General features: G+C 38.8%; 6 protein-coding genes across 22 annotated transcripts; 3 read left to right on the forward strand and 3 right to left on the reverse strand.

The window, feature by feature from the left end:
* The first annotated feature begins 4,051 nt into the window (after positions 1-4,051).
* gabrp (gamma-aminobutyric acid type A receptor subunit pi) lies at positions 4,052-8,335 on the forward strand. Of its 3 annotated transcripts, none has more exons than XM_057350227.1 (10): positions 4,052-4,265; positions 5,162-5,235; positions 5,324-5,427; positions 5,529-5,596; positions 6,229-6,446; positions 6,560-6,642; positions 6,758-6,895; positions 7,136-7,288; positions 7,380-7,573; positions 7,662-8,334. In XM_057350227.1, exons 2-10 carry the CDS (start codon positions 5,180-5,182, stop codon positions 7,986-7,988), a joined length of 1,341 nt encoding a protein of 446 aa, XP_057206210.1. In that variant the 5' UTR covers positions 4,052-4,265; positions 5,162-5,179; the 3' UTR covers positions 7,989-8,334. The 3 variants fall into 3 exon arrangements, with proteins under 3 accessions (XP_057206210.1, XP_057206211.1, XP_057206212.1); XM_057350228.1 differs by lacking the exon at positions 4,052-4,265 and adding an exon at positions 4,296-4,414 and having other exon boundaries at positions 7,662-8,335; XM_057350229.1 differs by lacking the exon at positions 4,052-4,265 and adding an exon at positions 4,329-4,392 and having other exon boundaries at positions 7,662-8,335.
* Positions 8,336-8,476: 141 nt separating this feature from the next.
* On the forward strand, positions 8,477-11,131 carry pttg1 (PTTG1 regulator of sister chromatid separation, securin). Its single transcript, XM_057350230.1, has 6 exons — positions 8,477-8,596; positions 9,000-9,098; positions 9,231-9,382; positions 10,628-10,700; positions 10,789-10,941; positions 11,027-11,131. The coding sequence occupies exons 2-6, from the start codon at positions 9,008-9,010 to the stop codon at positions 11,110-11,112; spliced, it is 555 nt and encodes a 184-aa protein (XP_057206213.1). The 5' UTR covers positions 8,477-8,596; positions 9,000-9,007; the 3' UTR covers positions 11,113-11,131.
* Positions 11,132-11,821: 690 nt separating this feature from the next.
* afap1l1a (actin filament associated protein 1-like 1a) lies at positions 11,822-38,594 on the reverse strand. Of its 2 annotated transcripts, none has more exons than XM_057350219.1 (19): positions 38,484-38,594; positions 20,835-20,960; positions 20,666-20,749; positions 20,488-20,567; positions 19,830-19,941; positions 19,105-19,203; positions 18,791-18,999; positions 18,494-18,673; positions 18,231-18,314; positions 17,598-17,676; positions 16,374-16,523; positions 15,984-16,195; positions 15,269-15,414; positions 15,121-15,178; positions 14,363-14,468; positions 13,169-13,336; positions 12,277-12,452; positions 12,034-12,150; positions 11,822-11,934 (listed from the first exon to the last, which is right to left on the reverse strand). In XM_057350219.1, the coding sequence occupies exons 1-19, from the start codon at positions 38,500-38,502 to the stop codon at positions 11,908-11,910; spliced, it is 2,232 nt and encodes a 743-aa protein (XP_057206202.1). In that variant the 5' UTR covers positions 38,503-38,594; the 3' UTR covers positions 11,822-11,907. The 2 variants fall into 2 exon arrangements, with proteins under 2 accessions (XP_057206202.1, XP_057206201.1); XM_057350218.1 differs by lacking the exon at positions 38,484-38,594 and adding an exon at positions 25,931-26,167.
* Positions 38,595-38,724: 130 nt separating this feature from the next.
* Positions 38,725-91,225, reverse strand: ablim3 (actin binding LIM protein family, member 3). 6 transcript variants are annotated; one of them, XM_057350222.1, is made up of 24 exons: positions 90,813-91,225; positions 90,580-90,712; positions 80,638-80,775; positions 66,278-66,461; positions 62,870-62,985; positions 60,874-61,000; positions 60,491-60,584; positions 56,107-56,194; positions 54,771-54,829; positions 54,616-54,687; positions 52,968-53,123; positions 52,489-52,518; positions 51,712-51,841; positions 50,902-51,000; positions 50,520-50,570; positions 47,109-47,240; positions 45,945-46,015; positions 44,772-44,925; positions 42,123-42,149; positions 41,583-41,638; positions 41,384-41,444; positions 41,290-41,300; positions 40,366-40,446; positions 38,725-40,246 (listed from the first exon to the last, which is right to left on the reverse strand). In XM_057350222.1, the coding sequence occupies exons 2-24, from the start codon at positions 90,590-90,592 to the stop codon at positions 40,133-40,135; spliced, it is 2,064 nt and encodes a 687-aa protein (XP_057206205.1). In that variant the 5' UTR covers positions 90,593-90,712; positions 90,813-91,225; the 3' UTR covers positions 38,725-40,132. The 6 variants fall into 6 exon arrangements, with proteins under 6 accessions (XP_057206205.1, XP_057206206.1, XP_057206204.1 ...); XM_057350223.1 differs by having other exon boundaries at positions 47,109-47,222; positions 90,580-91,225; XM_057350221.1 differs by having other exon boundaries at positions 90,580-91,225.
* A 3,106-nt stretch (positions 91,226-94,331) lies between these two features.
* Positions 94,332-111,802, forward strand: sh3tc2 (SH3 domain and tetratricopeptide repeats 2). Of its 9 annotated transcripts, XM_057350213.1 has the most exons (20): positions 94,332-94,349; positions 94,514-94,610; positions 97,009-97,120; positions 97,639-97,737; positions 98,439-98,549; positions 98,865-98,992; positions 100,375-100,480; positions 100,562-100,705; positions 101,820-102,015; positions 102,707-102,780; positions 102,884-103,079; positions 103,375-103,508; positions 103,618-103,668; positions 104,294-106,015; positions 106,243-106,420; positions 106,558-106,708; positions 106,899-107,021; positions 107,196-107,346; positions 109,931-110,127; positions 110,478-111,801. In XM_057350213.1, exons 3-20 carry the CDS (start codon positions 97,096-97,098, stop codon positions 110,985-110,987), a joined length of 4,296 nt encoding a protein of 1,431 aa, XP_057206196.1. In that variant the 5' UTR covers positions 94,332-94,349; positions 94,514-94,610; positions 97,009-97,095; the 3' UTR covers positions 110,988-111,801. The 9 variants fall into 9 exon arrangements, with proteins under 9 accessions (XP_057206196.1, XP_057206195.1, XP_057206198.1 ...); XM_057350212.1 differs by lacking the exon at positions 94,332-94,349 and having other exon boundaries at positions 94,368-94,610; XM_057350216.1 differs by lacking the exons at positions 94,332-94,349; positions 94,514-94,610 and adding an exon at positions 97,467-97,517 and having other exon boundaries at positions 94,622-97,120.
* An 11,532-nt stretch (positions 111,803-123,334) lies between these two features.
* Positions 123,335-127,964, reverse strand: adrb2a (adrenoceptor beta 2, surface a). The gene is made up of 2 exons (XM_057350205.1): positions 127,775-127,964; positions 123,335-127,606 (listed from the first exon to the last, which is right to left on the reverse strand). Exon 2 carries the CDS (start codon positions 127,601-127,603, stop codon positions 126,389-126,391), a length of 1,215 nt encoding a protein of 404 aa, XP_057206188.1. The 5' UTR covers positions 127,604-127,606; positions 127,775-127,964; the 3' UTR covers positions 123,335-126,388.
* Positions 127,965-144,179: the final 16,215 nt, after the last annotated feature.

Genomic DNA, 144,179 nt, shown 5'->3' on the forward strand with positions numbered 1-144,179 from the left:
AGACAACGTGAATTATGGACTGTCTGGTTCAAGGAGAGACTAGAGGTGTTGGAGGTGATGAGGGGAACAGAAGAGACAGGAAATAACTCACATGCTGCTATGATTGGTGGTAGACTGACTTCTCACCGTAAACCTCTCGGGCTCTCGGGTTCGATTCAAACATAAATCACTGGCTCAGACAGCATTTTAACATACTGTAGAGCAAATTATATGGATCTAAGCTCTTCTGCTGCCAGGTCACCCAGCCGTTTACCAGCTTTAAAGGAACAGTTCACCCAAAAATGAAAATTCTGTCTTCATTTACTCTCCCAAATCTGTTGTTCCAAATCTGTATATTTCTTTGTTCTGATGAACACAGAGAAAGATATTTGGAAGAATGCTTGTTACCAAACAGTTCTTGGCCACCATTGACTACAATAAATTGCTTTATAAATTAAAGATATTTTAAAGAATGAAAGCAAACTGTTCTGGGGCACTTTTGACTATCATTGTAATTTTTCCTACTAGTCAGTGGTGGCCAAGAACTGTTTGGTTACAAGCAATGTAATTCTTCCTACTAAGGTAGTCAATTTGAGTGTGAGTAAATGATGACATAATATTTATTTTCAGCAGAGCCGTCTGTCCCTTTAACTTATGAAAGATGTTGGTCTAAAGACTTAATAATAATGCATTTCTATGGACTTGTTTCTAGTTTTTTTATGCCAGTGAAGTGCATTGAATGATCAATGCAAAGTTGCTGCACAATCCAGCACACTGTGGTCTAATTGTCTATTTTGTCTAACATCAACAGAAGAAGAAATGTGGGATAAAATTTTTTGCTGTCCTGGCATATTTTGGAAATCTAATAATACATGTGCATAAAAAATGAATGTGAATAAATATAAAGACATTGGACAGAGGTACACAGTACGTACTGAATTTGAATAAGTACCTACCTATCGGCCATTAAAACAGTACGTTCTATATAGTATGAGTGGGTGTAGTATGAATACATTTCTGACATACTGCGTCCGCCATGTTTTATGGTCATGTGACCCTTATGCTCTTTGACCTATGACTCTTTAACAACAACCTACACGTGAGCGTTTATGAAAACATAATTTAGTCACGAGAAATTAATGTATTGGCACGCCACTTACATTAAAAATGGACGTCATCCTTAAAGTTTTCCGCTATATTTATTTGATTTATTTTTTAAATTTGACCGTTGCTCAGCTCCCGTGGCATCATGGGATAGAGAAGTGTCCATCCGATCCACACTCACGAATCTCAGAGGAAGTAGTAGACCATCCGGGTATTTCTCGCCTACTGTTTTTAGCATACTGAGATTTCAGACATACTACTCATGACTCATGACTCTTTTTCGCTTACTATAGAAGTAGGCGATTTTGGACGCAGCATGTGTCTTAACAACGAGTCTCACTGACTAGCAGTTAGTTAGGACTAATCAGTCTTACTTTTCAGATTTCAATTAAAACCAATCTACCTTTTTATGTGACTTAAAGAAGTTATGTCCAGTCTTGAACAAAAAAAGAGAGATTTAGTTTTTTTATTTATCCTTTATTTTCCCAGGAAAGTCCCATTGAGATCCAAAGAAATCTCATCTTCCAGGGAGTCCTGGCCAAGATGACCATAAAAAATCAGATTAATTAAAAAAACAGCAAGGTTCACTCATAGTACACTGCAGCATATTTTCAAAAATATTCAAAGAAGGAATGGTATCTAATTTAACAGTTGTTTGAAATTCGCTCCACAGCCAAGGAGCATAATAAGAGAAAGCTGATTTTCCGTGCTCTGAATGTATCGCTGCCTCGCTGGTATTTCTAGTTGTATTCCAACAGATGATCTGGTTGAATAGTTACTTCTACCCAAACATAAAAGATTAGTAATATAATTTGGGAGTATGCCAGTTAATGCTTTTACCGTATACAACAACATGTGATTTTTCCTTCTTAGATATAAAGACGACCGTCCTACACTGTTATACAGCAAGCAATGGTGAGTATGTGAGCTGGTATTTGAAATAAATTGCAACATAGCAAGATAAATACCATCCAACTTTTTAAATAATTATAAGGATGCATGCATATAGATAATATCACCATAATCTAGAATGGGTAATAACATGCTCTGTATAATTTGCTTTCTAACTCCAAAGGAGAGACTTTCTTTGTCGAAAGAGAAAACCCACTCTTGGTTTGATTTTCTTGTAATCTATATGAGCATCAAAAGTCAGCTTCTCATCAAGCCATAATCCTAGATATTTACAGGCTGGTACTCTTTCGATATGCAAACCATCAGGTAGAAAATAGAATGCGCACATGACGTTGAAGGACTTTGAGTAAACATGATCAACTTAGTTTTGTTTACATTTAAAACTAATTTCAATTTTGATTAATTATGCTGTAAAATATTAAAAGAATCCTGAAGGATTTCAATAGTTTGAGCTAAGGAAGAAGCTGCTGAATAGATAATTGTGTCATCAGCGTTGCAATGCAACTTTGCCGAAGGTATTGCCTTGCTAAAATCATTTATAAAAATAGAGAAAAGAAGTGGAGCCAATAAAGACTAACTTGTAAGACTAAACTGTTTATGCAACTGGCCTCTGTTATCAGTCAGTGCCAAATATTATTCAGGAATGAATTTGGTTTTTATTCAGCCAAGTATTTGAAGTTGAGTGCACTATTCATTTGTGATTTCACATGTGGTGTGAATAGGCCACAGTGCTGACCATGACATAAGCTATGTCTTTGTCAACCGCAGGGCTGTTATCCTTACAAACAAGGCTTTTAAACTGTTTGATGAGCCATATGTAAGAAGCTCTTGCAAAGTCATTACTGGTGCTGGTTCCTCTGTGAAGGCTTAATGTGAAAATGTTTTTCTCATGTAAAACCAGATCTGATTTGCACCAGTAGATAATCAAAACTCCAAGGAAACAGCAAGGCTTCCCCCGAGCCGGAGAGCAGCATAAATCAGCTCGTTGAGACATCACCTGTGAGCATCTATGTTGTCAAACATTCCTTTAGCCACCGGTGTGAATACAGCATCATTGTGGGTTTGCAGTGTTGTGGGTTTAAAGCCTGAGGATGCTGAGAGGAGTCGGCTTTGATTATGGAGAACTGGTCAAGCTGCGGGGGAATGATTAAAACAGGACCTCTCACAACCACATCTACCACTGCCGCCTTCCACATAAAAGGGAAAAAGAAGAAATTGATGTTGCTCAGAATATAAGGCTTGGTCAGGGGTGGACTAAATAATGAGGCCAGTTCTGTGTATGTGCAAACCTGAGAACTGATTCAAAATAGCAAAAATAGTCATGTGGTGAAATGATAAATGCTCTCTCTTAGGTACAGTTTCAAGGGAAAATTTGTTAAAAAATTCATTGTCCGTATCATGACTTTCTGTATTACATTTCTCACAGTTAAACTGAATAATGACAGCGGGTGATCACTAAAAGCAGACATCTGGCTTTGTGAAAGAAAATAATAAAGACAGCAAGATGACAGAAGTTAGAACAGTAATGTCAAAAAACGTGTGGATAAGCAAGATGCACAGAGAGAGATAAAGAGATAGTTTCTGACTAGACATGGAGAATAAAATGGAAATTAAATGACACACATCTCACAGCAACTTCAAAAGAAGCACATGCTGTAGAAATGACAAGCAAAAGGCAATAACAATGATGAAAGACGATGAGATAGAAGAAGAATCGGAGCAAGCAGCAGGTGCAATGTCAATTTGGACCAAGGAACACCAAGAAAATTAGCATTGTGATTGAAATTGTGGGGGTTGGGGTAGTTCGTACAAAGCGAGTGAGTGAGAGAGGTTGGAAGAATGTGGCATGTCATAAACCTCAATAATGACATTGATTTAGCGAGCCGAGCAATAAAGTAGATTAATCTATAAAACTAGAGACTATCAGAGATGTTTTACACGTTTGTGTGTCTGTGTGTGTGAGAGAGGGGAAGAGAGAGAGAGTGTGCGTAAAATAGAGCAAGAGACTCTGGGGTAAGGGAGGGGGAATAGGGGAGGAAGAGAGGAAGATGAGAGAAGAGAGATGAGGGTGAGGAAGCCATGCTTGGATGGTGAAGAGATGCTGTTTGCTAGACAATAAGAGCTTCAGATGAAAGAAAATAGAAAAAAAAGACAACATTAAAACATTTATTGAGGATTGAGAACAACCCTAACTTGGATTCATTTACTGGGACAGCTGGAGTCAAAGAGAGCGAGAGGAAGAGTGAAGGACACATCTCAGATCTCCACAGGTAACTTCTGTCATTGTGATGGTCATGCAGCGTGACAGGGACTAGTTCAGGAGAACTGCTGGCGGGATGGATGGAGCGCTGAGGAGGAAAGGAAGAACAAAAGAATTGAATAGTGGGAGAAGGAAAGGTAGTGAGAATAATAATAAGAGGTAAAGCTTAAAGAAGTCTAGGTTCTGGAAAATATGTATTTTTAAATTAAATGCATGTCATTTTAAATTCATGTTTATGGAGCTATTCACTATAGATATTGGTCAACGTGTAAAGCTGTTGTTTACGTTCATGATGTCAGCGCAATGCATTTGGAGTGTTTTGGCAGTTTGTTGTGTGGCACTTAAAATCAATGCAGGATAGAACAGAGGCATTGGTGTTAAAATGTGATCATCTCAGATTTGCACAACTGTATGTATGTGTCACTGAAGGGCACAAGAGGTCTATTTTATGTGACTCACTAAAGAATAGAAGGGCAGTGACATTCTGAAAGATCACTCTAATCTAAAATTAGCCATTGAGAAAAAAGAGAGCGCGGGAGAAAAGGAGAGAAAGGATTGTGTAAGGTGGGGGCTGATGTGTGGCAAAATGGTCCAGCGCCATTCATTATGGACTGCTCCATGCGCAGGTCCTGAGATGATAACTGCAGTGCTTATTGCTGATGTGTTGCGGCAAGGCAAAAACCTTCTTAAGCTTAAGCTTAGTTAAAAAGTGATTGGGAAGTTGTGCATTAAATGAACGCACATGAGGCTATTGATGGTGCAGTTTTGTGAGAGGGAGGCCTGCTGCCATCTTGTGGTAAAGAACTGAAAAAAACATTTGAATGGTTGATGGGGATCAAATACGGATTAGAGCCCAGACCAACCAACAGATTTTAATAAAATATGCTTCTCAAAAATTCTCCACAGCTACCAGTGACCTATCACATGATGCTGTTCTATCTTCTGTTCTGGACAAGTTTCCTTCTGTTGTTTACAAATGGGTAAGAGTGAAAATCTGAAGCTTTATCGTTAAGAATCTATCACAGACCATTCACAATCATAACACAATGATTTCTCTGTGTCTCGTAGTGAAAGAGGGTTTCATTATGGAGAATGGAATGATTCTCAACTTCAGCCCACCATACAGAAGCTGATGAAAGGCTATAACCGCTACCTGAGGCCAAACTTTCATGGTAAAGCCTAACTTGACACTCAGACACTATGAATGCCTGGTTAAATACAGATTAGATAGAGTAAAAAACATTTTTAAGAATGAATTTCTCTGTTTCAACAGTGGGTCCTGTTGAAATTGGAATGAGTTTGGATATTGCCAGTATTGATGCCATTTCTGAGATCAATATGGTAATGTTCTCTTCTACAGTGTCTTTTTCTTTTATACAGATTGCTTAAAAACGTTCTTTCTTAAGATTAGTCATTGAATGCTATTTAATTCAAACACTCTTTAAAAAGGTGCTTCATGATACCATAGAATAACCTTTTTTGGCTGTCCATAAAGAACCATTGAAGGGATAGTTCACCCAAAAATGAAACTTCTCATCACAGTCTCATCATTTATTCACCCTCTTGTCATTTCAAACCTGTATGACTTTTTTCTTCTGCAGAACACAAAAGATATTTTGAAGAATGTTGGTAACTGAACAACAGCGGTAACTATTGACATGCACTGGTTTTGTGTCCATGCAATAGAAGTAAATGGGTACCGCCATTGTTCGCTTACCAACATTCTTCAAAATATCATCTTTTGTGTTTTGCAGAAGAAAGTCATACAGGTTTGAAATGACAAGAAGGTGAGTAAATGATGGGAGAACTATCCCTTTAACACACTCATAACAAATGCTTTGTTGTGGAAAAAGGTGCTTTAAATTATAAAAATAAGGAGGAAACGGTTCTTCTGGCATCAGTGTGAAAAGCCTGTTGTAGCACCTGCACCTGTTTTAAGAGTCTAATATAGGATTCTGTTCACGTACTGACAGGACTACACAGCCACCATTTTTCTAAGGCAACGATGGCGAGATTCCCGGCTGGTGTTCCCTGGAAATGAAAGTGTAAGTCTGGACGGAAGGCTGGTTTCCTTGCTGTGGGTCCCGGATACGTTTATCCCTGATTCTAAGCGTTCTTTCCTCCACGATGTCACTGTGGAAAACAGACTCATCCGGATCTTTAGCAACGGAACCGTGCTCTACGCTCTGCGGTATATCGTCTGAAAATTTACAGCTTCTTTACCAGAGACTGAACAGGCAATGTATGTGTGTCTGGGGAACCTTTTCAATGAAACGGTATCGCTATTCTTCCTTCTCTCCACAGTATAACAGCAACCATTGCCTGCAACATGGATCTCACCAAGTATCCAATGGATAGACAAGAATGCACCTTGCAATTAGAAAGCTGTAAGGCTTATTGCTGTGAAACAGTTATTGTAAAATCTAATTCATTTTTATGTTGTTTTACTTCTAATATAAATATTTAAAATCTTTACTATAACACTTGAATGTGTGTGTTCAGGGGGCTATAATATACAGGATGTGCAATTTTATTGGACCCGAGGGAATGACTCAGTGAAGGGGTTAGGTACACTGCGTCTGGCCCAGTATAGTGTCGAGAGCTACCATACAACTGTATCTCAGGCTGTGTATGAAACAGGTAAGAATATATATTTGCATTATGCATATCTTTCCCACCATGTTTGCACATTTGGTAGACCCTGTACCCATAGTGACTTACAATGCATTAAAAATGTATGTTTTATTAGCGAATGCGTTCTCTGGGTAAATGAAATCCATGACCTTGATGATGCATGATATACCAGTTGAGCTACAGCATCTGCAGTGTAATAGCCTACTGTTACAGTGTCTTTGAATAAAGTGTAAACATCTGTTGCAGGTTTATACCCAAAGCTGGTGCTGCACTTTGCTTTGCGCAGAAATGTTCTCTTTTTCATTCTGGAGACATATGTGCCATCAACACTGCTGGTGGTTTTGTCATGGGTGTCTTTCTGGATCAGTCAATCCTCGGTACCAGCTCGCACCTGCATTGGTCAGTGACTTTCTAAAAATGTACTTATTCTATAAAATATTACAAGATGAAATTAATCAAATATAAACAAAATAACCCATTCATTTCACAGGGGTGACAACCGTTCTTACAATGACCACACTAATGATGGGTGCCAGGACTTCACTGCCCAATGCCAACTGTTTCATTAAAGCCATTGATGTCTATCTCGGCATCTGTTTCACCTTCATCTTTGGAGCTCTGCTGGAATATGCCTGTGCTCATTTTTGCACCATGCAGCACCAAACCATCATGGATGTGCAAAGGGTTAGAAGCGTATCGTTAAACATGTAAAATAACACATAAGCACCTGTTGTTTTTATAATTTGCATTTTTGTACAATTCATTTTCACAGGAACTTCTGAAAGAATTTGAGGAGTCAAACAGTACATCTCATCTTGTCACCTCAACACCCAAAAAGATGCAGCCACAGACACAGCCAAAAGACACCACAGAGCAAGAAACAACGGACCAGACTGTGATGTGTGAAGGAGATGAGCCCGTAGCAGAGAAGAAGGAGAAAGGGTGTGGCTTGTCCTCTGTGAAGCAAATGTCTCGCAAGGCAGCATCCGTGATGAGTGTTGAGAATCCTCACAACATTGACAGCCACGCACGCATACTGTTCCCTATGACATTTTTGCTCGTGAATGTCTTCTACTGGCTATACTACCTTCTATTCTAAAGGAGGAACACAACCTTTTGCATCTCCGTAAATATGAGTATTGCACAATGACTTAAAAGTAAAAAGACTGCTGATAACAGAATCAATTTTAGTGCCACAAAATGCTGAGTTGGACTTTCTCGCTTGTACATTGTTGCATTTTCTTAAGAGCAAGGAAAGTGAAAATAACATGAACACACATACGGCTACTGCTACAGGACACATGAACAATTGCCTTGACATTGCTTGTTTATTGAGGGGGCTAATGCTTTGTAAGTTTTTTCTTTGTTTAGTTATTTATTGAACGATTTAAAAATGTTATGCATTATAGTGATGTTGTAAACAGACCACATTAAATGTCATTAGTTAAAAGAAATGATGTCAAGTTACAATCTATTTATCGGTTGTCTGCATTTCTGTGCTACTGTTGTACACATTCAAACCGTACGGTGACGCTGCTACGCTAAGAGCCTCGCGCAGTAAAAGAGAAGAAATCCACAGCCAATCAGGAAGCAGGTTGCCTTTTAAAACTCAGCCGGGAAACCGTAGAACCAAAACAAACGTAATTTTTGCTGTTTCACTTTAGTGGTGAAAGAAAAGCTTGAGAAAAAGAAAAAACCTGCAAAACGGTAAGCACTTTTAATACCTTATCTACACAATCGTGTTTAATTTTTACTAATTTACTGATTATTACAAATACGAGCAACAGACTCGGAGACATATGTTTTTCAACACGACATGGTAAATAACTAAATTTCATAAACTGACTCTTTAGTCAGTGAAGTTCTTCACTTGTCATTTGAATGTTTACTTTGCGCAATAAAATGGAAAAACGGAATCACTATTTTTTTTTATTTGGACCATCTCTTTTATTTAACGTTTCGTTTGCCCCAAATTATCGTAATTTACACGACTCGTATCGTTTTAACCCCCAAAACTTCCTGTGTAAACGTTACAGAAAGTTAATGCGTATTTAGAACGACACGACGGTGTGTAACGTTGTTACGTCTAAATTTGACATTTTGTCCACAGCTATAAACATGGACACAATGATTTATCTGGATCAGGAGAACGGCAGACTGACCACTACAGGTGTGAAATCTCGTCAGAACAGACTGCACTCTGCTCCAGGTCAGTCAATGTGCAAGTTGCCTAAACTAGTGTCCATGTAGTCTGGTTCCGTTTTTGGGACCTCCGCTACCATAAACATTCAACAATAGGCATTCACACAATTTGTGGTTTCGGTCTCTCTCTTTTTTTTAGATCAGTGCTTGAAAACACCTTTGACAGGCAAGGTTCGTCTTGGTGCTCCTGTGCAATCCAGCCGAAAAGCTTTGGGAGTTGTTAATAAGATTGTTGCCCCCTCAGCAGCTTCTGTTAAAGCAGAGGAGAAAGCCAAACCTGCCGAAGCAAAGGTTGGTTCTTGCTTTATTTCTTAAAGGGATAGTTCACACAAAAATAAAAATTCTGTCATTTACTCACCCTCAGGTTGTTTCAAACCTAAACAAATTTGTTCTGTTAAACACAATAGAAAGATATTTGTAAGAATGTTAGCAATTTTCAGTTCTGTGACAGCATCCACTACCATAGTAGGAAAAATTACTTTGTATAACACAAAGTGAGATATTTCAATAAGGGCTGGCTGCAGCCGATGGGGCGAGTGGAGCTCAACTCAAAAGCGGAAATACGTCACCTCCACTCGAAGCCCGAGCAGATATACGTCACCTATTTCTGACCTCAACACGGAAGTAATTTATGAAACGGCGCTGTTTTAATGTCAATAAATACGTTGTACTAATGTTTTAATGCTTCAAAATTATTGTTTGAATGTTATTCAATACATTTCCTGTTACTAAATCCAGACATTGCTTCCAGGTTTGTATTTAGAAAGTAAACATTATAATAGTTAGCAGTGAACAATAAATGAAACCTCAAATAAATTAATTTTTATAAAAATGTGAACACAAATAATTTAGGAATTTTATATTTAAAGCAAAATAACATGCAAAACAACCACAGTAATGTTTTAATTGAGTTAAAAACACAAACAATATTTACCAAACACATCAACTGCAAGTAACAGTAAATAACGATCAACGAACGTTCTTCTTTCCTTTTAATGGCGGGTCGCAACCAACATGTTTAGATGTATATCGCTACCTACGGGGTGTGTAACATCAGGGTTTCAGTACTTGGGTGGATTATATAAAAAATCAGATTTTCTAAACCTATATTTTAAAGAAAATCAAAATATATAAATCCATCGTGTTTATTCATCCTTTTTGCGTAATTTCACTGAAGCCATATGTGTTGTGCTTTCATTGCACGTTAAGACCGCGTCAGTCTGCAAGTAGTGTAGGAATGCTGAGATAAAATTACCTGAGATAAAGTTTGAACTTCGGAGAGCTCAGCGGTGCCATTTTGCCCCTTCTTTATTACTGATTGGAGGTGACACATTTCCTGTTCGAGAGTGGAGCTCCACTCGCCCCATCGGCTGCAGCTAGACCCCACTCAGATATTTTGAAGGATTTAGGAATACAAACAGTTCTGGAGCACCTTTGACTACCATTTATTTTGGGTGAGCTATCACTTTAACATTACGGATCACAGCTTTGTAAGCAATTAGCTGTAAGTATTTGTCATCTGTGGGGGGCTTTCAGTGTAAGGCATCTTCTCGGCCTGCTGCTGAAGAGTATCCAGAGATCGAGAAGTGTTTCCCATATGATCCAAGTGGTGAGTCTGTTTGCAGTTTTATTGTCTGCTCTTTCTCTTTTGGCCTTTAACTGAACTGCCACATTCATTTGCTGTGGTCACTTTGTAGCGTTTGAGAAGTATGGCGTTCCAGATGAAGTCTACCTCAGTCGTTTTTCTCTGGCTGGTCTGAGAAAACAGCCGTGGCCGACTGCCTCACCTGTGGATGAGTTGCTTTTGGTGGACCCATGCTTGCCACTTTCACCTCTAAAGATGCCCAAAGGTAACTTGTATGTTTAAAATGTATAGGTTTGTGTCTTGTTGCTTGCCAATTCTGAGTAAAAATAACCTAATTCTCTGTTGTGCAGAAGCAGAATTTGTAAATGAAATGGAGGCCTTTCTACAGACGATCGACAAGCTGACTGTTGACTTTCCTCCGGAGTCTGAATTCTGAATGTTTTATCTGTACTTTTTATTTGAATGTTCAAGTTTAGCTGTTGACTTGAAGCTTTTGGGATTGTTAATGTTGTTTTTGTTGCTTGAGGTTAACTTTATTCGGTGTATCATCAGTTTTTGTTTGCTCATGTTCTACACATGTCATGTTTTACTGCTTGCGTGGTTGTTCTTGTTTAACAAAACACAACTGCACATTTTTTAAAATCTTTATTAAAAGAATATTCCCTTACCCATCTCCATGTCTAAAGACATTAAAGTGCAAATGTTACCTCACATTGAAAGGTGAAAAAAGATAGGTTTAAGAATAAGTATCTATTAGATACCTTAAGGCTGAATATTGTAGTGATTAGAAAACATTTTTACAATTTGTCACATGTACACTAGTGTTAGCACCATTAAATTAGGAGCTGGATTTATCCTAAAAGAATATAAAGGCAGTAAAATCTTTGCACAAACACAAATCAGTTACTCTTTAACAACCAGAATTGCATTATAGAGTGGATTATCCTACATTCACCGCAACTTTCTTTACAACCCAACCAGCCTCTCTATTTCCTGACAAGCTATTATTTCTCCATACTTTATCCATTGTCCAACGACATCATTTTGGCATTAAAGAATTTCACAAGACCGTTCGAAAAGCTCATATCATCATTTGACTGGATTATAGTGAAGCTGCTGCTTTGCCACTGGAACTCATTATAAGGATGGTAACCTCAATCAATGGACTTTAAGAGGGTTTTTTGTTAGGCTTGATATGGCTCACAGTCTTAAGTCTTTCAGCTCAATCTCCTTAAGTACTCTTCTTAGACTCCCATTCCTGTTTAAAAACATACAAAGATTTCCGTTAATTTGACATTTGTTTACAGCTGTGATATACAGTTATATATATGATAATGTGAATACTGTTGTGTTTTACCTTGGCTTTCTGCATAACGTTTCCTTTGGTGGATGCATAAATGGATAGGGGGCGCTTCCGCATTTCAGAGGAACAGTTGACAGGCAGATATGACTCGATGTACTCGGTCTTTTGAGCCTGGTAAGGAAGAAAGTAGCACTTGAGAACAGAACAATATTTTGATCTAATGATCCATGAAAAGGCCTACTGTTTTAAATGTTTCCTTCAACAATAAAAAGTTTACAGAACAGCCCCACACAGTACCTTGTTTGAAGGTTTAGGTTCTGAAGGTGCCCCCAGCGCTCCACCAGCCAGAGATTTCTTCAGGTTCTCCTTCACCTGTGTGAGCTTGAGCTCTAGATCCACACGCTCCTCCTCTTTCACTCGACAGATCTCCTCTAACTCAGCTACATGCTCATCTAAGGCCAATTTCTGCTTATCTACAACACAGTTACACAATTACATTCACAAATGTGTTTATTTATAAGTGTAAATTAATAAGTCATGAATAACTTAAAAAGCATATTTCTGCCTTTAATTTCTCATTTAATGAGCCATTTCCAATCTGTTTTGAAATGCAGATAAATATGTGTTGCTTAGTAACAGTAAATGGCCTACACAGTTAAGCTAATGAACTATTTTATTTGGAAGAATTATTTATGTTTATTATTTCCAATAAATGTATGAATGACTTGGGAGGATTAATATCGTTAGTGCTGTTTTATGTTACTTTACTATAGTACAATCACTGTAAATGTACAGCTTCTCATAGCATATTGCTATCATAAGAATACATAACTGAATTATGTCTGAATATGTTATAAGGGCTTTTAAGAGAGGCTAGTTTTGTTTTATTGACCCCATGCATCATCCTAACTTAAATTCACTAACATTTTACATGGCTGGTTTATGCAATATGCCCCATTAAAATGTTGTAAAAACGAGAAGCAACATTATAAAGCAACATTTTGATCACATGATATGTTTTTAACCCAAAGCAACCGTGATAAAATTAGGTAATACAAAACAAACTTAATGTAATGACTGCAGTTATCTAAATTTATTGAATCTCCTCTGCAAACAACAGTATGAGTTTATAGGTGAACAATCTACCACACAGACTCTGTCCGATACTGTATTATCCCTTTTTTCTCACCTGTTACACTCTTTATCTTTGCTTTGACCTCTCGTTTCTTCTTCCGCAGTGAGATCAGTGCATTTCTGATGGCATCTATGTCTTTCTCCAGGTCTTCTTTCTCTTTCAAGTAGCCGCGTGCATCCTCCTGCGCCCGGGTTTTCCCATACCTCCCGTACTGATTTGCATCTGAAATGTCAGGAAGAGGTCAAAAGTCAGACTCTAGAAGACTGTGGGAAGGTGGCAAAGCTCTTAGCACTTTTCAGCAGCATACGAGTGAGAGAAAAAGTGTTAAAATGGAGAGAGCCGGTCAGGAGTTAAGATCAGGTAACAGTATTCTCACTGACTAATGCTTCTGATGTGAAATACTAAGAACCAGATGCTTCCATTAAAGGTTCACCCAAAACTGAAAATTCATGTACTCGCCCTAATGTGTTTAAAAAAAACAATGTGATCTTTCTTAAAAGGAATACAAAAGGAATTATTTATAACATCAATAACCATATTTATTGTATCAATATAAAGGTTATAAGGTTGTCCCATTCTAATGCAAACTAAGCATTTCTCATCCAACTAAGTGTGCAGTGCATATCTGTCAAGCAAGTTTTTCAAGCCAACATTATTAGTGCATGACTTTAGTCATGATTTTGGATACGACGGTGAGTAAATGTTGATCGAATTTTCATTTACTCACCTTCGAGTTGTTCGAAATCTGTATACATTTGCTCTGATGAACACAGAGAAAGATATTTGGAAGAATGCTTGTAACAGTTCTTGGCCACCATTGACTTCCATAGTAGGAAAAAAAACAATGGTAGTCAAAAGTGCCCCAGAACTGTTTGCTTTCCTACATTCTTCAAAATATCTCCTTTGGTGAACAGAACAAAGAAATGTATAAAGCAATTTTTCCTACTATGGTTGTCAATAGTGGCCAACATTCTTCCAAATATCTTTCTCCGTGTTCATCAGAACAAAGACATTTATAAAGATTTGGAACAACTCAAGGGTGAGTAAATGATGACAGAATTTTATTTTTGGGTGAACAGTCCCTTTAACACACGTGATCATAAGATTTAATATATTACTGACTAAACCACAAAATTATCTCAAGAAAATTGAAAGAATGTCTGTAACAATGTGTGAAAACAATGATACACACAACACATCTGTGTTTCTTGTAAGTACACCCAGCACAGAGAGTGTGACAGGACTCACTGGAGCCGTGGCGTTTTCGGGTGATTTGTGGACTGGGCTTTCCTGTGTCACTGCTGGTGAAAGAGTGATGTTTTATTTGAGTTACTCCACTTAGCCTCTCATTTTCCTGTTGAAGAAATAAAAGCAAACAATCAGAAACAGAATTCAATGTGTTATTTTATCAGTTTAAATATACATATTAACTCCATTAGAACACAGTGTCTATCCTAATATAAATCTAATAATATTGTGTGCCCTCATCAGCATTGCCTTATTTTCTGTGGGTATCTGAGGGTTCAGTACGGGTTTAACAAGCAGCTCAGAGGCCAGAGGCCACGAGGACTAAAGCTGCTGTAACCCCCGAGACTCATCACACACTTCTCATCTTTCATTCACCCAGCAGTCGGGGCACACACACAGAAGCACAAACATATTACTCTCCCCCTTTTCTAAAACGTGCTGTGTATGAATGTTAGGAAACTCATACAGACAATCTTTTCCAAGCTTAAAACCCTCTGGAGGAATTGTGCAAAACATTAGCGCTATATTAGGACAGAGGGTGTCAACTGAGGTGTTGATACAGTGAACCTAAGAAATATGGCTATGCTCTCCATTAGTGTGTATTAGAACTGATAGGCTATTTGCCTTAAGTTCACACATGCTCAAAAACTATTCAAAACAAAACATTGTGTTGATTCAAAACCAGTTGAGAAAATAATGTGCAAGGGTGTGTAGATGCCCAACGCAACCAAATGGTTGTTCATACAGTAACCACGAACCTCTGTGGTTTCAAAAGGGACCTCATCATAGGTTCTTGAATCTGTTGAGGTTACCCATCTAGATAAACAGGAAACATGAAATACCAGTCAGTATAAAATAAACGACATCGCCAAGATGATCTCATTTAACATTTCACTCCACACTCACAGGAAAGAGTGACGGGCAGCTGTGCGGATGTTGGCAATAGTTTCCACGTCTACATAGTCATAATGTAGGGACTCGGGGTCAGCTGAGGAACCGGTCTCTGCTAACAGAACCCCCAGCCAGCGACCCATCTCTTCCGAGCAACTCGCCTGACACACAAACACAAGAACAAACATGAGATAATAGAACAACACACACAAACAAAATAACATATCACAGGCAGTTCAGTTATACTAAAGTGTACTAAGACCATTTTAATATATTTTTTAAATACTTTGTATAAGTTAATTATATAATAAATGAAAATTATCCATATTTACACACCCTCGTGTCATTCCAAACCTGTATCACTCTTTGTCTTATGCAGAACACAAATAAGATAATAAAGGGCGTGCATTGCTTGTAACCCATTGAAGTCCATTGTATGGACACAAAACCATTGAGACATTTCTCAAAATATCTTCTTTTGTGTTCCACAGTAGGAAGAGTCATACACAGCTTTTAAATGACATGAGGGTAAATAAATTATGACAAAAGAATTAATTTTGGGTGAACTATCGACGAGTAAGTGATTCATTTTGACAATTATTTAAAGCTACAGTAGAAGCAAACTTCATTTTTAAGTTTGACATGGCTGATATTTTCTTGAAATGTCCAATTAGATTGCCAAACTCAATCCAAGTATTTGTGTAAAAGCTCAACATGAAGCCTTCATTACCTCCAAAGCCGCCACCTCTGCACCTCCTCTCAGTATTCTCAAGGCAAAGGGATGTTTGGGCCCCAGGCCTGGAACAACTTCACAGCCCTTCAGTGCCACAGTGGTGTGAGGGACTCGCTGTTCTCCTTTCTCATGATAAAGGTAAAGAGATCCGGCCCGTACACGACACCAGTGCTCTTTCCAGCACTGATTTAATAGCACACCCACATAACCTGACACACACACACAAAGCATTACAACAATTATTACACGACACCGTCCTCTATGTCATGGTGTAAAGATTTATTCCATCTTGCTGTCTGAGATCAAAGGCAAAGAAAGACAAGTTGAAAATAACAGGTGGAGAGATTCTCGGGTATTGTAATGTGAGAAAAGTAACTGGATTCCTACCGCATCGAGGGTCTTGATCGAGTGAGCCGCGAACGTCTCCTGGTAAAGGAGGTTTTCTTTTGGAGAAACTAATAATTCTTGTTATCTTTCTTCCTGCTGCTCGGCTCACGGTGCCTGTGAGCTCTGATAGGGCACCTCGCTTGGGTTTACCTGTAAACGCACACGCACACACACACACACACACACACACACACACACACACACACACACACACACACACACACACACACACGCACACACACGTCTGGTTTATTATCTCCGTGGGGACAGTCCATAGGCGTAATGTTTTTTATACTGTACAAACTGTATATTCTAACCCCTGACCCCTAACCCAACCCCTAAACCTAAAGATCATAGAAAACTTTTTGCATTTTTAGATTTAAAAAAAATATTGTTCTGTACAATTTATAAGCTTTTTTGCCCATGGGGACCTCAATTTTGGTCCCCACGGTGACACGAGTCCCCATGTGTTGGTGTGCATGCAGGTTTAGGTCCCCACTGGGAAATAAAAACATGTCCACACGCACGCACGCACGCACGCACGCACACACACACACACGTCTGGTTTACTATCTCCGTGGGGACAGTCCAGAGGCATATTGTTTTTTATACTGTACAAACTGTATATTTTATCCCCTACTCCTAAACCTAAAGATCATAGAAAACTTTTTGCATTTTTAGATTAAAAAAAAATATTGTTCTATACAATTTTTGCACATGGGGACCTCAATTTTGGTCCCCACAGTGACACGAGTCCCCATGTGTTGGTGTGCTGCATATAAAAACATGTCCACACACACACACACGCACGCACGCGCGCACGCACGCACAGTCTATTAGTTTAATGAAATACACATGTTATGTTATGTTGTGCACATCCGTGAGGAAACTGCAGAAATTAAGCCAAAGATATTAGACTTTCAGTGGCCAAAACAACGATAAACAAACAATCCACATCCTGCTTAAATACTTTCTGCTTGTTTAAAAGCTACATGTCATAAAGCTTTAATAGAGAGAGAAAGAGTCACAAAAAAGAATAGAAAGACACACTCGCATTTGATAAAGGAATGTGAAATCGATGCGGTCCCTTGTCAACAGAACCCAACACCGAGTATGAACGAATCCGCAAGTATGAGGAACAGTGAAAGTAATGCTTGCCTAAGCAAACACCACAAGCAAAAGTGTAATGAGAGAAGAACAGTGGGGTAAAACTGGATATCTCACCATTTTCCCGACTGTCACGTGCACTTTCTCCACTTGGCATGCTGTCAGAATCTGAGGTTTGCTTCTCTACAGACGGCCACTACAGGGAAACAGCACAGTCAGGCCAAACTAAACATACAAATTCATAATTACACAACAACACAACATAACTACACTTTTCACAATAAGTCTCTGATTCTCGTGTTCTTCAAATACCTGACATGGTGCCATGTTAATATCATTTTTATCTTACCCTTTTTTATCAACCCAGCAACTGATGATTTTATTCATCTAATGATGTGTTTTTTTTAATAAAAGGTCTATAATTTACACTATACTAATAGTATAAGTACTATACTATAGAATAACTATATATAAAAATGAGTACTATAAAATATCATGATATATAAATACAGTACATCATTTAGTACCATAGTAAAAAAAAACTGCACCACAGTTCAAAGTAGTCTAAGGGAAAGTATATTCAGCTAATGATGTAATGCTGGGATTATTTTTCTCAAACAAACTCAAGTTGCAGTGAGACCTTGTAATAAATAATTGTATCCCCAAAATGTTCCTCCAATCCATCATGTGCACACTTTATCTGTCAGTAATGATGACAAAAGTATGGGTAAATGTGTTCTGGAATCCCACCTTATCCAGTTCAATCTTCCTAGGAATCGTGGGAGATGAGGGGATGTCCAAACCATTTCCCTGACCTGTAACGTCACGCACCACCTGCAATGACACAAAGACATCCACACATCAGTGCTTCACCACACATGTAAACATTTTTCATCACACAGGGGGTCCTTACAAAAACCTTGTGCAATATTATTTCTGGCACCATTATGTGGAGGTATAACAAATAATCAAGTGTGCAGTCATGAGCTGAACAAAGAAAGAACTGTGTTTACTTGGAGCCATTTCTCAGCCTGTTCCTTGCTCTGAACAGCCAGCACCAACACCTCTCCTCCGGGCAGAGAGAAACGCAGCTCGTGCTTCTTTCTCCGCCCGTCTTTGGGTACGTAGATGACAGTGCACAAGCCGAGAGGTATGTCAGTGTAGGGCGACTGGTCTTTTGAGCTTTTGTAGCACTTTAAGTAAAAGCAGATGCACAAACAGTGAATCAGAGGTTTCTACGTATGAATCCTGAATCTATATGAAACAAAAACAAAGCTAGGTTTAATACCTTCGGGCTTTTGGCAGCTCACCTGCAGTCTGTTCTCACGGATGACAGTGAGCTGTTTGGCCCACTGGCCGAAACGTTTCTTCCTCAGAAGGAAGGCACAAATATGGCAGTCTCTCACCGGGGCCATTGAGTTTTCTTCCGATGGCCACTGGTGTGTCAAACGCTGGCTCTTCTCCTCCTCCTCCTCATCATATGACTCATAAGAACTGCTTAAGGCATCCGAGTCATTATCTGCGTGAAACGTGATGTCATACAAATAGGCTTAATAAGGAATTACGTAACTAGTAGGACTAAGAGGTAATTACTTGCTTTAGTGGGTCAGAGATGCTCACTTACAGGAGCTTTTGCGTCGCCCGTTCACGTGGGTGGTTGGGTAATTGTTTTCTGCTTCCTCGTAATATCCATCTTCAATAGAGTTTGGAGGGCTGGAGCTGCCTGTATAAATAGGAGAGATGTACATCATCACATGACTTATCTAAAATCAGGTTCTAGCAACAATTTTTTGGAAATAATTATGTTGTACAATATTAATAATAACGTAGCTATTCATGTAAAATGAGAAGTGTAAGACCAGACAGAAGCCTGGATGATCTGAAATGCACTAAAATATAATTTTATTTATTATAAATAATAATAATAATACTTAATAATAATAATAATGTATTATTAAAATAATTTTATTATATTCATTTGAATACAATTCAATGATAATAATTTTATTGTTATAGTAATTATATATTATATAATATATACATTATGATTCATTACTATTCTCAATCATTACTAATATTATAAATTATATTAAAATTGTATATAATATTATATTAATAAATATTATCCCCTCTTCCAACATGTTTCTTGTACTTCCTATTACTTCCATTTTTACAAGAAAACACACAATCGTTCTTTAAGTTTGTTATTAATTGTCTGAATCAAAGTCAATGGTGGAACATCTTCCATAGCGTCCAAAGTTATTTATTTATTATAGTTATTATTATTTATTTAGTGTATATAATCTATGATCCATTTCCAAGCAGGGAACATACAGCAATAAGACTCACTGCGGCTGGTGATATACTCTGGCATCTTGCCAGGGCTGAGTGGCACGGCTTCTTCGTAATATTCCTCTGGAGGGGGTGTGTTGGGCAGAGGGGGAGGGGAGTCTGCCAAGCCCTGCTCCAAAAAAAGGCACACACCATGACTTTCTCCATCTGCCTGCCTTATCACATCATTTCCTACTTACATCAGCGCTTCAGCAGAATCATAAAGTTATGTGGCTCATTTCCCCATATAACAAATGATAGCGTCCACTGCATCCAATCAAAACCAATAAGCCACACGGCTGATGGCTTAACAATGCATCAGATATTGCCCATTCAGCAGTATTGTGGCAACAACGGCACGCACAAACACAAGCACACGATAAAACATCCTGACTGCTGGGCGAGCACTCTCTCTTAATAATGCATCATGACTCTGTGGGGACCCCGGTAAAGGACTGATGGTGGTGTGACTTTAGCAGAACTGCCTGGCCTTCAATTTGCAATGCAGCTGGAGAAAAGATGATGTTTCACTGCAGGATGATTTTCTTACCGCTATACTTCACCGTCACAGAGCACGGCCCTTATTGCACATTGACATCAAGGTTAATAATGCACCATATATTAGTCTAAGAGAGACCGCTTTAGAGCAGCGCATTATGGGTAATCCTCTTCTTACCGGCTTACAGCGACTGTGGTTTATCTCTGGATCTTTCTTCTGATCCTCCATTTCGACTTTTAAGTCCCCGAGGTCACAATCTGTAGAAATGTGAAAACATTTATGAGACGTATGTTTTGAAATAATAGAGAATGATGAGGAGTGAGGTAAGTACTGTACATCTAATAAATCCTCTTACCAAACTTTTCAAAAAGAGACTCAACAAAGCTGGTTCCATTTCTGTACACCGATGTGTTCATGTACATGTAGTCTTTTCCAGTGACTGCAAGGAGAGTCAAAAAACATATTTATCAAGTGATACCAGATAACATAAGGAAGTATTTTCCTCATGTAATTTTGATGTTTACCTGATGGCTGAAGTCGCTTTAGCAGGTTCTTCACAGCCGTTTTCTTTTCTTCTGTAGCAGAGCTCAAGGTCTCATGGTCCAACAGCCTCAACAGCACATTTAACTCTGTCACCAAGAGCTCCATCTCTGAAAGTCAAAGTTTAGGGTTAGAGGTCGATAGAGAACAGACTACACAGCGTGTCATAACAACATATCAATTAGAACGACCATCTCAGCATTGAGCAAACAAAAACAGTGCACAGTAAAGAAATTTAGCGGAGAGGGCGTACATGCCATGACATCATCAATTATCCTTTCAGATTCTCAAAAGCGTGCCAAAACTTGGAATGACTGAATCAAAAAGATCTTGATGCACGGTTCTTTGTAACTTTATATTCCACAGGGTGTCGTCAGAATGGACACACGTGTCAGCGCACAATATGATTTATGGGCAGGGGGATGACAACGGGTCACTGGGATTATAAATTGGAACAGGTTTGGGACTCTTGAGGTCCATTCTGGGTCTCTGTAGAATGAACACTGTCCTGCTAGGGAAACCGAAAACCCCCACGTAGAGACAAAGGCGTAACCTTTGATCTATAGCGAGCCTCCTATCCCACCTAGGAAGCTCACAGAGAGCAGAGGAAGGTCCAAGCCCAAAAAATACATTCACAGTCTGACATCTGAAAACCCTCTCCCTCATTAGTTAACTTTTGGATGCAGGCTCTTTTGTGTAGATTATGCAGAAAACGGAGGTCTGTGAAACTGCACACAAACTGCACAGTTCACAGTTTTCCACGCCAGCTATGCCATATTTTCTCCCACAACCCATTACTAATGACCCAGCACTACTAATGCGGAGTCTGTGTTTGGCGTAATGCGCTGTAAGCAAAAGAGTAAAAATATGTAAAAAGTTCCATGCTGCAAGTATTTTTTGAGGGATGAGTAAAAACTAAAGGGGTTTTGACAGCAACCCGAGGGCGGTGGGCACCCGGGCAGGAGTCATGCTGATATCGAAGGACACAGGCGTGTAAACACCTCCCACCTGACACTACGACCACAGTGATCATGAACAGAAGGCTTAGTGGAAAGACAGAGAGACAAAATGAGTGCGAATGAAGCTGAACGGCCGTGATCATCACACAGCTGTACAATCTGGCTTGGGCGGAGGTTGAGCTGAGCCAGAGTATCCACCTCAGGCCCTGTGGGTTTACTGATATTAAAGGTGTGGTAGGTCAAGACTCGCATTAACTTAATTGATCAGCTTCTTGATGAGATGCATTACATTTTTGTGTTTAATGTATTCAATCCTTCAGAGCGACAAAAAATAGATATGCTAATGACTAATTACGGGTATAGTTCACCCAAAAGTGAAAATTCTGGTATAATTTACTTACCATCTTGTCATTTCAAACCCGTATGGCTTTCTTTCTTCTGCAAAAAATTTTTTTTCAAAAAAGATATTTGGAAGAATGCTGGTAACCGAACAACAGTGGTACCCATTGACTTGCATTGGTTTATGTCCATATACAGTAGTAGAAGTGACTGGGTAACACTGTTGTTCACTTAGCAACATTCTTCAAAATATCTTCTTTTGTGGTTTGCAGAAGAAAGTCATACAGGTTTAAAATGGAAAAAGGGCAAAATCCCTATTCAGAGCAAATATGTGATGAGGCAAAACATAATGTAGCAATATGTGAGAGTATAGTTCAAGAGTGATTCCTTATGCGCGTCTCTCCCTATTTTTCCGTTCTTCACTTTGTTACTGTATACACAAATGGCCACCGCCCTATTCACATCCCCCTGAGAAAATGTAATGAAGGATGTGCCTTCAGTCAGAAAGTGCTGTGGTCCAGGACATGTCAAAATGAGTCAGTTCCACGCTCTTCATCTATCCATGGGGAAGGTGAGAAGTTTAAAAGCCACACAGAAACGCAAGCACTCAAACACACACAAACACAAGACATTCACACCCACATGCACACAAAATACTCATCTCAAATTTCGGTCAGCGTACTGCTGCTCTGACGAAAAAATACACATTGTTTTTCTTCAATCTGTCACACTTGGCTATATATTGCAAAACATCACACTTCCTCTCATCGTGCCCCCGGCTGCCTTACAGGCACTCCCACCAGTGAGTATGGTTGAATGTTTCAGCCTCTCCATTCAGACTTGTTGACACAAGGCCCCTGTCATCACCAAACGTCTGAGTGTTGCCCTTAACATGACCCCCTCCAGGAGACTCGACTGGGTAGAAAACCAAAGTGGCACAGTGTTTTTTTTTTGTGAGTGCCCATTTGGCAACTTATGTGAATGTATTTAAATAGCTGGTCCTGTGAAGAATCACCAGCGGCTCTGTTTGAGGACCAGGGCTATGTGAAGGCTATGCACAGTTCTTTTGTGAAGACTACACTTACTAGTCCCAGCTGAGAAGCCAGAAGTGAAACTGGGATAGTGTTGTATAAAATTGAATTGTCTTTACAATGAAGAAACGTCACGAATTACATAACAGAGTTTATTAAGCCCCTAGTGAGTAAACAATGTATTGCATTACATGTTGTGATACAAAGAATTTGAATATGTATCTTAGAGAGCTATAGCGATTACTTTATGATATGGCATCTGTTTAATCCATAATTGGTTGGCAAAATGTGACCCGTGTCAACATAGATAATGTTTTGTTTATGTTGAACTCAGTTTTTACTGCTTTAAGAAGTTCTCTCTTAGAGTTGAGCTTTCGTAAATTTCTTAATAAAATTTTTGTGTTTAATTTTTCAGTGACGGACCTCTTAAATTTCTATTCATTTGCATACAGCACGTTCAATACAACCTTTGATTTGACCAATTCTACATCAAAATGTTACTGAAAATCGTTAATGTTTTTCAAATAAATGTTATTTAAATTTCAATTACATTTTTTACTTTTTGTTAAGTATCATGATACAGTGGTAACTGTTAAGCCAGTATCGTCTATCATATTGGAAACTGACCCTGCGTCCAGAATCACCTACGCCTAAAATTAGTACGAGTCATGAATAGTATGTCCGAAACCTCAGTAAGCAACAAAAAAAAACAGTAGGCGAGAAATCCCCGGATGGTCTACTGCTTCCGCCGAGATTTGCGAGTATGCATTGGATGGACTTAATCACGATTTTACCAACGCCTATGTACAGGTTGTTGTTAATACGTCATAGGTCACATACAGGTCACATGACAAGAAAACATGCCGAATGCAGTATGTCTGAAATGTATTCATACTACCCCCACACATACTATATAGAACATATTGTTTTAACGGTCCATAGGTAGGCACTTTCACAGTATGCGATTTCGGGCGCAGCTTGAGTGTCTCTCACACCCCTATTGCTCACATTCAAGTGTTTGGTAACCTTTTATGGTTTTATGGTCCAGGCTGGATGATATTGGCAAATACTGGTTTGGTGTTGATTGTTTGGTAAACCAACATACTGTAGCATAGATGTCAGTAAACATCTTTCTGGTTAATCAATGTAGCCAGGTCTGGAAAATAACACAAGATAAAAACCAAGTACACTCTTTTTTATTAAACAATCCATCAAATCAAATGGAAAAACATAAAACACCTTCACAGACTTACAGTATGTCCATACAAATGATTTAAATAAGTTCAAACATCTTTAATACAACTAGCCCTTTTTAAGGTTGTTTTCCCCTAAAGATCACAAGAGTCAGGTGAAGTTACAAATAACGTTTGGAGAACTTAATGAACAGAAAGTCTTCTGGGGGCAGTTAGGACCAGCTTAAAACAACACCAGCACAGCGGAGCGTATATGATTCCTACCGAGATACGAGATCAAACATATTTGAGCTTCTCTTTATCTTGAGCTGCACCTGTGGAGGGTCACTTCCAAAGCCAAGCACAACACGAGGCTATGCCCACTCCCCTCTCGAGAGCTACACATGTGGTCTTCTCTGATAATACCACATCAAAACAGCAGAGAAATCCACACCGGCACTCAAAGCCCAATCCAGTTCACCTGCAGGTTCTTTTAATGTGGACAAACCTTGCGTAAGAGGTCTGCGAGATCTCACCAGCAAATCAGAGATGATCTATTTTTCTTTCTTGCTCACTCGAAAGACCTTCACCAATGCTCGTATTGTTTCAACGCAATCTAAAGCCATGTTGAGGAATGCAAGGTTGGTGTTGAAAGCTGTGTTTTAAAAGGACAAAGGGGCGGGTTTCCCAGAACTGCACCATGCGCTTTAGCACTCAGCACCTCACACATAGCTGCTAGGCGAGGAAACATTCCTCGCCTCATTAAAAGTGCAGCCAAACAGCTTTAAGCTGCCTAGCAAAGAAAGTAACGTACAGTCAATTCACAACGCTCCCAGCAACAGAAATCACCAAACACCTCAGTGGAATCCTTTGTTTTTACAAGTGCATTCTGTTAGCGCAGCCAAACAAAACACCTGTAAAAACTTGTTTGGTCTTAACTTTATAAGTGCAGTGCTACTAAATTAATTTGTTCCTAAAGCGATATACATCACCAGTAGGAAATACTCAAGAAATAACACTGTAACTGGATTTACTACCCTTCATTTAAAACTTTCCTTTTTCTTTTGTTAAAAACAAACAAAATTCAGTTATTAAGCAAGCATTAAAAATGATTTGTAGCACTAGCTTATAACAAAACAAAACCAAAAGCACATAAATCAACTTAAAGCGGGTGCTCGACCAAAGAAAACAATCGGAAAATTACATGTAAAGTCAGCACACCTGATGTCTGATGAAGAGCCTGCAAGAGCGAAACATCACGCTTTATATGTTAAAGTCCATTTTTTAGCTTTGGTGTATGTTTTTTACCATGATTGAAATGATTTATAAGTTGAGTTGTCAGATACAATTTCATAGAAAATATCAGTTTGACGTCATTTGACTTCAACAAGCGTAAAGTACATAAAGTAACCTGTTTTATGCAGAGAAGGCGATAAAAAGGCAAAAGTTACAAACTGCAGCTGACAACATTTGCAACGGACTAAATCTAACCAATATTTTTCACATTAGCCAGTATGGAAATCATTCAGATAATTTAGTTTCCATGAAAGAAAAAATGAACAGAGTGAGAAACACCTACCAGAAACAGCTGCTGAGGAGGCAGTCAAGCCCACCATCTCCACTCCAGAGACGACTGAATGTGTAAAATCATACAATTGTTCCTTACAGACAATCCGAACAGCTATCCAGAAACAAGCCTCACTACACAGTGACAGAATCAGCTGATAAACTGACTCAGTGAAGGTGCATTTCCTTCACATTTCTAACTCTCTTTCCCCAGACTGGAGGTGACTGGGGCATAACAGGGGAATTTATCCTCCCTTTCTGGTTTGTTGGAATATCTGTAGGGGTGGGGTGCTCAGTGAAGGCTGTGTGTGTGTGTGTAGTGAGGGGAGGCACCTAGTCCTGATCTAATCCGAGGGGATTCAATAACACCTGGGACAGACGATGAGTCAATACACACATCCCTCCTCCTACAGAGGAAAGAGCTGGGCGATCAACAGTTCTCACAGGCTTTCAGTGGGCTTCAATTGAACATTTCTGACACACAAGGCTTTAAGATTCTTCTTTATAACTTAGACATTACTCTCTTATAGGAGAAATCTGGACATCATTTATCCACCCTCATAATTTAAAAACTGTATATGACTCTTTCTTCTGTGGAACACAAAAGAAGATATTTTGAGAAATGTCTCAGTGGGTTTATGCAAGTAAATGGGGGGCAATCAACATTCTTCAAAATATCTTCTTTTGTGTTCTGCAGATAGATGGTGTTCTGCAGAAGTGTTCTGCAGAAGAAAGTCATAGAAGTTTAGAAATGACATGAGGGTGAGTAAATGATGAAAAAAAGTTTCATTTTTAATTGAACTATCCCTTTAAATCGAGTTTATATACATATTAATATGTCTCGCAACGATTTTTGATTTATGTCAACTTTGTTTCTTCTAAGATTCTGAGAACTACACGACAGTTACAGACATACAGTAACAGAGAAAACAAAGCTTTAAAAACAAAGCCTAGCACATTTAATAACAAACGTGTGAGATCATATTGAAAACTCCAACCTTAAGGCTTTATCATCTTGACAAATCTGAGCACAGTTTGTGACGTATGATCCTCATGAGACACTCGCTGACCTCCATCTATCTGCACTGTCTAAAGCCACACATCTCTTTAAACTGGGTGTATCTGCCCCTACATGATGTTCTGTGGCCCTAGAGATCGTATTTAAATACAAAAGAGCAATTCTGCTGGTGTACTCAAGTGAACAGACGAGGGAGTCTTGTTCTCTTCATTGTATTCATCCATGCAGAGAGGAGTCGGGTGCTGGCATGCACAGACGCATATCAGCACACGCTTCCACTGACAATTCTCAAAGCCACAGGCAAAACCTAAGACCACTCTACATGATCCGACACGCTGAATATCTCAAAACCCACTCACTCACGTGCACACCTATTTTAACAAACACACACTTTTGTGCAGGTAGGCAGAAGTTTGGTTTTCAGGTGATATCAGCAGCTCGATCTTCTTCTCGTAGCTGTAAGCGGACACTTTTCTGTCCATTTCACTATTGACTGCTTCTGGAGGCATGTTCTTTCACGCTTGAGAGACAGATGAGACGCTGAAGGTTTGTGTAGTTAAACTCTGCAAGCATGTTGCTAGACAGCCTGGCACTGGAGATAAGAGATGTTCAAGACTAGATTATCAAGACATTGATAGTTTGTGCAAATAATGCTTATTTCTTAATCTCTTTTCTCTTTTTTATAACTCAACTCTTCTAACTAATGATCCTACTTGGTATTTAAAGGGTCAACCCCGAAAATGAAAATTCTGTCATCATTTACTCACCCTCAAGTTGTACCAAACCTGTATACATTTCTTTGTTCTGATGAACATAAATAAAGATATTTGGAAGAATGTTAGTAATTTTCAGTTCTGGGACATCATTCACAAATTATAATAGAACAATGATTTTATATATTTTATTTTGTTCTGTTGAACACAAAATGTGATATTTTGAAGAATTTAGGAAAGCAAACTGTTCTGGGGCACCTTTGACAACCATTAAATTCTTTCCTACTATGGTAGTCAATGATGTCCCAGAACTGAAAATAGCTAATATTCTTCTAAATATATTTCTTTGGGTTCAACAGAACAAACAGAACTAAAAAAAAAAAACATTGCTAAGCATCAATGTTACAATGTTTCAGTATTATTTTCAATATTATCTTTACATTAACATTTAGGGTCCGTTTAGTTCAACTGAAAACGCAAAGAAATGTATGCGTTTTAGCTGTTTGTTTAGACGGAAATGGCGTTTTGGGGGACTGAAAGCGCAAACTTTTGAAGACGGGTCTCAAAGTGCAACTTTTTGAAATGCCGCCTTTTTCGTTTCCATGTAAACTGCAAGATGGAACTTTCTGAAAATGATGACGTCACACGAATGCGTATTACACGCTCGGTAATGGCTCTCACTAAATCCTTGGTGTTTCGAGTCTGACGTCATCACCCAACCGTGTTTTTTCGTCAATTTGAACAATCATAGGTAGTTTAGATGGTTAGAGTAAGGTTAGGGTTAGGGTAAAGGTTTAAGACTTGAAACACCAAAGATTTAGTCAAAACCAACAAGCCACACCCACGGATCTGACTCGAAACACCAAGGATTTAGTGAGATCCCTCGGCACATCCTGTTTCTTTACACAACAACATCACCATCCACTGGCCTGGCGTGCATACTACAGCGTTTTTATCCGTTTTCCTGGATCCGTGTAAATGTAGACAGTTTTGATAACGCTGTCATGTGTACGTGAAACTTTTCAAAAACCCAAAGGAAAAACTTTTCCGTTTTTCATCGTGTAAACGTGGCCTTAGTCATTTAGCAGACGCTTTTATCCAAAGCGACTTACAGAGAGTTCAGGGAGCAATAAGCGATATGTCATACAGGAGCAATAATACAATAGGTGCTAATACCAAGTTACTAGTTACTATGTACTATACCTGTTGAGAGAAAGAGAGAGGGTTAGTTTTTTTTTACACATTTGTCTGTCAAGTATTCACAGAAGAGATGGGTTTTAAGTAGTTTTTGAATGTTATGAGAGATGTGGTTGACCGGACTGAGTTAGGAAGAATGTTCCACCAGGAAGGAGTTGTGAAGGAGAATGAGCAATCAGACTTTTTCTGTTTTTTTCCAGGCCCAAAATAAAAGTTTAGTCATTTTTCACTTGTAAACATAAATCTTTCGTGTTGGACTAGATCAAATCATTGACATGGTACTGGGTCTGACTGAAGTCCACAGACGTCTGTCTGGCCGAATTACAAAAGACAACAATAAAGTGATGGAGCAGTTTGACCTTTGACCTCTCCAGAGACGTCCACGAGGACATACACAGAGCCGTGACTCATAATGAAAATTACAAATCTGATATAAATATATCATCCACCACACGCACGCACGGTTTTTATACTGTACAAACTGTATATCATATTCCCTACCCCTAACCCACCCCTAACCCTAACAATCACACATAACTGTCTGCTCTTTTAGATTTTCAAAAAAGTTAATTCTGTATGATTTATAAGCTTGTTTCCTCATGGGGACCAAAAAATGTCCCCTCAAGGACAAGGATTTTGGATATTGCCATCTTTGTGGGGACATTTTGTCCCCATACCATAGGGTTTACCCTTCACACACACGCACACACACACAGTTAGAATTGAGGGCATTATTGGCGGGGCTCAGACTTCATCTTAGGATCCCCATCATATTTATTTACCTCACATCACTTCTGCCAGATGATAAAAGAGGCTGAAAGCTCCCAAAGTCAATAGCAGGGAAGACCCCTCCAACATAAAACAACCGACTGTCATCAAATGTGGACATCCTGTGGAGCAACAGATGTTGGAGCTGTATCAGGATGTTTGCTTTGCCCCACCTGACGTGCATCTCTGCGTGATGGACATAACAAGTGAGTCAGAAAAGATGCTTTGTGGATAAAGACCGCAGTTCTTACATTCATAACATGAGAATGCATAACATCAGACGTGAAGAACATCAGGAACATCATGCAAAGCATAAAGGTGATGAGTCAAAAATCTTATCTTGATCTGAACGGAATGTTCATGGTTCCCAAATGAAGGCTGTAGAGGATTACTGATCTGAGTTCATCACTAACTACATTCAGCCATGAAAATCTCCCTTAGAATTCCAGGCATACTTGGATCATCAATGTCCAAAACTCCACGGGGGAAGGGAGCGGGTTCATGCACACATTCATTTAGTGATGATGTCACACCAGAATTCCTACACTGAGAGATAACAAACACAAAAGCTCATTTGTTTGGACACCTTGCAATATTGATGTTTGCATCAGAGGCCTCTGGCCTGATGGGACGCCGTGGTGGGAAGCACATATTTGAGCATATGCCACAAATTACAGCGCCTGTTGACATCAGTTAGCGTACTCATCAAATGGTACAGTCCCATATACATCTGTCAACACGTACTAAAGTGTATCTACATATGCAGTCAAACGAAATCAAATCATTGAAACCAGAACGCAACACACCCATGCATGTCAGAGTGCTGCAGGGGCCACACTGATGAAATGCATTATGGGATACAAGATCCCAACTGAAAGATGATTTCAATTAGATCACAGACTGACCTAAGTTTGCATAGAACAAAATATGGGGACATTAAATCATGGTGAGACAATATTTTGCTCATCACACTAGCTTAAAAACGTCTTATTTAGTTAAAAATATGAAATGAAAATTTACCTCACACCAAGCTGGCTTTATGGCTTTAGATACAGTATGTAATGTACATACTGTATGCCTGGCCCGCATGAACAATTTTTTGTTCGTGAACACAAATCTTTCCTTTTTATGTTTCTTTAAAGGGCCAGTGTGTGAAATTTAGCAGCATCTAGAGGTGAGGATGCGAATTGCAACCAACGACTCACTCTACCCCTCCCTTTCGAAGCGCTACGGAGGCTGACACATAACAAAGATGTCGTCACATTTTCGCTTCTTTGCCAATGGAGATAACGTATTTACGAAACGCGCTCTGTAGAGCAGTTTGTCAGTTTAGGGCTACTGTAGAAACAACATGACAAATTTCTTCAAAAATGACACACATCACCTTTAATGTGTCCACTTTATAACTAAATAATAAAATCTTGACCCTCTTCTTATCATTGAACTAAAAACTACACATATTCAGATCGAGAGTTGGCAGGTGAACATGTGGAAAAGCTTAGCGTTTAATTCTCTTTCTGAGATCTGAGTCATATACAGTATTAAAGCTTGCGCACATTTGTGTGGAAAAGGGAAATTACATGTCACCCCCGCTGCTTTATGATAGATGAGAACATGCTTTAGGTTATCATAAAATGAAGCAGCACACACACACGCACAGTCAAAAAGCTGCAGCTTTCCAGTTGCAGACACAAACCAAGCCTCTTTCTCATACTCGCATCTCTTGTTCTAAGCGTTCAGCAATCTCAACCCCATTGTATTTTTCTAGCAAAAACAATAAAACTCTCCTGTTTTGGTTTATTGACCAGCTGTGTCAAAATGCAATTACATATATCAGAGATATTAACATCTGCCCCCGCAGCTACCAGTTCAAACGTGGATCAACATCTTTTAGAAAAACAATCTTGCACACTTCAAGGCGTGCTCATCAACCAAACAAAATAAATACTGAAAGAGCCCATCTTTAACGCCGAAGTGCTTTGAGGGGGAACCGCTGTGGTTAATGACCCCTGCTTCAGTGATGGGGCTTGGCTGCTGGTTGAGGGAAGAGGGGGGAGTTGGCCATTAGGACGAGGCCTCCCTCAGGTCACAGCGCTCTGTGTATCCACACACAGCAGCAGAGTTATGGTCCCTGAAACTCCTACTCACCTGTTTAAGCATTAACAGGCTTTGAAGGCAAGATTCTGGCTCGGTAGGGAGCAGGAAGCTTTTATGTTGCCACTCCCCTTCGTTGTGGCCCGAGGGTCCTCATTGCCAAGACCCTGACGTACGGTATGTTTTGTACTGTATATGCCTGAAACCTCCAATTTAGAAAAGCAAAACATATAATGGAAAATGACATTTTTCTTGCTTATTTATAAGCAAAGCACTAAATTTACTATGTTCCTGAGCTACTCTCACTATGTAAATCGCTCTCTTCCCAATTTACGGAGAAGATTTATGAAAACTAAGATGCAAAAAGAGAGCATGAACACATTAACATATATCAAGGCTTTTAGTATTCAAGGCGGGGTGTCCGATTTCTCGGCTAATATCCGCCCTGTGCATTGTGCACCTTACTGCTGATTGGCTACAAGGTTGTTTTGGTACTCGGCCCGACTCGGTTGTCTAAAGCGTAATTCGGAAATCGGCTACCCCGCCTTTAAGCAATTTCTCCCACCCTGATGAATGACATTATGCAAATGTCAACAGAGGTGCCAATCATCTAAATTATATATAAATGTTTATTCTTTTTTATATTTTATAGTTTTCTTAAATGTATGCATGTATGTGTATGTTTTATAAATACAAAATTATTATGCACAGTACACAGACATATATTATGTAAACACAAACTTTTATTCTGGATGCGTTTAATCGTTTGACAGTCCTACATTATATAGACTGTAATTTCCATGGTTAGTTTATACAATCAATCAAATAAATAAATTGGTTAACAAAATAGTTACTACCCTACTAATCTCCATCTATTATGTTCTGTGACTCTGTTTAACATCAGCCAGAGAGTAAGAGTACAGGGAAATCCCCTAACAGCCCATCTGTGGTCATTCGAGCCATTCTGAGATCTGGCACTGACAGTAAGAAGCAGTTTGGAAATAGGTCAGCCAGGTGGTGGAACACACAACGCTACAGTAAAACACACTGTCCCCAGAACAGTGGGGTGGGCTGCAGGGGTCAGGAGCAGAGACAGGGTGCATGAATGCAGCACTGACTTTGATACAGTGAGGTCATGAAGGTCAGCGTTTCAACCCAGACTCCAAACCCCCGGCAATATGGCACGAAGAGGGTGAGTCAGCCCATCTCCAAGACAAAGAATGCCTTCAGTTCTGCCAGCCTAATTCATATTGCTTATCGCCCGAAAACCCCCATGATTTCACTCTGCAGCTATGCCTTCCTTCAGCACTCATTTTTTTCATAGTAAAGAGCTGCAGTGTTTCCCTGACACTGTTAAGGCTGTGCAGGCACTATTGTGGCTGCTGAAAGACTGGAAGCTTTGTGTGGGAATATTCATAGAGAGGATATTAATTGCAATGTGAGAGACTGCCTGTGCTAGAAAAAAGAAAAGACGTACTAGAGTTAAGGCATAGCCCTGACCTCGGCACAACCGTTAACAGGCGTGAACAGAGCTAAGAGGTTTGTGCTGGAGCACTGACAGCATGAATATCATAGTTTAAAGAAATCATTTTCCTAATCAGTATTATTGTCTAGATTTTAGTAAAAATATAAAAACATCCTTAAAGGGGTGATTTAACGCTGTTTAAGGCATTCTGACTTCTTTACAATGTTAAAGGGGTGCTGCAACGGTGTGTCATGCATTCTGACTTCATTACAATGTTAAACGTGCTGTCTTCTCATGCTTAACATGGTCAACTTGTCAAAAAACGAGTTGGGCGTATTACGTAGTATTTCTGTGCTCGATACACTCCCCCTGCAATCGTACAAGTTTTTTTCGAACATATAAAACTGTTTTGTAACAATTTTTCTTAGTCCCTTATTGGGCAATTGTCCTGGAAAAACACGCCCACGGCAAGGCGAAAGAAATAGCCTGCCCACATGTCAACCGACGAATGATAGGAAGACCCGCTTACCATCAAGATTGGCTGCGCTGCGTCAAGATTGACTGCGCTGCGGGCCTGCAGCTGCAGCTGCAGCTCATTAATCTTGCGACAGTGAGAGAAGTTAAGGTGTGTTTGTTTGTTCACGGCATTTCAGTGATGGATGTCATATAAACGGTGGATATAACACTGGATTTGCAGATCGTTTGAAACTGATAGATGGAGCGGTCCCAGCGCTAAAAGATGTCGGACATGAACCACACGACGTAAGTGAAACTAAGTCATATGTCTGTGTTTTGTTGGCAATCGTCGCGTACGTGCATAATGTAAACAACACGAACTTATAGTGAATCAACAGTTATGCAGGGATAATGAATGATGTATTGTGTGCTCGTGATTTAGTTCCTCCCCCCGCACACCCCCAGGAGGTCGTCTGTTTTCGTAAATAATCGTAATACTACTCTATAGGTACTCAAGATTAATATGAGATAGGCAGAAACTGCGCTTTCAACAGGACCTTTAAAACAAGACTGTGAGATGCAAAATCGTAGAAAAATATATTGAATTAGGTTTAGGCCCGATTTTTAATTTGAATAAGGTTAAATACATTACATTTAGCCATTTAGCAGATGCTTTTATCCAAACTCAAAAAAAGCAAAAAACATAACCATTTTACTTGCAAATTGTTTTATTTGCTTTCTAACAAAAATTTGTATTGAAATATTTAGATATTTTTCATGAAATGTCAGACATGGCTAAAGAAAATGATTTGTTTGCAGTGCATATGAATTCCCCTTAAAGGGACAGTCCCCCCCAAAAAAATGAAAATTGGGATAGTTCACACAAACATTAAATTCTGACATAATTTATTCACCCTCATTCCAAACCTGTATAAATTAAAAGATATTTGAAGAAAGTTGGTAACCAAACAACCTTGGCCCCTGTTGACTTCCACTGTATGGACACAAAACCACGGAGACATTTCTCAAAATATCTTCTTTAGTGTTCCACATGAGAGTTTTATACGGATTTTCGACCACATGAGGGTAAATAAATGATACCAGAATTTTATATTTGTGTGAACTATTTGTGTGAAATCCATAATGGCAATAAATGTACAAAGTCAGCAACGATTCCGAGTCAGATACACACACTAAACTCATGTTTTTAGGTCACGACTGTATAACTTTGTTTTGAGAAACATTCGTTTTCTCTGAACCTGATAGATAAATCAAGCTTGTCACGCCAACACCATCTGCACCTGTATGAAGATGTGCATGCTTATGCAATGTCAGATACATTGTGGGCAGAGAATCCAGAATGCACAGCCTACTTTTACAACGTGACTAAAACATACTGCACACATAACACCAACACCCCACCTGGATCAACCTGGGGTTACAGTAGGTGTTTGAAGTTTATAGATCTTTTAAAGCTTACGTCACAGCTCTCAACTACCAGATGGAGCTAATCACCATGTGTTGGGGAGAACTTTCTCTAGAGTATTTAAGGCCATCACCGTGGCAACCTCAGACCACCACAGCTGTACCATAGAAACCAGTGAGCACATCCTAGACTATAACTCAAAGGAGACTTGTTAAAGTCCTTAAACATTGTCACAGACCTTGTTAAACGTTTCTATTAACGTACATGAGAGTCTGGTGGGTGTGTATTGTCTAGTCCATTTCAGCTGGTTGAGTTGTCATTGAGTTGGCAAGAAGGCAGATGATGTTCGAAGAGATCGAATAGGCGGTCTGAATAATAAAATGGTCAAACCAAACAAAGATGTTTCGAAAGCAATTCACTACTATAATCACAAAACAATGCATTCCACAAGTGGCATTTCCTCTTCAGATATAAGGTTCATGTCGGCAGATGACAGACTGCTGTGTTAATGCATTAAAGCTCACCCATATCCACGTAGTAGCACAAAAGTGGAATTCCCATAAGCCTGAGGGAACAAGTTACTTCGTGCTGACATGCAACCATGGCATACAACAATCAAGGCCGGACTGGGCATGTCTACCCTGCATGAACTAAAAAACACTGTTGCTATTCATGCAGCTGATCTCAATAACTCTAGAAACGGGATTGAGACGGGTAGTGTAAATTCATGTTTGATTCATGTTTATTATGCGATTTACAGAACAAGTGATCTTTGTTCTTGACACTCCTAAGCTCTTCCACATGCTTACAGTATAAAACAATGCTCATGATTTAGTGCCATCTCTCAAATAAATGAATCAATGAGTCAGTGGGGAGAGGTATAGTCCCCTTCACGCCTACCTGCTTCTTTGGCTTAAAACATCTGATTCTCTATGTTCACACACTAGCTGTGTTCCAAAACCTAGTGAGGTTACTAAGCAACTTGTAAGGCAGTGATAGATCTGAAACACTTTATAGGCAGCATCTCAGCATGAAGATATCACATAACTCGAGTGATATCACATAATGAGAAGGATTCTCTCATAAGCATACAAAATACTGCACACACAACCTTGGTAAAATAACCTTTAGTCTTCGCTGTCCGTTTGCATTTCTTTTTCAATGCATTCTAAGATGCATTCTCCATAAAGGATATATGTGATGCCGCTTTTGAATTTGGCTAAAACATACAGCCGCAGATCAAATTGGTTTTTATTCTGTAAACTACTTTACAATATTTCTCCCTAATTTAAAATTAAAAGATGGTTTCTATTTGCATTTATTGAAAATGAAAACGGGAGAAACAGGTCAAAATAAGATAAAAGATGCTCAGTATTTAAAACAAGTTCATATTTGCTTTTAAGCAATACAACAGTAATATTTGTACATGTATTTAGGAAAGGTTTGAAATATTTTCATGTGATAAGCTGTTTATTCTATCACAGTTTTCATGTGTCTTGTCATGCTGTCAGTCTTTCGCATTGCTGTTGGATGACTTAATGTCACATCTAGAAACGCCGATTAAATTTAGAAAGGACTCTTAATTTTTTTCTGAGTCTGAAGTAAGGGTGAAACATCGATAAGATGCTTATTTTGCATCAGAAGTGTTTATGATGGATTCAAGTGCTGAACGTATACAGAGTTTACTAGGTTTTCGAATAAAGCAACTATCTATACTCAGTCCCATTCTATTAATGATTTAGCCTGGAGCAAATGACGTATCCAGTCAATAATGTGCCCAATCTAAGTATGTAAACTAAACAAATCGCTAATACTGTTCATTGTGCGAATGAAGTTTTCAAAAAGTCCATCAAATGCACAAGATGTATTAAAAATAGATAGAAACAACATGCTTGCTCTGAAAGAGATGTCTGCTAGACATTTTCAAAACAAAATCCCCTTCTAAGAATGAGAGACAACAACAATTGTTTGCTGTATCTTGTAAACTCCAATTGGATGACATAGTCTTTGGCTTCTGCAAACACGAGGCAGGTGGTTCTGGAACACACCTGTGGAAACCTAATGATGGGATGCCAAATCTAAACAATGTTGGTTTTAGTGATACATCTCAGGAAAAACTGAAAGAGATGAGAGTCACAAAAAAATGCGGTTTGATGCCAACTGAGGTTCTCTGCTCTATAATTACATTTAGCAGGTAGTTATCTCTGTTTTTAAGTGTGTAAAGTTTTATGATTCTGTACACACCTCCAGATGCCCAAGGAATTGTGTTATTAAGTTAAATTAAATGCCTATTTCCTCAATGAGCGAGTGTGTGCATGTTAAGAATATAACTAACAGCAAACTAAAGTAGGAGAGGCGCAAATTTATATACAGTAACAACCAAAGTGTGTCAACCACGCATTCTTAACTCTTCTACCTCAGCATTTTTTGCAATGAAACTCTTTACCTTTTTTGGAATCATTAACTTGGCGTTTACATTAGGCCCCGAACAGGAGACACGCTAATCTTTCCTTTTATCTTTGATCTGTTGTGTAAACTCAGACTTTTATTGGTGGTTTTAACTCTGGTGGGAGCCAAGATGGAGGGATGAAATGTATCAGAATGTACCACAGTCTCTCTCTCTGGGTCACCGCCTGACCAGAAGCAGCCGGTTTGCTCTGAAAACCAGCAGGACTCATCTCATTGTCTCACTGAGGGAAAGAAAAATACAAGACACCATGCCAAAACTGCAACTATATGAACAGTAGGACTTTTACGAGAATAAAAGTACCACTGAGGGGTCTTGTTAGAACTCTGCTCCTTATAAAGACAGACTTCATCTATTATAAACTAATTGACAGACACATCTGAGAGGTCCACAACAAAAAACTAAGTCTTGTTGCAAGTCTCTGAATCACTACGCCACCCACAGCAGGCTTATTTTCCAGGTGTATCATTTCTGCGGGACCTTTGAAGGTCTAAGTGAAGCAGATCAACATGGAAACAGCAAATCCCGCAGGAACATGATGATGAGAAACAGAACAGCTGTTTGAAGTCAGGGTTTCATGGTGTGGAGCACATCTCTATGGGTAAAAGATAAGATACGGCAGCGGGAGCTGATATGCAAACGACGTGTTTGGTCCGGTGCCAGTTCAAAAACAAACGCAAAAAAGTTGCGTTTAGATATTTACACTCTCTTTCCAAACACTGTTTACATGCTCTGTGCAACAGGAGCTGTCGCTTTAAATGCATGCCATGTAGCTATTTGTATTCAAAATAAACAGTTGTTAAACGCACTTGTCGTCATCTGTTCAGCGTTACTAGCTTCGGCAAAACACGTAAAGTTAACGTTACCTACACATTCACCGTAAATAACTAGCGACACCTTGTAACAATTGATTTCATAAAATTCTCAAATTAACTATCACTGTTAATTAAGCATGCACTTACGTTTGCTATTTATTTCCATGTCAGAAGAATCGAAGAAAAAGCCTCGTCCTCATTGCACCCATGGATGTATAAAGTTAAGTGACACTCAGACACTACAGCGTTGAAAGATCCTCAATGAAGTTACACGAACTCCCCTCCAACGAGCCGCTGGGTCCTAATGCTGCCCCTGACCGGTTTAATGTCCCACGCCCTTCATTCATACTGAAGCCACACGACACATGACAGAAATAAAGCACAGCTGTACACAAGAAAACAAACTTTTATTGCAATATAAGATGTACATCGTCTTTTGAAACTGACAGATAAATAAAGTTAGCAACGTAGCGATTAAAAAAGAGAGAATCAAAAATATGGGTATACTCTTAACTCTCTTCCTTCACTATGAAGTGAATAGAACACTTCATAGTCTATTGGGCAAACAGGTTGTAAACACTACACACAAAGGCAGATAACATGATGGTTCACCTGTTTGTCAGTGAGGTACAAAACTACAATAATCTTGAGGATGTCAGTATACCACCAGGGAATAAAAGCCCACAGTTACTGTTAGGTCCCAATGAAGCTTACAGTTTGTTAATGGTCACTTGTTGCAATAGTCAGATGTGTATTTCTTTCCAATTATGTGTGATTATGAACATGTCATCCCTGTCATTGTCCATACAATACAACCTATATTTACTCCCTTTGCATCAACGGTATTAAATCATGTAACTCAGAAATCACCTTATGATAACTCAAAAATGTAATAAACCCATTTAAGGGATCACAGTATTTCCTAATCCATTCTAACAGGAAAGACAACTGCCCTAGCCTAACAAGAAATCTTTTTTTTCAAGAGCATAACATTTGGAGAAAAAAGCATTGCACCTTAATTTCTCCATATAGTATCCATTTAGTCATCTGTATCAAACATATTGAAGTCAAAGATATGTATTTCTACCATCACAATATCCAATGTATGTCTCAGCATACTTAGTCTAATAATCCTAAAGTCTTTTAGTGATAAAAGTATACATTCAGTATTCATTACTTCTTGGAAATGACCTGAACAAAGCACAGCAGCAAACAGTGCTCAATTTCATCTGCTAACATTACAAATAACAGACTTTGGTATTCATTGTCGAGCAAATCATCACTTAATTATGATTTTACCCCATCCAAGCTTATGTAGTTCCTACAGGAGTGAAATAAAAGGACTGAAAAATATGATTTTATAAGATTTCAAATGAAATATTACAAGTACATGATGTACTTGTTTAATTGGTGAGCTTAAAATGGATAATGTCAGGCTATCCACCGACTGTAAAATGATGTAATCGTAATAATTTTATCTACATTCTGTTCACTCATTTTGCTGGTGCATAAATTAACGCAGAACATAAGGCATAATATAAATTCCTTCTAATTGTTTTTGTAACGCAAACAAAATATGTCTGAAAATATGAAATGTGTTTACTTAAATAAAAACTTGATGATCCTTCTTTCTTATGGTCTTCTAGACTGTCTGATCATTTATTTTCCCCCTCACACGGGACAGTTGCACAATTTGTTGGTGCAGTCCAGGCATGACTGTATGTCTGAGGATGTGTTTGTTTAGTTTGACTGGAACAGGTATTCAGGTCTCTCTCTGTGTGTGAGGGAAAGAAATGCTAGAACAGCCTGGCATGTTTCTTCATCTCATTCCTCTTCCACAGTGCCAGTCGGTCAAACTCAGCAATTGTCATTCCAAACACATGAAAGAACTCCTCAGGGGAAAGATGGCGCTAAAATGAAATGTTACTTATCAATGAGTAGATCACAATTAAAAACGATATATTTTCATTTAAAGCTATACCTTCACAATCTCTGTTTCGAAAGCAATAGACTAAATCCTCTGATTTACCTCCAATCTGGTCCGATCTACTTCTTTTGGCAACCTGTTGCGCCCCCTTGTGGTCACAATAAGCGCCTCATATGGATAGACCTGTGGACATTAAAATGCAGTCTGGAAGTTAAAATGTATTTCTAATGAAATAAGTATGTCACAAAGACACAGTAAAGTTATTTAGCTGCCTAACATATATTGACTTATTGAATAGGCCTATATTGTTGTAATTGCAAATGTATGGGCAGCATCAATAAAATTGTGTTGAAATGGTTTTGGCATTTTATGCTACTATACACATTTATTGTGCTCATTAAATTACATGCTTGTATTTTGCAAATAAAAGAAAACTTGACATGAAATGAAATGTTTTTTTTCTGCTGTATGTAACAGTACATTGTTAAAGCATTTGAAGGCATTTTATTTATTTAACTTAACTAAAACAACAGTTTCATATCTTAGTATGTGAAGTTAAGCACTCTTCTCTGTGCTGTGCATTGATGGACCACCCTTTTCTATCAACCACAGAAGTGACAGGAAATTGCTTCACTGTGGTTCAAACCCACTGGCACAGTAGCAGTGACAGAGACAGGAAGTGTCACCCAAGAACAATACACTTCTCGTCCAACCATGAGCAAAGAGGTCAAACAAACCCCTGACCCTTCATAGCTCCAGGCTATCCTGTAGTTCCTGACCCATTAAGGGTCAGATGGGAAATTACACAGTGCCCTTATGACCTGGAAGCAGTGAATTCTCCGTGCTCAAGTTTATACATGCTTTGACCGGCAGGACGTTGCTTTGACCCATCAGGGTTCATTAGACTGACATACAGTAAATCTGGGGTTTTCCTCTGAAGTTGACAGTGGGACAGTTTCACTGGTGTTTCTGTATAAAGGCATTTGCAGTCTCTCTTTAAGACTCTTGTTAAAGAAGCCCGCTTACCTTGTACTCTGCTGGAAAAGAAAGAAAGAAAACTCAGTCCGTGTATGAAAAAGGGGTTTAATGAATACAAATAAAAATAATAACCTTCATTTACCTCTGATTCCCCAGTCGACTTCACTGCCACTGTCATACTGATAGTAGTCGGCACTTTGTGGCTGAAAAACAAACACACCAGCAAATAAATTGTGGATAATTTAAAAACATCTGCAATTGATTTCCAGCTCTGTCCTTCCAATGAAATAAATATAAGTTGTTCATTATAAAATAAACAGAATAAATGAGTCAAATATTACCCTGTGCAATCCATTCATGCCATATCCTGGTAAAGAAGCTGACTTTGATATGTAGTCTTCAAATAAAAACAACAGAAATGAAAGCTACAATAACAGTTATAAAAAGTTATAACAAACATATTTCTTTAATTTTCTGTGTGAATACAGCCTAAAATTGAGAGTATAATCCATTATTAGACAGTAGAGGGCGCCAGTCACCAGGCTATAATCTATGTTGGCTACACGGCAAAATGTATTGGTCATTTGTTATTTAGCAGACACTTCAATCCGAAGTGATTTACAGCAAACCTACCACACTCCCCCTGGAATTAAAAGCGTTGCCAAAAATATGGAGTGATTACTCATTTGGGTTAGAGGAACCCTGCAACTCAGCAGTTTTCTTAGAACTCAATTGATAATTTAATACTACAATAACTCTTAAACATTTAATTCCATCCCCCAATTTAAATCCCTGACAGAATGATGAAATCCAAAATCAGATCCTGCATTTAATGCTAAAACTCTTTTTTGCACAGGTGACAGAGTTTAAAAGCCACTCACCATCAGCTGCAAAATTCGTCAGAGGAGCTGAAATAAAACCAGAAAGAACCATATAAACTTAATAATTATGTGTTAATAAAAACAGATTGTTAATTTGGGTTAAACAAGGAAACGTAGCTGTAAACTAGGACATACCGGCTTTCTGTGCATTCTTACAAAAAAACTAAGTATAATGTGCATCATAGTGTGGATTGCTTTAATTGTCCGTCATCGGGTCGGACCCCTGAGCTCTGGGGCTGCTGAATAAACCATTTAAAAAGTCCTAAAACTGTAAACAAACAGAATGTAGAGCAAACTGCGCAACAGTCACACAGCACATCAAAACACTGAAGAAGACTGATGAATGATCATGAGTGGCACTGAAAAGGGAAAAGAAAGAAAAGGAGAAAGCCGAAGGGAACAAGAGGCAAGTTATGGATGCAAATGAAGCCCTCTCACAAATAAACAAAACAAAAGGCTTTAATTTCCTAAGAATTTCTTGTATTTTAATCTACAAATAAAGCTGAACAGAGATGTGCTCAAGTATGTACTGCATACCCAACTCACGTCTTATCTTGCTTAGCATCACTTAATGTTTATTTTTTTGTATTTTAATTGAGATGTCACCCATGCGATAGATGACAACTATAAATTAAACATACTATTTAATATAGTTAGAAAAGCTAATGCTTGAATGTCTCTCTTCCCTTTTTATCCCATCATGCTTGTAAAAATACAAACTGCATTCCTATAATTGTTTTTCTTGCTCATCTGGTAGAGCATGGTGCTGGTGACTTAAAGGTCATGGGTTCAATTCTCAGTTAGCAAAAGGCTATAACATTACTCTTTCAACACCTCCTCCTGGCTATACAAGAACAGGATGAACATACTAATTCCCTAATTTCAGGTTAATGCTTTTTTTAATCTCCGCTACCTCCCACAATCCATCATTCATGCGCTAGTGGTTTATTATCAGCAGCTAGTGTGTAACCTTTCGTTCCACATGACGTCCCCTCTGTGTTCCAGTGTATTATCTTTGCTGTATAAAAAAAACCCTACAATGCCACTTTCAGTCTTCTCTTTTTGTTCTCACTCCCTCTCAGCTTCATCTATTTCATGTGATGTGTAGTAAAGCCAGCAACTCATTTCTATTCATGAACAGAAGAGGGTATGGGACGACAGCATGGGCTGCACCAGGCGTTGAGATCTGCAGCGAGGAATATGAGGGAGGGAAATATAGGAATAGTGGAGCCGGATCCATGTATGGAAACAGGGAACTAAAAAGAAGGGCGGAGACTGAAGGGAAAATTCAAGATGCTTTGTGAACTTCCCCATGAGATACACAGAAATAGAATTAAGGAGAACAGCCTGCTCACATGCACATGATGAGAGAGAGGAAAGATGTAAAATGGGAGAAGAAAGGACCACACATCATACATGGAGTGAAAGGCTAAATGACCAGCAAAAGACAATATAAAGTTCAGACTGGGCCAGACATAACAACATTGACTTAAAGGGGTCATATGACATGGCTAAAACAATAGTTTTAATCGAAAAATTATCGTTTGTTTTAGATGTAATGCACGATTTAAGGTTCAAAAACGCTGTATTTTCCACATAACGTGCATGTCTGTATCTCCTCTTTTCCCCGCCTTTAAGGTGAGCTCATCAGAGCTCATCGCTCTGAAAAGCAAGGTGTGCTATGATTGGCCAGTTAACCAGTGCGTAGTGATTGGTCGAATACTGCAAGCGTGTGCCGGAAATGTAACGCCTCTTACTATATTTGGAACATCAGGTTCCAAAGCAATTGTACTGACAGGTATGCCCACCAAGTATACATTTGGGCGGTCTTAGTCAACTCATACCACGAACTGTCGTAGATTTGTGGGGGTGTGGTTACACGAGGTGTTTCAGGCAGGTCTGGGTGAGCATTCGCTTTTAGATAGAATGCATCTTTTGTTCCGACACTTTAATTTTTGCAATTTCACGTGTCTAATACATGCATGGGCAACTATAACACACCAAAGACACAGAAAAACATGTATTCGCTTAATATGACCCCTTTAACATTTACATTATACATCTATACATTATAGAAATTACGTCATCTTTTTGACAATAAGCAAGAGTATAAGAAAAATGAATGCAGGAGACAGAGAGGCGTATAGCGCTGCATCTGCTGTAGAGTTGTAATAGTGTTTTATTATGCTGAGTCTGCACTATGCTGAATATCCCCGCCCCTGTAACACTACTGTTTCAGCATATGCGTCCTGTGTCACTCTGTAGAGTCCAGGCTGTCTTTACTTTAAAGCGTTCCAGAGATCCACTGTCTTAATGAAATGGCTCGGTGCCACGTCTTCATCGATCATACTGCCTCGCATTGAATAATGACATACTAAAGCCCACTAAACCAACTCCCATACTGCCCGCAGTCTAAACCACACCGCACCTGTTGCCGTCACGCTTTGCCCCAGAGGGGATTGTGGGAAAGGAAAACGGGGGTCTTACACAAACACAAGCGACGGGTTTCGCCTTTAAAAACGGTGACCGACAATTAAGCCACATTGAAGTATGATGCGATTGATGACACTACGGCAATCCCCTCCAAACACGCAGATGCAGATCTCTGTGATGTGTGGTTGTACATCAGCTCTCTGGTGGAGCACTTACAGCCGTTAACAGTGTTGTTGTGGCCCATGCTGTGCAACATCTCCCTGCTGCCGCTGCGGGAGTTCTGCGTGCTGCCCCAGGGGTCGTTGTCATAGGAACCAGAGCGGGCTTTCATCTCCTCCTTCAGGATCAACCTACCGATACCACCCTGAATCTGAGATGGGAGATGCAAATGTAAGAATATAGAGAAATTAGGATGAAGTGTCTTTAAAGAATAAATCACAGAAGATGGCTCTTGCTTTTTATTAGAGATACACCGATACTAAATTTCTCCACCGACACGATTATTCAGAGTGATATCTGCCGATATCGATACTAAAGATCAAATTTATATTTCTTAACTGTTATTAATTCTTGAGTGTTATTAATTCATATAATGACTTTTAATACTGAACATCAAAACATTTTCTATATACAGAGAACAAATTAATTGCATTTTCCTGTCCTCATATTTGGAGCGGCTCAAAGGTATTACATGAAACTCAGGTGAAAAGGTTATATAAAGAACCTTTGAAGACCTCACAATATCCTAACATCCTAACCTTTTATAGCTTTAGTTGTCTGAGTTATTCCCAGAACATTTTTTTAATGTAGAATATAAAAATTGCAATGCACTAAAAAAACTTTAAAAACAAAAAGCTAAAAAAATAAATAAAATAATAATACAATTTTAAAATAGTAAAGTAAAAGAAAAAACATTTTTGTAAATTAAAATAGCATGTTTTGCATGTAACTGTACATTTGTAACCGTAAATTTGCATTTTTTTACCATAATTTGACTTTTTTTTCGGTGTTTTAAAAATGAGTGAAAATAAAAGAGTAAACTTTGTATAAATTGCAGTGTTTTACAGTGTATAGTCATATAGTAATTTTTTGCCTTTAATACAAAACACTTTTCACTTCCAAAAATATTTAATTGACGTTGGATAAACATCCCTTAGGATCTATAAAGAACCCCAATTAACCTCTTTTCTGAATGTATGAATTGAATCCAGAACCTGGATGCTGTTTGTTAAATTGTCTCTGAGTCTCTGAGCAGATTAATGTGCTATAACTTAATAGCTGATCTCTGATAATAAAATCTGGGCACGCTGTTTTTCCGGTAAGCTTTAATTACAGACCAAATGCCAGAAAGACATGTGAAACTAAAGAGAGAATGTTTCAGAGTCTTACTCTTTGAAGACCGTGACTCCAGCCATCCTCTTCTCCACCTGAAGAATATCTTCTCCTGGGAGCACGTGAAGCTGAGCCAGAGAGAGAAAGCGAGAAAGTGAAAGACAGAGAAATGTCTTGATGAAGCATCAATCAGAATTGGATCAAGCTTCTAAAGAGACACACAAGCATATTACACAATAAACAGCCCTGGCAGCAGGGGAAAATATGCAATATAAAATATATATGCAGTCTTTCATCAAAATGTAAACATGAATCCTCTTTTGCACACCCCTTGGGGCTAAATTTATTCTCAAAATACTCAAACAGTCACAACATCAAATATGTGAATACATTAAGAGTTTTTAGAGGCACAGAACAGCTCAAAAGGAAAGTGAAATGCTTTTGAAATGGAATAAGTTTACTGTACATTATAATTATGGCATACCAACTATGTATGCAAGTCAAACCAACTGTTTCCACAATCAGGACTTTTACTGGCATTCATGTATGGAAACAGTTCAAACGAATGGCAAGAATGCTCTATGATGTTATTCAGTAAATATTCAATAAAAAAATTTCTACACTGCAATTTTTCTTTGACGCCTTGAACTTTTAAATACAATCACATTACTTTAACACATCGAACTAGGGATGTCAATTTAGCCAAATTCCCATAATCTATTTAAATTAACGATCAGTTATTCGATTACTCGTTTACATTAATACTGCATTAGTACTTTTCCCCTTACTTCAAACACAGTTTGTGGTTAATTACTATTTTAAATGAAGGACAACACTACTTATATTAAACGAAGAAATGAAACTTTTATTAACAAAAGCTCTCCTCCGCCTTCGTGACCTGTCAATCATCGCGCCAAAATAATGTAATAAGTGGACAGCCATTGTGTTTTACCATGAGTCTGCTGCATGTGTTTTGCACATGAGCCGCATGCACGTGCATGACCTTGAACTCGATCATCGTTAAGTTATTTCAAGTAAACTGTTAATCAATTAATCATACCGTCGATTCCCTACATCGAACACATGTAACTTACTTTAATTTTTAACTCAACTCAACACTGATCAACAGTTGAAATACTGTATTAAGTTGAAATTACTTGAAAAAACAGTTTTATTTCACTTAAATGTTGTGTAATTTGTTGTTAATAATTTGTCACCTACATTTAGGAGAGCTGGTGTGATGGTAGTAATCTGAGTGCTGGTAGTGTTCAGGCGAGTATGCTGTTGAGAACTTGGAGGACTGAAGGATGTCCTCACTGGTTTTGCTCTTAGTTGCTGGATTGCAGTAATTGTCTGTGGAGAGAAAGTTCACTGTAAGTGAAATTTACATTTTCAGGTTAAGATATAACAGCACACACGCAGATTACAGAAGAAAGAAAGAACACAGAAGTGTACAAACAACTACATTGCCCACACACAACAGGCTGGAGCAGGAAATGACTTCAACACAAGTTTCAACCAATCAACACTGATTATAAAGCATTATGCAAAGAATGAAATAGTACATATGTGAAAGTCTTGCATTCTTAGAAACGTTGCAGATGAAGATATATTTTTCCAAAATCACTCCTGCATTTATTGCATTTACTGAAGTTAATTCCCATCCACACATAACATTCTACAAAAATACGGAAGCACAGACCTCATACAATATTAACAACACACCACCTTATAGAAAAAAACTTCACAGTATTAAAAACAAAAACAACCGTGGGTGAAATCAGAGTGAACAAACACAAAACCCAAACAGACAGATGAGCAAGTGCACAGGGAGAGAGAATACTTACAGAGTGAATAGTGACCGAGGACAGCAGAGATAATTGTATTTAAGGTAATAGGGGGAAAAAGAGGGAGAAAACAATAAGGGAGAAAATATTTGCATCCCAAAGAGTTTTCAGTGAGATCTTTTTGTACCCACATGGCAGGAAAGCAACTGGTGTGCTTTCATAGTACGTCTCTATACTACACAAACACAGCTAGACAATCACACGATAAGTTTATGCACACATACACATCAACCATATGGGTAGCAAAATATTTTCTGTAAGGTGTTCATTACCGGCTTGTGATATTAACAAACTGCATGTTCAGGGGACATATTTCCCTATTGGGTGTGCTACTCTTTTAATATTTTTCACCTTTGAAACCCCCAACTAAGAACATCTGCTGCAGTTATTGTTTATGTGTGTTTTCCTCTTTATCTATAGCAGGTCATGTGGTGCGCATTACCACAAGTTTTCACATCACCCTGACCACATTCTAAACTGAGCCCAAAAGTTGGCAGAAATGACCTTTCTCAGAGATCACACTTAATGAAATGAGCAAGTATCTGAGCTGTCCAGCAAATAAATCTACACTGTTAGTGCTGCTCTGTGCAAAACTTCAGTACAGAAAGGAATGAATCTCTTTCTTACACATAAATCTCACAGGTTATATATTATCCATACTAATTAGCAGGACTACTTTAAAACTTTATAAGCTTAGCAGAATCTATCTTTCTACAGAATCAAACCATCATTTACAAACTACAACAGATTTCACCCCTTCCAAATGATTTGATTATGCTTACAGATACCAAAATGTATGTGGTAATATCAGCTCCATTTAACACCCTTTACCATATTTAAATTCAGAACTTTTAGGCCTACAAATTAGAAATACTTTTTATTTGTTATCTATTATCCATGAACATTTTTTCAGTTGTCAATGTTAAGCCGGGTGCACACTGTGCGATTTTGGAGACTCATTTTGAGTATCCTGAAAAATTCTTATGACGCTAGGATAAAATCTGCAGTTTGACTCATACAATCAAATTTTTTCCTATGATAAAATTCTGGCAGTGTCAAAAATTTTAAGACACAGTTCTGCAATGTGGCTTCTCATAAGACAACCTATACATAAAACTCAGGATGAGTCTTCATGAATATGTCCATTTTTAAAAGTCCAATGTATACATTTTTGGAAGATCTATTGGCAGAAATGCAATATAATATACATAACAATGTCTTCAGAGGTGTATAAAGACCTTACATAATGAAGCGTTATGTTTTTACTACCTTAGAATGAGCTATTTCTATCTACATACACCGCGGGACATGGATTTTATCTGGGATCATGTTTGTGTAGTGTTACAAGCAATAATCGTAAAGATAAAAAATATTTAAAAGCGCAGTGTGTGCACCACGGCTTTACTCTATAGTCTAATAAAGCTCATTAATACCTTTGAAAAATGACACAAGCCTGTAATGCACATACATATAAAATATACACATAAGCACACACACAGACATGCAGTAAAGAAGCAAAGATGTACTAATGTTATTATTGAGACAACAAGGTCAGAAGTGATGGTATGTCGAGGCGATACACTAATAAAGTCAAAAAGGTGTGGGATCACAAATTTAGGAATACAAAAACAGAGTTAATACATAAACTACCAACTATCAAATCATATGATAAACATTACATATATACAGTTACACTGCCTAGTCTGAATGTCAACCACCAAGTGTAACATAGTTGTGTCATAAATGACAAACACTTAAACAATGCACTATGTACTCGGCCATATAGCTTCACCTCTTGTGGAATTTTTACTACACTGAAACATTTGCCGCTTTCAGTTCAAACGCACCTGTTGTGTTTTCGCTAACACAAGCATGTTTGGACGCTCCCTACATGGGGAAAGCTGTGACCCTACAGTGCATAAAAATGCATTTTAGACACTTTCACACCTGCCTACTGCATGCTTAAACCGGTTTGCCTGCTAACAGCAGTTTTTCTATCGGGTTAGAGCTTAACTTGGCATTCAGTGGGGGGGGGGGTTTCTGTGGCATCTAATGCAGCCATGTCTCAGTCAATGTAAAGCAGAGGGGGGCATGGCAGGCTTTAATCATGCCTCAGCAAGCCTCATCCTTTTTTCATCACCCTCCTGTGGCAGGCAGGATGAGGGTCGTGCCAGTTCTACACTCTTCCGTCATGCAGGGAACTAAAAGCAGGACGCCAGTCTGATGATTAAACCGAGAAGACGAGAGTACTTTTAATCTGTTATGTCACAACATCATTTTAAAGGGATAGTTCAGCCAAAAATGAAAATTCTTTTATCATGTCGATGCAAACTTGTTCGGCTTTCTTTCTTCTGCAGAGAACATATTTTGAAGAACGCTGGTAACCAAACAACAATGGCCCCCATTGACTTCAACTATATGGACATTTCTCAAAAGATCATATTTTTGTGTTCCACAGAAGAAAATGTAATATACAGGTTTTGAACCACACATGGTTGAATTAATGTTGTCAAGATTTTCATTTTGGGGTGGACTATCCCTTTAACTAAAACACACAGCCGTGATATTCTGTTTATGCCCACAAAATCCTGAGCCTCTGTTCTTTATCATTAGCTCGCTACTCTGAAAGTCAATCTGTCTTAAGGGTGACTAGAGGGTTTGCTTGAGGACACCCATGGAGAACAACAAAAACCAATCAGACACATCTTTCCCATGGGCCCACACAGCCGCAAGACTGAGCGTGAACGGAAACAGGCCGGGTCGGGCCGAGCCGAGCACACTATACCATGTCTCTTATAGATGGGAGGCTTCCTGTAGATGTTGGGCTCCCCTGTGGCTGAGAAGAAAGGAAGACATTACAAATTAAACATGGAGAAGATGCAAGTGAAAGGCAGAAGACAGTAAAATGTCGAGGGTGGGGGGGGGCAGGAAATGCTTTATTGTACTTCTTGTTCAGGTTTCCAGGGACCTTAAAAACAAGGTGGAGGAGAGTGTGAGGGTAAGAAGACATACTATAGGTGTATAGTATAGACAGATTCAGCAGTTATAGAGACGTCAGAGAGTCTTTATGTGAGATAAACGATTCTCATTTATATTTAAATACACTGCTGAATGAGTATGAAAGAGATGAAAGCAGCTGATGAAGTGAACGTCTAGGCATGGCCTACCTGGCACATGGAAATGCTTGGGAGCTTGGTTTGTGGTGGGCGTGCTGGACCGGGCATCGAGCTGATTGTAATAGGGTGAACTTCTGCCACTCTCAGTGCCTGCATCAAGCCCCAAGCCAATGACATTAACAGAACATGAGTGCACACTTCCTGCGTGCCCTAGATACACACTCTCAGTCAACACAACAGTGATCTTCATGTCAATGGACAGTGATTAGCCAGGCAGGGACAGTATGCATTTCAAAACAGAGAAAAACCATACTGTGCCAGACAGACGGGTGCACAGGATGTGGGTGGGATGGGTGGGACAAGTCCCTCTAATAACAAGCAAGTATTCCACACAATAATGGGCTTCGATTGGTTATTTGTGTTGCTAAATACGTACCTAAAGTAATAAGTAAAGAAGTGACTATTGTAAGAAACTCTTTGAAGGGATAGTTCATCCAAAAATAAAAAAATAATTACAAACCGGCATGACTTTCTTCAGCAGAACACAAAAGAAGATATTTTGAAGAATGTTGGTAACCAAACAACAATGGTCCCCATTGACTTGACAATTGTGTGGACGAAAAATAACATCCTATTTTGTGTTCAGCAGAAGACAAAATGTTTTTTTATGGTATGAGGGTGAATAAATGATGACAGAATTTTAATTTTTGGGTGAACTGTCCCTTTAACTGTTGTTAGAAAGAGGGAAAATATTTCAGATACTAGTTAAAGGTCAAATTATATATTACATATTCAGTATAATTCTTTGACAAAGAGTGTATGTTCTATGTAACTGTCAAAAGCAAGGTAACGGGAACTCACCATATCGGTAGTAGTGCTGTGGAGAGCGAGGCATGATGGGAGACATGCCCTGTCTGCTGTAGGTGGGAGAGTCTATGTATCCTGGACTGGACGATCTTCTCAACCTCACATCCATACTTTCATACATGTCCTGTCCACATAGACAATGTCAGTATTTAGAACTTGCTCTATAATTTATTGCTCTGAATATGACCATGCAGACCAAACATTAACTAAGTGTAAAAATACACTTGGATTTTTATATTACTGTACTTTATCAAGACAGTAAGCAAATTAATTTTTAAAGTGTATTTCTATAGTGCATTTCACAATATTGCATTGTATCAAAGCAGATTTACAGAAAATACGGGGAACAGAAGTAGAGGCAAAAAATAAAAAGATGCATGAAATGTATAGGATGGTATTATTACAAAACACAAGAACATTGACTGAAAACAATCGGTTTGATATATTACATGGCATTATCAAATATATATACATTTTCAAAGATGTACAGTACAGCGCAGTTCTAGCTGTAAAATGTGGAATGTAACATTTATGTTGCTATTAAGCAAATATGCATATTAAATTTAAAATATTCAAAAAGGCAAGTCATAATATTTTATGTACATGGCCAATTTTGCAACAATACCATAAATATTAAGAAAAAAAGAGTATATGAAGTGATATTTGTAATTAAATGAGAATACCTTAACCATAAACCCAATATTAGCAAACTCCCAGTGAGCAAGATAAAAGTAACAAATGAACAGTAGAGTTTTGAGCCACATTTTTTACCTGAGAATAAGGAGAGAGTGTGCCCAGGGACTGTGGAGATAAAAAGGATGAGGAGAGTCAGAATAACACAAAATCAGAAATAAATCTTCTGTTTAGAGATCATTCTCCATGATATGTGAGGAAAAGTGAAAGGAACAGGATGAAAGAGGCCTACAATGCCCACCTACTCTTGTTTAGCCTCAAATTACCATCACACATTTTCTAAGCAAGCATGAATTAGACAACATTGCATTAATGCCAGCATGAGAGGTTTCTAAAAGCAGACAAAAGCAGGAAACCTCAACCAAAAGTGCTCAAATTCAGTATTAATTGTTGGGAAAACACACGTTCAGTTTATTACAGCAAACAAAAGCATCCATCCAGCCCACAGACAAAACAGAATGCAAAGCTATGCTAAGCTCAGCTAGGACCAGGCCAGAAGATCCAGGGATGGGGGAAGACATGCTAGTGGTTCTAGAAGTGGCCCGCTAGAGCAGTACCTCCCCATAGCTGAGTCGCTCTAGCCTGTCATCGGAGCAGTATGTGTGACTGGGCTCAAAGGACCAGAGGTCCGGCCTCTGCACTTCATAAATGGCTTTAACTTTAGGCAGCGCTGCCAAGTCTTTGTAATCAAGGATCTCGTCCTCCATTTTGGCCTGAGGAGAGGGACAAATACACACACTCACGCACGTCAAACACAATGAGCAGAACAGAGGTGATGACAAACGACAACATCAATGGGACAATTAAGTGTGCGAACGAGCCCTCGGCAGAGCTTGTGCACTGGAAAAAAAAGAAACTGTGCTCATAAATAAAATCTGCAATATACCAAATGGTCTCTTGGGTCTTTTTTGGTGAGTTTATAAATACGATCTTTGTTGTAGCGCACAAATCTAAGGATTCTTCAGTTCCAAATACAACTTTAAAGGAGCAGTTCACCCAAAAATGAACATTCTATAATCATATACTCACCCTCGAGTTGTTCCAAATCTGTATAAATGTCTTTGTTCTGATGAACACAGAGAAAGATATTTGGAAGAATGCTTGTAACCAAACAGTTCTTGGCCACCTTTGAATAGCATAGTAGGAAACATTTCTTTGTTCTGTTGAACACAAAAGAAGATATTTTGAAGAATGTAGAAAAGTAAACAGTTCTAGGGCACTTTTGACTACCATTGTAATTCTTCCCACTATGGTAGTTAATGGTGGCCAAGAACTGTTTGGTTGGTTAGGTGAGTAAATGAAGCTAGAATTTTCATTTTTGGATGAACTGTCCCTTTAAGCCAGGAAGCACACATTTCAAAGCACAGAAAGTTTTTCTATTTTTGAGTTCCTTTTTCCTTCCATTTCCTTCATTGACTTTATCCATTTCGACTTCGCCGGGTTGTTGGATTTCTTAACAAAGGGGCAAGGTAATTGTTCCTGTAACTCACTCGGTAGAACATTGTGTTAGCAATGCAAAAATTGTGGGTTCGATTCTGAAGGAACACACACACACACTAATAAAAAACATTTAGCGTGGATGCACGAAAAGTCGCTTTTTGACAAAAGCATCAATTGCATAAATGTAAATGAATGTAATTGCATTCTCATCTCACACAAGCATACTGTAGTACACACATGACATGACGTGTGCCGCAAAACTCTCACGCTTGACCTTCAGCAGTGTATGGACCTGACAGCACAGATGCTGACACTGCGTTCTGCATGCATCAATCGCACACGGCACAAAGGTTACACATATGGGCAACCTTTACTTTTACACGAGATGTTAATGACTGCACCACAACAGAGAGCATGTTATGAATTACCCAATAAATTATAGCATGTGTTGCATGTGAGTGATGCATCTTGGGATGGTGAAGTACATAGTATGTTTTTATGGTGATTTGATTAACTCTTTGATTAGAATTGTCAGTATCAAGAACGGGTGTGATACTGCTTTCATCTACTATCTACATGTAAATGTATTCATAAAGCCAACAATCAAAGGAGACGTTTACATTAACATATACTGTATGTGTGTGCATCTCTTCTAAATCTGTATCAATTGCAGCCAAATCCACATTAAGATGAAGGTTATATAACATGGGTAATTTCACTTTAACTTCATGCTCCCATTAGGCTGGACAGTGATTGGCTACTTACACAGATGACCCTGCTGGGTGAACTAATGCTGGAGCCCGGAGGAGAGATGGAGGTTTCTGATGTGCGCCTGAGCTGTACAACAAAATAAACAAGGAAAAACAAAATCAGAAGGCATTTAAAATTAAGTCCAAGCTCTGTTGAAGCAAAACACTTACTCTGAGTTTCCTCTCTGTTCGAGATGCCTGTTTGCACAAAGGATGCCACACTTCTGAACCTGAGAGACAGAAAGAGGAATGTTCAGAAGCTGCATGATACTGTATACACACACATACAGTATAACCATATATAAAATGGTAAGTCAAGTGCGTATTTAAAACGCAGTTTGATAAAAGAAAGAAGGACTGCGCTTTTAACTTCTTATTTAATATCTCTGAGATGAAGAACTAAAGCTATTAAGTCAAATTCAATGTAATCACTCTTGGAGAATAAACGACCAGAGTGCATCCATTCAACTGTGGAATTTCGATTTCAAATAGATGGATTTCTCTCTCTCTCTCGATCTCGCACGCTCTCTCTGCCTCTTCTTCCGTATCCCTGTTTTGCTCTCTCTATACATGATCTTAATGCCTAAGTACTGACGCTAAGCACTGCTGACTCTTAACTGCATTTACTGTACCATGAGGCATGTTCGCTAACCTTTTACACAACTGTCTAACACCACCAAATGTGAACAGACAAACACACGGCAGGACCTGTGGTGCATCCTAATGTGTACCAGCCGCGGGCACTGGGAGTCATATGAGCGATCACACGGGGAATCCACTGAATGGACCATTAAGCCCAATCTAGATGAGCCTCTGTGCACAAGTCTTTGAAGAATAACATCACTTCATTAAAGCCTTTCCACTAAAGCCTTTATCTCTCTCATGAATCTTGCACATTGTTCGTAATGTTCCGGAAACAAGAGCTAATTATTAAGGACTGTCATGGAAAACTCTCAAAGAGGTCTTTTATCAACTCAAACTTCATTTACTACTGCGCAAAAGTCAAACTCACAGGCTAAAGAAATCCAAAAAGAGATGAGAGAGAGCTTAAAGAGAAAATTCTGTTATTTTTGACTCACCCTCTTGTCAGTTCAAACCTGTATAACTTCCGTTCTTCAGCAGAACACAAAATATATTTTGAAGAAAGTTGGTAACCGAACAGTGCTGGCACCCATTCAATTCTATTGCATGGACACAAAACCAAAACCAAAGTCAATGGGTGCCAGTTAACAACATTCTTGAAAATATCTTCTTTGGTGTTCTGCAGAAGAAAGTCATACAGATTTGAAATGACAAGAGGGTGAGTAAATGATGACATCATTTTCATTTTTGGGTGGGTGAACTATCATTTTAAGGAATTTTGGGAGAAACATTAATATTTGAAATCCCCCAAAAAAGGAGAAGTCTCCACATGTGAAGTAACAAAACTGATGCCGGTCAATATTTTCTGTGTGTTGTAAGTTCTTTCACAGGTTCAGATCCCATAAGCATTGCATCCTTTTCTCACCTGTGAGGTACATCTCCTCTCCTTCTGTAAACATCATCTGACACCGAGCGCAACGGGCACAGGTGGGGTGGTAGTGCTTCCCTCCAGCCTGGGCAATAAAAGAGAGAACAGGGAATTGACATCCAGATGATAAGAAAGTGTCAAAAGATCCTCTTGAGATTTCAAAACAACCTGAACAAGCACAAGTGTTCCAGCTGTTAAACCCATTATCACAAGTGCATTAAAAGCAGCAAACATATAGCTCCTCTCAACAACGTACTCCATATTAACCAACAGAACGCTTTCACTTTACTGCTTACTTTACTGCTTTTTTTAAGGCCGCTCAGGACTCATTTGAGCTCCACAGACTCATTTAATGACTCTCTTGGCCGCTGAACACACATTTAAAGCTTACAGAGATCCTTTACAGCCAGGAATCAGTAATTGAGGGGCTATTCCACCGGGTCAGTTTAAATAATCACAGCTTGTTGAAGGAACTGAAGAAAACAAGAGTAACATTTCACAACTCTGTTTATGTAGTAGTGTAAGAGAGAGAAGGGTATAAATCAGATTATAAATTACTTAGAAATGCTTCAAAATTGTAGTGACAGCTAATAATGGGATACAATAAAAGTCATGACAACTACAAAATAACAGCGTGGGAATAAAGCAGTGTGAAAAAAGTTAATGCCTAGTTTATGCATGAATCTGTGCAATCACTCAACCAACTTGGAAGCTTTTTACAGAATTGTAGGAGTTACAAAACGTAGCTACTTTCCCCTATGCTGTAAACGCCCTCATTTTACTTGTACTAAAATTAATAAATTAAAAAATGTACTTGTTCACCTACAAAATGTATACAACACTTTAACTTAAAATACAAAGAGGGATACAGTTCTGTCTTCATTTACTCAGCCTCGAGTTGGTCCAAATCTGTATAATTTTTTTGTTCTGATGAACACAGAGACAGATATTTGGAAGAATGCTTGTAACAAAACAGTTCTTGGCCACCATTGACAATCATAGGAAAAATTACAATGGTAGTCAAAAGTGCCCCACTGTTTGCTTCCCTACATTCTTCAAAATATCTTCTTTTGTGTTCAACAGAACAAAGAATTTTATAAAGCAATATTTCCTACTATGGTAGTCAGTGGTGGCCAAGAACTGTTTGGTTACAAGCATTCTTTTAAATGTCTTTTTCGGTGTTCATCAAAACAACGACATTCATAAAGATTTGAAACAACTCGAGGGCGAGTACATGAAAACAGATGTCATTTTTTGGTGAACTGTTCCTATAAGTCAACTTATAAGTCGAAGTTGAACAATCTACATGAGCATCACTTGAACGCACAGTAAAGGTTTTGGGAGATCCCATTACTTAATAAAATTGAGAGAATAAGTTTACTCAAACTGAGTATTTTCAACTTATTCGGGTTTTCAGTGTAAAAGGCAGATGCGTAGCCAGCTGAATAGATTTTGATAGAACGCTTATATGCTCTCGATGGCTAAACTGGAGATGAGCGATGGCAAGAGAAGGCCGATATGTGAGCTAGGAAAACAGTGCATGCTGTCACTGGTCCAAGAATCAGAGAGCTGTCAGTTTCTAGTGCTCGGAGGCATGCTGTATCACTAGGTGTCTCTCATGAGGAATGAGTGCAAATCAAACAGGCAGGATAAAGATAAATCAGCCTGTGTCCCACTAGCTATAAATAACCCAACTTGAGCTCTCGCTGGTACACGGAGCACTTCACGCCAGCCACTCAGACTGGGAAAGGAGCAAACCCACAGACAGGAATAAGTGAGCGTGTGTGTGACGCTTTGCATTAGCATTAAGCTTCATCAGCTTTGGAACTCTGCTGGCAAATTATCTCCCTTCTTATTTGTATGTAAACTACCTCATCATGTTTCTCTTCCCCTGCGACCGTCACATAGCACAGATTCTCTCTCTTTAACTCCATGACTCCAACGCCCAGTTCAGTGATGTAACAGAAAACAGCAAGTCAACAAAAGGAAGGGTGCCAGGGGTACACTGCCAAAAGAACCATTTTTGCTTATGAAGTGTCAGAGTGAAGGATATTAGGCCATTCCTCTGAAGGACGAGAGATTATGGAGACAAACTAAAAGCTAGGCAGAACAACCCACTGATCCTTCATTAGTTTAAAATTTCTTTCTCTCAGTAAAGGGCTTTAACATCTAGTGGTGAAGGATTTGAACAGCTCACACAAAGGTTTGGGGCTTTTACTGTCAAACAGGTGAACCAGAAACTTTAGATGTGCTGAATTCACTCTTCAGAACTTCAAAGAATAGTTCACCCAAGAACGAAAATTCTGTCATCATTTAGTAACCCTAAAGTTGTTCCAAGCCTGTATACATTTCATTGTTCTGCTGAACAACAAAAAAAGATAAATGGATGAATTCAGGGGCACTCTTGAATACTACAGTAAGAAAAAAATCTACAATAGTAGTCAATGGTGCCCCAGTACTGTTTAGTTTTCAACATTATTTAAAATATGTTCTTTTGTGCTATACATAACAAACACAATTATACAGGTTTGGATTGGAACAACTTAAGGGTGAGTAAATAATAACAGAATCTTCATTTTTGGGTGAACTATTCCTTTAAACACCAACATACATCCTCACTGCCTGACTTTTGAGCCTGAACTTAATCTGACTAAAGTCTATTGAAGGTGAACTGTAACTTTTGTATAAAGATAACTATAACGATAACCATATTCGCGTCCACACCAATTAATGATAATGTTGTTTATTCTGGGCTAACATGCTGCAGTTTTACAAAAATCACTCTGAAAGTGATCACATGATATCGTTCCTCTAAATCTTTATCAAAGTTATGGCGTGTACGGCACTATTTACTTGGATTTAGAAAACTCCAACTTATAATTATATTTATGGTTATTGTTCTTCGTGAGATCGGACATTATGCTTAAATCTTTTGATAACAATACCAGTATGCAATAGCACAACGATACCCCTTTCGCTACATTCCACTTCCACCTGTTGAAAAAAAAGCATATGCTGGTTTGGTATGTTTTGATGCTGATTTGTTGGTTTGTGCTGGTTTAAGCTGGTCATGTGCTGGTTTAAGCACGTCTGTTAGCCATAAATGGTAAAAGTGTTTCAAGACAGAGATGATCATGTATTTCTGAGAGCAGATGCTTCAAACGGTGGTTTTATTCGCCGTCTCTCTGGGCTTCTCCTCATAGTTAGCCCTTGATCTTTTTATAGCAGAAGCTGGCTGCCTGGGTCGGCTGATGGATAAAATTCATGTTTGTTTCAAGTGTTATTAAACTCAAACGCTGTCTATTCAGTCGATTTCTGTGTGTGGTAATGTGTACTTATGACAAGGAAAGACAAGTCAATTACCAAAAAGAACAACTACATTATACTTTACTTGTTATTTGTTAAGGGTCCAGTGTGTCGTTTTTTGAAACATCTTTTGACATAAATGCAGTGTCTTCAGAGGTGTATAAAGGCTTTCCATAATGAAGCGTTAAGTTTTTAGTACCTTAGAATGAGCTATTTATATCTACATACACCGCGGTTCCCCTTACATGGAATTCGCCATATTGTTTCTACAGTAGCCCTAAACAAAAAAACTACTCTAACATGTTATCTCCTTCGGGTAAGAAGCGAAAACATGATGACATCTTTGTCCTGTGTCAGCCCACCGTAGTGCTTTGAAAAGGATGGATGAAGGATGGAGTGAGCCGTTGGTTGCAATACACAACCTCATCACTAGATGCCACTAAATTTCATACACTGGACCTTTAAAATTTGGTTGAAAAAATGTCCCCTTCCAAACATTGTTAACATGAACTAACAATGAAAAATACTTATATAGCATTTGTTAATCTTAGTTCATGTTAATTTCAGCATTTACTAATAAATTTTTAAAATTAACATTAGATAATGCACAATGAACTAACATGAATAATTGTACTGACATTAACTAACAAGATTAATACATGCTGAAAAACAATATTGCTCACTATTAGTTAATACATTTAAGAATTTAATAAACTAAAAGGGTTTTTATTTAAAGATCAAGTGTGTAATTTCTGCCCCACACGCAACACCAAACAGAACTGAAATTTGTTCATTCGAACAGCATTACTTGGCAGGACATAACATTGGTTCAACCAATACTGTCAGTTTGGGACAGGACCGCCTTTTTGTCTGAACAATGGCAGATGAAGGTAATGTTTAAAACACATTTGGCAGCAATTGCTATTACAGCTAGGGGGAACAAAAATCCACAGTTAATGCAAAAAGACCAATCATTGAGTTTTGTGCTCCTATGTTATGACCCTCCCATCACACATCAGCTCCTGCCTAGCTGACATCTAGAGTATCACATTGAGATGCAGAGCAGTATACTCACCTCCAACACTCGTCCACTAATGTATCTGTCACACGTTTCACACTTAATCCCGAACTGGGCGTGGTAGTCTGACTCACAGTAAGGAATGCCATCTCTGTTTGCAAATAAAACACGCATGAATAAGCTTCTATGGTAATGCTAAAAACAAAACTCAGTATATTGGGTGTAAAGCTCCTGAGAACATCTAAAAATATCACGTTGAGAATGTGCTGACAATACAAACGCATGCAAGTAATTAAAACACATCTTCAAATGATCAAACCACACCTTGATTATAAGATGCCAAAGTGGGAATATCATTGTGGTTTTGAACTTGAGAAACAAGCTGCTTTGTGTGACAATATACAGTATGTGGTGTAAGTGTAGAAGGTAGTGTCACTCACTTGCTGATGTACTCGCCCGTCAGCACCATGCCGCATGTCTGACACCTGAAGCAACTGACGTGCCATTGTTTCTCTAACGCCAGGAGAGACTGCCCCTGTTTGATTTCCTCCTTACAACCTGCACAGTCTAGAAAGAGCAATAAAGCAAAGATGAGAGGTTACATAATGAATTTAAGATTTAAAAGTCTCCTCTACGTCCTAGTTGGATTTGACAGGTTTATTAAACACATGTCTGGAAAATCAATAGTAATAATAACTCAGATGTGAAGGTGAGGTTCAGCTGTGAGTCTTCCTCAGAGATACCGAAATGAACACACACACGCACACAAAATTGAGCTGAGTTTTTGAGCACTGAAAGATCCGGACATCATTTGTCTTTATTTGGGAGATGCTCATGTTTAGTACTTGCGCCCTGACATGAACTTCTTCAACCTTCCAGATAAATCCAGTCAATCCTTAGACAGAGACAGATGGAGGTGTAAGCTTGTCTATTCTTATTTTCACCAAGTCTGGGGTCTCTCTTTTCTTATCGTGGCTGTGACAGAACAGGAGGCATGTTGTAGGTGATAGACAGTTCCATCAGACACACACGACTGGCCCAAAGTTAACTTCCAGTCTGTGTTTGGTTATCGGTCTGGCTAGTGGTACGTAATATAACAATTTATTTTATTGATATTCATTTATAATATTTTTTATTGTATATTTATTGTATGAAATTGAATGAAAACGACTTAACAGTTATTGATTCTTTGCGGAGGTCTACCGGAAGTTAAGTTTGGGCCACATAACGTTTGTTTATGTTGTTGGTGCTGAAATCATCTATACTGTATACATCAGAAGTAATAGTTATATGATTGTGCTTCCTCTAGCAAACGTTTTGTGTTTGTATGTATTATTTTCATTTACTGTCCCACTGTACCACACAGAGCTAAGGCATGGAGGTATACATTACACTTTAAAGCATGTCAGAAGTCATTTAAAATATGTTTTAAATGGTAACTGTTGAGTAAGGGTCACATAGATGACACGAGTGACGTAGTTGACCAGACACATTATTGACATTCAGAACATTTTTTGGTTAATTGACCTGCTAGCAAAATAATAATAATCTATAAATGTGTTTTAAATGTGACTCAAGCAGGTCAATCAACAACATGCCTTGTATGATTTAAATCAATTATTTATATTTTTGTTCTTCCAAAAATAGTGTGCATTGTTATTATCTTGCAGTGTAGGTTTTCTGTCAATAGTATGTTTATTTAAAATGGTTTAATTGTTGTCATGGTAACTATAGTTATGAAATGAAGAGAATAGAGAATACAATGTATATATAAGAATATACAGTACAGTACTCTTGGACATGCAACATGCTGTTGTCAAAAATACTTAAGGAAATCAAATGCCTCTAATCTGTTTGTCTTCAAAATATCTACTATCGAAGATAATAAAATCATGTGATGTATGACACGCACACACACTTGACCTGTTACCAAAAAGCAAACACAGCTTTCACCCCTGGCCTTAATATAAACACCACAGCAGGATCCTCTGTTTACCCAGACACTAAACACAATCTCTTCAGCTGAACGGTGTCTGCTCTCTCCCCTCAGAGACATGCAGGTCAATACAGCCACGTGGACACATTCAAGCACTACAAAAGTAATTATATACACAATGTGCACACACACACAAAAAGGAATGACTGATTCAGTGGAAGATACTGAAAAATGATCTGAGTTCTTAGCAGTAAAATGCTTTGTGAAAAAAGCCAAGTCAAGAATACAGCGAGTGAACCAATATGAAAATATTTTCTTGTATTATATAAAAATATCTTGTATTATACATTATGCACACACACACACACGCACACGCACGCACACACACACACACACACGGTAGAAGTTGTAATATGTTGTCTCTATTTAGGGAAATGTGAAAGACAAGTCATGTTCACATAAAAACAAATCAAAGGTTTTGATGAAGGGGTGGGACTTACGGCTGGGCCCGTGGATTTTGACTGGCTCATTGCTATTAACCAGCTTAAGAGAGCAATGCTGGCAGACACAGTCTTTGCCACTGAACGTCACTCTGTCCCCAATTGGAAAAGGTTTCCTAGAGAAAAACAAACAGATAGACAGACAACAATCAAAACTATTTGATTTATATTATACTCATATTTATCAATATCTCTAATAAAAACCTCATTGATCATTGATTAGCATGGAGATAACCAACTACTCTAAATAAAGATTTACTAAAAGCAGAGTGGAGCTTTTAAGTAATGCGGGTTAAGAAAGGACAACAGGGTTTTTAACTAGCTCACCTAGCAATACATTCATGGTCAGCCAGAAAGACCCTCTTAACATAAACCCAGTCTAATTTAGGCTGGTGTTTTCCGAACGGTCAGCAGTCACTATTTCTTCCCCTAACCAAAACTACCCCCTAACCAGACATGTGCAACATTAACCCCATGTTGTGCATGGAAAAAGACAAGATTCTTTATAAAAGTTTCTCATTTATCTTCTGTAGACAAATGCATGTGTCTGCACATGTCTGACGGCAGCTAGCAAAAATCCTATGTGTTCACAGTGCTGCTTTATCTACACAGTAATCAGACTGACTGGAAGCTTCTATACAATAAGACAAATCCTATTACAGTAGACTGTTCCTCTACTAATGCAGCAATTATAAAACAATCCATTTACAGTGAACCATGACCCTTAGACGAACATCAGCTCTGCCACTTTACAAGATTACTAGACTGCTATTTTAAAGAGATAAAACAGAGACCTCTGTTGCACCGATACTATTAACATTTGTGCAGTTTTAATCTTAAACTGTAACGGAAATGAAAACGAAAGTGCTAATTTTAAAACGAAAAGGTGAAGTGTGTCATTTTTATGTTAAAAATACTGTCTTCTCCTGTTTATTATCACACAGTGCCTTTGCGGTTACCCTAAAACGGTGCTACTGTATGTCACAGATTACAAAAACACACACCAACACATTAAACTATTCACTGAACTATGTTGAGAATGGCACGACAGCCTCCTCCACTATTAAGACCACACACAAAGATTTCTTTTGAATTGAGAGTGAAAGATGACAGGGTAGGTGGGCAGACAACAGAGGCACTTATACAGCCCAGTGTGAGACACATAAGTGGAATAATTCCTTTAGTTCTCCAGCGTTTCAGATGAGAGAGCTAGGGATCTTCTGATCAGCTTTTACCATCTTCTACATTTTCATTCTCTGTATTTGATTCCACTTTTACACAACCTACTTCATTCTATATTTGTATGTGAAAACCGCGTGGGCTCATGATGCAGTGCGTGTGAGTGTCTTTCCAAGCATTCTCTATGTGACCTTGGCATTACCGCTACAGCACACTCCCCCCAGACATGCACGGCATTGTCAGCTTTTCCTGCTCTTTAAAAATGTACCGTTTTTGTTTTAAATGGATACTGCTTTTTCACAAAAATTTCACTTGTTCTCTTTATTTCTCAAAATGTTGCTAAAATGAATAAAAACCTCATAAAAACATCAAAACAAGGCACTTGGGAATGTATTGAGAAATATAGAAAAAGTATAAAAATATAGAAAAATACTTTATTTTATTATATTTATTTAATTTTTACGACATTAAGTTGTAGTGAAAAATATATAAAAGTATACAAATATAGAATATTTACAAATATTACAATATTACAAATACTTTTATTTGTTCATTATTTTATTTGTTTTGTTTTGTTTTTATCCCATACCCAAAGAGCGGTAAGTAGGCAAAGTTCAGAAAATAAAAATAAAAAGCAGTTGGTTACGGTTATTTTTCTACAGCATATATTAAATGAAGAACAAAATCTGACATTAATGGTGACTGTCATCAATCACAAAATGTGGTCCATGCATACATATTCTGAGGTGAAAAACATGTGACTTACCTATAAGGTAAACATCCATTTCCATTACAGTCATCATAGTCATAATGCCATAAGAGATCTTAAAAGTGTTTCGCTTCACCTGTAAGGTGGGACAACATCTGACATACTTTGCTATTCTTATACAGATGGGTGGTCTGCCTCCTCGCCTTATTATGTTTTGGCCCATTAAAGATGCCCAAAATAGTCTACGCATTACAAATATGAGTAATAGGAAACTATTCAGTCATAGGGGCTGAATGTAATTCAAGAACATTGAATGATCACTGGCAGCACTACTGGGATAATAGCCCACTAGAGCTTGTTTTACACACAGATGGCCTAAATATTAAATGTAACAATATAGTATCATGTTGACGGTTTACTTCTTGGTCAGACCGATACATTTTTACTCCTGCCAAGATCCTTCCACTGGGCCCTTCGGTTGCCCAACTGGCAATGCAGCCCAAAGCCATCCCAGTTCTGCTAAAAAAAAATGCTTTCTCCTTCCTACATCCATTCTTCAGGAGGCAATTCTCTCTCTGTGAGCTAATGGGGTACAAGAGGAGGGGAACTAATTTCCTGTAGATCTGAACACCGCCAAAAACGCACAGAAAGCATTACTTATTAGCGGCTATACTCACAGCTCACCGGCAAATTCACTACAACCCTGTGAAACGTTCTTCACAGGCTCAGGCAAGACTAAAAAAAGCACGCCAAGCATAGTAAGAGAGAGAAAAGGCTAAGTAACGCAAGCAGCCAGCTATAATAAAGCAGTAAATGTACCAAAATATCACATTTTCCACGTTTTGCTACCAAAGGCAATGGGATTCATACAGTAAAATGGTGTTTTAGTGTCAGGCAGACAGATCTCCCTGCAGGGATGTTTGAGAGTTCATCTCATTTGCTTGCCTGTCAGTGTGAGAACAGGCCAGGCATGCAGTATATAGAGAATGTGCTTTTCCCTTCTGCCTCTTAACTTCAACTCCCCATTTCTCCCTGTGAGGCAAATATTCAGAACTTGCATCGACGGCTTCTCAATTTACACGTCTTCTTCCTTTCTCTGCTTCCTTTCTGGCCATTATTGCATATTTTGAGCCTTGAACCACAGCTTTCTTCCGCCTTGACTCATGTTACATTCCTGCTCAGATCTGCTTTATTTTCCCTGTATTGATCTCTAGCTCTACACTTGAGAGGAGAGAGAGAAGAACAGAAGGAGGGAAAGGAAGAGAAGAGGAGGACTGAGGAAGAAGATAGGAGGTCAACTTGAGCCAAGCGCTGAATGCAAGTAAAATTAGCTTTGGAATTGGATGCCAGTTGTTTTTGTTGGAATTGAATATAATATAAATTACGCAAATCAAAATAGACACAAATGAAGATTTCTGATTAAATGTCATGTGTGTATATTCACACAACAATGAGAGAACACAGTGGTCCATCACTTTTAATACATAATGCTTCTTAAGTAGTTTGTCTACAGGACTCACCTGCACACTCTGCAGACGAAACACTGCGGATGATATGTGCGTCCCAGAGCGGAGACCACCTCTCCTGAGATAAAGTCCCCACAGCTGTCACACTTCGTGCCATATAGCCGCTGGTAGTCTGCTGTACAGATGTACTCGCCACCCTTCTGGAAGAATCCGGAATGTGCCAAGTCACAACCACAGACTGGAAGTACAAGAGACACAAGTATGTTTATGATGATAAAACACTTTTCTCCAAGATAAATGTGCAGAGAAAACTGTAGAAGTGCTATGTATGATGTGTTGTGAGATAAACAACAGCTGCAGAAGCAATCAGAGTTTACAATCATGGACTGTTTGAAAGATTTAGTCTCTAGACCAGTGGTTCTCAAACTGGGGGCCCCAAGATGGATCCAGGGGGGCCACAGATTTTGTAGCATTTTATGAAATATAGAAATTTATCATAGATTTTATGCAATCAAACATCAGAAAAATGACACCACCAACCAAAAGAATTGAGGTTCCAGCATTGTATAACTGAATAAGTTTTTGATTTAATTAAAATTCTAAGTTTAAGATTATATGTCTTTATATGGGGGGCCGCAAAGCGATGCACTTAACACAAAGAAGGCCTTACAACAAAAAAGTTTGAGAACCACTGCTCTAGACTAACATTTTAGAGAGGTGGCCCTGGTGCTACAAAGTCATACAGTTGGTGGCACCAGCCCCTAATTTGGTAGCACCAGAGGAAAGAAAAAAGAAACAATAAAACTACATGCATTAATTGTTTAATGCATTAATAAATTAATCACAAATTAATACAAATCATTATTGTTTATACATAAACTCACACACATAAACAAGACTTTACCATAATTAAAGCATATCTTGAACAACTAAATTATTGTATGCTACTATTTTCCTTTATTGGGAACAACTCATATGAGGAGTAAACAATTCCTTTAATATCAGTGAGTGTTTTTGGGCCCGTTGTGTGAACATTATAAACAGAGATCTTTATCATGCTGCGGCCCCTTTATGAGCGACTACCAATATACTAATCTAAATACTGTGACGCATGCTTTCCCAACTGTTTATGTTGATGGAACGGATTACTTTTACAAGGATACGCTCTAATAGGGGAATTTTGACGTAATTTTGTTTTTATATGTTCGTGTCAGAGTAAGACGTGAAAGAGACCTCAGTTTAGTATTTTGCCTCTTTGACTCTCTGGGCGCGAGAACTGAAGTCAACATTACTGCATTGAAATTAACTAAGAATCTGACAAAAATAAGACAACAGCATTACAGTTTCTCCGATATAATTACAAGCCAAAGACATGTTATGCCTTGCATGGGGTAGCACGGACTTAAAAACAAAGGCATCAAGACAATAAAAACAGGTTACACTAAAGATGTCACCCTACTGTAAAATAAAATAAAACACAAAATGCAAGTTGTTGCAAACAGGTACAGTATACACAATAATAATAAATTTGACCAATTAAATATACACTGATTTTATAATGAAGCCATAGGTATAGTATGACAAATGTGGATAACAACTTTAAAAAGCAAAGGTTTAAAACCTCTCATGAAGACAGGTGCTAGTACTAACTCTCTAACAAACTGAACCCAGAGTGTGATGTGATACAGCTCTATGCAGATATGACCGTGTTACCACATCAGTGCTGAAGATCACATGCATGCTGAAGAATCTTCCTTGGCTTACCTTGGCTTCCAACATGGCTTACTGTTGCTCCATCTCACACATATGCACGCAAACACGCACGCACACGCACACACACACACACACACACACACACACACACACACACACACACACACACGCACACACACACGCACACACACACGCACACACACACACAGTCTCACAGCCGACGGCATCCATCATCCTTGTACTGACAGCTGTTATTGGCTGGCAGATTTGGCAATGATTGCCTTTTGCAAAATGTGTCACTGTAAATCATTATTATTTTAAAGTCACGTACTGTACCCTCATAAGTCATGTGAGAGTCATTTAGGTTGTCTTGTAATGCAGGCCACAAGGATTTTAAACAAAAGTGTCTTTAAAGCCATTGAAAACTCCCATTGTCCAGGAAAAATACAGTTAATTTACCATTTACTGAGATATTAAACTCAAACCATTAGATACAGAGTTACTTGGCGACCCCAGGTTTCCTCTATGTTTTGTATTATAAAATGTGTTCCAGTGGTACTGATGATAATTCTATAACAACTAAAATCTTAAAACAGCAAGAGCACCAAAGTGATAAGAATATTTTCCACGAGCTAAAGTATAGCAGGTTTCCTCTGTTTCTCTGTTTATTTTTCTGGATTCTATAACCTGATGACCTACAATACAAAAATAGCACAAATAACTGAATCTCAGAAGGAATCTGTGAAGAGAGAACCCTTAAACATGATAAAATAGACCAAAAAATTAAGCAGAATAGTCTTGTGTTGTCTGCAGACATTAGCACTGGTAAGAGATCTTGTGGCAGCGGCTTCAACAGAACTGGGATTTTTACAGAATTCTGAAGTCTTTGGCAGTGTAACCACATGTGCAGAGAAATTATAGCCCTGCTGTGCATGTGTGTGATAGACATTGTGCCAGGCAGCTACATTTCAGACAACCACAACACAATGGTTTGTTGCTTCAAATGGTCCAACTGGATTGAAACCCTGCAATAAAAGGGAGAGCACTGACATTTGAAGCTTAATGGGAAAAAATATTTTAAGTTCAAATAACCAACAGAGACAGAGAATATTAACATTTTACCTCAAGACTAAACCTCTAATACTGAAAACCAATACGGTAGTACTGCAAAACTGCAGTACTGTGACAAAAATGCTATAAAATAAATAGAAGTTCGAAGTGAAGCTACATTAAAGGTCCACTGTGTAATTTTTTGTAGGATCTATTGACAGAAATGCAATATAATAAACTATGTCTTCAGAGGTGTATAAAGACCTTACATAGTGAAGCGTTATGTTTTTATTAGCTTAGAATGAGCTATTTATATCTACATAAACCGCAGGTCCCTTTACATGGAATTTGTCACGTTGTTTCTACAGTAGCCCTAAATGGACAAACTGCACTACAGAGCGCGTTTCATAAATACGTTCCTTATCTCCTTCAGCAAAGAAGTGAAAATGTGACAACATCTCTGTCTGTATCAGCCACCGTAGTGCTTCGAAAGGGAGGGGTGGAGTTCGCAACCACACTGCTAGATGCCGCTAAATTTCATACACTGGACATTTAAAAAGTAAATTGCACAATACTCATATTTTATTAATTTTAAAGGTCCGGTTGAACGCCGATTGCCAACAAAACACAGACATATGACTTAGTTTCACTTACCGCGTGTGGTTCATGTCCGGCATCTTTTAGCGCATGGACCACGCCATATATCAGTTTCAAACGATCTGCAAATCCAGCGTTATATCCACCGTTTATAACATCCATCACTGAAATGCCGTGAACAAACAAACACACCTTAACTTCTCTCACTGTCGCAAGAGTAAAGAGCTGCAGCTGCAGGCCTGCAGTGCAGCCAATCTTGATGCAGCGCAGCCAATCTTGATGGTAAGCGGGTCTTCCTATAGCTTGTCGTTTGACGTGTGGGCAGGCTATTTCTTTCTTTCGCCTCGCCTTGCATGCTTTTCCAGGAGAATTGCCCAATAAGGGACTAAGAAAAGTTGTTACGTAACAGTTTTTCATGTTCAAAAAAAACTTTTCGAAACCTATACGAACCTTGGGGGAGTGTATCGAGCACAGAAATACTATGTACCAACTCATTTTTTGACAAGTTGACCATGTTAAGCATGAGAAGCCAGCACGTTTAACATTGTAAAGAAATCAGAATGCATGAAACAGCGTTAAATCAGCGTCAAATCTTTGTTAAATATTTATCAATATTCCATGATATAGTTTAAAATTGAATCACTTTAAATTTCATCACTTACTGTAGAATTTAATGTTCCTAAAGAAGTGACAAAACATAGCAACGCAGCATAAACTATTATTATCTCACAAACACAAAGCCACACAGGACTCATTCACAATTCAAGAGAATGATTCAGACTTACAATGCTACATTGTAAGTCTGAATCACATATACATATACTGTTATGAGACAGATTTCAGAAGAGTATATAAATTATTAGCCGTAAAGCTGCTGCATGCACAATACAATGGAACAAAAATAATAAACTGCAGTGTTTTTTCACACTACACTGCTAAATAATCAAAACAAAGAAACTTTAAAATGAACAGCTATTATCATGCAACTGAAAAATAAAGTTGCTATTAAAAAAAGCAGATATTTGTATTTCCCAACACTGCCAATTATCCCCATTTCGAGCACAAACTGTTCTGAATGCCAGTGAATAGTTGCTGTTTGGTGAAACTAGAACTCATTATCCTGACTGTGCTGTAGTTGGTAGAGTTTTTTAGACTGACAGCTCTGCAGTGAAACAACACGAGTGCTGAACTGTGTTCAGACAGACAGCAGGGGCTAAAAGGGACAGACCGCATGAACGGAGACCCAGAGGGCACACACTTTGTTCTGTAGCTGTGGCTGCTTTCTGTGTCCCTGACAGCAGAGTAATAATCCTGAGCTCCACTGGAATGATGAAGAAGATGAAGCGCTTCAATACTCAGTATGATCAGTTTATGAGAGGCTCTTGAGAAAGATGAACGGGTCACTGCTGGTCCCTGAAAAGTCGCTGAAAGGCCACACAATTAAGTTCTCGTGAATTTTTTGGATTGTGCTATAACACCGCATTTTCAGACGCATGAGTCCTTCTTGATATGTGTACAATCATGCGAAGGGACTAAATGTAGCAATTCAAAAATCCAATTGGACATCCACTAATTTAAATATTAGGGATTGGGTAAATATCCCCCATAGTTTCATGCAAGTTAAAAAATATTTAAAGCTAGATAAACAACATTAAAGATCCAGTGTATGAAATTTAATGGCATCTAGCGGTGAGGTTGCAAATTGCAACCAACGGCTCACATCATCCCTCACCCCTCCCTTTCGAAGCACTACTGTGGCTGACACAGCGCTAAGATGTCATCGTTTTTTCGCTTCTTTACCAAAGGAGATAACGTATTTACGAAACGTGATCTGTAGAGTAGTTTGTCCGTTGAGGGCTACTGTAGAAACAACATGGTGAATTCCATGTAAGGGGACCCATGGTGTATGTAGATAGAAATAGCTCATTCTAAGGTAATAAAAACATAATGCTTCATTATGTAAAGTCTTTATCTTGTGTAGGTAAGGTGACCTTATGAAGACATAGTTATGTATATTACGTTGCATTTCTGTCAATAGATCCACTAAAAAATTACACACAGCAAAAAAATGCAGATGCTTTGTTGTGTAAAATGTTTCCTGAAGCACAACTTTAAAGTTACACACCTCCCCATCTCTAAAGGAGCAAAACAAAAATGTCAGCAAAAATATAATTAAGTAAATGGTTTTGTGATTGACTGAAACGGATTGGTTTTAAGAAATGGTTTTTGGACCGGTCGAGTAATAAATAAAAAACATTTCTGTCCTGATAAAAGGTTCTCAAAACGACCGCTCATTGGCTGAGAGATTGAAAGGGGATGTCCCTCCCAACACAGTTGCCATAGGAAACCTAAACCTTCCGTGGTTGCCCTAGAGACAGCAGGGTCCCATACAAACTGCCTGAGGTGAGAGACTGCTTATTTGTGTTGCTGTCACTTTACGGTAACATGTAAAGAATATCATCATGCCATGAAAACATGCCTTCTCAATATAACTAATAACAGTTCAAGAAACTTGCTGTAGCATTTCTTCAAGTTCACCACAAGCCTGTTCTGGGGTAGGGTGTGTCGGTTTGGGCTGGTGAAAATTCACTAAGGGATTTGATGGCTTGCTGTAAACCACTGTACGCTTTCTAACATTGGGACCACATGGGGAGCACATTTAGCCCTACAATATGGCAGCTTCAACAAAACTGTGCAATACTTTAACAGTTCACTATCCAGTTCTTTCAAAATCTGTTTACAAATAGAAATAAATGTACAAAATTCAAGAAGCTATTACCAAAGAGACGTGTCTGGCCACAATAGACATTAGATCAAAATTAAAGGCTAAAGATTCCAAAACAATGTCAATAAACATAAAACTTTCATATTATGACCTAAACAAGCAAGACTACTTGAAACCATAAAATATAATAATAAAACATGAACAACACCCCCAGCTCCCCACACACAGCCAAGCAAGCATTGGAATACACTTTGTGATATAGGGAAAAAAAAACTTGAATTCAGTAAATATGCCATGAATTATTTCACGCCATTTTCCATCTATTTTCGCTTGCAGCTGACAGCTACCTCACTTTCACCCACCTACTCCACCACTGCCCTCCAATAATGTCCAACTCCTCCAGCAAACCTGCCACTCCTTCCCGTTTGAAGCTGGTTCAGAGAGTTACACAGAAGCTGTATATGAGCCTCTCGCTCTTTCTTTGAGTGTGGAGGCATTTGCTGCTCACTACTGAGGTCATTAAAACAGAAGTGATTAGGGACCAGCGGGAGGTTGGCTGATTATGTTTTTTATCAGAAGCCAAAAGATGCAATTAAAATTCTCTTCCCAACTTCCCAAAACCTTAACACCCCTCAATATAGCCCTACTCACTACCCCATCTTTAGTATTCCTTTACTTTGTCCTCAGCCCCTTTCTTTAAAGATTCTCTTTCTGTCTCAGCAAGGGGTACAATTACATTTATCGTCTTTTTTCCTCAATTCTTTGTGAGCTAGCTAATAGAGATAGTAAAACGTCTCTATTTGAAACTTTCTGCCACTTTCTTTGACACGGTGACTCAGCCAGGTCTCCAAGCCAAAAGTCAGAATGCGCTATTATTATCCACATCCCAAAGCTGAAATATTATAGTATAAGTAGACTTTGCAGATATATTAAAAATGAAACATATACTGCAGTCTATGACCATGTACAGTATTTCTGTTATATAAAAAGAAAATAATACTAAAGAACAAAAAGTTAAATATCTACTTAATTTTCCATCATTACTTTTCTTTGTTCTTCATTTGTCAACTTTCTGTTTACTTTCATGTTTAAATGGGATTTTGTGGGTTTGAATTTTCAATTTAGTCTTAAAGTGATAGTTTACCTGTCATCATTTACTCACCCTCGTGTCTTTTCAAACCTTTATGACTTTCTTTCTTTTTTTCTTTCGCACAACACAAAGAAGATATTTTGAAGAAAGTTGGTAACCGAACAGCGCTGGCACCCATTCACTTCTTTTGTATAGACACAAAACCAATGCAAGTATATGAGTGCCGGTTACGAACATTCTTCAAACCTTCATACAGGTTTGAAATGACAAAGGGTTGAGAAAATGATGACATCATTTTTATTTTTGGGTAAACTAACCCTGCGTCCGAAATAGACTACTTCCATACTATATAGTAGGAGTATGGGTCATGAATGTACAGTATGTCCGAAACCTCAGTATGCACAAAACAGTAGGCGAGAAATACACGGAGGTCTACTGCTTCCGCCGAGATTTGTGAATGTGTATCGGATGGACACTTCTCTATCCCATGATGCCACAGGAGCTGAGCAACGGTCAAATTTCAAAAGTTAATCAAATAAAAATAGCTGAAAACTTCAAAGTGGTCCGTTTTTTAAATGTAAGTACAGATTAATGAATTTCTCGTGATTAAATTATGTTTGTACCGATGCCTAGGTACAGGTTGATGTTAATACGACATAGGTCAAAGAGCATACGGGTCACATGACAATAAAACATGGCGGATGCAGTACGTCTGAAACCTATTTATAGATATCTGTATCTATCTGTTTTAACGGTAGATAGGTAGGTACTTAATTTAAATCAGTACGTACTGTCATAGTATGCGATTTCTGAAGCAGCATATCACTTTAAAACAAAATAGAAAATTCATCCATTTATCATCTTGCCCAGAAAATCACAAGATAACGAGTATCGTGATCTACTCTCCAGTTCATCTGAATGGCTTGAGCGGAGGCTTTGGCTCCACACACACACAACAGTGGTCCCCTCTTCTTTCTCTCTACACCTGTCTGTGCCCCTCTCTACCTACCGTGACGCTACTCTTTCTCTTCATGGTGTTAATGGAAAACTCATCAACTGTAATTAATGTGCTGTTTTGACTGAGTGAAAGATGGAATAAGTGTGCAGTGAGAGAAGAGGAAGTGATTAGTCCCCTCAGGGCCCTGAACAGCCCTCCACTGAGCAACCAGATGGTCTTTTGTGGAGTCTGTCGGATCGTCGGAGAGTAATAGCAAGAAATCAGGAGAATGACAACAATGACAAGTTGCATGTGTTGGTAACAATGAAATAAATCAGAGGTTTAAGATTCATTAAGAGTTCAGCTGAAGGTGCACTAATGATACTTTTTTTGCTATCTGCTGCATAATGTAACATGTTTAAAAATGGGAAGAAATATATAAAGACAATATTGATTTGAAATGATGTTTTAACAATGCATCAACCAGATTACCATAACCACTGCTACAGTATTACATTCTCAAACACACTTCAAGAGGGCCACTGGTGCACCTGTAATGCAAACATGTTAATAGAGCAAAAATGATGCTTTGTTAAAAAATTCTTTAGCATTTGACAAACTCTGTTATACAGTTTTTCTTCCTCTTTAACCTCTTAATACTGATTTCAACAGAAAGATATAGACGGTTTCAGCAGCAACAACATAAACAAACGTTATGTGGCCCAAACGTAACTTCCGGTAGACGTCTGCAAAGAATCAATAACTGTTGAGTAGTTTTAATTTAATTTAGTAACTGTACAACTAATATCCAATACAATATTAATATAAAAGAATATTCCTCAAAATAAATTGTTATATAGCCAGACTGATGACCAAACACAGACCGAAAGTTAACCTTGGGCCAGGCGCGTATGTCAGATATAACCGTCTACAATGTTTTAGCCTGTTTTGTCTATCTCTCTCCAAGATGTGTCTTAGTACATAGTAGTTTGTCTGAAAAATATCTAACAATGCTTACGGTACATGATTTAATTCCTCCAATCCAAGATTTTGACCTCTCTGAAATAAATTCTTTAAACCTATGCTTTTTCAGTCTACAAGCTGGGTTTTGCTCGAACAAAAGCCAATTCTACAATTATAAGACTCAACTTAATGAATAAATGCAAATCATGTGTTTAACATCATTGCAGGTGACAGATATTTTCTATCTGGGGTTCCATTGGGTTAATGCAGTAGATTAAACCATGATCTCATCCAGATCTTCGGGCAGACACATTCTGTCTGTGGGAGAATGTCTCCCCAGCAACTATAGCATGGGCTTAATGATTGGACGGGCATACGTTGCCATAGCTACGAGAAGCTCCCATCCTGTTCAGTCTTCCTCCTCCACCGGCTGACAGCTCAGGAAAAGAAGGGACTCCACTCTGAACATACAGTACATCTACTGACCCCTGCTATTATCTTTATCACGGTTGCTTTATTGTAGAGACCTAAAGCCGTTAAGGGTTCAGAGCACTCCTCTATATTTACCGAAAAACGCTTTTCTACCATATAAGCCGTTTTTGGATCAACAGTCAGAGAACGTGGCTTAATTGTTATTGATTCAACCAGAACAAATGTAAAGACTGCAATAAAACAAAAACAAAACAAAACAATTTAATTTAGATCAGGTGTTTTTGTTTTCATTTTAATACTGACTTGTCCATATACAGTAGAAAGAGAATCTGAATATGGCTGGAGAAAAAAAAAACATTTCACACACCCAATTAAGGCCTATCTGTTTAAAAATAGCAGCATTGTGACACATATCCTAATGAGCTGCCACTTCTGTTTATAAGATGCGGTGCTGAGCTGCATTATTTGATTTGTAAAGTAAACTACTGGTTCATGACTTCATGACAGCTCTGAGTGGAATTTGCTGACTGTTACAAATCCTTAGCAGCCACAATTTTGTGGTAAAATACAAGCACCCAGACATTTTAATTATAGCTAATTTGCAGCTGGAAACTGAATCCATAAATAATTTATTGTAGAGATACTGTATAGTCTCTGTATATAAAGACCATTTTACAGGACGTGAACAACATTGGTTCAGAAGCACTTCCTGTTTCAGTTTTGTTCATATACATAGTTTAAGTTAAAGGGACCGTTCACACATTTCTTTGTTCTGATGAACACAGAGTAAGATACTTGAAAGAATGCTCGTAACCAACAGTTCTTGGCCACCATTCACTACTACTCCTACAATGGTCGTATAGGTGCTTCAGAACTGTTTGTTTTCCTAAGTTCTTCAAAATATTTTCTTTTGTGTTCAACAGAACACAAAATTTGAGAATAATTATTTCTACTATAGTAGTCAATGGTGCCCCAGAAATGTCAGTTGCTAACATTCTTCCAAATATCTTTCTTTGTGTTTAACCAAACAAAGAAATGTATACAGGTTTGGAATAACTTGAGGGGAAGTAATTCAGTAATTCATTTTGGGTGAACTATCCAGTCTTAAAGTTCATAGATGGTGGACAGATGTCAACAGATGGACAATTGTAGGTGAAGGTTTTATTGCTCTATGACAAACAACTCAGACATAATGACAAACATTCAGACAACTCAAATACCCCACACTTTTGGTTAAAATGCAGCTTTGGGACTATAGCAATTGATCACATGCTGTACTTTTTCCTTCAATAGATGATAGGATAATTCATACACATGTCTTTGAAATGTCTTTTTGCCTTGTGATTAGCTATTTTATAAATACTAAACATTATAGCCTACACAGTATTTAAACCATAATATTATATTTAAACCTTAAATTTATTAACCAAGTCATTCGGAATATAAACATCTACCAATAATAACTAAAAAGCTTTATGAAGTTTATGAATTTAAGCAATGCAATATAAGTAATTTGAATATATTTTACATATTTCTCTATGGCAGTGACCCCAATAGTATTTTTGACACTTAAAACTGTGCTTATGAGTATTATTGGACTACACAATAAAACATTAAAGCAAGTGTCAACCTCAAACAATGATAATGATAGAGCTTTCTTATTCAAATGACAAAGCATGTGTGGCTTAAGTTTTTCAAGACATTTTGGGGTCACCGTATATCTCTTATAATCAGCAGCACCGCAGTTTCATCTCCTACAGAGCAATCTTCAAACAGACTTTTTTAAAGGAAAAAACGCAAAACCAAATGGAGATTTAATGAATTTTCTGTGCCTGCACATCTAACAAGATGCCCATAATGGCAGTGCAGAAGCAAATAAAATTTGCCCTTGTGACTGTTGTGAATATACAGTATGTGCATACACAAAACCACATTTATGTGTGTTTGCATTCAGACTGTAGACAACGAGATGATAAAAATAGAACAATTATGTCTATGTGTAATTGTGTACACAAGACGGATGCACCAGTGATGAGAGTCATACAATGCCATACTGCCTCATCTTTACACAAACTCACAACTGGTGTGTCCATGGCTGGTTCTCTCATTATACCTGTACTGTATGTACAACATCAGCCTCTTCTTATGGCCAGAGCATGTTAAACACTCCCTGAAGAAACTGCTTTAGTTTCAGCGTATCTACGTGACCTTGGCCGACATGCTTTATCCTATGTGCTGGAGTGCTTGCTGTTTCAATTAAAGGTGGGGTGGTTGATTTGGAAAGGTGCTAACTTTAGCCTGCTAGCGCTGAAATTATAATCCCACCCATTCGCCGACCAAAGTATTTCATAAATCCACATAACGAATTACAAACTAAATCTATTAAATTCTTCTCGAAGCATGTACATACCTGTCCAAAAGAAAGAGAGCAACCATGGTATCGTCTTTCAGACCCTTTGCCTGCCGGAGCTGTCTCCATCGTGTAAAAGCTGAACCGATGTTAATTCGAGTTTTTCCTCTTTCATGATCCAGACGTTTTTTCGTCACTGCTTTTTCAAAAACTGACTTTAGTTTTGTAGATTTACTTGTTGTCAGTTCCGCAGGGAAGTTTGATTGTTGCTGATTGTCCGTCATTCTCCCTACATTGACACAGCGGACGTGAGTGCGCTGATGACGTATGATGTCTGTGTGAACAGGGTGCGCAGTGGTATGCAAAATACGTTGACTGAAAATGTACACATGACCAGTCACAGCGCTCGGCCAGAACGTTTTGATTGGGCGAATGTTTTTTGGTCCTATGCCTTTCACAGAAGATATATAATAAGTATTATTTGACCACTATACTTCTTGATTGCAATCAGGATGTAAAGAGATTTCCAACAAACATGACAAAAAATGTTTCTGGACAGGATCACCCACCCTACCTTTAACTATACAGTATAATGGCAAAGGCATCTCCTTCGGGTTTCAAGGGCATGTTGTCAAGTGTCAACCGATGTAGTCAAATATTCCATTACAAGGTTATTGCCTTTTGCATTTAAAGTGCGATTCGGATCAAGGCAGTGGTAACAAACGTAAAAACAACAAAACCAACAAAAACATAATGGGCTGAGTTTTTTGTTAGGGGATCAATTGCTTTATATAAATCTGATACATACAGTAAATAAAGTGTGTTTACTATCACACTGACCTTTGATAATACATACTGAGGGAGCTGGGGATTCCTGTGAAAAACCCAACCCGGTCTCATGAATTGCGTATAAATAACACGCTGTTGCATTATCGTGTAATACGTACGCCAAAGTTAGATTTTGCGTGCATATGATACGCCAATGTTTGCGTGCACCTCGCTGGATAGCAGCCATTTTGAAACGTACATGAAGAGGAAACACTGAAATAATTAAAAAATTACTGTTAGGTTTAGGGTTTGGGTTAGGGTAGAGGTTATAATATGCACGCACGCTAACATTAGGTTTAGGGTTTGGGGACAGGTTAATAAGACAAATTGCCGGTTAATATGCACGCGCTGAATTGGCGTATCATATGCACGCAGAAATAGGCGTATCATATGCACGCAAAATCTAACTTTGGCGTACGTATTTCACGATAATGCAACGCGCGTGTTATTTATACGCAATTCATGAGACTGGGCTCGAAAAACCCCACAAATACAGCCCCTTCATCCAATTAACTGGGCCTCAAAGCCCCACGGCCTCTCCTCTCATCCGAACGCTCTGTTCTCTCATCCAAACAAAGCGCAGCATGCACGGGAGCCGAGCTGTCAGTCACCAGAGTTTCAAAGAGAGGGACTATAAACAAAGCGTCACAATGCAACAGCGTTGTTTTCATGCTGAAGATACGAGCTGTGGGTGCAGATTGATTGTTGCTGGACATCCTACACACATAGCGCACGGGAAACACGCTTGGACACAATAATATACATTGTGAGATAAGGGGTGATGTTGAGTTAGAGGCGAAATACATTATTGCTCAAGGCAATTTTCAGGGGAGATAAGGGCAGCGGAGGGTTAGCGGGTGCGTTCGAGTGGGAGGAAGTAAAGGGGAGAAGAATCGTTATTGTTCCGAGTAACTTCATGTGCTCCGAAGCAACTTGTGATGTCATCATGGAGGTGGGAGGATCTCAACTTCCTTTCGATCTCAACCTTTCTGTCTATGAGCAGAGTCCCTTTATCGCCCCTCCCCGCCAACTATGCCCTAGGGTTCGCTTTGAAAAACTCAGATTGGCTGATAGTGTGGCTGAGAATAACCACCAAGCAGGGGCCGGGTGCCCCTCCATAGTTACCACAGCAACCCTTTAAAAGCAACGCAAGAGCCATGTGAAAACACCAGTTGTAAGCAAGGAAGTAAAAGCAGAAATAAAATCTTTTTGAACTTTTAAAGACAATGAGGTCACCCCCAGAAAGACTTCAAAGGGATAACAATGGCAAAGAATTCAAATATTAAACCAACCCTAATCTGCAGGTGATGTAATCATATTCACATTCATTAGACATTTTTATTTCTCAATGCCACAAATGTCAATGATAATCGAGGGCACTGTCGTGACACAACGCTAAGATGTCAGGGCAGAGGATCTCATTACGCAACAGGTCCTGACCTCAGACATCCAGGAACTCCCAGGAGTACATCAAAGATCATTAAAGCACAAATGCACTGCTTTAGCGCACTGATGCCAAACTGCTTTTAGGTCAGAGAGCACTGCTTTGTTTCTTAATGAAGTGCTATTACCACATGCATATCTGAAACAATTCCAAGCTTATCCCAAAATGATGTCTCACAGTCTAGGAGCTCACATCTGCATGTTATGTTTTCAGTGGAAATTCATGCTGGTCTAAACTGGTTCAACAATTAAACCAATACTCAGCACTTGAGGAATGAGCTCTTACCTTGGCAGGTGAAGCATTTGATGTGGAAGTGGATATTCTGCACTCGTACCACCTCCCCTTTGCACACTTCCCGGCAGCGATAGCAGCGGATTGGTCCAGAGCTCCGTTCACTGCTGCACGAGCTTTGCTGGTAAGGAACTGTGAAGGCAAAAACGCGCCATTAGCAGGTGATATATACTGTACTGTTATGTGACCCTGTCTGAAAACCCGAAAGTCATTTTCTGTGATTTACTGTTTTCTACATAAAATTATTATACACAATGTAAAGAAAATCTAACCTTGACATCTTTAATATTGACTGAGTAATGACATGTCAACAATTGAAATCATCCAATTGTTAGGCCTGATTATTTTTACAATCTATTAAAATTAATTTCAGAGACTCCTTGAGACTGTAGTGTAAACAGTGAGTTTATACATTTTTTGTGTAAATGTGTGATATGATTAAGAAGTGCTCATAAACGAGTATTTAAATAGTCGCCTCACTTGAAACAAGTGGATTCTTGGACCCCAAAACAGTATTCCTTAATTCACGACTTAACAAGCGGATAGTGAAATTAATGGTTGAAATAAAAGTTTAATTACATTTTTGTATCAAATAAAAGTTTAAAATAAAAGTTTAATTACATTTAGAGACTTTAGCCTGGATTTTACAAACTGGGTCACATGCATTAACCTTGCAGAGGATAGTAACAGTTCTGTGCATTGTGAAACTGTAAAAAGATCCAATGACAGGTGAGAGAAATGTCTAACATAAATGATCGTATTTAATGAAGGGCTACAAGCTATACTGTAGCTATATGACCATATGTGCTGGCTATGTAGACAGCAAGGCAGCTCACTAGGTTGTCCAGCATCTTACGTTCACCCTTTGTATCGATGGCTAGAAGTTCAGTGCCGATTGCCCTCCTATTAAAGATGCATAACAAGCATTCAAACAGTCTGTGGATGAATCAATTACTGTGCAATCATTGTAGCAAGTGTTGTGCTCGCTTTCGTCTAAACGGATTTAACTGGGGGATAATATCTAAAACAGCAAGGGCACCATGCTCCTAACCTGATCTCCTTTGTTTTAGCTACAATGCTGGCAACACGTTAGAATTGCCAGATTATCAGCATTGTTTTCTCACATCTACAGTACCTGGGAAAGAAAGTGAGACGGGAGCCAGATAATACCAGGAAAAACAATAAAAAGCATAATGGATTTTAATGAGTTTTAATGTGGGTGTTGGAAAAGACAAACGTAATCAGTGAACAGAATGTGTTGAGTCAGGAAGTGATACTTTAGTGTGCAGGAATTAGAAGGAAATTTCCAGGAAACCTGTTGACTTAATAGAAGAATAAATCAGGACTGTCAAAATGTCTCCATCTGAACAATCCAGATATCCATACTTTAAACTCATTGCATATTGTTGCTGTAAACAGAAGTTAAGCAAGAGCCCCCCTCAGACCATTCAATGTGACAAACAGTGTTTTGTACGTCGAAATCATTTCACATATTGTCAGCCGACTAGAATAGAGCATTTCATTGACTTTTTTTCATCCACAGCTGAAAAACAATGGGTCTCATTCACTAATAATTCACTAAACACGTATTTATAGGCACATTTGAACTTCTCACGAAAACTTTCCGCCAAATTCACAACACGTGAATTTCGTACATAAATTTGTTCTTTACCTCGTCCTAATGTTAGTGAATTTGGAGTATTCTAAAAGAGCGTCCGCGTGCGCGAGTTTAGTCATTTGCATAAAACACACCCAGTCTATCTCTATATTAGGGCTTTCCACCTCACCTTTCCTTTACCATCTGTTGTCACTTAAAGGAAAAGTTCAGCTCAAAATCAAAATTGAGTTATTTTTTACTCACTCACATGACGTTCAACATGTTTAAAGATCTCCCGACGTCTTCGGACAACAAATAAATATATTTTAGGTGACATCCGAGAGATTTCCAGGCATCCTCATAGACATCGTGGTTATAGTTGTTGTCAAGGTCCAGAAAGCTAAAGACATCGTTAAATTGGTCCATCCGCTCATCAAAGTCATTATTTTGGTTTGTTTTTCACACATAAAGTATACTTGTCGCTTCAAAACAAATTCAGTGGAGCCATTATGAGCGGATGGACCAATTTGTCTTTAGTACTTTTCTGGACCTTGACAACAACTATAACCATGATGTCTATGAGGAGGCCTGGAAATCTCTCAGATGTCACCCAAAATATCTTTATTTGTGTTCCGAAGACACCGGGAGGTCATGTTGAACGTCATGTGGGTGAGTAAAAAATAACTCTTGAATGTGACGCTGTCTACCGACGCGCTCTCGCAAATAATTCCAAGTGCACTGTCCTCAAAATCAGTTCATACAAAACACCTTTTATACAGACACGCAGTTTACAGAGTTCTCGTTAGCCGGCTGTAAAAGCGCTGTTATTCAGAGAAACCTCGCAGCTCGAGCTATAGTCTAACACATCTTTTTTTACTCTCACTGTATATGATGAAATCATTTTAAAATTAAATACACATCTATCTATATATATATAAATATACTGTATATATTATTTAAAGTATATAACTATTTTCCTAAGATGAAGCATTTTGTCATCTTGTCTTAGAGAGAGAGAGAGACTGATGATTTTTGCGTACATGTGCTATCAGCTGTTCCTATCTTTGTTCTTATATTTAGAATAAATTTTAGTACGAAAGTTTTGCTGAATCATGATTTGTTCGTGAAAACGTTCGTAAGCAGGTTTCACGCACAAATTTGTTCGTACGCATGCTTAGTGAATGAGACCCAATGATCCATTAATGCTGTTATGCCTCCTCTAGTAGCTCACTTATTCCTTTGATAGAGCTACACGATGCCTGGCCGACTGCCAGCACTGTTTTCTGAATCCTGTGTGTGGCCCTCTCAGCTCTGAGAGACATTCTCAGAGTACACAGGCTTTTGTCAGTACAGACTCGAGTGTTACATAGTCATGATGCAGTTAACAGCAACAAAATAGAAAATTTGTACAAAGCCGTGCGTTTCGGGTATATCACAACCAGGAGAATTTATGGAAACATATTTAAAGCTGTTTTATATAAAGCTTGACTTTTCTTTGTGCCTGAAAGATTGTCAGGGCTCTATAAGCTTCCGCATACGAATGATGCACAAATAAACAGAAGTGACAGCTGAAAAGAGAATAAACTACATGTTATTAAAAGACAATACGTCTTTCAGGATTCATTCACCTGTCATTTTCGGGCATCTATGTTAGAAGCTCAGTAAAGAGTGCAGTCTCTGGCGAGGTGTAAACAGAGACTGTGTAATCCCAGCTAGAACACAGAACATATGTACAGAGATCAAGGGAGAAAACACACACACACACGCACACGCACACGCACACGCACACGCACACGCACACGCACACGCACACGCACACGCACACACACACACACACACACACACACACACACACACACACGTCTGGTTTACTATCTCCGTGGGGACAGTCCATAGGCGTAATGTTTTTTATACTGTACAAACTGTATATTCTATCCCCTATCCCTAACCCTACCCCTAAACCTAAAGATCATAGAATACTTTTTGCATTTTTAGATTTTTAAAAAATATTGTTCTGTACAATTTATTAGCTTTTTTGCCCATGGGGACCTCAATTTTGGTCCCCACGGTGACACGAGTCCCCATGTGTTGGTGTGTATTCAGGTTTAGGTCCCCACCGGGATATACAAACATGAACACACACACACACACACACATGTTGGGTTTCCATGTTTTATGGGGACATTCCATAGACGCAATGGTTTTTATACTGTACAAACTGTATATCATATTCCCTACCCCTAACCCACCCCCTAACCCTAACAATCACACACAACTGTCTGCTCTTTTAGATTTTCACAAAAGTTAATTCTGCATGATTTATAAGCTTGTTTCCTCATGGGGACAAAAAAATGTCTGTTTATAGGTGCTGTTTAAAACTTTAATCCTAAAAGGGTTTGCGTGCGTGTGTGTGTGTGTGTGTGTGTATGTGTGGGAAGGGTAAACCCTACGGTATGGGGACAAAATGTCCCCACAAAGATGGCAATATCCAAAATCCCTGACCTTGTGGGGACATTTTGTCCCCATACCGTAGGGTTTACCCTTCCCACACATACACACACACACACACACACACGCACGCAAACCCTTTTAGGATTAAAGTTTTAAACAGCACCTAAATCAGACGGATACATCTTATGCTTTGTTAGAAAGCATTACCTTAATGAACAGTAACATCTAGATTCAAATTAATCCAAGTTTTAAAAAGGAAACTTTCTATTACGAACTGACATTTTGACTGTTGTCTGGTTTTTTTTGGCAATGGTTTAGGTACACAGTATGCTGACACTCTATCAGATTAAGAAAAAAGAAATATGTGACCCTGGACCACAAAACCAGTCATAAGGGTCAATATTATGAAATTATACATCACATGAAAGCTGAATAAATAAATTTGTTAGGCTAGGACAATATTTGGCCGAGATACTATTTGAAAATCTGGCAATTGAGGGTGCAAAAAATTCCAAACATTGAGAAAATCGCCTTTAAAGTTGTGCATCAGAGGAGCTGTAGCGGGCAGTTGATGAGAAGAAACAGGTTTGTTTTAACGCTCTCTATGGGCTTACAGCTATAATGATGTTGTGGAGAGTAGATGAACCTGAAAGTGGAAATTCTAAGCCTTACATAGACACCAAACTTGCGTGGGTAATTCCCAAAGAGCGGGCAGCAGCGAGCGAAGTTTGTAGACGTCTTTCCAGCCATTTTTGTTAGCGATTGTGCTGCATCCACTCGCAAAAATAAAGTTTTGTTATATTTACAGTAGGAATTTTACAAAATATTTTCATGGAACATGATTTTTACTTAACATCCTAATGATTTTTGGCATGAAAGAAAAATCGATAATTTTGACCCATACAATGTATTGTTGGCTATTGCTACAATAGAATGCCGGTAGAATGATTTTGCAAATTTTAGTCAAAGAGTGGCTACTTCGAAGATGCAACAATCTAAAATAGTTTTGATTTTTTTTAGAAGCTTTTAGTCACAACATAATTCCTCCTGTTACAAGACCTACTCCACAGTTTTGATGTGTTTACTATTATTCCAAAAGGTGGAAAAATCTAAATAAAGTAAGTGTTCCCAAACTTTTGAGTGATACTGTATATACTTATACATATTTAAAATATATATATAATAAAATAGAATGTTGCATGTACAAAGACAAAAGATTTCTAGTTATTTAGCAAATGTCCTGTAACATCCGGCCCAAGGTGTAAGGTGATAACCAGAGGAGCTAAGGGGCCTCAGCTATTTCTGCCCTCAGCGGTGGAGCCTCTTGGGGATTACAGTCACAGAGGATTGTGGGAGATAAGAGGTGACAGGGCCGTTCTCAATTCCTCTACAGATGAGCAGAAGCGAGGTGTAAATATGTTGTGGCCAGACAGAGTCCACTTATCCTTCACAATAATGAGCACTGGGTGAAGATGTTTAAATCCAGTGCTACAATTAATTCTAAGTAACACCCCCACACCTTTAACTTCAACACCACAGTACTCAGAAAAACTAGGAAACAGTTTTTCAGTTATCTAAAAAAAGTCTAAATATTTGGGGTGAGCTGTAGTTACTTCTTGAGAATGCAGCATATCCAATTATCAGAAGTCAGAGATATATGGCTTTATGTAGAGGTAGAACTCAAATTTGTGTCAGAAATATGTTGTGATAGAGGTTAGAAAAAGTTAAGAGATTCTTGGTGATTGTAGCAGCTCACTTCATTGATATATCATCTAAAATATAGTGCTGCAGAATCCAACATATTTGGAATATTGTACTGAACATAAAATTATTGATCAATATTTCTGTGGTCAAGGTTAGCAGACTAATAAAAAACATTCCGAAGTCAGTGATCTATTTAGTTTAAACTATCTGAAAACGTCTGTAGACCTGAGCCTCTGGAGAACCTATCCAAAAATGATATATGTCTATTGTTACATTAGAGGCAACAGGAACTGAACTGACCCTGTCAGGATGATGATCACTCAAACAAGCCAAACCCAAGGTCACTTAGAATGAGGTTTGAGGGCCTCAAGGACTTGCGCTGGCCTCTGGTGTGCTCTCAGGGTTAATGATTTGGGATTTCGGCTAAACTTAAAGACATGTGTTTGATGGCTTGATCATCTGATGAGCTCCTTAGACATGCTTTGTGTTATTCAGCTTCAGTATGTTTAGCCATATACATGTCCAGAAGTTGGTCATTTTTAACATTTCTAAGTTACAAGTTGTTGTCAAGTCAAGTTTATTTATATAGCGCTTTTTATAATTTTACATGGTTTCAAAGTAGCTTTACATGAAAAAAGAAAACCCAGAAGAGGAGAATAAGTGTCAAGTCAAGACAACAATCTTGACTTGACAACATCTTCTCTGTTGTCTCAAGTGCTTTTCATATCCATGACTTTAGCATGCTATGTTAGTGGGCGAGGCTTATACTGTATCTTTTCTTGTACTACTGAATGTTTAAGCTTGGTGAGCAATGCTAACACCTAGTGAATTAAGGAATCATGCAGTAACAGTAGTGTTGAAAACACCAAGTGCTTCATTCTCAATAATTGCAGCTGTAATGTGATAAATAACAGAGCATCACAAAATTTACTCTAACAAAATGGCATGCTTGGCGAGTTATGAACCAAAAATGCTGAGTTAAGACTAGACAGCAGATGTTTTATGGTGAAACTATTCCTATTAAAATATTAATTAAAATGATTTCTCTGTGTGCACATATCTGTTTTTTATTTTAGTATTTTTTCCTTTGATTTATTTTACAGTATGTTACATTATAGCAATCGATTTAGCTAACTCAGTCCCTATAATTACTTAACTTAATCTTGTACATTTTTTGCAGATGTGGATGACAGCCAAAAGACATCCTGCATCTACATGACCCTATAGACATACAGTAGCTCCATAAAATACGTTGTATTGCATGCACATTACCTGGGAAAAGCATTGAATCTTTAGAATGAATCTGCAAGAAATTCACTGCTGACAAGTTTTAGTGTGCCGGTTTATCTTTTGTTCCCCGTGCTACTAAATCCTAATGTGTGGACTACAGGGAAGACAAATGGATGCTGACACTGGACAGGACTGCAATCCAGATGGGATGAGAGTGTTTCTATGGTGCCACAGTGAGTCAATGTCTATGTCACAATCGCTCATTTCAAAATTAACTCGCAGGTAGAGGTTATGCATTATGCAGATACATGCTACATGGTGACATCGATGCAAATTCCAAATGCATAACATAAAAATCACATTTTGTGAATAATATTACTAGCAACATGTTTTGCCTACGCATAATAACATCATATCCAGTGTTTACTCAGTTATAATTTCAACAATGAATAATTAAATTTGTATGTAAATTTGTAAAATGAATAATAATTTTTTTGTGTTAATACCGGAAAAGTTATTGCAAAAGTTTGTTCCAAAATTAATGTTCTGTCAACATTTAGTAAGCCTTTTGTAATTCCAAAGTATCACTTTCTTCAGTTGATGGAAGGCAAAGGATCAAGCAGGAAGGTAAAGCTGCTCTTTCGCCATACAGAGTAATTGGTGACTGCTGCCATCCCTGGTCCCCATCCACTTTCTTTGTATAGAAAGTAGCTGCTTAGAAATTCTGAAACATATTGTGTTCCACAGATTTAGAATAACTTGAAGATTTAAAAGGATGCTGCAGTTGCAGATATCTATTAGAGGCCATGACAAAGAGGCCTGAGAACATTGAAGACTTCAGAACATTGTTGGTTCCACCCCACTGCTCTTCACAAGGTTGGCATGACAGAACACTGGTGACAGAGACACTTGTAAGTGTGAATGATGTGAAAGACTGCTGACTTGTAAATGCACGACTCAGCAATCCTGACTATATCCTGACTCCTAGCAGGGTTGGATGACTTGAGGAACGTACATTAGGTCAGTGTAGTATGGATGTTTAAAATGAAAAATGGACAGACTGTCACGTTCATTCAGAAAGTTACAATCTTAACAATTTCATCAAGATCTTTCAATGAGTTTTGTTAGTTCTGCCATCATATGTAATCATTTGTCTATTTCTCACTCTGTTTTACACTTTGTTTATAAGTCTACAAATGTTGCAGATCAAACTAAGGTCTTTGCTTAATAGAATGCTAATAATTAATCATTAGTCAATCAGTCATACCATCAGTCATTTTGTAAAGACTTGAAAAGTACAAAAGTATTTTATTTTCTCCAGTATTACTTTTAAAGCCTTTTTGTCATTATAAAAAAAATAATTATATGTTTTATGGAAAAGAGCAGCAAGAATAATCTTCCAAATTACAAGGGGGGTTCTGCTACTCTTTTTCTGTTCTCTCAGAGGTACAAAAAGTAGAGGGCCGTTAAAGCCAGCTGACCATAAGAAATGTAGGAAAGAGAAAATAAAGAGAGACTGAGTGACCTCTGTGTAATTGCTCTGTCTTTTCATTGGCTTAAGTCTACATCATGCCCAATGTAGCGTGCAACACTACACTGTGCATGGCTGCAGCTCCATCCGAATGCCATGTGTCTGCTTGGTTGAGTTGCAGGTGAGTTGGAGAATTGATGTCAATCATGTAATTGGTTAATGGCTGTTCACTGAAGACTGAGAAATACCAGTGTGAAAAACTGTAAAGAGGAGATCACAGAACTAAATCAAATGTGAAAAAGCAATTTTGCACTTTTCTTGCACCATTCATGCTTATGAGAAAAGTGAACAAAATGTTTGATAATGTTGTTAACTATCTGTGCATGCTCTGTAAAGCAGGGAATAAAACGTCCCAGGTCTCTCGTGGACTAGGCATGTATGTTCATTTATTGGAAACGTTCCAATTAGTGCTTTTCTTGCCACAAGACAGAGCCTGGCTGACCGCTCATTCCCTTGCCATCTGTGTGCATCTGAAAACGCTCGCCCTCCATACGGTAGTAAGGTGGTAGCAACCCGGTCCCCAGCTGACAAGCAAATGGCTTTGAAAGAGTATGGCAAGCTCAATCAGCCAATGGGTCCGATGCTGTGAGCAGTGCCTGAAGCTGTGAGCCCTGAACTCCGAGGAGATCTGTGGATCTGAGACCTGCTCACCAACTGAAAATGCAATTTAACAGCTTACTGCAAAAATGTAAACTATTTTTAATTTCAAGATGCCACAGACCAAGGAGGCATTTGCCAAGATGGTACAACAAACAAAGGAAATGCTTTGTTGGCCACAGGAATGAAGTAATTAATGATTTTTCTTAGCTCCTTCGGAACTTTCCCAATGAAAGGATCATTGTAAGTGGTCATGCCTTTGCAACATCAGCTGACAGAAGTGCACAAGCCTAAGGAAATCTGGACAACAACATGATGTAACTTCATCCATCAGTCAAAATGACTGAATTAACATTACATGTAAAAGTTAATGAATGTAACCAATATCTGACTTAACTGACACTAAACTCCACTGAACAGTCACAAGAGTGTTGAAATATGCTTTCTAATGAGATAACATCTCAACATTTTGTCAGCGTCATTTCCCTCAGCTAAGCCTGAGCAAAACGGTCAAGTATCCCCGACACATCTTTGCAACTTCAGAAAATGACCAAAAGTCGACCAAAACACAGATCAAAGAAATGACAGTCCCGTGTATTTTTACCACAAGACCCGTTTGTAAATTTAAATTTTGTTACTATTATTATTATTATTATTATTATTAATACCCGATTATATGATAATGTCTTTAGGACAGGTCAGTCAAACCCTTAAGACAAATGGTTATTATTTCACAAGGTCAAAATGCGTGTTCTTTCTTTCTTTTTTATTTTGCACTGAAATGTCATTAGTCGTTGAACGTAGACCAAGGAAAGAATTTACTCACCACTCGTGTTCATGTTGGTGACACAATAATCCAACAGTAAAATTGTATATCCAGATATCGGCGACCGTCTATTGTTCCAATATCCCCAGTTATTGAAACCCAGTTTGAAGTCACAGTCCAGTGGAGAAAATAACTGAAGAAATAAATAACAAAAAATTAAAATATCCCAATACGATTCTCGGACCTCGGGAGGGCATTGAACACCTGGTTAATAATATGAACGGTGTTTTTACCCAGTAGTAGATGCAGCGTTTAAAGTCCTGCACCCCGTATAATGTTGGATCAGTATAGGGCGGACGGCGAATTGCAAATAACGCGGAATGTTGCCTAGTCACATTCCTGCTCTTCTGCTGCTGTATCTCGTGTATATGCCTGAGACAGTGAGTGTACAGTGGACGAGGCGCTGTCACTGTACTCTCACATCTATGGACGCGCTCGCTGCTGGGGTGACGTCAGGCAGAGCCGTGCAGCGTGTTCCCTCACACCCCATTCACACCGCTCGCGTCGCGTGGAACCGGTGCGATTCCTTTATAATCCATACTGTCAAGCTTACATTGCAGAAACCTTCTTTGAGTGCACATGATCTATTCTTGTCGCGTTGCTCGGTCGCAGAGCAGGTGGGATCCTGGGTCACGGAGGGCGAAAGTTGATGGACGGATAGGGTTGGGTTTTCGCGGATTAAAGCATGTGCTGTGACATACGTGGATATATAGCGCCCTCTTACGTGGAGTCAATATTAAACACATTGTAATAAAGCTAATTAGATTAGTTTAGGGACGTGTTCGACAGCAAGATTAATTGTATATATTCAAAATATTTATATGAAACTATTACAGGAACAAATCCCATGTTTATTTAGTTATACACATGTCTTAATAAAATATTTCGCCTCGAACCCTTTTTATAAAAAGACGTAATAAAATGAGGTCAAATAATAATATTTGTTGATTATATTAATTGTTGAAAGATTAAATTAAGATATATAATCTGCATGTAATTTAACATAAAATACTTTTAAATGGCTATTTATGTTATTTTATTCTTCCGCTTAAACGACCAATCATTATCAGAGGTTTCCATACCCAGCCAATGATCATTTAGTGTCATTTTGATTTTATTGCGTCATCACAGCATGCTTGGTAGGAGGTGAAGATGCACGGGCTTCAACCAAAATCTAAAAATAATTAAAGTATCTCAAAACTGAAGGACAACATTTAGGGTTAAAGGGTTATGTTCAAAGGATGGCGTTTGTCGGGGTGAGACGATGTTAAATGCAATGGAGGTCTCCACTCTATTCATTTATTTATACATGTTTATATTGGTCATTGTATGCACTGTATAGACTTAATATTAGACTTAGTTATCATTGCCAGCCTGTCATAGATTAATTTAATAATCTTATTGTATTGTTTACCTAACGAGCCAGAGACTTCAGATAAAAATAAAGTCGATTCTGCTTTGATTTTCTGTCAGTTTTGGCTATCTGGGGACTGGGTTGCTTTATTTTTCTAAAACAATTTATATCTTGTATAGTCTTTTAATCTAGACGCCGTCCCTACAAAGATATGCAGTATATGTTTACTGTGTTTATTATCTAACACACCTATTCCCAAATTACTATAACATCCCAGTTTTTCATCAATGATTTGTTACTGTATTCGTTTTCGATGAAGTGCGAACCTTACTTTAAATTTCGATGTGTTTTACTTTAAACGTACACTAGTAGGCGCTATTTAATTACACACCATACCACAGAAGCTTGAATCTCAACCTTTTACATACTAACCTGCCATGTAGTCACTTCTTTCTGACAAAAAAAAGTGTTCCATAATCCAAAAGATAAACAGGGTTCTGTGCTTTTTAAGAGAGAGACAGACATTTTGGATTCAACAGGGAGACTATTACTGCTTTCTGTGTTCTATCCCAAAGGCTATGCGTTTTACTTTTCCATTACTGTTATGTTTATACAGAAACAAAAGCCAAGAGGAAACAGCACAATGGAGGGATGTGACAGATGCCACTTGCGTTCTACATTTCTTCCTCTTTCTGTCTTTCTATCTCTTTTTCTGCCTTTTCTCTTTGCCTGACCATGCATTGCTTTCAGCCTGACACAGTTGGATATTTTGACAGGGCCATAAGGTTAGTGTCTGAGATAGACAGAGCAGACAGTCAGCATTCTTCTGCCTGTCGTAGCATCAGCATTTTGTTGGGAATAGACAGTCTTTCTCTCTCATCAGCTGCAAAAACTCCAGGGGGGAACCCAGGCCCTGTGATGAGACTAGATGCCTAAAGTAGATGTATCTTTACACTGCTGGTGTATGGCCACTGGGGCTACATTTGTCCGAGGCCACATGAATTTTAGTGGCGGCTCTGTTTTTACATAGAATATGTGGAACACATTATAATATTTTTAATCACATTTTAATTTTAAGCCAGGGCCATTCTACTAAATGATTGGATATAATCTTTATTACCACACTATATCCACCACATAGTTGCTATAATAAATAGTTGTGATTTCACTTATGAACAGTGACTTTCGAAAGACATTCATCCGTGGTATAGTTGGTCACAGAATTTTATAACCTTAGCTTTGATTTTACAACCTTTGTATATCTTTACTGGAGTGCACTCTGTACTAGGAATGAGTGTTTAAAACGGATGCCGAGGGCCGAGCAGCTAGTCAGGGCATTGGATATACCATTGTGTTGAAATATGACAGAGTCCACAACAACAGGAAGTTGCTCTTCCTTAGGGCATCGGTGCAAAGGGGCACCGGAATATTCTCTTGTACTGCCTCCCCTGTGCACAGCCCCGGGATACAGTAACTTACAAGCCAAGCTTTATTGGCAGTTTATTAGGTTTTGCTACATAAAAACAAATTGTTATGAAGACCTTTTTAATAATAATAGTACAAATGAAGATACAGATTGTAATGTTTATGCTGACATATAGCCAACACAGAGCTTGATACACATAATATTGAATTCATCAGTGAATCATCAGTGCTAGTTCGCTTGGTTAAAACTGTAACCATTAAAGGTCCAGTGGACTGAGCCGTTGGTTGCAAGTCGCTAGTTGCCGCTAAATTTCATACACTGGACCTTTAAGACACATAACCAGATGGCTCCAACAGCATGCATTGTGATTTTCTCTTATTATGCGGTTTGAAATCTATTAACCCAGATCATCTGAGCCCTGTGTGTCAGGAATTCGCCACACTGTAGTAACATTTGCTCTCAAGGTGACTTTAGTAACACAACAATAGTCTGTTCCGTAGTTTATATTTAACTAGAAGGAAAACTCAAGAAATGAGCTGACCCAAGGCCCCTCAGTCCGTTATCTGCACTTTTGATGATGAAGCACGGGAAGTTCTTGGAAAAATAAATAATCATTTAAAATCCTTATTGCTATCTGTACCCAGTGAATGATGGGAATGCAAAAACATGAGTCTGGATATTCTGTCGAAGGCACCTTTGGAATGTGAGCAAGAGGGCGTATCTGACGCCCTGTATTGAGTTTGATAGGGAATCTAGTTGCATTTTCTTATGATGTATGAAAAACAAGTCCGACCAGATGGATTACTGTGTGTTCTGTGAAAGGAAAACATTCCTTACATTTTTGCACATGTTCAAAGAAATGTCTTGCATTCGTGACTCCTTATGACAAAGTAAGATTGGCTGAGCCATTAATGTGACTGGTGGTTTCTACTCTGCTTTGAAGGTTATCCAACACCCTGCTGACCTGACCCAGAGTTTTACAGGACGGGGGTGAGAGGGCTAGACTCAGAGTGAGAGAGAGAGGGAGAGAAAGAACCATAGCATTTGGGGAGGAGTTAACATACTTCCTTCAGCGAAAGCTCTAAACTCATGCCACAAGGGCATACACACACAAGTTCTTAAACACACCTCCTGCTGTATTCTCTGTCCTACAGGAGTTTTACAAGGGATATGACCTGTCAGTGTCACCAACTCCACAGAACACAGAGTGACAGAGGCGCGAACCCACAGCCGGGAGTCAACGGGACAGAGGTATGCCCTCACTCTCTCAAAGGCAAATGTGTTTTGGTTAGAATATACTGTTTGTGTGTGGGTAACTGTATGCTTAGTCGAAATTGTTCCATAAATATATTTTACAGTTTTTACAGTGTCTGTAAAAGAAGGTCAAGTTGTTTGACAAACAGTACATTCACTTTTTGAACTTGAGATGGTTGTCTTCTTTTCTATCTCTTTCTGTCAGTCTGTCTCTCAAACTGTTGAATATTTACTTCCTCTTACTGCCAAAAGCTTTTTCACTGACTGGGTTTGAGAACTTGTTATTCACCCTATTTAATTAATAGCAACAGCGGGCACAGCTTGGGCTCTGGAGGGAGTCGTTCTAAACTTAGAGTCAATAGCCCTTACTCATGTTACACGTTTGCCTGTTCTTTTCACTGACAGCCACACACACTGAGCCAGTTACCTACAAAGAAACCGCTCTACTTCTGTGTTAAGTTTATGAGCCGTGAGGACATTTCATTAGGCTGTGTTGTCCCTATGTCTATTCTTAAAATATGACTATATTGAATAAAGTTATTAATGTTGGTATCTGCTCTCTGCAGATGTGCTGCGGTAGTCTTTACAGTAGTACTGTATGGTCTGGCGTTCCCACTGTAAAATATTATCTGATTTGGAGAAATGGAGAAAATGCGTTTAAATTTGAGTTGAATACGAAGAGAGATGCTGTGAGTGTTAAGGAGCTGTGCTGAGAAATGGCTCCTGGCTGTTTACAGCTGTTCAGACTCATGGGATCATCACAAATTGAATTAGAATCTGACTGAGTCCTCTCTGTACAGAACTCTGAGATGATCAGCATTATTCTGTAGTGATAAGGATCCTCTTTGTGCACTTAAGACAGGGAAACACATTCAGTGCAGTTTTAGACAAGGAGAGACTATTTAACACACTGTTAGGATTTATGATTTGAATGTGCAAAATATTTTACATTATACTCATTCGGACATTTTACCTAAAACTTCTGGTGTTGCATATACATGTACATTTTTTTATTCAGTTCATGTATTCCCAGGGAATTGAACCCATTATCTATAGCCAAGAACACATTCTTCTTAGCTGCTTTAAAGATAGTTCACCCAAAAATAAAAAATTCTGTCATGAAATACTCTTAAATCTTATGGCTTTCTTTTTTCCGCAGAACACAAAAGAAGATATTTTGAAAAATGTTGTTAACTGGCACCCACTTTGCGCATTGGTTTTGTGTCCATTCAATAGAAGTGAATGGGGGGTTCGGTTACAAACTTTCTTCAAAATATCTTCTTTTGTGTTCTACAGAAAGTCATACAAGTTTGAAATGACATGAGGGTGAGTAAATGATGACAGAATTTTCATTTTTGGGTGAACTATTACTTTACATTGAACTTGGCTTCACAAGTAATTTCAGCTGGTTTACATTATTTCAACACATTAAAATAAAATAAGCAAAACGAGCAATTTCAGCTTATTTTTTACATTATATCAACTCAATTTAAAGTGTGAAATTACTTGTAAAGCCAAGTTAAGATTTTACATTTAAGGTAGTTTTTTACAGTGTAATGCAAAAACAATGTTATAGAACTTTTAAAAGATACTCTACGATGCCATAGAAGAACCATTTTTGGCTGAATGGTTCCAGAAAGAACCTTTACCATCCGAAAAACCTTTCTGTTTCACTTTTTCTGAACATTCTATACGTTTTTTTAGATTATAAAAAGTAAGAAGGAAATGGTTCTTTTAAGAAACTTTGGTGAACCGAAAATGGTTCTTTTATTGCATCGCTATGAAGAACCTTTTGTAGCACCTTTTTTAAAAAGATGAAAGGCTGCATTTTAAGAATATACTGTAACTTACCAACTTCCCACTGATGGAAAATGACATAGACATGAAGTGATGACGGCATGATACTTATGCTAGTACAACAAAAGAGAAGAAACATCAAGACAGAGTAAAATTAAGCACCGGTTTATTCAATTCCAACACGTTTATTTGTTATTGTGAGTGAGTTACTCACTGGGCCTGTTGTGTCCGTATGTCAGCGATGTGAGAATGCTGCTGCTCTCACTTTCCAGAAAAGCCCTGGCACAGAGAGGCACTGACAAACCCACACAAACATGCCAGCAGCACAGAGTGCTTCACTCATCCGCGGAGCGGACGCAGACAGGAAGAGAGAGAATGATATCGATGGAAGTTTAGAGAGCGTGCGGTTTATGTACAAGGGGAAGATGGATAGGAAGACAGAGAGGGAGAGAGAGGGAGAGGAGCGACTCCATCAATAATGCTCCATGGAGTTAAAGTGGATCCGTCTTCTAGCGGGCACTATTGAAGCTGGCTGTACACATCATGGCATGCTGTTGTTGTCCTGTTCCGTGCCTCAGAAACTGCTTCTCGTTTTCAGGTTGGTCTCATCCTGGCTTTCATAGATTTGTGCCATGAGAAGAAAGAGTAACTTTCACAGGGAGACATCACAGTGTTTCTGTCAGTCATGGGTAACAGATTTACCCATGAAGGTAATGCAGGCTGTGCACCTCCCTTGAGTGGTGGTTTGTGTGTTTTTGTCCTGTGTAATGCTCTGATCGCCTGTTGTGACTAATTGTGTACTGTTGTTGTTGTTGTCGTGTGAGTTATGATATATTGTATTTTTGTTTGTATGATTTTAGATAATATAATGTACTACCATCAAGCTGTTAACTAATAAATAGCAAATGGATAGATTGTATTAATTTGATGGTTCCTGAGTATTTGCAATACATAAACTGCATGTCGATGATGTCAAGCGTGGTTTCAGGACGATTCGTATGAGGGCCAACGTGTTTGTCATTGTTTGCATGCACACATTGTTCTCTCACATTTCAGTCTGTGTTATGCCGGCATGAGGGCTGTTGTTATGTCTTGCTGTCCGTTCAGGTAATGACATGTTCCTCCTATTCGTTGTCAGACCGATTCCACATTTACCCAAAAGCTTCTGCTTATTTCTCATGTAGTTCATTTAATAACAATCCCTTAACATCCCACTCCCTTTCAATAGCGATATCACCTGCTGAGCTTGATGCCTTGTGGAATGACCCTCCATACACTTTAGCAGCCGTCAGTGAGCTCTTTCCACCCAATGACATCATGACAGCTGGTAAGAGGACTTCTTGAGTAGACCATGAGACAATCACAAAGTTTTAGTGATAGCGCTTTACAGTAAGGTTTCATTTATTAACATACTGTAATGTCACTAATGCTGAACCTTATTGTAAAGTGCTACTGTTTTAGTATATCAGACTATAGATTACGTTCTAATATAATTGTATGATAAATGTTTTTATTTACTTAGTTACAGAAATGTTGTACAAAGAAACTGTTTGGAACATCCTTTCCTTTCAATGGATAAAGCTGGGAAAGTCATAACCATCCGGAAATGAGAAAGGGGCTATTATTTAAGCCATCTGGCTGATATTTATAGACCCATTATGATATGGTCTGCACTTCCTGTTTATGAGCAGAGGTTTAAGAGATTGTAAATACATCTCAGATTATATTATTAACAAACATGCTAATTGTATCAATATCATGTTTTGAATAGTAGAACTATATTAACATAGAAGGAACATGGATCAAGTATATCTCCTTACAAAAGCAACACTCTAATTTGCCATTGGCTTTAATTATTCAGTAGTTGAAGTGTTTAGCCGCTGGTATGTTTTTGATTTATGTAAGTGTGACCGGAATAAAAAGCAGGTGGTTCTGAGGTTCTATTTAAATAACCAAACAACAAACCGACCACACTTGCACTCCAAAAAATTGTGTTTGACCCCAGTTTCCTTTGTTTTGCCATTGGAGATGAGGAAGCGGAGGCAGAGGTGGAGGCAGAAGGCAGAGAGAGTAACTGGAGGAGGAAGGAGGCATTGAGCGGAAGCAGCACCATATCTTCAGGAGAGCGTTTTTCTCCAGGTATTTGCAGACCTGGGTGGAAACAATGGCCGCCTTCTCCATAATGGCCTTTAATGGCTACACTTATTAAGCACACCCTAATGACTAATGCCAGACTTCCTTAATGTGTACACTCAGTCTAATCTATTCTCTAATGGTATGTTTTTTGCGATGCGGTCATTGCTGTTATTGCAAAAAAAATTGGATTGGCATATTATAAGACTAATCACATACTTCGCCACAAGAGCATTCCGTAAATGTTAGTTGTAATACGATGGATTGATGGATCTGGATTTTTGATGGATACTTAACTCAGCTCCTATTTGTGTCTTGGAGATGTCGTTTTATTATTCAGCGGGAGGCGACGATCTAGTGTCCAGCCTGATGTGAAGCTTCAGGAGGCGTTACGCACCAGACTCAGGGTTGTAGAAAGCAACAGCCAGGACGTCGCACAGCTGTTCAAGGTCAGACACTGAAGTATCCTCGTGAAACATCCACTGGCACCCAGGGCTGGGGAGTAACGGAATACATGTAACTTAGTTACCTATTTAAAATACAAAATTTGAGTAACTGTATTTCATTACAGATACTTTTTAAATGGTGGTGATCAAATTACAGTTTCATCCGAAAAGTATTTTAGATTACCAAAGTGATTACTTGGAATTTCAATGGCATTTATTTCTTTTTTAACTTTATATTAACTGTAACGGCAATTAATGTAAACAGCAATCGGTGATTCTCTGACTCTGACATTCTGCAAAAGCATCCCAAACTACAGTTCTGCTCAGTTTCATGCCCCTCGCAGAATATGCAAAATAAGAGGGATCTGTGTTCATACAAATTGCACATTAATTTTATTTAGTACTGTTCTTCATATACTCCATTACACAATATTTATACAAATTGCCACATAAAAAAATTGACATACCCTTGAATCTTTAATGTCTGTGGTTACCTGAATGATCAACGACTGTTTTCATGTTTTGCGAGTCCGAGTTCTTTGATCTTACAGTTCTGACTTTTTCCTCACAATTGCGAGTTTATAAATCACAAATCTGATTTATTTTCTTATAATTGTGAGAAATATACACTCACAATTGCATCTGTCAGTCCAATGAGAGAAAAAACACTGACTTTTTTCTCAGAATTGCGAGCTTGAGAAAAAAACTCTGAATTGTTATAAAGTTATAAAGTCAGAATTGCATGAAATAAACTTACTATACAAATGTCAAAATTGCAATTCTGATTTCATAACTTGCAACTGACATTCTGAAAAACCGGAAAAAAAAAACTATTTAGTGAAGTTTCCATGAAACACAATGCATTCAGAGAAGGGGGTGAAAATGTTTAAACAGGATGATGTGTAAAGATTTTTTATTTTGTTCATAGATAATATTTTTTTCATTTAGTTCTGCCCTTCACATTAAGCATGTATAACCACATGTTTCCCAGAAGACAAAATAAGTATCTCTTAATGCATTGTGCTGCCTTTTTGAGCATCAGCATTTTTCCTTTTCTTTTTTCTAAGATTGTGTGCTTTAAGATATATTGTGGAAAACTCATGTTGTTTAAAATAAAATGCAGAGGAAAACCAAGTCCTCTGTTTGGTGATCCCTTTGTGTTACGTACCTTATCAGTATTGCAAAGTATTTAGATTAAGTTACAGAATTTGTGTAATCTAACGAAATATGTTACAAATTACTTTTTAAAGCATGTATTTTGTAATCTGTAGTGAAATACATTTTAAAAGTAACCTTCCCAGCACTGCTGGCACCATTGATGAACTTGTTACTATTGATTATTTCAGTCTTTATTCAATCATGGTGATTGTTGATGCCACACACAGGATCTTTCTGCACGACTGGTGTCTGTTCATGCTGAGAAGGACAGCTTTGTCATCACTTTCAAGACCGTTGAAGAGATCTGGAAGTTCTCTACTTATCTGGCACTAGGTTAGTATCAATAAATGTAATGAAACATGTTTTTGTGAATCTGATGGAATATACAGTAATGATTGCACTATTGTAATTCAGGATACGTGGCAAGATGTCTTGAGAACTTTCTGTGTGACCAGTCATTGTGGCTGGACCCTGCGTTGCTCTGTGATGTGGAGATCTGTGTGACAGTGGATGAGGATCACTTAGCTACTCTTTACCTCGGACTCCTGGTACAGGAAGGTAAGGACTCACCACATCTCGCAGGCGGTCAAGAGTCAATAACATCACCTTTAAAGGGATAGTTCACCCCAAAATGAAAATTGTGTCATCATTTACTCACCTTCGAGTTGTTCCAAATATGTATACATTTCTTTGTTCTGATGAACACAGAGAAAGATATTTGGAAGAATGCTTATAACCAGACATATTTTGCCCCCAATTGACTACCATAGTAGGAAAAATGACTTTATCAATTTTTTTGTTCTGTTGAACACAAAAGAAGACATTTTGAAGAATGTAGGACAGCAAACAGTTCTGGGGCACTTTTGACTACCATTGTATTTTTTCCTACTATGGGAGTCAATGGGGGGCAACATCTGTCTGGTTATAATCATTCTTTCAAATATCTTTCTCTGTGTTCATCAGAACAAAGAAATGTATACAGATTTATAACAACTCGAAGGTGAGTAAATGATGACAGAATTTTCATTTTTGGGTGAACCATCCCTCTAACCAGACAGCAACTACATGGACAGATTTACATACTGTAGCTCTTCTGCTCTAAAGTCCACTATTGAAAGACTGCTTGGTAGCCTATGTAGAGGTCACATTAGGAAACAATATAGGATAAAAATGTGACTGCCGACTCATTGTTTTCAAAGATCTTTTTCTGTTTGTAGACACAACATTTCCTTGAATTTTGTTTGCATATGAAATATCTTTCTTCCGAGAATCATTACTAGCCACATTGTCAACAACTTCATTCATATCAAAGTCTGGCTGTTCATGATTGTGGTATTTATTCAAAACAGTAATGAAAAGGTTATTTGGCATTAGTCCCAGGATTGTGTAATCCCTATTAAAAAAAACCCCATCAGTTTATGGAAGACACTGTTCCACTAATCCTTGACATATGAATACATTTGTTATGTTAACTGTATATCACTTTCAGAACATTAAGAATCCACAATGAGTTTTTGCACTTCATTTAAAAGAAAACATGAGTTAAGGAGAAGTCTGTTTTAGACAGAATAAATGGTGATTGGGATTAGCAAGTAGAAGCCAACAGAGAGATATGAAATAAGAACAGTAAGTGAATATGAAAGCAGTTGAACGGTCTCATAACTGTTTGCAGGTACATTCTTTGCCAAGGCTTTAGGCAACAGTGATTGCAGAGAGGATGAAGATGAGCTGACCTACATGAGGAATGACCTGATCATGGTGAAAGACATTGGTCAAGAGCCCATGTGGGAAGGCACACAGCTGTCCACGGGCCAACATGGTCAAGTGCCCCTGCATGATACGCAACCTCTGCCTTATCCTTTTTATCAGTAAGTCAAACTGGCTTCCTAATACACACTTATACAATGTACAATGTGTACTCAATTGACCCTTCGCAAAGCCCGCCCCCCTTTTGCTATGTCCAACATCAGCCAAAGCGCTCCCACTGCACTAAATAATATTTATCGTGAAATAATCATTTCTGGAAAAAATTACGTGTACTTTCAACCAAAAGCAATAAGAAAGTCTGCAAAATGCATTTGAAGTATATATTCAGGATGTGAAAGTGACTCGGAATTAAATTAACAAAATAGAAGCAGTCCTTCAGCGCCGATCATATGAGAGTCAGTCTATGAGGTAAAAATCCGGACAAGTCATCTTGTATGAGTCTGTTTTAAGAAGTCTTTATTGTTGTACATTATGACAACTAAGATTCCACAGCAACATGACTTTTAGCAGGGATCCTGTTCTTACAGTGTGACGGCCAGCAACAATCACGAAGAACTTCTTAAAACCGCATAATGTGCAGCCGGTTAAACTCTATGGTTTGATTATCGGACAAAATGGCGAATAGCAACATGGGGTGCATAATATCGCTGTTATGATTGGTCCGTTCGCCTGTCAATCAAACGCGAAGGGTCAATTGACTGGTCATTACTTTGCTCAAAATATTTTTATTCTATTATGTTTGAAAAAAAAATTCTATGGTTTGACCATACAAAAAGTGTGTTTGTTCTTTAGGTGGTTTCTTAAGAAATATCCTGGCAATGCAGGAGGGGTCTCGGTTACAGAAAGCCTCTTTGATCATTCTATCGGTGAGGTTCTTGATACGCATTCCTAAACATAACCTTTCTATTTGAATCACAAACAACTTTTGGTGTTACAATAAATTTATGCTTTCTTTTACCTTCCTTTTAGTGGTGGGGACATGTGTGGCAATAGTGGACCATTACCCGGTGGTTAAAGATGAGCTGCATTTACACCAGGGTGACATTATCAAGATCGAGGGATTTCTTTTCAATACTCTGAACATTTTCATAGGAAAACACCTCACGAGTGGAGAGATGGGATTTGTTCAAAAGGCCCATGTAAAACCTGAGAACATCAAACCTCTGTAAGTAAACAGTTGAGGACATTTTTCATATTTACAGATTTGTGTGCTTTGACATCTGTGTTTTGTAAAACTATTTATCTGACATGTCTCTCAGCGACCCTGACATATCAGATGAAAGCATCCAGCTGGCAAACACTGTTTTATTGTGTTGACCTTTGCTGAATGTGCCTCTGTCTAGCTGGTGGCGATGCAGGAATTGGAAGGCGGGGCTTGTTGAAGTTATGTGATGATGTGATGAAGAGATTCGAATGAGAGTCATGTGGTTGATAATGTTGCTTTTGTTGGCCTCTCACAGCAATGGACAATTGGTCTTTCTGAGTGAGGAGGAAAGGGCAGCACTGTCTAAACTTAACCCCTGCTTTGAGTCCTGCCAGTCTGATGTGATGGGGAATTTCTTCTCCTCTGACATAAGCACTGTGTACAGATTAGGTAAGAGATGATGCATTGCCTCTCTGGGAGATACCCTAACATTTAGAGACAATGATGCAATTGTCATTTGTTGATAAAGTTTTTAACTTTACATTTTTTTTTATTGCAGACAGATTGGATGACTCTGATTTCACTTATATTAGAAACCATCCAAAATCAGGTAAGCCATTTGTAGCAATGTTCAATAAAACGGAAGGAAGGAGGCGGGAACCGGCGAACATTCACAAAACTTTAATCAAAATAAATAAACAATAATCCAGCAAATAAAAGGCCGGCAGCCACCTCACGGTCGACTGCCGGCTAAACAAACTTAACTGTTTCCGGGTCCTCTCTCGATGGTCCGGTCGCTCGTCCTCTTATGCTCCCGAGCTCCCCCGTGAGGCATGCGGGGACCGGCGGTCGCACAGCTGACACTCGTTGCCACTTACGCCGCCGGCCCCGCCTTACCCGCCACACGGCTCTCGCCCCGCCTTCCTCGCTACACCATTTTAAACGGAATTTTTCACCCAAAAATGAAAATTCTGTCATCATTTACTCACCCTCTTGTCATTTCAAAGCTGTATTAGAATAACCTATATAACTTACTTTGTGAAAGAAAGTCATACAGGTTTGAAATGATAAGAGGGTGAGTAAATGATGACAGAATTTTCATATGAGAATATGTCACCAAGTAAATATGGATTATAACTGCTCCTATAATTGTTTTACCAATTTATCTTATGTAATTTCTACTAAACAATTTTGTAGCATTCAAAATTCTTATCTTTACTCTGTGTAACCTACAGAGCAGAAAACACCAGTAGAAGATCCAAGAAAGAGCACCATATCAGAAAAGAGTGACGCAACTCCCTACCACTCGTCCCCACGGCCGTCATTCTACACCTCTCGGAATCATCTCGAGCGGGATGCCGAAGTGCTCTCCTTTAGCCTGGAGGACACCTTCCGAGAGATGGATGAATATGAGGAAGATCCTCTAACTTTCATGGATGAGGGTATCTGGGAGGCTGATGAAGCAGAGATGGCTGACCCAATCCTGACCTTCCTAAACCTGGAAAATTTCCAGGACTCATTGGAGACACTTTATGACCTTCGATACTGTTTCCTGGACACTGTCTTCAGTGGTCTTTCAGAGGACGAGGTTCTTCAGCATTTGGAAAACTTGCGAGAAGGAGCTAAGAAAGGCAGGATGCTGTGGGCCCATCGGCGAGCCTGCTTCCTCCTAGGCAGGCTGTGTGCCAAAAAGCTGAAATACTCCCAGGCACGAGTATATTTTGAGGAGGCATTGAAAATGCCTGTTAATGGTTTTGATGATGAACCACTTTTGATTGCCCTGTACACCAATCTCACCGCTGTTTATCTGAAACAGAAGATGATGGACAAGTTGAGATTTACCCTGGAGAAGGCCAGTGCACTGATCCTGTGTCTTCCATGCCACAACTTCTGCTCCGCGGATGAGTTTGAACTGCTCAAACCTATCATGCGCAAAGCCATAATCGAAAAGGACAAGTACCTTGAAGCTCGGACATGCTACCTCTGCGTGTCGCTCTTTCTTCGCCTGAGGAAAGTAGAGGATGCTTTGCCGTTCGTTGAGAGACTTCAGTTTCTTACCATCACTTTGTCTGCTGATGAAGAGAGACCTATTGCTCCAGTTGATCTTAACTGGATGCTGTGCAGGCTGTATCATAAAAAGTATTTGCCCTATCTCACACTAGCCTCTATAAGCCTGGACTCAGAACCAGAACATTCCTTGGACGATGCATTCCAGAAAATTGAACTCTTTATTAAAAACTCAGCCAGACTCAATCCCCACTGGAAGGAAAGTACCTCAGTGCCTCCTGCACAGGTCGTGGTTTACCTTCAGCAGGCCTTGTCCATAGCTAGCCGAGGAAAAGATCTGAAGACTCAAAGAGATCTTTGCCTTTGCCTGGCTAGTGTTTACCAGCAGCATGGAGCTCCAGAAAAAGCTGTGCCCTTTGCCCACCAGGCGGCACGGGCGGGGAGGCAAATAAATGAGGAGGAGGGCTTTGAGGCATCTGTACTGCTGGCCTGGCTCTTGGTTCTAACGGAGCAACCCGAACAAGCCCAGTCCACTCTGTATCCATTGCTCAACTCTTTGAATGAAACAGACAGTCCGGCACAGCGTGGGGTGGTCTACAACCTCCTAGCCCTGTGCCTCCGCAAACAGGGAAGAGTTCAAGAGGGTGCCAAAAACTTCCATTGCGCCTTGCAGATTTCCAGAGAGAATGGGAACAAGAGGAATGAAGCGCTTGCCCTGGCTAACATGGGTTGCTTGTGTCTGTCTGTAGGGGCTTCTGGCCTGGCAGAGTGTTTTCTGCTTAATTCCCTACAACTCTACCAGTTTCTCTCAGAGAGCCCTACGGACGAGGAGCACGTCCAGACTCTTCTCTGGCTGGGCAGGAGCTACAAGGATAGAGGAGGGAGTCAGGAAGTCAGGCTGTGCTACGAGATGGGTCTGCTTATTGCCATTAGTGCCAAAAATTTGCACAGTGAGTATACCAAGATAGATTTTTCCGTGGCTGTATTTCCCGAAAAAAATCCGGGAGTTGCATTGCGGAAGTTGATCCTAGTATACTCATCAAGTAAATGTTTTAAATCTTGTCAGTGGCAGGGAAAGAGTTACTTGCTGGATGTCACCTACGTAATTCCTAAATAAACCAAGAATAAACATGAATTCTGGATATGTGAATAATAATAAAAAATATTTCACCTGCAGGTCAGATGGTTGTGGCAAATATTCTAAGTCGTCATTATGCTGACTTGCTGCTATACGGACAGTGTATTGTTTACTATGAGCATTGTGTGGGGCTATGCAGAACTCTAAAAAACAAACAACTAGAAGGAGAATATCTGGAGCTGCTCAGCACCCTCTATCTCTCATTAAACACAGAGAAGTAAGAGCTACACCGTATATTACACATACTGTAGTGTTGGCTGCACAAGTGCATTATGACTATACTTTTTAGGAGTGTTATACTGTGAATGGGTCAGTTGGTATTTCCAAAAATGTAATGTAGAAAAACCATTGCAGGTCTTCAAGGAAGTCTCTTGATTACTCAAAGCAAAGCTTAAGGATCTCCATAGATCTGGGGAAAAGACAGGAAGAGTCTGAGACGTGGCTGCAGGTGGGCCGTATCTACTATCTGATCCATGAGGATGAGCTGGCTGACATGTACCTTCAGGTAAAATAGGACTGATGTTAATTATTGTTTAACATTATCATTTTACATATTTAAGTATCTGACCAGTTATATGGAAAGACTAATCTTTATATCAATCATTAGTGGTAATCCTTAAAGTAAAACTATTACCGTATCAAATACATTATCAGCTGTTGTGATAACCGTTTTCTCCATAAACAAATGTTTACAGGCAGCAGTAAAGACAGCCCTGAAGATGAATGACCCATGCTTCGCTATGAGCATTTATGAGGAGGCAGGAGATGTGTTTTTCAAGGGACACAGAAACCGCCTAGCTGCTCTACCGTTTTTCAGGGTATGCTTCACCTTGATTTCACAACAGATATTATCAAGATACAAATAACTCTAAATCACTTTAAAAATCCCTTTTTTAAATAATTGATTATGGAGTTGAATTGTGGAAATGTGTATCGTGTAACGAAGCATGGTTTTATACAGCTTAAAAGTTGATGTACTGTTTTTAAACAAGGATGGGAGTCTGCCATTTGCCCGCAGTATTAAGGATGTGCACTCGGAGTTCAGGCTGTTGGGTAAACTCACAGAGCTTCTGATGAAACACAAGCAGTATGAAGAGGCACTGCAATACGCCACACTCGCAGTGCAGGTCAGCACCACCACTGGTGAGACCTGTTACACTTCAACTCCTTAGTTTAAAGTAAAAATAATTTATAAACAAATATAATTTGACATTATATTTCTACATTTCTTGAATATGTAATATATATTGAGTATGTTTAATCTATGGATGACAATAGACAAATTAAAGGAGTAGTTCACCTTCAAAATTAAAATTCTGTCATCATTTACACGCCCTCTTGTCATTTCAAAACTGTATGACTTTCTTTCTTCTGCAGAACACAAAAGAAGATATTTAGAAAAATATTGGTAACAGAACAGCACAGGCCCCCATTTACTTCTATTGTATAGACACAAAACCTATGCAAGTGAATAGGGACCAGTTAACAACATTCTTCAAAATATCTTATTTTGTGTTCTGCGGAAGAAATAAAGTCATACAGGATTGTAATGACAAGAGGGTGGGTTAATGATGACAGAATTTTCATTTTGAAAGTGAACTATCACTTTAAATGAGCCTGTGTGTGAAATTGTGAGAGTATGTAAACCTTGGACTCTTTCTCCCCCTGTTGGAGACACATTTCCTTTACAGCAGTGAAGCTCTTTTTCGATAAATCTCCCCCTATTGTCCATAGCAATACTTGCAGGCCCCTGCACAATTTTTACCCAAACATATTCCAGAACTTGGCATATATATTAAGATGTTTATTTATATAAAAAAACTAAATCTAACACTAATTTAAAATAAACATGTTAAACACTAATCTATATAACTTTTGTATTTTAAATAATTTTAAGGCATCTCAATGCCCCTCGAAAGGTTGTTGAGGCTACCTCGTGGGCACAGTCCTGCTGTCAAATAAGTTTCAACATTTAAAGTGATAGTTCACCCAAAAATGAAAATTCTGTCATCATTTACTCACCCTCTTGTCATTAGAAACCTGTATGACTTTCTTCCTTCTGCAAAACACTAAAGAAGATATTTTGAAGAATGTTGGTAACCGAACAGCACTGGCCCCCATTCACTTCTATGTATAGACACAAAACCAATGCAAGTTAACAACATTCTTCAAAATATCTTCTTTTGTGTTTTGGAGAAGAGATAACGCACTGTAAAAAAAAGAAAAGTTGACTTAACTTAAAATGTCAAGGCAACTCGCTGCACAGCCTTTTTGAGTTGAATCAACTTTTGGCCAAGTAGTTTACCTAACTATTTACTAAGTAATGACTCTCAGCTGAAAAAACTAGTTGAACCAACTGTGAGCAACACTCATATTTTTTTGTTCACTCAACTATGGACTTGTTTGACCCAACTGAAGAGATTACGTTTTTATATAACTTTATTATAAAACGGTCAGTTCTGGTCCTTGATTCTGATTGGCTGAGCGGAGTTCTAAGCCGTTATAAAATACCACAGTAACCCACTGCTTCTTGGGGCTTATTGCTTTAATATATAATTGTTATTTTATTATATACATTACATACTTAGGAGTTTATATATTATATACACAGTTTACTTAAGAGAGACCAAAACTTGGCCAAGTTACAGCTCAAACAGTTTGTATGTAACATAGTAGTGGTATCAAAGCATCATTCACTTCAGACATCAACACTGAGCACATGAACCTCAACCATGGTAACAATCATTAAACATCATTAAACATCATAAAGTAAAAAAGGAACTCTAAATACTTCAGGTAATTTACAATGACAACAACAAAAATATAGCCAGTAAACACTAAAACAGAAATTCTTTAAATAATTTAAACCAGCAAATTGACAATACCACTATGCGTGCTGGGAACTATAAAACACTAAAATTGTTCGTTGAGATTACACAGTTCGGCACGTTGGTCAAACTTCTTGACGCACTTTGGACAATCACTTAGATATCTAAGTACAGTCAACAAAATGAGTCATACAGGTTTCACATGACAAGAGTGTGAGTAAATGAGGACAGAATTTTTATTTTTGAGTGAACTATCACTGTTATATTAACATTGATTACATTTAACATTATTTTAAAGGGGTCATATGGCGCGAATTCATGTTTTATTATAACTAAATTGCTCATGCATGTATTAGACACGTAAAATTGCAAAAATTAAAGTGTCGGAACAAAAATGCATTCTATCTAAAAGCGAATGCTCACACAGACCTGCCTGAAACACCTCGTGTGACCACACCCCCACAAATCTATGTCAGTTCGTGGTATGAGTTGAATAAGACCGCCCAAATGTATAAGCAAGTAAGGTGGGCGTACCTGTCAGTACAATTGCTTTGGAACCTGATGTTCCAAATATGGTAAGAGGTGTTACATTTCCGTCACACGCTTGCAGTATTCGGCCAATCACAACGCACTGGTTAACTGGCCAGTCATAGCACAGCGATGAGCTTTGTAAAAATCTGTGCGTTTCAGAGAGGCGGGGCAAAGAGGAGATACAAACATGCACGATATGCAGAAAATACAGCGTTTTTGAATCTTAAATCATGTATACACATTGCATTACATCTAAAACAAACGATAATATTAGTTTTAGCCGTGTCATATGACCCCTTTCATTTTCCTTTCTTCTTTCTTCTTTTCTCCTAGTTGAGCATGCTATAAGTGTTATGTGTATATTACAGATGTGCCTCTGAATGAGAGAGTGTCCTTCCATCGTCTTGCATCAGTGTACTTCTCTTTAGGGAAGTATGAGATGGCTGAGAACTACTACCTGAAGTCTCTTTCACTCTGCCCCGTTGCACTGGAACATGCCATTGATGTTCGGTACAATGTTAAAGTTTACTGTAGACTGGCTGATCTGACCCTATACAAATTAAAGGTGAGAGCCTTGCAGTATATGGATAAAAATCTATTTTACATGGATTAAAATGTACAAGGTTTAAAAATAATAAAGTTATTCAAGTTATCACAGCCATAAAGTTATCACAACTGATTGCATCCTGTAGTTCCTGTAGGTCTGATGCAGTTGCATATTTTTGTTTGTGTAATTTTTATTATTATAGTGTTTCTATATTTTAACATAAACCTGAGACATAACAGTGCCTTTTGAATGAAGAATACAGCAAAGCACATGTTTTAAAACAAAGAGACTTAGAGACACATTTATATTTGATAGCATCTGCTATACAGATACATATTGAAGAATGTTCATTGGTATTTTTGCCTCAGGATGCATTTGATGCCATGGGCTACTTCCACTTGGCCCTGGCAGCAGCTCTGGAGGACAAAGAAAGCCTGAGCACGCTGTACATCATCTACATGAAGCTGGCAGAGATCCATGCCAACCACATGCCTGATGCAGAACTATGTAAGAGATACATGGACAGTGCACAGAATCTGAGGAGAGAACTGGCAGGATACTCTGACTCTACGGACACACATCAGGACCATGCAAATGCATACTGTGCTGAGTCTGTCGCTCAAACTAACGCTGGCCTTTCACACTCCAGCATTGGTCCAGAATCCAGCATGACGGATACTAGCCTTATGATCCCTTCCCAGGGGGAGTCTGAGTTCATGGTTTCTAACATCAGCCACAAAGAAGACATTGACACCAGGTTTTCAGAGAAAACAGACTCAGAGCCTTCTGATCATACCAATCCAGAGACTACTTGCACCGATAATACAAACCACACTAATGGAAGTACATTGACGGAGGGTTTGACATTTGTAATATAGGAATGGTTCAGCTGTGCAAGCATGCAGGATACACTTCAAGTTCTGTGCAACAAGTTGTTTATATGTGTGGGACACTTTGGCATGTGTTCTTTTTGTTTTCTTTTTATTTTATTAAAAATTTTCGGAATATATGTGCTTTTGTTTCATAGTGTTTAAAGATCAGTTATGATGATTTTGTATAATTGTAAATATGTATTTTTCTCTCTGTGTACATATTTGTTCTAACTATGTGAATCTGTTGTTAAATCTGTTTTTCTGTATCCTGTCCAACTTTAATTAAAAATGCTGAAAAAATTGTGTAAACTGCCTTGAGCAAAAAAAAAAAACTTGTTTGCTTGCATGATTCATTTGTAATACCATAGTTTTACTACAAATACCATAATTAAATTATAGTGAGACTTTAATGAATCTATGGGTCTTATGGTTTTACTACAACAAATAAATAAATATGATTAATAGTTATACCATGGTCTGTTTGAATACTGGATTCTGATTGGCTGGAAGGTGTGCATTAAAAGCCTTTAATGCACGGGTAGTTCCAGTCAGTTTGATTACATTTAAAATTAACTGACAAAATAACCGTCATTTTCACCTGTTTGATCTAAAATGACACTGTAAACATCAATAAAAGCTTTAACTTGGCAAATAACCATGATATAAGCGGGATAATCCACAGCTAGCCATGCGTTAAAGGGATTTAATGCACGACGTGGAGGCCAAGAACCTCTGCGAATTTTAACTGCCTATTTGGAGTCTTGGGCTTGCGGATTATACTGTACATTCATAGCCCTATTTCACTTATCTGTATAAATGTTGTGGGATGTGAAATTAATTTTAAAAAGAAATTCCAACAATAAAGTGAAAATTGAACAATTTAATTGAAAACATGTGATAGCAGCATTATATATAAAGTTAAATATTTGACAACGTTTAAATATTCCAATAAACTGTTTACTATTGAAAAGGCTGTAATATTTGTATAATCCAGCAGAGGGAAACATTGGCCGTAACGTCTGTCATTTTATTTGGCACTTGCCAGAAGGCAGAATGTTCGTTGTTAAAGTCTCTCATCCTTCATCTAGTGTAAACAGATTTTCCTGGGGCCCTGATTCCTAGATGTTCTTCATAAAAAGTAACGTCAGACATCTAATATGGTAAATTACTTGTTTACAACAAGTTTAGGCTATATGACTAAGGATGCTCAAACAGTCGTCTTGTAATTTGTATTCAATTATTTTTAATGACAAGTAAAAGGCAGTTAAGTTCCACGTACATTTAATTAATTAGCGTGTAAGTAAAAGTTTGTTGTTATGTTAAAAAGCTACAATGTATATGGCACCGTCTGTGGCACGTGCGTAACTGTCTTTACCTGTTGCGTTAGCATCTATGGCAGCATGGTTTTGTCTTGACTTTTCGTTCTCATGTGAGTAGGTTATTTCTGTCTTATGTTGTAAACTTTGCTTGATTTGTCAGCCCTAAATTGTAGTTCGGTTCCAATAGAAGGACTGGAACTGCTTTAGGAGGTATTTTTCTAGTTGCAAGCTTTTGTGAATTTACAGAGGAAATATCACAGTCGGACTAGTTTCATTTAAACTCATTCTATTTATTTCATCCTATAATGAGCACATATGACTCTGATTGGTACATAATCTGTTAACTCATAACGGTATATGTGTGCATATGCCTGTCTGTAAGTATTTGTAGTTGAACAAATAATATATTCAAAAGCAGGACTTTGCTAAAAGCTTTCTGACTTTTTAAAACAGTGCTTTTGATCCGGAGGCTTTAAATGATAATTCGCATTAGTCCCATAATGAATTTCTATTCTTTCTCCTACTGTAATGCAGCATGTGGTCTATCTTTCACACTGTCAGAACCATCAGTGAGTGCTTCATCTAAGATGGATTTTATTTAGAAAATGTACAAACAAACCCATAATGCAGGTCATTCACAAATATTGTAAATTATCAGCTCTCACTGTGTGCACTCTGAAAAGTGTCTTTCAGTAATTGTTTTGGTGGCAGGGAGTTAATACTGCCTTGTGCAAATTGCATGCAAAGTAAATTGCCTGGCTACCCACATGCCTGAGTAAAAGCGAGAATCGCAGCCTAGTTATGTGTGAGTGAAGGGCTAGCATAAACTCCTGCACAGGCATGAATGTGGCATAGCTACAGGTCTGTAGTCATATAAGTTTTGTGTTTAATCACAGCACTAATATCCTGTCCTAAAACTCAGGTAACATACTGTAAGTAACCCTGTTCCAGCTGTGTTTCAATAGTGTGAAGAGGGAAGTGAAACTTGGCAAGACATTCTGGACGGACAAACTAAAGACTCCATGGAGCAGTTTATGTTCAAGCAATAGTTTACCTTGTGTTAGCACAGAACCAGTGTGCAGGGTTATTCCTGCATAGAAAAATTGGAGGCGGCCGCCTCCGTCAAATGTCGTGCCGCCACAGTCTCTCACAAGAAATGCTGCGTGCATTTAACAGACTATCATTTGTAACTGCAGTTGCGACATTATGCCACAGTGGAGGCGCTGTTTCGTTATCAGCACACTGAGGCGCTAAAAAGAGTTCCAGAACAAGAGCCAGCCTGTGTTTCACGGCTGTTTGTTTTGCATCCAAGTACGTTTAATTTCTTGAAATTTATTAAATTAACATGATGTACATCATTGTAATGTCTTTAGCTGTGCAGTTGTGTCGTTGAATCAGCGTATACTGTTACACAGCGAGTTCGCCAGTATGAACGCACATTGCGTTCAGAACGACTCGCACACGAATGACTCATTTGAACCGATTCATTTAAACTATTGAACTTTTCAGTCACTAGCGAATATAAGAGATCCTTGAATCATTTAAAGTGAACCACAGAGAATGCAAGATGTGAATGAGCTTTGCACATTTAGAAAGACTGGTTAATTCATTTGGCTATTGTGGACTGAAAAGTTAGTTAAAATGATAAAAAAAGCTTTATTTGATTAAAAAAATTCTGTTTGGTCGAATAAAAGTAATGTTTTATATAACTTAATAATTGTCATTTTTATCTAATTTTATTAGAACTTTTAATATGTCAAACTCAAAGTCACTTTGGTTAAGCCACTTAAAGGTACGGTAGGCCTACGTGTGTGTGTGTACAAGATCAGGATGGCACCACCTCACAGCCTCATTTTGAGCCAGGAAAAACCCTGGTGTGAATGATCTAAAAACTTGCCATAAAGGAGACATAACCACCCACTTAAAAGTGTTTGTGATGCCCCTGTCACAAAAAATGTTGCCAGGGCCCAGGACTCCATAAACCACTGCCGGAAATACATTAAGCAGCACCTATAGCTGTGGGTCAGTAGTTTATTTTCACCAGAAGAACAAGCTTTTTGAGTCTTTCTAACAGAATGGAAGCTTTCATTGAATATGTATTTGAACATTTCATAAAACTGAAACAAATTTTTTGTGGGAATTAGCTTGTAAAATAGGTCACAGTCTGCTTTTAATGAACCTTTGTTGATAAGGAGGAAGAACTTATTGAATGGTTGTTGATTCCTGGGGGAAATCAGCATTGTTTCTTTGCTTGTAATGGCTGCCAAGACAATAATTACATCTTAATGGTGCCTCTTATTTTTAACTTTATTGAGCACATATAATAAGTACATAATCTTTGTATAGTACATTTCTGTCTTATCATCTGCGATTTCTGTTTTTGAAGCAAATACTGTGTGTGGAAGGTGATATGTCCGATCAAGCTCATTGAAAGGTGTTACGCAATGACGTACAGTGGCTGGTTAAGCTCAGGAAGGGCTGACATCTCTAATTTGGCAGTTATTCTCAGACATCCCTGCTGGCGTCACATTGGGATTTCCTATTGATAGTTTGCTGCAATCATGACATGTTATAGCTCAACTAAGACATTAGTTCAGTACTAATATACTGGTTTGAAGGTTTTAAATGTAACATTAAAGGCCAGGTTTCACAGACTAAATTCCAAGACTAAAATTAATGTTTAAACTCTCCTAACTGAAAATAGCTTGCACTGATATATCTTATAATATATCAGTTTCAATGTCTTTTCTCAAGGTGCGCACTAGTATTGTTTTTTCAAAGGCACATTTATAAAAGCTAAATGTCCTAACTTAACTAAGGTCTACTCCTGGTTAATTTAAAGGGACAGTTTAGCCAAAAATAAATATTTTACCATAGAACTTTTCTACATTCTTCAAAATATCTTCTTTTGTGTTCAACAGAACAATGTAATTTATAAAGCAATTTTTCCTACTTTTGGCCAAGAACTGTTTGGTTATAAGTGTTCAAAAATCTTTCTCGGTGTTCATCAGAACAACATTTTAAAGGGGTCATATGACGGGGCTAAAACGAATATTATCGTTTGTTTTAGATGTAATAAAATGTGTATACACGATTTAAGGTTCAAAAACGCTGTATTTTCCACATACTGTGCATGATTGTATCTCATCTTTGCCCCGCCTCTCTGAAACGCGGCGATTTTTTACAAAGCTTATCGCTCTGAAAAGCGAGGTGTGCTATGATTGGCCAGTTAACCAGTGCGTAGTGATTGGTCGAATACTGCAAGCGTGTGACGGAAATGTAACGCCTCTTACCATAATTGAAACATCAGGTTCCAAAGCAATTGTACTGACAGGTACATTTGGGGGGTCTTAGTCAAATCATACCACGAACTGACGTAGATTTGTGGGGGTGTGGTTACATGAGGTGTTTCAGGCAGGTTTGGGTGAGCATTCGCTTTTAGATAGAATGCATCTTTTGTTCCGACACTTTAATTTTTGCAATTGTACGTGTCCAATACATGGATGGGCAACTTATAACACATCAAAGACACAGAAAAACAACATTATGTAACATTGTAACAATTGTAACATTATTTTAGTTTAGTAAAAATTACTATCCTTGTGTATAAAGTAATACCAGTGTCATGGCAACAAAGTTTTTATATTGGACATAACTTCACATTATGCCCCAAATGCTATCTATTAACGTGGAACCTGGAATATCCCTTTAAAGGCGTTAAAAGAGTTCAGCGGCCCACCTGGAACTGTTTTAATCTTATGTCCAGGCAAATAAAAGCCCAAGATTGGCAAAAACACTTCATTAGCACACATTTTGCATTCTTACGTGATGCTGTAAATTATGAAAAGCATGTGTAAAATTTGCAGAGGTCTTACAATTTATTCTAAAATTGCTTTGTGTTCTGAATCAGTTAAAGTTGTTTTATGATAAAACGGCAAATGACTGAACCACATCCAGCCGAAGTAAAGAAAAAAATAAAAAAAGAATTTTTTTTTAAAAGTATCACATCCATGGTTCATTTTTTTCATTTGTAAAGAAACAGAGGTCTGTTGAAGTTTGTATCTTATTTACTTCTAATTGTTCAGGTGGAATTTTAGCAACTGACCATTGAAATTTTCTGAATATTCAAAGCCCTCCTTCTATTCTTTCCTCTCATTTTTGCATTGCATGCTATAAAATGGGTCAAAATTTTATTGCTGATCATATAAAATATATCAGTTATGGTAGAAATGTTCTGCCACCTTGCAGTACAAGACATTTATAAGAACTTTATTCCATCGTTTTCTAGATATTTTCCCTAAGTTGAAAACTGTCACGAATCGGGGATGAGAGACACGGATACACAGACAGAGGACCCAAGTGCAGACAGGGTAAGGGGTAAACTAGACTTTTAATAAATAACAAAACATACAAAACAAAGTCCCACGTGGGGGTAAAATAAACTGTAAACATGACATATAACAAGAACAAGGACTTACTACACTAAACTAGAAATAACATCTATTACATACTACAAAAGACTAGGCTACACTTAACAGGCCAAGAACTCACCCACACGAAACACAACAGAGTACAATGAACCGACACAAGACAGAGAACACAGGGGCATTAAATAAAGGGACAAATCAAAGGGGAACAGGTGTTGGGCATGAACTAATAAACAGTCAAAACGAGGGATACAAAAGGGCGGGAACACAGACAAGACACCGGAGAGTGGAAGGCCAACAAGGACAAAACGCCACTCTCCACATAAAACAAGAGGTTCTGTCATGGTTCTGCCACTAGGTCAAGAAAAGCAAGACAATGTGGGGCAGAACCATGACAGAAAACGTTTTGATTTATTCATCTCCATTCCAATGGACATCAAAGCACCACTTGCCTCATCTGTCTGCAATCTTGGTGTCTTATTTGACTCATCTCTATCTTTTGCCTCATATTTCCTCTGTCGTTAAAAACACTTAAAACTCCATCTTCGTAATATTGCACGTCTTCGATCTTTTATCACTCGAGCTGATGCTGAAATCTTAATTCATGCATTAATCACATCACGTCTAGATTATTGCAATGCTCTGTTTCTTGGTCTGCCTAAAAAACTCATAGCAAGGTTACAGTATGTTCAAAACTCAGCAGCAAGAGTTCTCACCTCCACCAGGCGTTCTGCTCACACATTACTCCTCTACTGCATGATCTTCACTGGCTACCTGTGGCATCACGTATTCACTTTAAGATATTACTGCTAACATTTAAGGCATTAAATGGTCTTGCGCCTCCATATCTGTCTGACCTACTCTACTCCTACTCTCCTGCCCGGTCCCTCAGATCAACTGAGCTTGGTCTTTTGTCCATTCGGCTGTCCACTTTAAGTGGTAGGTCATTTGCTGTTAATGCTCCTAAATTATGGGATTCGCTACCCCTTACACTTAGTAAGATATCATCTTTGCCTACCTTCAAGACTAAAAATGTATCTTTTCAATATGTATTTTGGATAATGTGGCTATATGTGGCCTTATGTGTCTGTATTGTGGATGTGCAAAGCGACCTTGAGCTATGGAAAGGCGCTATATAAATAAAACTTCTTCTTCACTTATGAGACCCGGAGCTGGAAACTGTCCTTATAGCATTAAACCTCCACATGCTCTAACAGAAATACAGATCAACACCTCCTGTCCACATCCACCACGTAATGTCTTTTTGAATAATTCCACAGACACTTGCATCTCTTTTTCTGTTACCATGTATGGCCTCTGTATACTCCTTTATGACAATGAATCCCTGGCATTTATTTAGTCTGCTTACACATTTCAAGCATTTCAGAGCTCTGCGGCTTGCAGCTGAGCAATAAACACAAAGGGGGATAACGGAGTGAGAGGGAATAACATATACCACTGGGATTTCGTGTCGGCTCTGATTTCTGTATGGGCAGACAGCCAAGCCAAGATGACTGTCATGAGATGACAATAGCAATCGTCTAAAAGTAATTTATGCTAATGAACAACACCAGTTCCGCCTAACAAAAGGTCTATGTTTCATCATTTCAGGACCATAAAGGGATAATTGCTCAGAAAAAAATGTCTTTAGATGCATTATTGTTTTGTAAATATTTGCATTTCTTTCTGGTCTTCACACATAAATATGTATGATTACATATACAGTATAGTATGAAAAAGACAAAGCATAAACATTGTAACAAAACCACCTAATATAGCCAACAAAAGGAAGAAAATTACACATAAGGATCTGTTAATGAAGGAAGAATTTTCAGATTGACGTAAACTGTTGCTTTAAATGTGGTCTCGATATAAATCCTCTATGACAAAGTGAAAACTAAAAGCTTCATCACAAAGTAACTGTCAATAATTTTGGTATCATGTGGGATCGTAACCTACTACCACTGAATAAAGTATTATGTTAAACGTCTGAGCAGAATGAGTCATCTGAATTAAATTTCTAATGAACGAAAAGCAGAAAAATAATTGCGTAATCATTTTAATATGCAATATGTTCACATGTCAGCATGAGGTGCAAACCAGGGTTGATTGAAATATCAATAACACAAAATTAATCAATCTTTAAAGCACTTTGAAAACCTTGAACAAGAGAGAAGAGACAAAGTGAATGTAAGTCATTCATTATTAAACCCCCAAATGGAGGCCTCATTGATTATCTATTTTGACAAACAAATCCTCGACTACAAATTTTGTATGTACTCCAGAGTCCAGATAAAGACGGAGCACTCTTGACTCTACCATTTCTCATATAATTATTTGATCTGTACGGGTGTTTTGTTTCCCAAAAGAAGCTAAAGCGATGACCTTTTTTAGTAGATTATCCAACAAAACTAGATTACGTTCAAAACCCAATGGTCTAGCATACACCAAATGGTCACAATGTAAATTCTAAACAGTCTGCAGTGTTTACCTATTTCCTTACAGTGTAAACAATACAATTTACCAATAAATCTCCAAGGCAGTTCACATTACACTACAACATTTTTCCTCTTGGACCAGTTATCCAACACTGGTCCTGAAGAACTTCCTGTTTTCAGTTTTTTAACATTACACAAACGTTTATACAAAATACATCCAACAGAACATTTATAACTGAATCAAAATGTTCAAAGAATATCTTTGATTTAATTATACAGCCGCAAAAAAAATGAAGAGACCGTTCCATATTTTTATTTAATCAGCATAGATATATTGTGGCCATTCCAGTCCAGTGTCTGTTGAATTTCAACAAAATCAAACCTCAGAAGTGACAAAGTCATCCAACAGCAATGTGAAAGACTGACCTCATGACAAGACACATGAAAACTGTGATAAAAACCACATATTATCACATAAAAAATTACTTAAATACATTAACAAATATTACTGTTGTATTGCTTAAACGTGAATATGAACTTGTTTTCTTTGCCGTATTTGAGGTCTGAAAAAATACAGAGCATCTTTTCTGTAAACAATATTTTATTTAAATTTTGGCAGAATTTTTTTGTGGTTCACAGAATCAAAGAAGCAGAAATGATTTTACCTGAACACTATAAATTCAGAAAAATTGAAAATAATTTTGAAATGGTCTCTTAATTTTTTCTGAGTATATGTAAACTTATAAATAAAAAATGAAGCCAGAAGTACTTCTGGATCTGCTGCAGTGGTCTATATCTGGAGTTTCGTGCCCTTCATCGTGTATTTGCTGATTCATTTTCTTAGTGTGTTCTTCCCACGTGATCCATTTCAGAAAGGTCCTTTATAAAATCCTATATTATTCATGTATCATTAAGATACTGTTTGTTTTGGGGAACTCTGGTCATTAACGCACGGAGTCAATTAAAAATGCATAGATGCACAGTGGGGGTGAGTCACGCCCGGTGGAAAGCAGTGTTAAAATCATACGGCAGACACTGTGTTCTGGAGGGAGAAAATGAGACACTGGATTACTCTAATGGCAAAATCATTAAGCACAAGAGGAGCCCTCAGCACTTACTTTGTGAAAATGGCTCCTGAAAGTGACTCCATAATCTCTCCTCTGAGTGCTTTTGTGGTGTCTCATTTCAGCACCCCTGTGGTCATTTGTGTGTGTGTGTGCATGTGGATAGTTGTTTTTGTATTGTACGAAACAATGTGGGACTGTATAAGAAAAACTTGCTTTTCTAAGGTGATAGCTCAGGTTCTGTGTCTGTGATGACAGCTGTCAAATTTCAAGGCTTATGTACAGTAATTTACTACAAGCTTATAGCAAAAAATGGCACATGTAGAAAACGTGGGAAAAGAACACGGTATGGGGTCATGTACTTCTTGTTTGATTAGTGTTTTTCAGATATTTTTCTTGGACTCTAACACTGAATAAAACCATGCTCTGCTGCCGTGCTGTTTTAACCCCAAGGGCAGGAGAATGATTTTTACTGGGGTGGCTTGTGGAGGTCCCTCAGAAATCAGCGCTGTTAGCAGACTATGCGGTGCCGTGGTGCCTTCTCCGCTCCCTGGAGATATAAAGACGAGCACTTGTGTCTCAATTAGTCCGCTTGACTTCTCTTCATTGTACCGTGGCCATTCACAACTTGATTATATTATTGAAGAAGCTACTTTGAGGCCAAGATGTGGAAGATGTGCAAGACATTATGTTCCAAATTGTATATTGAGAGGGAACCTTACGTGTGCCCGGCACAGGTAGTGATAAAGACTTTAGGGGGAGCCAATTGATGCATCAGTTTTATTTGTAGTGGAGGGCCAAGAACGATTTAATAACAGAGACATGCTTCTTAGCGGAGGCTCAAGTCTAATTGTAGTAGATTATCAGATCAGTTTGAAGAGCACTCATGAATAACAAAAACAGGCTATTGTTCAGTGGTTCTAAATCACATTTAATAACTAGAGCGTTCTTAAGATGGGTCAGGTCTCGTGTCTTTATAAAACCATGACAGAGATAAAATGGTTGAATTAGTGGAGAGAGGGTCAAAGGCATTGAGGTAACTTACAACTGTTTGTTTTTCAGACTACTGATGTTGAGTGAGTTGGGGCTGTTTTCATTTGGCCATCTGTTCTTTTCTTCTTTCATGGTTTAAAGTATAAAAAAACCTACATTATATTGTATTTATTCACTATGCAATACAGTAGGGAATAGGCATAACAAAGAGATATATGCTAATGCAAAAGGTAACGAAACAGAACTTAAGCCAAAACATATCATTTAGCTCAGTATGTTACATATTTGTCATATTTTAAACTTTTTCATAAACAACATAAACAAATGCTATGTGGCCCAAACTTCCAGTAGACATCCACAAATAAACTATAACTGTTGAGTAGTTTTTATTTAATTTAATATTATTAATATACAAAATTATAAGATAAATTAAATATAAAATTAATTATTAACCAATCACAGCCCGGAAGTTATCTTCGGAGCAGGCGCAAGCATCCGATGAAACCGTCTATAGACGCATGTTTAAATTTGTCTATATTCTGTGCATATTTATCTCAATCATCTTCATTTTTGGTGCACCTTTTCACCATTACTAATACTAATGGGGCCGACAGGGAAAAACCTTTCCATATTTTCCTCCTTGTCATTTTTTGTAGGTCCACTGTCTAATCTCCTTTCCATTTAAAATCCATGTATTTTTCCTACAGTATATGTCACAGCAGATGTATTAGGCATTCAATCAAGGGAACACTTATCGTTATAACATTGTGAATCATTAGCCTTTTAATGCATGTGCTATACAGTTCCACTCTCCACTCTTTCTATATAAAGAGTTTTTTGCAAGGCTTGGGCCAAGAACCTAGACATTTATATGGCTCTTAATTTACTGTATCCTAGCGGCACTTTGGTTCTGGTTATGAGATGAATGAGAATGAATTCTAATGGAATCTCATAGTAATAAGCCTTTGGTCGGAATGGAAACATTTTACAATATCACAGTCTATTCCAATCACATGCTGCAGGGGCTCTTTCCCAGACTGAAATAGAAATGACTCGGTTGCAGCAACGCATGCAAACGATAAAGTTCAATTCTTAAGGGGATGTTTGCTACGCAGCACAGATGGACACAAATCATACTCGTGATGAACGGATTGATTTACTTTTGCACGGTGAGGGCATTGCCTTCTGATGCCCTATGATGTACAAAGAAGAGGCCTCTTGGGAACTGAATCTTATATCGCTGTAGCAATGTTAAAACCTTGTTAAATGCTTTATACAAGTAGTGGGCCTATACACATTCATATGCACGGGTTGAAAAAAGCATTTTAAATGTGCTCTCTTAAGTAGCATGAAAAATGTTTTTGTTTCAAAGACATTTTGAGAATTAATTTGAGTGCTTTCATTCACACATCAAAAAAGATCCATCACTTTGAGGCATGAATTAAATACACAATTTATTACAGAATACAAATGACATGACACTTGTATTTTATAAATACCAATAAACAACAAATATAATTCCACATGTTCCAAGTTCAACAAAACAGTGATAAATCTTGTGCGACAGTAGCTTAAAGGGATCCAAGTAAACATCAAACTGGTACAGCGTTATATACACATGCCATAAATTAAAAGGTAACTTTTGGCCATTGAGCGTTAATGTGCCTTTGTGTATTCACAGAGTTTTTAAACAGGTTTAAAAATGTCATTAAAGCAATATTAAGATTTGTCATCACATCTGCATGTAACAGTGAGAGTCCACATTGTGTCTGTACTCTCAAATGCGTCATCTTGTCTCCTTCAAGGTGAATTTTTACAGCAAAACATGTTTTCCGAAGTGTTTACATGTGGCACTGAAGGTTTATCAGAACATAACCAGGCCTGCCCAAATTTGTTTCCTTTTGAGCTGTACAGACACAACTTCATTTTTTGATTTTGTTGGCTGATGTGATGCAACATCTCACAAAAGCAGATGTTTTCAATTGCAAATGCCATTTCAGAAATAATAATTATTACATTTAATTTGGGCCAGCGATTTTAACATGGCAGTCACCAAGAGGGGCTGCGGCACCCTTTTGTCAATTTTGGACATTTTTTAAGAATATACTCAACTTTTCAGGTGTAAAATTTCAACAACGTACTCAACTTTTCAGGTGTAAAATGTTCAGTGTAAAGAAATTGTGCACATTCAATGCTGGGACTAACATCAATATGATGTGTATATAGCCCATATGATGCTACTGATACTATACAGCATCATACATGTGTGGAGACCCGATTCAGAAGCCCCACAACATTCTTTGATTACTAAAATTAAGGTGCAATTCATGACTCTTAAAGGCATAGTTCACCCAAAAATGAAAATTCTGTCATCATTTATTCACCCTCATGTGGTTGTAAACCCGTGTATGACTCTTTCTTCTGTGGAACACAAAAGAAGATATTTTAAGAAATGTCTCAGTGGTTTTGTGTCCGTACAATAGAGCTCAATGGGGGCTGATGTTGTTTGTTTATGTTCTTAAAAATATCTTCGTGTTCTGCAAAAGAAAGAAAGTCATACAGGTTTGGAATGACATGAGGGTGAATAAATTATGAAGAATTAAAATTTTTGGTTGAACGGTCCCTTTAACATGCCAATTGACTGGAAAACATGTCTTACAGAAAGACATTGATATTTGTAAACTTGACAGAAGCATGTCCACAGACAATTACGAATTCATATAAACTACTAACAGTATGTTACAATGCTACAGTCATGTCAAAGTTTGCACAAATATTTCAATAAGGACGATTTAGCACAAGATGTTAAACACAGGTGATTACTGTGAGCTATACCTGCAGAGAAACACTTTACCAGAAGAGTGCACTGTTAACAAATCGATTCACACCAAGAACAATGACACACACACGTTTCTTAAGGAACAGTAATATAGTAATGCCTGTGGTCTTTGAAAGATTAGATGTATATTGATAGTGTGTTTGCAAAGCTATTTTTAAACTTACTTGGTGTAATGTTTCCATAAAGCAGAATTTTTGTTCTTATATCACAACATTGTAGCAGTGGAAGTAAACAGGTAGAAATGTCTGCAACCTTCAAAGCATTTTGCTCGGCACACACAAAACATGCTCAAGCAAACAAGAACACAAAGCCACAAGATGTCACAGTTTCAACGGCGTAAGCAAGCAGCACAGTAACAAAGAACCACTTGCCCTAAAATGAATAGTTCACAAACACTGACAAGTATTGAAACTATTCACCACTCTTCCAGGATTTGATGTGCATGGAACATTGGATTAAACGCCTATAGGTCAGAAATCTGAGTCAGGGGGGAACGGACAGATTTCTGTGTGCTTTGAACTGCATGCATTAGCTGGACCTATTATTGCTTGCAGACAGGAAACTTAATACTTCCTAATTTATTTATCTTGCTAGATAACGTTTTTGGGAGGGAGTCATGTAATGTCCTTTGATAAACACCAAATCTGAAGTATTTATATGGTGGCTTGATGGACTAAAAATGTTAAGAACATTCCCAGGGTGAATAGCAAAGATCTGGCAGCGAGACCCAAAACGACAGGCAGATCAAAACAGGCCACCGGAGAAGTTCTGTTATCGTACATGCATATAACCAAGAGATTTGTGTTTATATTGTACGCTGTTAAAATACTGCAGAAAGAAATGAAGTGGTGATGTATAGCGACTTCCATCTAAGGACGCTCAGCTTTAGCAGTCACAAGACTGTAAGACAAAACCATACACCCGCAGTTTCCTGAAACAAGCTGTTGTGACCATGCACAATTTCTTCCTCTTTTGCTGTGGCAAGAGGTGCTTCCACTTTGGGTTGTCAGGTGTGTCATTTTCTAGAGTGTATGATAAAGTATGTATCTTTTATATTCAAACAGAATTAAAAGAGCTGTGGTAAAAAAAATAGATTGGTGTCATTTTGGTTTTATTGCATTGCAGAATGTATCAATTGAAATGACTGTGACAAGGAGAGCGGGACGAGTGCCGTGAGTGATAATGCGCGACAGCTGCGCGTTGCCTGGTTCTCTCTCGTCCTTCACTGCTGTCGCTCCTTCTTTTTTGCTTCCGTAGCTCCTCCCTGAGAGATGCGAGACCGGTGCAACGCACAGCTGACGCTCATTGTCACTCGCGTCACCTCCCTTGCACCGTGGACTTGCGCCATTCCCTCACGGCCCTCGTCCCACTCTCCTTGTCACAATGACCTTTCAAAGAGTAAAACTGGCTCTTTGTGAGTGCTATATCTCAGAAGTATAAAAAGATGCTTTGTTTAATGAAAGTGGTGTTAAAACAGATCATGAGAATGATCTCAGACTAAGAAATTGTACTTCAGTTCAAATGATGTTTGGAGGAATGATTGCCAAGTGGCATAAACCCGTGGGGTGGAAAGTGCTAAATGCCTGCATTAAAAATGTATTATGTATTTTTTCTTGTAGAGAAGTAGTTTTGTTGAACATTTTTATCTGTGAACATGTTTGCTTAACAAAAACAGAATTGGTAACCATTTTTATTCATTCATTAAGCTTAATTTAATCAAATATTTATTTTTTGCTGCTGTTTGATTTCTGCTTTCAGTTTTTTTTTGTAAACTACCCTTAAAGGGACAGTTCACCCAAAAATTAAAAATTTTGTGATCATTTGTTCCAAATCTGTATCTTGTAACCAAAACAGTTCTTGGACCCCATTGACTACCATAGTAGGAAAATAACAATGTTAGTCAAAAGTGCCCCAGAACGGCTTTCCTACATTCTTCAAAATATATTCTTTTGTGTTAAACAGAACAAAGAAATAAAGCAGTTTTTCCAACTGTGGTAATCAATGGTGGGCCAAGAATTGTTTGGTTACGAGCATTCTTCCAAATATCTTTCTCTTTGTTCAGCAGACCAAAGATATTTATACAGATTTGGAACAACTTGAGGGTGAGTAAATGATTTTTGGGTGAACTGTCCCTTTAAGTTCATGGTAAAATGATACGACAGAGCAAGTGAAATAGAAAACAATACATTATGAGGTAGATGAGAAAAATATCCCTTTTTTACACAAACTCTTCTAACATGCTCCCTTATTTGTAACCTGTCTTTAAGCGACATTATGAGGAGTCACAGTGGAATGTGTCAGGACTTGCCATGTGAATTACAAGACGCTTAGTTTTTACTGCAGTTCCCATTCGAGTCTGTTCTGTCTACAGCCAACTCTTTCTCTAAGTTCCCCTCCGCTGGCTCACTGTCCTCTGAACTGCCTTTGCTCCGTCCTCTGTGGTCACTTTGCCAGCTATGCCCACTGTATTTATATCCATTGACCGGCCTTGCGTTAGGGTAGCGTGACCTATTGAGATACAGGATCTCCTTAAAAGCATACCTGAACTCTGGGCTCCTACAGTAGATGAGTGGATTGAAGGCTGAGTTAGCATAGCCTATCCAGTTTAAAATTTTCAACGTCAAATCGATGTTGCCCATCTTATGGGATGCCACGTTTAGTACAAAGAATGGCAGCCAACACAGTGTAAAGACACCCATGATGATGCCCAGGGTCTTCAAAGCCTTATGTTCCTTCAGGCAGAACTTGGGCTTCTTGACGGTCCTCACTTCACAGTGGCCGCCCATGGCACCTTCGTCACTTGACAGATTTTTGCCATTAACATTTTGAGCATGGAATCTGCCTTCAGTTTTGTTGATCTTCTTCAGCTGCTTTCTCGCCTCCTGAAAGACGCGGCTGTAGACGAAAACCATGATGACCAGCGGGATGTAGAAGGAGATGATGGATGAGGTGATGGCATAAGTGGGATTGACGTCAAATTCGCAGCATGAGGTGTTATTAATGCGATTTTTTGCTTCCCCTTCGACAGAATTCCCCAACTTCGTGTAAATCGGCAGGAAGGAAGTCAGCCCAGCGATGACCCACACTAGGAGCACCACCACACGAGCCCTGCATTTCGTCAGCATGGACTGGTAGCGGAAGGGTGAAGTGATAGCGAGGTAGCGATCCAGAGCAATGACACATAGTGTCTCAATGCTGGCGGTGACACATAAAACATCTGTGGCTGTCCAGAAATCGCACCAAAACCTGCCAAAGTACCACTGGTTTTGAATAATGTAAATAGCACCAAAGGGCACCACTATTAATCCCATGACCAGGTCAGCGCACGCCAGTGACGTAATAAAGCAGTTAGTGACATTCTGAAGCCGTTGGAAGCGGGCGATGGCTGTAATCACCAACACGTTGCCAAAGACAATAGTCAGGACCAGTAGAGACATGACAGTGCCCAGCACCACCCGTTCTTCGTTGCTGGTGAAGTCTGATGCTGAGTGGTTTGAACCATATGAGATGTTTGCACATGCAAGAGACGTTTTGCTTCCCATTATCTGACAGAGTTAAGAGAAAACATGAACAGAGCATAATATTTGTTTACTGATACTGCCTATAGGCTAACGAAAGTAATTCAACAAGTGTTAGTGTGCACAAGCAATTTAAGTTTTTGAATAATTACTATTATTAAAAAAACATTACATTTTGTCAATTTTTGTACAAACCTTCAAAGTCTTCCACCTCCACTTCTCCCATGCAAAGTTTTGTATGTTCTTTAAATGTCTATCGGGCTGCTCTGAACAAGTAGATTCCCCTTCATTGTGTCTTTTAGTGCTTTCTCGCTCTCTCTTTTTCTTTTGCTTCCTCTATGTCACTACGGCACCTCTCACACACATCGCTGTTACTCTGCTGAGCTGTTTTACGTTGAATGTGGCTCCCAGGCTATTTGTCAGAGCCCTTATAACATTCTGAGATGACATCACAACTGACTCCCAACCAATGAGCTGCCTGGCCAGGAGAGTAAGGTTAAAGCTGCGCTGTATTTATGCTGACTGCCATACAGGACTAACAACACAGACATAAACAGTGAGACTCTTTCTTTTTGTTTTTCTTTTTTGTTTATGTTCATATTTGTTTATTAATTAAGCTCATAAATCAAACTTAAAAGTATGCAATGAATTGGTGCATTGCAAGTCCAATCACTTGCAGTATTTTAACTTTACTTTGTGAATTTGGCAAACCCTTACACAATGTCTAGGTAATGTTGGTATTAGTTGTATTGACTTTGCTTCTTGAGAGTCAGACCTGTGGCCGGCTCTTAAATGCTTTAATAAGTAAAAGATGTGGATGTGAGCAGAATCATCTGTTTGTTGTCCTAACATCACTGAAATCCTTTAGACGTCAAAATGTATTCAAACAGGTCCTCCAGAAGCCAGGGACTTATGCCAGAATTATTAAACACTAGTGAGGAATCAATCCATATTATCTCTCTGATGGCCATGAAATGCTTAGAGCGGTGCTACAATGTGGGGATTAGAGGGCGATGGTCATCCATTGTTTTTTGAACGGGTGGAGATAAGGTAAAATGTGGTTGTGATGTGTCTGCAGACATAATACTGTAGCAAAGGTCAGTAAAGACATTAGGTCAGAGGAGAATTGAACTTGTGGGCTTCTTCTGAACATCACTTTGGATGAGTGGGAGGAAAATAAGATGATGGGTTAAAGTGGGATTGTGACACATGAATAGGGCTCCTGCATGTGGTTTATGATGAGGAGCATTAGTAGCACAAGTAGGTTTTGCCACCTGTGAGTGCCTGGAGAATCAGTCAGACGACACTTAAAATTATGAGTTTAAATCACTTCAAACAACAATTGAAACAGATTTTAAACTGTACTAAATGTAGTAAAGGCAAGTGAAATGACATGTCAAACTGCCGTAACAGCAAAATCACCAGTGTTAAAAAAGGTCAAATTAACTCTCACAGTGTATATACTGTATAATCCACACTTTGAAAGTGTGTAACACTCACAATATACACTGTGAGTGTTAATTTGACTTTTTTAACACTGGCGATTTTACTGTGATCTTTCAGTAAACTATAGCTAGCATTAGCAAAAGTTTGCATGCTAAATGTGCTTTGCAGTGTTTTGAAAACGCCGACATAATCTTTTAATAAATATAACAAAACACTAAACACAAGTTTTCCTTTTGTCATCTTGCACAGAAACTAGCTACTCTCACCATTCAGTCCAATGCAAAGCATGCTGGGAGTTAGAACTCCCCTGCCTAGTTTCTCAATGAAAATTATTTATGTAGTGAAAACACAGTGGGGTTACATACATTTTTGGTTTACAAATATAAGTGTATTGTACACAATCAAATTAAGATGTTACAAAATGTTCAAAAACATGAATGAGTAAATAAATTCACAAATAATTTAACCTCACATGGTTGGGAATAGCCAAAATCCAGATTTATTGCCTTAAGCAACTGGACACTGAGTAGATAATCAGGGCTTGACTGTGGTTTTATAAGGCCCCTGAGCAAATCTTTGGAGACTCCCTTAAATACACATACACACTTTAAGAGACAGTAGGGATTTCACCAAAGGTAAAAAAAAGAAACGCAGTTTTGGTAGGATAACTTTGACAGTTTAAAGGGATAGTTCACCCCAAAATAAATTATTCTTATTATTTACTCATCCTTTTGTCATTTCAAACCTGTATGCTGTTCTTTTTTCTGCAGAACAAAAAAAAGATATTTTGAAAAATGTTGGTATACAGTTAGTATGCATATTAAATACAGTATGTGGCCACAGGGACAGACATGTGTCAAACACATGTAACCATTATCTTTGTCTGCAAGATAACCAATATTGTAATTCTGTTGTTGTTAAGTCTTGTTAGAAAAGCGTGGACATTTAAATTAAAGAAACAACCAGGAACTCTGTCAAGAGAAGTAGATCTATCTTGCCTGTCCATATCAAACAGACTGTTTTACATGTCAAATTATGTGGCCACAGAGACAGACATGGGTCTGAACACACACATATTTACAATCCCCAAAATGTGTATATCCTGTTTTGGACAGTTTCGCTTGTGTTTCGATTGTGGAAATGGTTTTAACACTTTTAATGCACTGATTTGGAGAATGATAAATAAAAACACAAGAAATATGTAAGATAAATAGGAAAAATTAACATAGGGATTTCTGGGGAGTAAACTTACACAACCTCAGTTCACTTATCTGCATGTGGATAGGTTCATATAAATCTACTGTTTACTTTCTTTTTATCTTCAAAACGTAAAAAAATTCCAACACCCCCGCCTTTTGGAAATCCAAAGCATGCTGCCAAAGTTATAAAGGGCACTGCTGAAAAAAAGAGTAATGCTAGAATATGCTCTGGAGACATGGCCATCCGTGAATACTGATGTGGATGCTTTGGTTTTCAAATTGTGTGTAATTGGCACTGTAGCTTGGTTCATATTGGCTCAACATCACAGGCACTGTGTCTCACTGTAGGCGTGTGTATCTCTGCCTTGGTCCTCTGACTGTGGGAGCTGAACTCCTCCGAGAAATGAGGGGGCATGTGGATGTGTCTTATGGGAGGGAGGTTGTTTGTAAAACCTGAATTACCACTGCAACTATCATCTGCCTCATGGGTTAGACACTTACAGGTGTGGAGACTCTCTTGTGCTTTTAAATGTATAAATAAATAAAATTTATGATGACAGGTGACATCATTTGCCACAGCTTTCAGATGTGGTCCATCCAATCACACATTTTGTTTCTTTTTATTTGGTCAGTTCAATAACCAAGCTTTCTGGTTTTAGACTGTTGTATATTTATTGCTCACTTCTGTGAAGAATTCGCAGTTATGCAGTGCATGTTGTAAAAGTACAATGCAATGTAAATGGGACACCTGAAAACGACTTTATTACGCTCCGCCGGTTTAGGCATGTTTTTGGAATTCTCTGGAGCTTTCGGGTCCCTATAGTGCTTCGCATTGATACTGAAGATACATATGGCACTATATGCAAATGAACATTATCAAAATGAACAAAGGCATTTCAGGGAAGCTTAACCCCATGGCCCTTAATAACAACCAAAGGCTAGAAAAGATGTTTCTAGGCTTATCATGCATGAGATGTACCTGAAGGGATCTGGAGGGCTATAGAAGAATACCTATTGCCGTTTCTTTACTTAATGCCTAAGGCATTAACACACTACTGCTATAGTACTGGTCCAAAGAATAATAACTCATTTGATTTGCTGGCTAATTAATTGTTTTTCAGAGTTCTTTGGAATAGATTAATTCTTGAGTTTAATTGGCTGGCAAATGTGATGATTATGGAAAAGTGTTGATTATTTTGATTATTATAAGTTTCTATAACTGTAATGTGTATGTGTGTAATAGAGAGAGATACAAAGGAGAGAGGAACTTGTTACTCAATATTTGCTTATGAGAACTATTAGCAACATAATCTTTGAATGTTACAGGGGTTGAACACGCATTGTTATAGAGGTCAATATCAACTGTGAAAATATATGTTGTGGTTATCTTTTGTTACTACAACTGTATATATTGTCTAGGTTGAATGCCAAAACACAATTTCGAACAAAGTGTGCCAGAATAAGTTGTGTTTAGCACAGAAATTGGTGAGATGGGTGACTTGTCAGATTTCCAAAGACAAATAGTGGTAGTCCATTTATCAATAGAATCCGTAACCTTCACAGCCCAACTGTTGAGTGTTTAAAGAGCAACACTGTGAACCATTATGACAGGAGCGAGAAGAAGATTAACCTCTCTGAAGCAACTAATAGATGTTCTGATAGATAAAACATTACACTATAAAGTATAAACTGTCATGATATATGGAGGCAGACACGGAAACACAGGAAAGGAGGACCCAAACGCAGACAGCAGGTAAGGGGTTAACAAGACATTTATTAACAAAAGACAAAACAAAAACCCACGAGGGAGCAAAATACAAAGGACAAGGTAGAACATGGCGGAGTTACAGGAACACGGACTAAACTACACTGGACAAGACTAAAGATAAACACTGACATCAGGTACATATAACTGGACTAAACTACATTGACCTCAAACAGGAACTCACCACATGAAACGAATGACAGATAACAATAAACCAGCACAGGACAGAAAACACAAGGGCATTATAAAGGGGATAAATCAAGAAGGAACAGGTGCGGGGAATGAAAACATTAACCATCAATAATGGGGAAACGAGAGGGCGGGGACAAAGACGAGACCGGAGAGTATGACAGGCCACCATGCCAAAATATCTCTCTCCACATGAAACATGGGGTTCTGTCACGATCCCGCCACTAGACCCACAGAAACATGACAAGATGCGACAGAATCATGACAATAAACTATTCAAAAGTTTTATGAATGCTTTTTATGCATTTTATGAATGAAAGCTGTGTTAGAGGCAAATCATCTTATTAAAAGATATCACCTAGTTCCCCCTCTGTTCATATCCGTTGTCCAACCTCTGTATTTAATACATTATGCTAACATGTCATTGATTTAAAACACATATAACAAGATTTTAATGTATAGCATGTGCCCTGTGGTTGATTAACAGGCTTTGTGTTTACTAACAGGTGCTCACGGGCGAGTTTGGAGACCATTGGAGTATAATGACATCATGGATGGTGCACATCATGAAATGCAAGAGACATTTCAAGCCATGAAATAGACAAAATACAGACAGAGAGAGGTATAGTGAGAGATCTCAGGGGGGTGGTTGAATGTTTGAAAGTGGAAGTGGGGCTGTGTGCCAATATAAAGACAGTGATGGACCCAAGCAGGAAAGGAAAGAGAGAGTTAGAGACAGTGGCTGTATAAACAAGTGTGAGGGGTTGCCCTAGTTTCTTCAACTGTTGTTGAGAGAGATACGTGTGTAAATCTGCTAGACTAGTAGACAGATGGTCGAGTCATTTCCTCCACCATTCTCAGGATACCTGGGAAATATCCGCTCTTGGATATGAGTTGGAACACTCATTCATGCTCTGTGTGCATTTATATTTGCAGTCTGGTTGTCTTTCCTAAATTAGGAAATTGCATTGGTAAATGTTTTTCAGATGTGTCTTAATATATGCAATATTCCTGCTGTTTAATTGTACAAAATAGTGTATTGGGATCGTGATATCGTTTGGATTACAGCAAACTTTTTTTTCTAAATTCTTTACACAGGACCCCAGGCTAAGAACAACTTATAATGACTGGGTGTTTCTATATTGAGGATTTAACTAATGTCAACAAACACCACCTGTATTTAGCCTTGTTTTGGTAGTACCTTCCAAGGAAATCCACAGCATTACAATAATGGACTCCTGTTTACTCAGACTAGCCATTTTTAGAAAACCCATAATGAACCTTTGACAACAACAAAAATCTGTGAATTGTTAACCCTCTTGCTTCACTTGATCTGTCACTTTTTCAAACAAGTTTCCTAAGAAGGTCACCGGTTCTAGACAAACTTTAAAAGCATCTCAGTTTAGAGTTTAGCTGAGAGATAAACACATTCTTAAGAGATGACAGCAGATTCCCTCAACCCTTTCTCTGTGTTGTTTTTTAACCCCTTTTACTCTCCTTCATGTTGGCACATAATGGTATCCCCCATTGTTTTCCTCAGAGATGAAAATAATCAAACTGAGAGAAAAAAAATGAGCTCAAATTCCAATAAAATCATTGACATCCTAATAGAGTTGCAGGGCTTGAGCGACTCTCAGCCACACACAAAGTGTGAATCTGTGAATCTGCCCATTGTGAGAATAGCAGAAGAAATAAATGGAACTATCAATAAATAAACAGGTCTAAACAATGCGTCTTTCAAAGGGGGATAAAATTCTTTAATATTTCTCTCACTCTAAAATGAAAGAGCAATGAATAAATTTCCAACATTTAAAGATGAGAATGGACTTCATAAGAGGCAGTTTGTGAAGACATACATAATAAATGCGGCTGCATTCAGCCTTTCACCTACACTGCTGTTTGATTTTCATTATTAATTTCTAACTGATTCATACAGATTTTCATCTAAATTAAGATGGTGCCTGTGGGGACAAATTAAGTGCTTCCCTTTGTTTTGCCAGTTGGTGGAAAGTACTCGAGACATATCTAATAATTACATCAAATGTTTTGAGCAATGCAAGGTGTGACTGCCAAACTACAAGTTAGTCATAAATTAAAGTTGCTGTAAGCAATTTTTATGTAATGGCACGCGGAAAATGTTACACAATCTAAGTGAAATAGATATCCTGAAATATCAAACGTCTCTGTGACAACACTAGACTATTAAAGGTGCAGTTTGTAAAAAAACACCGATAGAGGGCGCACGATCAAAACAACAACAATGCCGTAGCTTGATGATGCTGTGAAGGAGCATGGAATGATGGGATCTTTTGTCTTCAACTCCACTGCTGATGGCCATCAATCAGACGGGAATGAGAAATCATGTTAGTAGATGAGGTAAAGTTTTATAATCGTTGCGAATAATTGTGGTCCATAAATAAGTGACTGCTCCAAACAAGTTAGTGGCTTGCTAGACGCTAGACACTACTTCCGCATTTGTCCATGACACTGTTGTCATGCTGTTTCTACGTCAGTAAAGGCGGTAACAAAGGGGAACGCCATTGACAGGGGACTACACAGCCCTATGTTTAGAATGGCGATTTTCTCACGATTTATAAGTAGTTGGAAACATTTGAGATATTGTAAGTACTCAGCTGAACAAAATATATAACACTAGCTTAGTTGTTTTTGGATATTCTACTGCAAAATTGTTACAAACTGCACCTTTAACTGAAAATAAACATATGAGTATGTGCCTGTCAATCATTTTGCAAGTTCACAGGGCAGCCCATATGGAAAGCAGGAAGCTGACAAGGGGCGGGTCTAATTAGTGGCTTTATGGCTAAGAGCCTGTCCACATGGAGAAATGTTTAGCTCTATTTGTAAAAATGTTGTATCGTATCAGTGTTTCGTCCAGACGGATCCTTCTTTTTGGGAGCCTAAAAGCACTATTTTTGAAAGTGGGTCCCAAAGTGGATAAGTCTGAAAACGACACCCTTGTGTTTTCGTGTGTATAGCCAATCTGTATATTTTCTAAAATGATGTTATCATCACCACAAGGCTCAACCCTAGTGAGAGGGTTATGCACAGCATAATTGTTGTGAGTTGTTTGTGTATATACAGATATTTCTTGAGACGGTGTGTTTACGGAATTGTTTTTTAGAACGAGGACAAAAGATTGAATAGGGAAAGCTGGAACGTTATTATGGTATGTCGTGGCAACGAATATGGTCCGGTCCAGGTATGTAGTCACAACGTAACTGTGTTAGCTGGGAAGTGGCTTCCACATTTGGATATCTCTATAGTTTCCCGCCCATTGTTTTAATAAGCCTGCAATTTAAAAATAGCCCCGGTGCGGGCAGATTTCACACAACACGTATAACGGGGAGGATGAGCATGTTACAGATTTGATACCAGCCATGTTGAAATCGAGGCAGCGGTGGGAAGTAAACCGCGGTTAAAACGATTAATGATCTTATATGTGAAAGTATAAGCAGAGGACATTTGTAAAATTACACAAGCTTTTGTACTTGAGCTGTGGCGGGTTTCACTCGCGCGCGCACACGCACACACACAGACTCTAACGGTGTTTTTAAACACATCATTTGTTTATTCATGTCACAGACACATAAAATAATCACATAAGTAGGCCGAAGTTACTATAATCAAAAGCGACGAATTACATCGTTCTCGTCTATTTGGGTTGGTTCGGCTGAAAGTGACAGCGCGTCATTTCTTTGGTCTGCGCTCTAAATAGCGTGTTTACTGACATCAGCTATTAGCAACACTATACAATCTCCTTTCTGTGTGTAAATGATATATACGGTGTATTCAGAGCTCCGTTTCAAGCTGCGCGGCTGCCACTTCTGTCTTCCGGGGATGGTACGAGACACGGCAGCAGACCTCGGGACAGCGGGAAAACGGAGAGTATATTACGCCGTAGGCTATACAGTAAATACACACACACACAAGTAGCCTATGTTGGAAACAAGCTGGTATAGCGTTGCTATTCGTGTCTGTGACATGAAAGAAGTTTGTTTGAAATCTTTGCAAATTTATTAAAAATAAAAAACAAAAAAAAGCACATGTACATAAGTATTCATAGCCTTTGCTCAACACTTTGTTGAAGCAACTTTGGCACCAATTACAGCCTCAAGTCTTTTTGAGTATGATGCTACAAGCTTGTCACACGTATTTTTGGGCAGTTTCTCCCATTCTTCTTTGCAGGACCTCTCAAGCTCCATCAGGTTTGATGGGGAGCGTCGGTGCACAGCCTTTTTCAGATCTCTCCAGAGATGTTCCATGAGTTCAAGTCTGGGCTCTGGCTGGGCCACTCAAGGACATTCACAGAGTCGTCCTGTAGCCACTCCTTTGTTATCTTGGCTGTGTGCTTAGGGTCATTGTCCTGTTGGAAGATGAACCTTCTGCCCTGTCCGAGGTTCTGAAGGTTCTTGGCTGGGTTTTCATGATCATTAGCTCTGTATTTTGTGCCATTGAGCTTTTCTTCTACTTTGACAAATGCACCAGTCCCTGCAGCTGAAAAACACCCCCTCATCATGATGCTGTTTCCACCACACTTTACTGTTGAGATGGTATTGTAAAGGTGTTGAGCAGTGCCTGGTTTTCTGCAGACATGATGCATGAAACTGAGATTCATCAGACCAGATAATCTTGTTTCTGACAGTTTGAAAGATTCGTTGAAGTACGTTTTTGCATATTTCAAGTTTTATGCGTCTTCACTGAGCAAAGGCTTGAGTCTGGCCACTCGGCCATAAAGCCCAGATTTGTGGAGTGTTGCAGTGATGTTCGTCTTTCTGTAAGTTTCTCCCATCTCCATGTATCATGGAGCTCAACAAGAGTGATCATCAGCTTCTTGGTCACCGCTCTAACCAAGACTTCATCGATGGCTCAGTTTGGCTGGGCGGCCAGCTCTATGAAGAGTCCTGGTGGTTACAAACTTCTTCCATTTATGGATGATGGAGGCCACTGTGCTCATTGGGACCTTCAGTGCTGCAGAAATTTTTTTGTACCCTTCCCCAGATCTGTGCCTCGATACAATCCTGTCTCGGAGGTCTACAGACAATTCCTTGGACTTCATGGCTTGGTTTGTGCTCTGACATGCACTGTTAACTGTGGGACCTTATATAGACAGGTGTGTGCCTTTCCAAATCATGTCCAATCAACTGAATTTACCACAGGTGGACTCCAAGTTGTAGAAACATCTCAAGGAAGATCAGTGGAAACAGGATGCACCTGAGCTCAATTTTGAGTGTCATGGCAAAGGCTGTGAATACTTATGTACGTGTGCTTTTTTCGTTTTTATTTTTAATAAATTTGCAAAGATTTCAAACAAACTTCTTTCACGTTGTCATTATGGGGTATTTGTAGAATTTTGAGGAAAATAATGAATTTAATCCATTTTGGAATAAGGCTATAACAACAAAATGTGGAAAAAGTGAAGGGCTGTGAATACTTTCCGGATGCACTGTAAATTTCCCTGTCTGTGAGACACTTCCTTCATTCAGCCACACCCCATCATGCTTACCTTCTGACCCCTGTAAATTCTAGTTCTACAGAACGATAATGTAAAAGGTTGTTGTTGCTACATTACAGGCACCTTTCCAACATTTATAAATAGCAGAGAGCCATTTCACGCAGTTCCTCTCTGTTGAGGAAGAGCAGAGTCAGGGGGTGATATTTGTTGAGGTGAGCTGGGGGGGGGTAAATGTGCATGCGGCACTGCAGCGTACCATAGAAATACACACAGTGTGAAGTGCATTCTGTGAAAATTGTATTTATGATTATTATTTTCATTTGGGCAAGTGATGTTTTGAATGTGCTAATATTTGGTATAACAGCCCTGGGAGTCTTAACTGTTGCGTGTATTGCTCTGATTTTTGGTGCTTGTGTAGCTCTAGTTTAGAGTTTTGAAACACTATAGGGAGTACTGACAAGCGAGGAGCAAAAACAACAACATCTATACGAAAGTCAAAGTATCTGTGTTTTCTCACTCCAGGATCCCTCACAGTGGAGTCACCAGTGAGCAGGTTGCAAGTGGAGAGCAGGAAAAAAAACCTGGAGGTGGAGCAGACTGAACACAGATGAGCACATGGGGAAGTGGATGTCTTTCTGGTATGAGCATTTGCTGTCCTTCCAAAAGCTTGATGTTTTATATGCACACTACTGGTCAAAAGCTTTAAAACACTCAAGTAGTGAATATTTACCATTATCTTAAAAATCGTTTGATCTGAATGTTGTCAGGAAAGATCAAATGGAGGCACAAGATTTATTACAAGAAAAGTCACAAAGAAAAAGATCAGAGGAAAAAAAAAACAAGACTCATCAATGAGCGGGATCCCAAAAATACAGTTCGAGTTCATGAGCCCGGCAGGGGGCCGAATCCTGTACTGCCAAGCAAAACACTCCACTAGGGGGCGAGAAATCCAAAACTTTAAGTTTGTGCGCACGGCCAGGGGTAGAGTCCAACTGGCTGGCCAGTGAAGAGGCGCACTGGTGAGTCGAGGGGCGGTGGTGTAAGCAGATGGTAAATGAACGAAATGCTGGACAACTAAAAGGAATAACTAAACAAAAAGCCGAGAGCGGCAGTACTCACTATATCTAGACTGGACTGGACTAGACAAGATGCCGCGATAACCCGCATCAGTAAAACTGGACAGTCTCGCACTGAGCAAGAGAAACACGGGGAAGATATAGCAACCTAACGAGAGAGAAAATAAGCAACAGGTGGACTGAGATAATTATGAGAGGCGGGAGCACAGACAATGACAGGTAAGCACATGGCCACCTGTCAAAATAAAACCCACACGCTAGATAAAACATGCAGATACACGAACACACAGACAACAGAGCCGGGACGATCAGACCAAAGTCATGACAGTACCCGCCCTCCACCGGGCGGTCTCGGGAGGGGCTTACCTTGTAGCCGACGGAGGTCATCGATCAGTGACCGGTCCAGGATGTCCCGAGCCGGGAACCAGCCCCTCTCCTTCGGGCCATAGCCCTCCCAGTCAACCAAATACTGAAAGCCCCTGCCCCGGCGATGGACATCTTGCAATCTCCTAACCATATAGACAGGAAAACCATCCACTAGGCGAGGGGGTGGGGGGGCAGAGGTCGGGGCAACCAGGTTAAGATGGAAGCGGAGCAAAGGTTTCACCCTGGAAACATGAAAAACAGGGCGCACCAGACCAAGAGCGTGGGGTAACTTGAGTTTGACCCCCACCAGACTGATGACTTTAACGATGTTGTTTGGGCCAATGAACCACAGAGCCAACTTGCGAGAAGGCTCACGGAAGGGCAGGTTCTTGGTGGAAAGCCATACCTTTTGCCCACAGATGTAACATGGTGGGGGTCGGCGGTGACGGTCAGCCGAAGCTTTGGTCCATCAGGAAGCCCAGGTCAGGGCTGCCCAGGTCGGGACCGAGGCATCGGGTTCCTGTGAGGGAAACAAGGGTGGGTTGATAACTAATAGATGCTTCGAAAGGGGACATACCTGCGGCCAAAACAGGGCTCAAATTGTGGGCATATTCTATCCAGGGTAGCTGTTGGCACCAGGAGCTCGGATGTTGGGATGTCAGCCAGCGGAGCGCTCGACCGAGATCCTGGTTGACTCGTTCGCATTGCCCGTTGGACTGGGGATGATAACCGGACGACAGACTCGCTGTAGCCCCGATCTGTCGACAAATTAGACCACGTAAGTCGGTAGATTAGACATTTTGCACTGTGCACAAACGGAACAAGCTAAAACGAACTGCCAGATATCCGGACCCAAAATCGCTGACGGATGGCGGCGAGCAATCTCTGAATTCCTGGATGGCAGGCTAGCTTAGATTCGTGGCCCCACCGGAGGACCTTGGGGCGAAGCACAACCGGCATGAACAACCGACCCGCTGGGTATTCCTGTGGCACTTCCTACCCTTCCCCAGGCGATCTACTTTACATCTATTAACCAGGGCCTGAAAGACAGCGGGAGCATTGGTCAGACAGAATCACCAGATACTCTAAATGTCCCGTGGGTGTATTAAAGGCTGTATTCCACTCTTCCCTCTCTCTGATTCACACCAAATGGTAGACATTGCGGAGGTCTAACTTAGTGAAGACCCGAGCCCCGTTCAAAGGCAGAAAACATTAAAGGAAGGGGATACCTGTCCTTAACAGTTATATCATTCAAACCTCTGTAATCTATGCAGGGATGCAGGGAGCCGTCCTTTTTCTGCACGAAAAAGAAGCCCGCGCCAGCCAGCGAGAATGAGGGACAGATGAGGCCGGCACTCAGCGATTCAAGAATGTATACGTCCATGGCCTCTCTCTCAGGACCTGAAAGGGAAAAAAGATGACCCTTGGGGGAGAAGTGCCGGGGAGGAGATCAATTGCGCAGTCATACGTACGGTGAGGAGGCAAGGACGCAGCCCGAGACTTGCTGAACACCTGCCACAGGCTCAAGTACTCCACCTGGACCCCGGTCAAATCAGCCACCGGCACCTGCAACACAGAAGATACAAAACCAGCAGAGGCAGGATCAAGACAAGACGCATGAGAAGACTGACTCAGCTAATACACTATTAGAGCACCAATCTATGTGAGGGTTGTGCTGCACCAACCATGCATGCCCCAAGACGAGGGGAACAAGTGACGAATGCAGGCGTTACAGCACAATCTCCTCGCGGTGATTGCCAGAAATAAGCAGACTTACGGGAGGGTGCAATGAGTGACGCTTTCCATTTGCATCCCTCCAGCGACCAGACAGAAAGAGCGTGGGAAAGCGGCTCCGCTGGCACTCCCCACTGCTTGGCCAGAGAGATATCTAGGAAGTTGCCTTCGGCTGCCGAGTCCAAGAGGGCCACAGATTTCTGCTCAAAGTCACCGTGACAGAGCTGGAAGGAGAGTTGCGTGCGAGAGCAGGGAGAATGTAACATAGTCCCCATGCCCACCAGGACTCCCTGACTCACTTGTGGGCATCGGCTTTTAGTGGGCAGTTGACAGTGATGTGCCCCGGTCTTCCACAGTAGATGCTCAGCCCTTTAAGAATCCGTTGCTGTTTCTCCCAGGGATGAGCCGGAGGTGACCCAGCTGCATGGGCTCAGCGTCGCTGTAGGATGCTGGCTGCGTAGCGGAGGGAGAGAGAGGGTCATGAGCGAGTTCCCCAGACAGGGCACGGAGAGAGCGCCGGTGGCAGCGAAAAACTGAGGCGGCTCTCAATCCTCAATACTAACTCAATCATCTCTTCTAGTGATCGGGGAAGTTCGTGAGAGGCGATCTCATCCTGAATGGTGTCGTTAAGCACCTCTAAAAACTGAACTCGCAGTGCGGCGTCATTAGTTTTAAACTAAACTATGGAGTAGTCAGTGACTGAACGACCTCTCTGGGCCAGCCGGACTAAGCGTGAAGCAGCTGCGTCTCCCTGTACGGAGCGGTCAAAAAGCCTCATCATCTCAGTGCGTAAATCCTCGAAAGTCTGACAAAAGGGAGATTGAGTGTCCTAAACTGCAGTTCCCCAGTCTCTAGACCGACCAGTGAGCAGAGTGATTACAAAAGCAACTTTGGACTCCTCCGATGCATATCTACAAGGTTGCAAGGCAAACACCAGGGAGCACTGAGATAAAAACACGCGGCATGAATTGGCATCTCCGTCGTAGGGAGGGGGGCTGCTGGCATGTGGCTCTGGGTCCAATCAAGGATGAGTATGCTCAGGGGGTGACGTGTGCCAGGAGCCTCCGGCTTCCCGGTGCACCTCCTCGACTCGTGCGTTGAGCTCGGCCAGCTGGGAGGACAGAAACTCGTCCTTGCGGGAGGTAGATGAGAGCTGAGTGGCATGCTGCCCTAAGAGAGCGCTCTACTGGGTGAGGGCTGTGCACAAGGGATCTGTGCCCGCTGACCCCATAATCTGGCAAGACTGTAGGAGCTGGAGAATGCCGGTAGGAAGACAGGGGCAGATGGTGACGGGACACGGCCTGGAAAACAGCGAAGAGCAGAAAATACGCACAGCAGCAATGGAGTCTGAATGAGTCGCTGGACAACTAAAAGGAATAACTAAACAAAAAGCCGAGAGCGGCAGTACTCACTATAACTAGACTGGACTAGACAAGATGCGGCGATAACTTGCGTCAGTAAAACTGGACAGTCTCGGACTGAGCAAGAGAAACACGTGGAAGATATAGCAAGGTAACAAGAGAGAAAATAAGCAACAGGTGGACTGAGATAATTACGAGAGGCAGGAGGACAGACAATGACAGGTAAACACATGGCCACCTGTCAAAACAAAACCCATACGCTAAACAAAACAGCCAGACACACGAACACACAGACAACAGAGCCGGGCCGATCAGACCGAAGTCATGACAAATGTAGGTGCTTAAAGATGCTGTGTGTCATTTTCTGGAGGACATATTGACAGAAATACAATACAATATACATAACTATGTCTTCTGAGGTGTAAATTGACCTTACATAATGAAGTGTTATGTTTTTATTACCCTACAATGACATACACCATGGGTCCCCTTACATGGAATTTGCCATGTTGTTTCTACAGTAGCCCTAAATGGACAAACTGCTCTACAGAGCGCATTTCGTAAATATGTTATCTCTTTCGACAAAGAATTGAAAACGTGACCACATCTTAGTTCTGCGTCAGCCGCCATATTGCCTTAAAAGGGAGGGGTGGAGTGAGCCGTTGGTTTGGAACCTCACCGCTAGATGCAGCCAAATTTCATACACTGGACCTTTAAATGTCTGAAATTACACAAAAATGTCATTTATTAAAAATGTTTTTTATTGTGTGTATATCTCAACTAGCAATAATTAATCCTACTGGCAACATCCATATCCTGTGTACTTTCTAACCGCGTTATTTTAAAATGGTTTTCGCACTCTCTGTTTAAGATCAGTTAACTTATATTCATCTATTCATCAGTTTTGGTCTCACTAGAATTACTCTGTATCCCAGACGCTGTTCCTGTATATTAGTCCACAGATCAGCAGTTCTCTTCATTTGAGAACCTCTGCATGGTCTCACCGCTGAGAACTTTAATGAGGTCTCCTGGAACCCAGCCCTCCACCTCAGAACAGTTCATTGTTCTGAGAAAATGAACACTGCGGGATTATTAGTATCACTGACAGAACAGATTAAACAGTCCTGTCCTTTTCATGACATTTCTGTTCTTTTATTAAGTGAATTTAGAGGATTACACAGATCCTCAGACCCTAGCTGGCCCTAGTGAAGTTTAAAAGAAATATGAAATGTGAAGGTGTGTTTGTCAAATATGGCAGTGAGTCTGCTCAGAAATATGGCAATAAATCTTAGTGTCAGAAGAGTTCAACACCTGCGAGAGGAAATTCCTCATGCCTAAAGCACGTTCAAAATGCATTGAAAGGTTCACTACAGTCAGTTTGTGTAAATAGATTTATAAAGGTCTGTTTTTGTGATGTCAAGAAAAAGAACAGTGACTTTAGATAAAAGTGACCTGCTATCTTGACATTCCTTTAATTCCCCACATTTGTTTCAAGATCTTTTTTGGTATCAGGGTTGTTTACTCCCATGACATAATGCTTCATGTTTATTTTTTATATTTGTGGCTGGTATCATGAGCTTCTGTCCTACGATCCATTTAATGTCAACAATCAAATTATTTTTATTTTGTTCAGTCTGAAAGTTTTTCATAACTCCAAATCTAAAGAACTACGAGTTACTGTCGTTGTTAAACTGAGAGATACTATCAAACATGTTCATGTCATTTCCTTGAGAATAGAATGTTCATTCTATTGTGAGAACAAATTACTGATTGGCCACTGGTCACAGATGGAAAGAAATGACAGAACATGATGGAACTTGCCCCGGAACATCTTATTATATGATCTGCTTGTCATAAAAGCCATTTAGTGCATTTCATTTAACAGAATGTTCTACACCCAGATTTGATTTGGCAAATGTTATTTTTAGCTATTAGATTTAAGGTGAAGCGCCCTATTTTCACGATCTAAGCGCATGGTTTGAAGCGCAAGG

Source organism: Triplophysa rosa, linkage group LG13 (assembly GCF_024868665.1).
Source record: "Triplophysa rosa linkage group LG13, Trosa_1v2, whole genome shotgun sequence".
Taxonomy (NCBI): domain Eukaryota; kingdom Metazoa; phylum Chordata; class Actinopteri; order Cypriniformes; family Nemacheilidae; genus Triplophysa; species Triplophysa rosa.

Bases quoted from the DNA above. Each gene is read 5' to 3' on its own strand.
- gabrp (XM_057350227.1), top strand. From the start codon at position 5,180: ATGATGCTGTTCTATCTTCTGTTCTGGACAAGTTTCCTTCTGTTGTTT. The intron at 5,236-5,323 runs GTAAGAGTGAAA...TGTGTCTCGTAG, and splicing joins CTTCTGTTGTTTACAAATGG to TGAAAGAGGGTTTCATTATG. The intron at 6,643-6,757 runs GTAAGGCTTATT...GTGTGTGTTCAG, and splicing joins CACCTTGCAATTAGAAAGCT to GGGGCTATAATATACAGGAT.
- ablim3 (XM_057350222.1), bottom strand. The intron at 44,926-45,944 runs GTAAGACTCTGA...CTCCCATCTCAG, and splicing joins GGAGTCACGGTCTTCAAAGA to ATTCAGGGTGGTATCGGTAG. The intron at 40,247-40,365 runs GTAAATCAGAGG...ATTTCATTTTAG, and splicing joins TAGATCGGACCAGATTGGAG to CGCCATCTTTCCCCTGAGGA.
- afap1l1a (XM_057350218.1), bottom strand. From the start codon at position 25,967: ATGGTGGGCTTGACTGCCTCCTCAGCAGCTGTTTCTG. The intron at 15,179-15,268 runs GTGAGTGTGGAG...CTGTTTATCTAG, and splicing joins GCTGCCCGTCACTCTTTCCT to ATGGGTAACCTCAACAGATT. The intron at 12,453-13,168 runs GTGAGAAAAAAG...ACTGTGTTGTAG, and splicing joins AAAGATAAAGAGTGTAACAG to ATAAGCAGAAATTGGCCTTA.
- sh3tc2 (XM_057350208.1), top strand. From the start codon at position 97,043: ATGAGAAGAAAGAGTAACTTTCACAGGGAGACATCACAGTGTTTCTGT. The intron at 98,550-98,864 runs GTATTTGCAGAC...TGTGTCTTGGAG, and splicing joins AGGAGAGCGTTTTTCTCCAG to ATGTCGTTTTATTATTCAGC. The intron at 100,481-100,561 runs GTTAGTATCAAT...ATTGTAATTCAG, and splicing joins CTCTACTTATCTGGCACTAG to GATACGTGGCAAGATGTCTT.
- adrb2a (XM_057350205.1), bottom strand. From the start codon at position 127,603: ATGGGAAGCAAAACGTCTCTTGCATGTGCAAACATCTCATATGGTTCA.
- pttg1 (XM_057350230.1), top strand. From the start codon at position 9,008: ATGGACACAATGATTTATCTGGATCAGGAGAACGGCAGACTGACCACT. The intron at 9,099-9,230 runs GTCAGTCAATGT...TCTTTTTTTTAG, and splicing joins CAGACTGCACTCTGCTCCAG to ATCAGTGCTTGAAAACACCT. The intron at 10,701-10,788 runs GTGAGTCTGTTT...GTCACTTTGTAG, and splicing joins TTTCCCATATGATCCAAGTG to CGTTTGAGAAGTATGGCGTT.